A 144179-nucleotide genomic window follows, 5' to 3' on the forward strand; every position below is an offset into this window, starting at 1 on the left:
AGTTGACCTCCCGAGACTGTGTGGACACCGTTCCAGTCGTCGTACCACTTTTCAAATTTCCTGGCAGAGCCGGGAATGGAACCCAGGCCTCCGGGGGTGGCAGATAATCATACTAACCACTACACCACAGAGGTGGACGATTGTGAAATACATTGGGAGAAAACGAAAATCAATCCAGCTATATCATTAGACAATATTATATTATTTGTATGTTTCAAGTGCAAATTGTTAGAAATAGTTTTCCACAGAAATATCATAAATAGATATTCCATAAGAACATTGTAGAAGTCGTTTGCTACAGACAATGACGACCCTTGGAAGAGTCGATAGCAAAGGTTTCTCCCATCCTCACCCTCGACACTGAGCAGGATAGAGTTGCTAGCTCTCCGTCTCCCCACCTCCAGGAATTAATCTGGTACTATATAAGACGAGTGAACCTCGGGATCACGGTGCCCTTACAGAAGGGGAAATTTTGTTTGTAAATTTTCGACTAGCTGTCAGAAATCGAACACACGTCCTTCTGAATGAACTGTTTTAGACAGGCAGCCCTCTCAAGTAAACGAGTTGAAGAAATATTTTTCTAAATATTTTTTCTTCAGCTAATTTTCGAAAAAAAAATACCATGACGATATGCATGCAAACACGCATAGTATCCCCGCCTAAAACACATCCTCCGCTTATAAATATTCTAATAAATATTACAAATTATTATATGTAGCCTAATTTATCGTCTGCTTAAGTATTTATTGGGAACATATGCTCATCCCCCACAACCAAGAATATCCGGCTGATGAAGCTGCACACCTGTAGGAGTAGGAAAGTTGCCGAGATCACCACAACCAAGAGTAGAACGACAGAGAAAGCTGTTCATGGCTGTGATACAACAAGTATGGGGCAGTGTCTGCAGTCAAGTAACATTTTAACAATGTATTTTCGCTGGGTTTACTTATGTTAAAAAAGGTTCAATGAATTACTGTTGACGTAACCACGGCACTGGATGAACAGGAAGCAGATGTTCAGATCTGTAACTCACAGGTTTACATAAAGAATACTGGAAATAAAATTACATTTTTCTCTGATATATAACCTTTATTTACATAAATTATTTCAAAAATTGGCCATTTCTTATATACATAAATTTAACAATTGCCTACGTTTGTAATAGACTAAGATACAAAAGAATTTATCACATTTGTATTTCGGTAACAACAATATTTATTTTCTTGAGAAATATGTGTGGTAACTTTTGGCACAGGTGAACGTTTGCATCAGTTTATGACTATAATAGATTCTTAACGTTATGTCGGGCATTTGCCCGGGAAGAGTCAACTTCTATTATGTAAGAGAACTTGCGATTGTAGTGTCTTGTCACTGCAAAATTCAAAGAGCTAATATTCGAATTATTTTTGTATTTTATTAGCAACTCTGGCCAATAAGTCGTAAATCAGCTCACAGATTATCGCGATCCGCACGACGACAATGTCTTTTGAATACTGCTACGCACAAACATGATTTATGCAACACTTCCAACAGAGTCGTAGAAACGGCTGCAGTAGTGTAGGAGCAGTTGCAGTTGTACCACAGTGTTGTCTCCGTTGTTCTAAGACTGTACCTGTTCTCAACTGAGAATTAAGCTCTGATAACATGAGTCATAATATTTCCATATCAGTTGTGTTTGTCAACTAACACCTGCTAATATCTCGGCGGTGGATTACAGATATTGCCAGGATGGTGTGCAGAAAGTTGATGATTATAGTAAGTTGTCCTGTTTAAAGCTCTTTTGCAGACATATTGAAATTTGTATGACATTTAAGAGAGTATTTTAATAATAATAATAATAATAATAATAATAATAATAATAATAATAATAATAATAATAATAATAATAATCGAAATCGACTTTCAACGCGTAGTAGGACTTGTTACGTACAATAATACGTATTGAAAAAAGATGTTAAGTACAGAATAAAAATGGCCTACCGGATACCAGTCGGATCCGAACCCACAACATCCTGATTTTGCGTCGGGTGCTGTACCATTGAGCTACGGTGGCCTAGGTAATATTTGTTTTGTTGGAAAGAATCTAATAGGTTGAAAATTGATTTCAGTTACAAGGCGGTCGTAAAAATTCAATATTCAATAATAATAATAATAATAATAATAATAATAATAATAATAATAATAATAATAATAATAATAATAATAAATTTCCCTTGAAATAATAATTCGATTTTAAAGACGAACCTTTTCGTGGGATGCGAACTATAGTCACGTGGTTGCTTACCTAGAAAACCCACGTAAATTAGCTAGAACCAAAGTGTGACTAGTATGGTGAGAAGTCAATAACCTATTATTATCATTATTATTTATTTATTTATTTATTTATTTATTTATTTATTTATTTATTTATTTATTTATTTATTTATTTATTTACTTATTTATTTATTTATTTATTTATTTATTTATTTATTTATTTATTCTGCGTTCGTCTTAATTTGTTAATGTTCAGAATATTCCTTGAGATGTCGAATTTTTATCCCACAGTATGTCCTTAATGCGCCAAAATGCAATGACACGAAATAGTCGTTCTACTTTTTTTCTATCATTCGTCGAGAGCTGTCACCAATGGAACAAGTTCTTGAATGATACCGGCAAGTGACGAGTGATAATATGTAATCGCTTGTCAGCAGCAAGTTTTCCTCGCTGCATATTTACTTTCTTTTTTTTTTTTTTTTTTTTGCTCTACGTCGCACCGACACAGATAGGTCTTATGGCGACGATGGGACGGGAAAGGCCTAGGAATGGGAAGGAAGCGGCCGTGGCCTTAATTAAGGTACAGCCCCAGCATTTGCCTGGTGTGAAAATGGGAAACCACGGAAAACCATTTTCAGGGCTGCCGATAGTGGGGTTCGAACCTACTATCTCCCGGATGCGAGTTCAGAAGTTGCGCGCTCCTAACCTCACGGCTAACTCGCCCGGTACATTTACTCCTTGTATTTCATGTCAGGACAGACCACGAAAGCCCTTGGAGGATTGGCAGGTAAAGGCTTCCGCCGTAACGTCGGCACTAAGTGAAATGGGGTTGTTAGCTCTACGCCTAGCCTCAGGAATTAATTTGGTACTCATTTGTGGTGTAGGCTAAGAGAACCTCATGGTCATCTGCCTCTTCAGACGTACAAGCCTCTTCTCTAGTGTTCATGACAGGGAATCGGATCCACCTCCATTATTGTGAACCAAGTCCACACGCGCAATTAGTGTAAAACGCCCTTTAATTTTTTTGCTACTTTGCTTTACGTCGCACCGACACAGATAGGTCTTATGGCGACGATGGGATAGGAAATGCCTAGGAAGTGGAAGGAAGCGGCCATGGCCTTAATTAAGGTACTGCCCCGGTATTTACCTGGTGTGAAAATGGGAAACCACGGAAAACCATCTTCAGGGCTGCCGACAGTGGGGCTCGAACCAAACGCCGTTTAATAAGCGGAATACTTCACAAATGGGTATTCTAACGTATGTTGAAACCAAAATAGGAAATAGCATTCTTGTCTGAGGAAGGGTGTTGGTCGGGGGTTCAAACCTATCAGAGGTAGTCGGATTTTTTAAGGGTGGAGAAAATTCTGTTCAATACTCTGTGTCGCACCATGTCGGAATGTAAAAAAATCTCCGGTTGTTCATTCGGTGGTTACCCAACAAAATGAATTAAGTTTGCCTCCTCTCCATTTCAGTGTTTAAACAGAACAAGCGATAAAGGAAGTCAGGCAGGAATTTAGAAAAGAAGTACAATCCAAGGAGAGGATATCAAAACTCTGAGATTCGCCGATGATAGTTATTTTATCTGAGACTGCCGAAGATCTGGATAACTTGCTGAATGGTTTGGACAGAGTCTTGGGGAAGGAATACAAGATGAAAATAAGTCCAAAACAAAAGTAATGGGGTGCGGTCGAACGAAGTCAGGTGATGCAGGAAATATTAGATTAGGAAGTTAAGTCTTAAAGGAAGTAGATGGATACTATTACTTGGGTAGTAAAATAACAAACGATGGCAGAAGTAGGGAGGACATACAATGCAGACTAGCACAGACAAGGAAGGCTTTTCTTAAGAAAAGAAATTTCCCCACTTCGAACATTGATATAGGAATTAGAAAGGTGTTTTGAAGACTTTCGTCTGGAGCTTGGCATTGTATGGAAGTGAAACACTGACGATAACTAGCTCGAAAAGAAGGAGAATAGAAGCTTATGAAATGTGGTGTTACAGAAGAATGCTTAATATGAGATGAGTAGATCGAATTACGAATGAAGACGGACTGAATCGAATTAGTAAGATGAAGAACGATTTCGCGAAATTTGAACAGAAGAAGGGATATAATGTTACGGCACACCTTAAGAGAACCAGAAATTGTTCAGATGTTTTCTTTTTTGAGGAAAGTACAGACGGTACGAACGGCAGGGATAGACTAATGTATGAACATGAGAAGCACATTAAAGTAGACGTAGGAAGTAGTATTTACCTAGAAATTAAAATAGGGTGTGATGGAGCGCTGCGTCAAACCAATATATGCCGTAAAGACCCAAAAAACAACAGCAACCTGTATTTTCCAGAATTAAAACAAAAACGCATTGCTGTAAACTCATTAATAAATGGTATTCGATAATGAAGTGTCAACATCATTTCTTTCCGAACTGGAGGTAAACTGCATTGCAGTCTGGGACTGAACATTTCACTCATTGCTCCGTTGTCGCGCCATGCGAGGTCGGTGACAGAATATTCTGTTCCGAAATCAGAACGAGGAAGAGGATTATAGTAGGAGAATCTCTCTTTTGTGTGAAGCTGTCACTGCGCTCCCCGAGGCGCTACTAGCGGGAGTGACGCGACTTTTGTTAATATTATCTCCCTCGCGGGCTCCAGACTTTCTTTACTGCCCTCCCGAGCCAGTTAGATCCTCCCCAGAACACCATTTCCTCAAAGTGATTCTAACTAGTTCGGCTCTCGCAGTGCACAGTGCCTCTTGTCGTAACGAACCAACAAATAATTGAATATGCAGGAAGAAAGAGCGGGCGTTCCTCAAGGTTCTGAGCTTTGACCTATGCATTCCAGGTGTACTCTTGTACTAACTTTCATGGAGACTACTGACAAAAATGAGAAGTCTTCAAAAGTCTTCAGAGACGTCTTTCTTCTTCTAAAGCCGTCGTCTCCAAACGGAGGTAGACGATCCACACGGCCAGCTCTGATCTTGACGTTGCAGCCATGCCATGTGAATTTATTGGAATATCTCTCAGGATCATTAATACAATGGTTTCCCGTTGCCTTCTGCATCCTAATGCCGTTTACCAAACTGGTTCCTCCGCCTTTGGGAACAATTTCTTGTCCCCAGGACAATAGAGTGCCCTTACCCATACCCGCTCATCCACTCTCAAAGAGACTGTTGGCACTTGGTATAGGGGATCTCCTTATACCGGGAGATAATCGGTCCCTTCATTCGTTAGCCGCCTGCATATAAAATATAATTTTTATATGCATTCGTTGCCCTCTCTCTACCGTGAATGTCAGGATTTCACCGTCATTGAAACAAGGACCAAATGGCATTTCCTTGTATCTCTGGTTCTTTAGAGAGGGACGTCTTTCTAATTCCTATATAAAAAGAGTGATGGAATGGGTGTTTAGATTTGTAAAAAAAACTTAAAGAAAATTAAAGTAGCTGAAACCTAATCTAGCATAGAATACTCCCATCCGCTGATTGTGGATCGTCTCAAACTGGGGAAAGAGCAATCTTTTATTGCAATTCATTAAATTCCATACATCCGTTACAGTCGCCTTTTACAATTATTTGACCATTAATGCAAGAAATATATACTTTATGTAATTTGAACGTAACATAAAATTGTGAGAAAACCATAATACTAACACGAGCGGCCGCCCTCTTCGTATTCTCACGTAACATAGCAGCAGGCAATACTACTCCTGTGAAAATCAGTTTTAGGCATCCCATTCATCACTAGTGCATGCGGGACACTTATAAGTAGAAAGTGCGGTGCCGGCGTGCCACCACACGAGTAAAGAAATCACACAAAAAGCTTTTAAGTTGATACTCTCCATCATAGAGTAATAAATAAGTTACAGGATTGTCAGGACCTTGTCAGTTTGGTGGTAAATTGAATGGATAGATTGTTTGTCTCACAAAGAGGGAGAATCCCCTCGGGTTTAAATACTATGTTGATGGGGTCGAGGTACCTCATGAGGATCACTGTAAACGTACGTGTTAATTGAGGTAATCACACCAACGAGGTTGTACATAAAGGTTACAGATCTGTTCGCATGCTTATAAGGGTATTTAGGGGTTGTAAAGCAGAGGATGTATGATTCACTTGTAATTCCGAATTTGAATATGGTTTCAGTGATTACAAAGCTGGAAACGATCCAAAGAAAAGCAGCACCATTTGTTCTGGGTGATTTCCAAAAAGGAAGGAGTAGTGTTATGAAAATATTTCAAAATTGAGTTGGGAAGACTTGGGAGTAAAGAGACGAGCTTCTTGACTAAACGGTATGTCCCAATCTGCCGTTGGAGAAATAGCATAGAATGTCATTAGATAATAATAATAATAATAATAATAATAATAATAATAATAATAATAATAATAATAATAATAATAATGGCGTGTTGCCTATGTAGAAATCTGGGGCAGGTCTTTCGAGTTGACGTCCTATAGGCGACCTGCGCGTGTGAAGACAGGGCCCTACGTAATATGATTTCCAATGTTGATGATGGCACCAACACCCTGTCCTCTACGTAGAGAAATTAACTAATGTAAGTTAATATCCCCGATCCGGCCGGAATCGAATTCGAGAATCTTTTGACCAGTTTATCGATGGAGCCGAGCACATTAGTACATGAGTGGACTTTTAAAAGTAGGAAAGTTTATAATATGAAGGTAAAGTTCGAAATCAAGAGGACAAATTGGGGCAAATATTAGTTTGTAGTAAGAGGAATCGGGGATTAGAATAATTCACCAAGGGAGTAGTTCGGTGAATTATCAACTTATTTGAAGTCATTTAAGAAAAGTTTAAGAAAGCAACTGATAGGGAACTTCGACCTGGATGGCAGCCCTATATGCAGATAAGTGATATCTGATGGTGAGTATCAATATCACTTTCGTGTGGATATTTGTATGTCTGTACCAGTGTTCCGCAAGGTTCTGAACTTTGCCCTTCACTCTTTATATAACATATTATGTTCTAGTACTTGGTTCGTATTACAGTCTAGCGAGATCAATGTTTATTACATTAATTAATAGATCCGGGATTTTGAGACAGTCTTAAGTTAGAAAGAAAAGTTAGTGAAGTAAGTATGCTAGCCTACACAACGGTTATGCTATGACAGTTGCATGCACATTAAGGGTATGGTCTATAAGAACCCCTGGGATTTATGTTACTCTTGCTACATTGTCGAAGAGCAGGTAAAAGGTCACCGCCTACTAACCAAATTAGTTTGCATTCTAATCTATTACTACCTCAAAATTCGGAGTATACCCATTAATATCAATTCTCGGGACTGGGTAGTTCTAACACTTGCTTAATATCAGTTTCGTTCTGAAAATTCCTTTAATACAGTTGATTACATTTTGTCCGTGTTTTCCCACTTATATGGCGCATGAGTGACTCCACCACTTTTTAAAATTTTTCAAGATCTTTTACATCTAGAGGAGTGATTTTCCGAGTCATATTTCGTCCTTCAACCAACCCACCTAATGTGTTGGTGGCCCACCACATTCATTTGAAACATATTCTACCACAGAGGACATAGACGACACAGTTCCAGCATTTTCTTCATGATATGAACAATGTATTCCCCAAGGCGTTGTTCCGCAATTGAATCCCACGGAAAATAATGAAACTTCATTTTCATCGTTTGGAGCCTCTCTTTTTGTACACTTAAAATTCAATAGAATATTCCTGTTGACGCATTTCCTCTGTTACCTGGCATCATTTCATCCGGGTGCCCTTAATTCGGTCTTGGCATCAATAATGCTTCTGTAGTAAATAAGGGTGCACTAACCATCATTTTCAATTAAGAGGACCTAACTCTATTCCGTTCTAATGTGACTGACTATTTCCTTGTTGTATATACGTATAACTATAATTTATGGTTGGTACATTCATTAATATCAATTCCCGCAACTAGCTTTGCGCGTGTCGGCTCCCATAAGACTGAAAAAATCACCCGTAATGTGATTGACTAGGACACCAGTATAGTCGTAACTAGAGATCGGATTTGTCTGCAAGTGCATACTTTGTTTGCCGATATGTAGACCTCCAAACCGACCAGGAAGTGCATTTGAAAGTGAAATTGGACGAATTATTATGTTTAATAGTGCATATTTGTATAATATATTATTTTAGATTAGTGCGAACATTTCGAATTTCGGATTTATTGTGGATATTTTCGACTTTTTTTTGCATATTCTTCATGTTTTACAAGCAGTCTTCAATAAAATGTGAGGAAATTAATGCCGTGAAATTTTTTGGGTTCAGTGGTCTTGAACCATTATAGCTGTAGTAAGATTTCAAGGAAAAACCAAGGCAACTATACAGCGTGCGCTCCCGAATTCAAGTGGCTGTCCTGTCAGGTCGTAGATGTAGAGAGATAATTCCCGGCATTGGAGCTTAATAATTTTAACAGAAAAATGCCACAGAGTTATACTGTACAGGAAAAATTGGGGAAGATTGCTGTAGTGCACTGCAAATCAAATTTTGAACAGCAACGGTAGGCTGTGCAGTGTAAATGATGATGATGATGCTTGTTCTTGAAAGACGCCTAACATCTAGATCATATTCCCATAATGGTACGAAATTAGAGGAAATTTAATGACTATTTAAAAGTCCAAAATCATCGACCGACCAAATTTAAATCGTGATAATGAAGATTGAATGGATTAATATGAATTTAAAACAATCAGTGAATCCGGCCAGCAATGTCTCACCTTCCCAGAAACTATCTTAAAGCAATAGTATTATTGACCAAGGGACAGCTTCTAAAGCAATATCCTGAATCGACGATGCTTGTTGTAAAAAGGGGTCCAAAATTCAGGTCAATGGCTCCCAATAATGGTACTTATGGCTAATAAAGTACAATCAAGGTATTTGTCGTGTGCTTTACTAATCAAAAGTAGCATAGACTCACGGTGTTCCACACATTATGGTACTGCTCCCAGGTAACGAAGACCTATGGTGTTTCTCACATAATGATACTAATCACAGGCACTGTAAACCCACAGTGAACTACGCTCTGCTACTGTTAATCACAAACCTATTGTGTACGAAACATAGTGGTACTACGCGTAAGTAAAGGCGACCCTTGGTGTTCTCCGCGTGATGGTTCTAATCACAAGTAGTTTCATGGTGTTAATACAATCTTCTCTTGGTCGCCCCTTTTCAGTCCCCTCTTACGGCAGGTAGGGGATAGCGCGGGTGTATTCTTCGTCTGCGTCCCCGACCCATAGGGGCTAGTGTAAAATGAAAGAAGAATGCGTATGTAAGTGTGTTCCTTCACGTTTGTGTTTTCTTACGGCCTTCCTAATTATGATTTATCATATGTATTAACTGCCTGTTATCATAGGAGACGGGTGCATGTATTTTTAACAGATGACACGATCCGTCTCCGAGACTATGATCGGATTGTTTGTATTAGTGGAACAGCCGCAGCTCTAAGTAGTGTGATTTTTTAATTTTCATTCATTTGTTTGTTCATGATCACGATTTTATGTATTGGTGTGGGGGAATAGCGTGAGTATAGTAAAGTAATCTTACGTTTGAATTTCATATAAGTGTTTAGTAACATTATATGTATTAAGCTTTAACAGCTTCATTGTTGATAAAAACCCGTATCGAGTACAAAATCAAGGAGTGAATATTTAACAATAACTTAGATATTGTATTATAAGCGTCCCGCCTATTGAAGAGATATATAATTTATTAAATCTAGAACATGTTTCTTCCCCTAAGGGACATCATCAGCTAGAATAAATCATACCATGCACCACATATAAAAATTACTTTACTAGATTGGTAAGACAAATTAAAATACACTTTAATACACAAGGACATTTAAAATAAGTTATTTGCAAAGTTGATTAAAGTTCCAAGTCATATTGACAATAAAATTGGTGTGAATTGTTCATTAAAATAATACAATATTTAAGTTATTCTTAAATATTCGCTACTTGATTGCTTAGTTGTATGAAAATAAGTGCATACTAAATGCATATTTCACCACTTTTTGCTGCATAGTTGCGTGTTTATATTGTTGTGATGTACACAATATATAGATCCGATGTCTGGTCATAACCCGGAAACAAACTATGAAAGTTAAGATGAAATATTAATTTGAAATAACTATTTTGAGAGATGTTTAATACCCTCGAAACAAATTACGGTCTTGTGCTAGTTATTGTCGTATGAGGAATTCTTGTCAAACTCCTGGTTCACAGCCAGAGACATCAATCCTACAAATGTTCGAGACACGGAAACGAACATTAATTTGCTACAACGTCGTTGTGTTAAATGTTTGCCAGCGTTCCGCGCGGGTGTTGACTTGCATCCCCCTATCATCTCCTTCTTGCAGAGAATTTCCACTGCCCCTCGTAGGACACAAATGCACCCCTTGGGGTCGATGTCACAAAGGCACAAATATGAAGCTGTCCCACTCGTCTCTCAGACTGCAGGTGTTGACGTTCCGGCGAGCTGCTTACTCATTCTCCGTTCTACCACGCGCTTGTGGAACCTCCTCACCAGCGCTATCAGGAACGCCCAGATCGCTGGAACAGTAAAAATAACAATTTAATACAATGCGCACGTTCAGAAACAAGACATTTGAGCGGTTACAGGAATCAGACACAGATATCAATAAGGAACAGCATTGGTTGGATGAAAATAATGAAGCTGCAAGCAAGAGAATGAAGGAGTACTAACGCCAAACAAAAGTAATCCAGAGTTGGCCAAAATACAGCGTCTCTCATTTAAACTAAGACCGACGAAGCGAAGTTTTTACTCTCCGAAATGTAAGGCCCAGTATGGGAGGCACGCACATAGTTCTTGACCTTGCAAGCATCAGTCGCCACTCTGAATCTCAGCTGTTAACATGGTGAGATATTTATCATTAGAACACCGTATTTTCGCATGTAAAAGTTCTGGTTTCATCTTAATGGTCGTGTGAACAGTCATAACTCTTGGTATTAGTGTGTAGAAAATCCTAATGGTGTTTACGAAGTCCCTTATTATGATCGGTGTTTGCTGTGCTGTTAGTGCGAGACGAATAATTGGGCCTGTTATTTTCGAGACGACAGTACCAAGTATCAAGATGGCATTTTGTCACCGTTCTTCGTTCAGTTAACGGAAGAACAAAAATCGCGTGGGGTGGTTTCAACAGGGTTCATCCCCTGAACAGAATTCAGCCCCTGTTCATACAACCGAAGATTCCCTTCTTACAACCTCGGAAATGTTTGCAGTGCTGGTCTATTTCCCCCTCGTTCTTCACATCTAACAGTGTGTGATTTTTACTCGTGGGGTAAACTAAAAGAAAAAGTGTATTGAACAAATCCTCGCCCACTGGAAGAACTGGAAGTAAATATTACGAATGAAATCAGAAAAATTACAGTGGCAGACCTCACTCGCGGCAGCCAGACAGAATGCCTGTATAACCCAGAAAGACAGCATCTTTTTTATGAGGTAAGATTTCATATAAGACTGAATACACGCAACAGGGCGGCCACGCACGATATAAGTTCGGCTGAGGCAGTTGTCATAGCGCAGAGTAAAACACTGTGCGCAGGGTCTTAGTGTATATGAAAGACCCTGTATTTATTAAGGGGCATCTTTCATATTGGTAATAAACTCCGCCTTTCCAGTGTTGCTCAGGAGCCGCTACTGTGTGCAGTGTTTGGAGTTGCGTATTAGCCTCTTACATGTCGTTTGCTATTAAGGCCAGGCATGGGATCCTTAGCTTGTCTGCTTTGATCCCCATTCTTAATCCGGTGTTGACTTGCAGGGATCTGGTCCATTCCCCGAAGATCTTTTCCAGGACCCAGTTAAATAATATGCTTGAGATCCCGCCTCATTGACTTACCCCTGTTTTTATTGGGAAACTTATTACTGTTACGGGCATATTGTAGAACAGAGAGGTGTAAGAAGGTGCTGGAGTGATTGGGTGGACAAAGAAATGACCAAAGCATAAGTTAAAGCACTAAATTTTGAATTTTTATTTCTTTCCTTTTTTAGTTTAAAATGTGATCGATAGAAGATTTGAAACGAACAACTGATGAGCTCGTCATCTCTGAAAACAACTGCGGACTATGTACAATAACTGGAGAGAGTTATCAACAAGATAACATACAATGTATGAGCATGAACAGGTACACTATTATAAGAGATTGCTTGCTGCACTAGGAGGCTGAGCTCCGAACGTTACTGTAGCCCGCCCTCTCAGACGCACAAGCTCCTTACAAAATTATGCCTTTTAAACTTAAAATACTTCTCCTCAACAGTCTTTCATACACTCGTCTATCAATAATACAATTTAAACAGGGGCAATGAGTGCCCATACTAAATGGCCTCAATGTAAAAATAAAAGGCCATGAACAAAGGTTAGGAGGGGAAACAATTGCACTCCCTTTAGAAAAACTGTTAAAACCCTATATGGGTTTATGGCCCGAAGTTGCAGAGGCTAAGCCTATCCTGCAGAGGGGTGACTAAACAAGAAATATTAAATTCCGAAGGAATGTGAAGAATTTAGAGGTTTAGAACATTTTAGTCACCCCACACCAAACTGAATGGGAATCAACAGAGGGTGAACACTCCTTGTTCCCTTAGTTTACATGTTTCCCAGCAGTGATCTGTACAGAGTCCTCAGACTTGCCGAAATTCTACATTTAAAACCTTAACTTAGGACTTAAAATAAAATTTAAAAAGTTATTTGCCTTAATCTATCACATGTTAAGAAATTTCTGCCATTACCTCGAGTAGCTAGGTCTTCCGAACGATGCCATGCAGCCCCTGCCTCCTAATCACGCCGCACTCCCTAGATCGGAGCGATGAAGGTGACAATACGGCCGTAAAGCGCCCGGCCTTTATAGCATTGCCGATAACTCTGTTCAGATTGGCAGGATACCTGTACACACCGCCCATTTTAATTCGCTACAGAAATATACACGAAATTCCTGATTGATTAACAACTAAGGAAGAAGGAAGCCATAGGAGTGTTGACAACTTTGACCCATGAACAAAACAATCTTCACAAACTTAAGGTTTGCCACCTTCAAAAAATTGAAATTCCGTTCAGAATTAATTGTCATTAATCCGCCCAGAGGGAGCACATAGGCCGATGGTAGAGACATCTAATGGTTGAAGGTCCCAAGTATCTTGTATTATATTAGTTCAAGATTCAAAGCACAGGTGGCCTTCTAAAAGACGCGTAGTTCAATGGGACGGAGAAGGTGTACCCTGGAAAAATTATTATTATTATTATATCAGTGAGTGTGTACTTGTAGTTCTATATTTTTACTATCCTACTGTTTAGAATTCTTAATGATATAGCTGATATAGCACCAACAGCGGACTTCATCTATGTAAATAAAGTCCTAGCGACCGTGTGTCTCTGCATTGACTATTTCGTCAAAATTTTCATTCAGTTATTCGTTTCAGATGAAATAATGACCATCTGCATATTTTTTAGCTTTGGTGTCTGTCTGTCTGTCTGTCTGTCTGTCTGTCTGTCTGTCTGTCTGTCTGTCTGTCTGTCTGTCTGTCTGTCTGTCTGTCTGTCTGTCTGTCTGTCTGTCTGTCTGCCTGTCTATGTTTAACGGACCATTTTTCAGTCTATGAGCACACTTTTTTAAAGCTTTTTTGTCGATTTGTCTGTTTGTCCGTTTGTTGAGTTCTTATAACTCGGAAACTACTCTACGTATTTCTACCAAACTTTTTATCCGCCCTTGGGTAAATGAATTTATATCTGTCAATGTTATTTCTAAATCCCAGATTGGTTTGGGGGTTTATAGGAAGTTGAAACAGTGATTTTACCTCCCACAGGATATACATGATCGACCTTGATGGAAAACTACCAGCCTTAATGGGAATCAATTCCTAAAACGTTTTTTTCTCATGTGCAGCTTTTTGATATGAAGATAATAAGGGAGTTATCATTAATAGACTGTTTTACAGGCTGTCATGTCATTTGCAGGTGGGTTACAGTGTTTAATTAAAGAGCCATTTTATTCTTTTCAATAGAACAGATAATAAGGGAAGTTATCGTCAACGACTGGTTTCATGTGTCTTCAGCCACACCGCCAACAGACGAACAACAATATGTAACCGAGAATTAGGGAGAATTACGAACAACTTCGGACCAGGAACTGTATCGTTCAATAAACTGCGGCATCTGCCATGTATAGGTGACTGCGTGTTATTGTGGTGAAGGATAGTGTTATGTGTTGTGTGCGAGTTGCAGGGATGTTGGGGACAGCACAAACACCCAGCCCCCGGGCCTTTGGAATTAACCAATGAAGGTTAAAATCCCCGACCCGGCCGGGAATCGAAGCCGGGACCCTCTGAACCGAAGGTAGTACGCTGACCATTCAGTCAACGAGTCGGACATAAACTGTGATGTACTCCATTCTGTCTCCACTTTGTTCAGCTTTATTGCACTTCACGTTACCGCCACGTGCTCTCGTAGAAGAATATCACTCTAACATGACGTAATAAACGTTGGAATACAGGCATGTAACTTCGCATAAATTCATTAAGGAATCGTGAAATTGATTACTAATTCCCGTGCGAAGGACGGGTACATATGCTAGTTCCAATCTAAAATGCCATTGTCTGTTGTTCTCTAGCTTTACATGGTCCACCTAGTATTTTCATGATATAGCCACGCAGTGGGATAATTATGTCCACTCACTACCCGGGCAGTAGAACCTTGTTATAATATTAGAGAGAGCTCATTTAATTTTCAGCACGGCATCACAGATATAAATTCATTACGCGAGCGACGATGTCATTATCCTGAGCCAGACTCCAGCTAATAACGTGAGAATTCATTAACATTATTATTATTTATTTACATTAGTGGCCCAATATCCTGTTTACTTCCTGACACGAAACATCATCAAACTTTCTATATCTCACCCTCTGTTATGGCCTTTCGTATAGCTGTCTTATGTTCAGGGGCACCTTTTGGTAACAGCATAGGTATGAATTAAAGAAACAATATTCGGTTATTACAAGAAGGCTATGGGAGATTTTAGTAGGTGATTTTAACGCACACATTGGCAGACAGAGGAAACAAAAATGGATTGTAGGCCATCACTCGGCACATCGGAAAACTAATAAGAACGGAGAACGCCTAATAGACTTTTGTAAAACTTTCTCTTTGAAACTCATGTCTACGTATTTTGTGAGATGTCCACACAAAAAGAAAACGTGGAAATCACCGGACCCGTTATTAGGGGAATTCCAGGTTGATCACGTTGCAGTCTCCAGAAAAATATCTGTGCGAGATTCAAAATGTCAGACTACGGAAGGGAGTTGTCGACTCGGACCATCATCTATCACCAATCAGATTGAGATTCCAACACAGCCGATACAGACCTAAACAGAGCAGATCTCTAAGAGTTGACCCAGAATGCCTTAAACAGAGCTTTAGCACCTTCTTACGAAACATACGAGAGCAGGATCCCAAGGGCTGGCCACACCTACGTAAAATACTTCAAACATCAGCCCTGAAGCCCTCTCTGTGGACAGACAGACCGTTTTTGGTACTCTAGAAGAACTCATAGTAGACAGGGAAACGAGAGAACTAATCCGGGAAACTCTCACGAATACGACTTCTAGAGTGAAATTCCTTGGAGCAATTTCTGAGCCTTTTGAAATATGTACGGGCTTTTGTCAAAGGTCGTTTAAAAATAATGAAGCACCTGTAGAGGATGGCATCACCGCAGACATGTGGAAACTAGGAAATGACCTCGTAAGCAGAATGCATGCAAACTTAGTAGAAATCTGGAAACTGAAACGATCTCGGAAGGACTGGCAGTGTGCATTAATACACCCATTGCAAAAAAAAGGCGATAAGGTGGATCCAAACAATGACACAGGCATATCCTTAATACCGATCACGTAGAAAATTATTTCTAAAACTCTCTTAAACTGTTTAGGAAAAGAGACATATCACCTGATCGGCGAGTACCAAGCGGGTTTCAGGAAAGGTCGATCATGTGGTGAACAAACATGGAATTTGAAGACAATATTAAGTATCCGTCAAGCTACCAGCACGATCTTCACTTTTGTGGACTTTAAGAATGCGTATAATTCTGTGGACGGACAGACCGCTTTTGATACTCTAGAAGAACTCACAGTGGGCAGAAAAACGAGAGAACTAATCTGGAAAACTCTCACGAATACGACTTCTAGAGTGAAATTCCTTGGACAAAATGTCTGAGCCTTTGGAAATATGTACGGGGGGGGGGGAGGTTCGTCAAGGTGACGGCATCTTCCTTATTCTGTTAAACTTGGTTCTAGACAATAACATTATTATTATTATTATTATTATTATTATTATTATTATTATTATTATTATCCGTTCTTTTCCATTCTTCCTTCATTTCATTTAGCCATTCTTCATTCACTCATTCAAACTTCACCAATATACTTTCTCATTCTTTTCGTTCGACGTATGCTATCTTAAGTAACTCATGTTTTTTCATTCTTTCTCTCGTCCTTTCCCTCTCTTGCTGTTGTCCTGGGACAATAATTACGATATCGACAATCCCCTAAAGCTAAAAACATTATTATTATTATTATTATTATTATTATTATTATTATTATTATTATTATTGGAGTCATAAATTCATAGAATTATTTTATGCAGATCTCCATGCCACCCTATCCTGTGCTAACCTCTTCATTTCTACGTAACTACTACTGTATATCCTACATCTGCTCTAATCTGTTTGTCATATTGATACCTTGGTCTACCCCTATCATTCTTACCGCCTATACTTCCCTCAAAAACCAACTGAACAAGTACTGAGTGTCTCAAGATGTGTTCTATCATTCTATCTGTTCTTCTCGTAAAAGTTAGCGAAATCTATCTCCTCTCATCAATTAGACTCAGTATGTCTTCTTTCGGGATTCGATCTGTCCATCTCCCCTTCAGAATTCTTCTGTAACGCCACATTTCAAAAGCTTCTATTCTCCTTCTTTCTGGGCTAGTTATCGTCTATGTTACACTTCCATTAACTTATTTCTTTATTTATTCATCGCCAGATGTTTCATTCCAGGTTTGTGTCTATGCCATACACTTGTCAATGTCACATGTTATGTGAACCTCTTAGACTGATTCTGATGGTTCGGTCAGCTTCCGCTTCGAAGGCTAGCGCTGTGCCACATCCGGAGAGCCATCTGGTGGCGAATAAACATACCGATTTCCACTTCTATTATAACGTCTTAATTTTAAAAGTCATTGTTTAAGAAGCCTTTCTCGTGGACAGTCGAGATGTTCTTCTGATGACGCAGAGCACAGTTCTCTGCGAAACGTAAAGAATTTCAACTTATTTTCTTGATACGGCATAAACCCAGAAGCCTATACAGTATCATATCTATAAGTAAGAGCCGTGAAACCATCAATGACAATATTTATTTATTTATTTATTTATTTATTTATTTATTTATTTATTTATTTATTTATTTATTTATTTATTTATTTATTTATTTATTTATTTATTTATTTATTTATTTATTTATTTATTTGTTTGTTTGTTTGTTTGTTTGTTTGTTTGTTTGCCTGGAGCACACTTACCGTGAGAGATGAGCTGTGCGATGATCAGCGACACGTCCGAACACTTGGCCGAGCACGTGTTGACAACATCAGACACTGCGAACATAATGATGTTGTACCAGAACCAGGCGAGCAGCAAGAACTCCAGCTCCTGGAACATGGACACCGAGATAGTGTTTACGTGTTGATTGGACTAGAAAGGGCTAGGAGCAGTGACCTAAATAAAAGTACAGCCGTAGCATTCCCCTGACATAAAAATGGGGAATTCGTGTAAAGCCACCTTCAGGGCAGCCGATGGTGGGGTTCGAACCTCCCAGCACTTGAAAGCAAGCTTACTGTTACGCTTCCTCTACTACGCACCCAATTTGCTCGCGACGAAAAAAATGCATTTCTATTTAAAATGTGTCTTTCTTCTGTCAGATTAAAAATAACAGCATTTCCGCTTCCGCAGTTGTACGTGGCCCTGGGTTCAGACAGCCTACAGCAAAAATGAGTACCAGGTTAATTCCTGAGTGCTAAGCCGGCCGGGCGTGCAGTAGAGCTGACCACTCTACCCAATCAAGTGCCGAAGTCACGGAGAGTGGAAGCCTTCACCTAGCTACCCTCCCAAGGTTTTCATGGGAGGTACGGAGTATTTGGATGAACACAGTCCGCTACAAACAAATTTAAAGGGCACCAGTCTGCTCATTATCGCGGCTATTAATCTTCATCGTTCATCAACTTAAAATACCACCGATTACACATAAGACTTGAAGACACGCCTACGAATTTTGAATGAGAAGTCACAGTTAAGCACTAGATGTTTTAATTTCAGAAACACACTTTGTGCCGTGCCCATTCAGATCTCTTTCTTCTGTTGGCCAGGGTCCTAGTGACATCCTAGCAATCTCCTTCCAGGATGAAAGAGATTTCCTTGTTATAAAATCTAGGGGTTGTAGTAAGGATGTAAAGGAGAGTGCATATAAGTCTCTGGTAAGACCCCAACTAGAGTACGGTTCCAGTGTATGGGACCCTCACCAGGATTACCTGATTCAAGAACTGGAAAAAATCCAAAGAAAAGCAGCTCGATTTGTTCTGGGTGATTTCCGACAAAAGAGTAGCGTTACAAAAATGTTGCAATATTTGGGTTGGGAAGAATTGAGAGAAAGAAGAAGAGCTGCTCGACTAAGTGGTATGTTCCGAGCTGTCAGCGGAGAGTTGGCGTGAAATGACATTAGCAGACGAATAAGTTTGAATGGCGTTTATAAAAGTAGGAAAGATCACAATATGAAGATAAAGTTGGAATTCAAGAGGACAAACTGAGGCAAATATTCATTTATAGGAAGGGGAGTTAGGGATTGGAATAACTTACCAAGGGAGACGTTCAATAAATTTCCAATTTCTTTGAAATCATCCACCTGGGCGACTGCCCTAAATGCAGATCAGTATTGATTGATTGATATAAGGATTTTGGGTTTTCAAACCCGCCAGTGGTCGCTATATGAGCAAAATGCTCACGGTCATTGAAAATCATCTGCTCTTTTATACAGCATGTAGTTTCGAATTTGAGCACTGCAGTTTTTAGAGATGGACGGACATCTGTGACCCTGAGAAGGAACAGGGAGGGAGGAATCATCAATGACCGTCAACAGTAAGCATTTTGACCAGTCACGTTTACGCTAATTTCTGTGTGTGTTACAGTTTCGCTATTGTTGAATGTTGTTTTATAGTTGAAACAGTTCTTTGCAACTTACTGTATTAATGTGATGTGTGATGATGGTTTCAAGTCGTGACATTTAAGCTTGGTTTCATGAAATTCGTAGCGATCAACTGGAGGGCGAGACAGAAGAACGTGCTGATGCAACCGTACCTGGAGAGCAATCTGTAGCTGGCGAACAACATATGTTGGAGGTAAATGAGAATGGTGGCAAAGTGGGGCAGACATCCACCAAGAAGAAATCCACGCTCACGTACTTGTGCTGAAAATATAGTTACTCATCTTTCTTGTGTAAAGGGCATTGCGAAAGGCGCGCACACTACTTTAGAAAGTTGAGAATTGTTTTTTCGAGATACAGTCATAACCATTTGAGATTTATTAAAATTTGTAATTTTATTTGTAAATTTTAGTGTTCTATATAATAATCTGAGATTTATTCTTATGTTCATTATATTTGCTAATACATTTATGCCTGAAATCGGTAGGTATTTAATATGTAAACACGTCATATCATGCCGTGAGCATTTTGCTCAACGCGCGACCACTCGCGTTACTTTCGTCCTAGCGACTACTGGCTGGTTTTAAGATAAATTGTAGGGACTTTGTTTCTGTTTGAACCCTGAAAACTCTATATATTTTCTATATTAGGCCAGGATTGGAATATGGTACCGAGATCTGGATACCATCTCAAATATATTTAATTGACTCACTAGAGAAAGTGCAGGTAAAATTTACGAAGTGGGTGAAGTACGGGAGCTTCGGAATTAAGATGACGTCTTCGTTATTTGATGAGTTTTGCCAACAGCTGCAGATGGAGAATTTACTGCTGCGTCGCAAATGTGCTAAGGCAGTGTTCACAATAAAACGCATAACAAATAGAATAGACTGTCCGCAGCTCCTGCAGCCAATACCACTTCATGTTCTGGCACGAAACACAAGACACAGTCACGTTTTATGAGGTCAAACGTAGAACCGAACACCACAGGAATTCGTGGTTAATGCAGTCACTGCGGACACTGAACAGTGTTGTGGAATCTGCGGATTGCTTCTGTTCTGATATAAAGACAATCAGAAAGGCAGTATTACACATGGCAAAATAACAGATCTCCATGAAGTATTGTATGATGTTAATTTTTAAACATAATACTTTTTAATTATTTGTAATATGTAATTATATGAAAATAATCAGTTACTTGTAGGAAATAGATTATCGGTGTAGGAGGCCATCTGTAATTAGGAACAGCCTGTGGTGCTTAACAAATCTATCTGTTTCCTTCCGGGGTGATGAGATAGTAGTTGTTTTAAGAGAAAGTGCAACTGGGCAACCATCCTCTATTAACACTAATCAGAGGGGAAAATGCAAAGAATCCGACACTTCGAAAAATGAATATATCGGCCAAAGAAATGCAAGGGCCACGAAGGGTGTGGAAATTAAAGCCTGGCTAGGCCTTGCAAACCTAACACCGCCGGGGTCCGAAAAGAATAAGGGATGACCGAGGGAGGTCGCATATGATAGATGAAAGTGAGGAGCCTGGCACAAGTAAGTGGAAGCAATGGCAGGACTCCCCTGATAGCAGATCCTCATGGAAATTGTCCTCTAAATTTTAAATGACAATGCTTCAGATGTCTGTTCAACCAATGTGAGTTTGGACGGTTGGTATCGGGACAGTTGCTACAGATTTACATGGTTATCTCGTCTCATGCTTTACGTTGTGAGCGACGCTCGTCGCCGTAGGGTGATTCCGTCGTGGAGCCATCACACTGGACGTGCAGCAACCAAACAAATTAGAAGTAGCGAGTTACACTAAATCAGTTACTTCTCCTTCACAGTGAACGCGGTGTTGAGTAATGAAGGAGCATATTGTGACCTACTGATCTGCATTTAGTGCAGTCGCCCAGGTGGTAGATTACCCATCTGTTGTTTATCTAATCCTTCTTTAATAATTGCAAAGAATTTGGAAATTTATTGAACATCTCTCTTGGTAAATTATTCCAATCCCTAACTCCCTTTCCTATAAACGAATATTTGCCCCAGTTTGTCTTCTTGAACCTATCATCATCCTACTTTTAAAGACACCACTCAGACTTATTCGTCTACTCATGTCTTTCCACGCCATATCTCCTCTGACAGCTCTGAACATACCACTTAGTCGAGCAGCTCGTCTCCTTTCTCCGAAGTCTTCCCAGCTCAAACTTTGCAACATTTTCGTAATGGTACTCTTTTGTCAGAAAGTACCCAGAAGAAATCGTGCTGCCTTCCTTTTTATCTTTCCCAGTTCTCGAGTCAACTAGTCCTGGTGAGGGTCACATACACTGGTATTACTGTTACTTATTCGCCTTCTCCTTTCAGCCTTACCGTAAACCTTAAATACCTTCATAACCATAGGAAATGATCTGTAAACTGTATTTACAATCACCCAAGTGCGATAACCTCAGTAAGATCTTTTCTAATAATAACACCTAGGTACTTACTGTGGTCCCCATGAGGCACCATCTCCCCATCAACACAATAATTAAAACTTACGGCCTGACATTTCGTCCCGTTTACCATCACAACATTTTCTGCTGTCCATCTGAAAATATTGCGCAGGTCTCTTTACAATCACTCACATTGCTGTAACTTATTCACTGCTAGAAGACAAACACACTTTGAGATTATTATTATTATTATCTATTCTAATATTATAAAGATAAAAGTATTTGTATGTTTGTAATAGATAAACTCAAAAACTACTGAACCTATTTTAAAAGTTATTTCACCTATCGAAAGCTACATTACCAGTGAGTAACATGGGCTGTATTCTATTTTTTAAACAATTAGAGATACCTACGAAAATTGAAACAATGTAACCCAATGTATCAAAAATTTGTCTATAAATATCATTATAGGCCAATACAGACAAAATGTCGAATTTGTCGCACAAGGACACGACACAAAGAAAAAACTCAATAAGGTCCTATAGGCCCTGAAAATCATGTTTTAAGTAGAATACAGGCTGCGGTTCGTGCGTAAATATAGGCTGGGCCAAGGAGAGGTTCTGCTACACATATGACTGTCTGGAGAAATGCACTGTGTGGGTAAGCCACCCCTATGGGTGTACGTGGAGCTGGGGTGGCATATAAAAATAATAGAAAATATTGTCGAATCCACTGAGATGAACAGCGACACTCCGCATGTCGTTTAAGTCCAAGTTCAGCCCGCATCGGCATGGGGGGGGGGGGTGAGAAGGGGTCGGAAAAGTCCAAAATGGCCCAGATTATGGATTTATATGTGTGCACCCTTCTGGACGGGAGTGGAGAGGGTGTGAAGTATCAGTGAACGTCACAATAACGACATCTACAAAAATTCTCTTCACACATAATTAACAGGCAATAAAATAACTAAAGTAATTAACCAATAAAGACATCCCTTTGCAGGGTCCGCTTACGAAAGTATATCGATTTCCAACTGTTGTCGCGTTTTCTTTACGGGTCGAATATGCACTGAGATTGATGTTAGTGATATACATAACGCCAACCTCATCAGAGGAGTTGATGGGATGAAATGAATCACGTGATATATACTAGTTGGAAGGGAGAGGGTGAAACCTGGTACCGCCACATAGCCTACTCCTGTCGGATAGCACAAGGCGTCTGTTCAAGGCTTAAAGTCTTCATCCGACGGACGAATCACCATCAACAGTGTCATATAAACACTGAGGAGGTTTGGAATTTAATCCAGGCTTTTGGCACGCAATCTAGTCACTGTAAATTTTATGCCACGTCACCCACCCTGCCGGCCAACATTCTGATGGTGAAATTTTTTCGAAAAACAGGATTCGAACCGGATAACCTCAGTGTTAGACCAAATATACTTGACGCCTTAACGATGAGGGCCACGAGGCTGGCAATATAAGAAACAAGAAATGACGTAAAAACTAATAAAAACAAAAATTACTCTTGTTTGCTACAAGATTTTATATGATTTCAGGCCAGGTTATTTATTTCATTTCTTTTTGCTTTTCTTGATTTGTTTACTTTTTATTTCGTTTATCTTGCTTCATTTTGCTTTCTTATCATGCTTTCTTTTAACTTTTAACTTTACATTCACTATTAATGAAATTATCGTTCCTTGCTGCGGGCTTATTTTTATGCATAAACGGTAAAGGCGAGTATTCTTAAAAGTGGAGGTGCGAATCTCTCGTGGTGATCCGTCATGCATTGTCCTCAATGGCGCAATAGCCTGCAAAGTTCTGGTAATCCACCTGTTGAGCTATACCATGGCGAAACGCTGACAATTTCACGATTTAAAGGCCTTAAATAGCTTATTTGTTTATAAATATGTTTGGCATGAATGTCTGATGGCTGGGATCATGCGAGAATTTCCCTTGCGGAAGTTGTGATGTTTGGAACATCACAGCATGTACTACATTATTGAACTGTGTAATTAATTGAAAATATGTATATATTTAATCACAGGTAGGTCATTTTTAAATTATATATATGGTTTTAATCCACTATTTCACATCACCATTTCATTTCTTTGTATCGCGTCTATAACCGATTCTGAACGAACGACTTATTGAGTAAAGTATTACAACACCATTCGTATTAATAGCTTGCAGTAAATTTTGCAATAGCCGAGGGCAGGTGACCAGAGTCACCAGGCTAATTTCAGCCCATTACCAGGAAATGTACGTCATCAAGCTTACGAGAGAGCTTACCATCTCCAAACTCTGAGGACACAGTTAAAGCCTTGTTAACGTCTACTTTTCAAAATTCGCTACCTGACGCTTTGATTCCGCGGGAAAGTTCAACCTATGTGAATGGACGTAATGAAACAACATGATGGATTCACAGCAATGGATAGGAGGAGGGATAGTAAATCAGATCTTACTGGACCATGTGATATGATTGACGGAGAAACAATGAGATAATATTTATTTAAATTAAAATTAAGGTGACCCGCCACGTCACAATTTTGTCACACATCTGTGGGCAAGAGTGGGTACGTCACAAAGTAGCGTGACGGAAGTGTAACCGCACACGCTGTGACGTATTGTTACCTAGCAACCGTACAGGATATGATGTAATATATTGTTACCTAGCAACCGTACAGGCTGTGATGTAAAGTAATGTTACCTAGCAACCGTACAGGTTGTGATGTAAAGTATTGTTACCTAGCAACCGTGCAGGCTGTGATGTAAAGTATTGTTACCTAGCAACCGTACAGACTGTGATGTAAAGTATTGTTACCTAGCAACCGTACAGACTGTGATGTAAAGTATTGTTACCTAGCAACCGTGCAGGCAGTGATGTAAAGTATTGTTACCTAGCAACCGTGCAGGCAGTGGTGTAAAGTAATGTTACCTAGCAACCGTACAGGTTGTGATGTAAAGTATTGTTACCTAGCAACCTTAAAGGCTGTGATCTAAAGTATTGTTACCTAGCAACCGTACAGACTGATGTAAAGTATTGTTATATAGCAACCGTGCAGGCTGTGATGTAAAGTATTGTTACCTAGCAATCGTGCAGTCTGTGATTTAAAGTATTGTTACCTAGCAACCCTAAAGGCTGTGATGTAAAGTATTGTTATATAGCAACCGTGCAGGCTGTGATGTAACGTATTGTTACCTAGTAACCATGCAGGCTATGCCTTACGGCTAGCGGGCACCTGAAATTAACAGCCGTTGATGGATGGCTATGACCGAGAGATATATTTATGATCATTTGATTTTCGCAAAGGGAAAAGTGTCTGAGGGTTGTTTTTTTTTTGCTGTGGTGGTACCTGCTACTTACGATGATGGCTGCGAAGATGAGCAGAGTGGAGAAGGCACATTGCAGACTGTACATGGCGATGAAGATGATGACCACCGCACGAGCTTCACCTGAAACATAAAACAATCACCTTAGCTTGCACGTATTTACTGTACATCGTACATGTTGGAGAAACTAGACGTAACGCCTTCATCTCTGAAGACTTTGCAGTGCAGCCTATTTTTCATTCACTTAAATTCTGCATAGAAATATTGTGTTACTGGTCAGGATTTATACAACAAGTACAAAAAGCAAAGCTGTAGTGCGTTTTGTGAATGGAGACCGTCTTCAGTTGCGGAGTTGAAGGTGAATGGCCTGAAGGCACTGTGTCACGTACAGGACGTCTAACAAGTACCTGCCGAACTAACCTGAGTCCTGAACTCTCTTAATCCCTTGTGGATACATAAGAAACCTAGTAGCAGTATATAACAGTTATAATTTACCAAATTTCTGGAGTACTGGGACAAGCATTTGAAAAGTAAGAGTGTCTCGCCAAACAGACTCCTGTGGATCTGTCTTGAGACAGGTATCAACTGGACATCCTCCATGATTCTCTGTCCTGAGCACGTTGTTTCAGTTCTCCATTGTTTGATATCTATTAATATTCCAAACCTTCTTATTACTCTTCTTCGGTCTACTTTTCCCTCCATCACCCTCTACGTAGTACGTGACTCAAGCAAGAGAGTTTCCTCTTCCTTATCGTTTTCATCAAGTATTTTTTCACCTGCTTTTCTTAGCACGTCATCATTTCTCACTTTGTCTGTCCACTTCACGTTTTCCGTTCTTCTCCACAACCATATTTCAAAACTTTCCATATAATTTGTTTCTGTCTTTCTTAATGCCCATGTTTCAGCTCCATACGACACCACACTCCAAACAGACCACAGACTTATTATGTGGTGTTCAATAAAAATAATAAACAATTTTATTTACTCCGGCAAAGTTACGGATGTACTCTCTTTCTTACACTTAACCAGTCTTAACCTAGGACAGTGTTACGTGTTAATAATAACTACTACTTTTAACTGATACAAAAAATTATGACAATAATATGACAAAATAATAAGAATAATAACAGTAGTAGTATTAACAAAATGTCGAAGACATGCTAAGTACAGAAGAAAAATGGCCAACTGAACACAGTGGGATCTGAACCCACAATCTTGAACTACCAATTGATCTATAGTGGCCTTGGTTTTATGTGTTCTTTTTGAAAGAATCTGAACAACAGAGTGCGTGCTTGTAGTTCTCTGTAGGCCAGTTCAAGTGAATAGCGGTATTTAATTCTCACGACCGTATTTGTACTGGAAGTGCACTTGAAACTTATTACAATCATCACTGATCTCCATTTAGGACTCGCCTAGGTGGCAGACTCCCTAAAAATTGTACACCTTGCCTTGTCTTAAATGTTTTCAGAGAACGTGTAAATTTACCGAAGATTTCTCTTGAAAAGTTCCAATCCAGAATGCTCGTCCTATAATTGAATCCATAGAGAACATACCTAACAGATGTTACGTACAGATGGAAGAATAACAACAAAAGCGATAATTCAGGCTCCCTACTTGCCAGTTTCGACGTTCCATTGTACTCCATCAGATGTCAGAATAAACCGATTGTCCGCTGGGCAATCTGGGCAATTTATGGCTGAGTTTTAAGGTACTTTGTCTACTAAACACCGAATGTATCACCACAGATGTTTTACATCATGCCGGTATCGTACGACATGGAGTGTCTAATGGACTTTGTTTCCGCCCTTCAAAATCTGACCACCTCTGCGGGTTTTGAACCCATTATCTTAGGATTGGGAGGCCGACACTCTACCCCTGATCCACAGAGGCAGCTAATATTTAAAGTTCCGTGCAGGAATAAGATAACAAACGCTGAATTTGTACGTCGAATGAAACGAAGTAGATCTCTGGTGAAATTAACACGTCTTGCTTGGTGGGTTCACACATTACGCCACTCCAAGAAACCGGCAACTATTGCTGAGAGTTACATGAGCGACAAACAGCCTCATGAAAGATCAAAGTTATCATTCCTCAGTCAGGACTGATAAGAAGTAATGAAGAGGATCACAAGGGGTCGTGCTGTCTGCAATCACTTAGTGTCTACAGACCAGTCTTTGTACTGAATGCTTGATTATGATAACGATAATTGTTAAAATAATATTATTGTATAATGTTGTTTCTTGCGCAGTTCAATATAATTTTCGCGCTCCGAAGCACAAAGGAAGTTTTTCACCACATACTACGCATGTCATTCAGCGTAAAGCTTCCGTTGAGGGTCACAAAAGTTATATTAAACATACGTTGGAGATCCAGTACAGTAAACAAGGCTTGCGAAGGTTGGCGCATTCTATATTGGAGAGTGGACAAACTTGAAGTAATGAATAGTGAAGAACCTTTTCGTATCGTGGTGCCTATTTCCGTGAGAGAAATTGGCCTGGACCCTCCTAAACTGTGACGGTGACAGCAGTACATTCTATGTTCGAAAGTGAATAAAGCTAGAATTAATAAAGCCATGACTGTTTTCAAACGAGGGTTTTCTTACTTTTGCGTATTGTGCCAGCCATGTGGGCAGGCATAATGCGTAGTCTCGCTTTCTCCTGCATAAGTAAGACTACTTCTTCGGGCGGATTGGCGTGTTCCCGGTAAAATGCTTCGAGTAACACTTCACATCATTTTTATATGCTTGTCCTGTTTCCGAAATATGTGTTCCTGTGTGGAAGCACCATTTCTAGTTTATTAAAAATTATTTCACAAAATTAAATCTAATAGTGTCCTCAAATTAGGACGAACTCACCTTCCTCAAGTAAGATGGGCAGCCCGACGAACCAAACCAGACACCCTGATACAATCTGGAACACAAGGGGAGAATCGTCAGTTTGTGTACCACAATTTAAAAAATAAATAAAACTTCAGATAAATATTGTAGATCATAAATGACAGGTTTGTTTGGACAATAAGATCCTATCCCGGAATTTCCCCTCACTGATGACCGGTTTCTTCAACTCCCTGCTAAATGTTCCTTAACAAATTGTAAATAACCGTTGTTATTAACGTAACACTTCGGTTAACATTTCTGAACGCATTTCCAATCTTTGTTACGTAACAGTTGGTAGAGGCAAATTAACACATTTCTTGAGATTTCTGAACGCTTTTGATAGTGAGCATCTTTTGGCTCTTTACATCAGAGTTGATAACTGTAATACTGTATAATATTTTGTCACTTGAGGTTGAGGTGGTAATAGGTTATGCGTAGCGGAGACCATGAAGAGGTAGACTTGAACAATAACAGTTAACGAATGCGTAATTAAAAATGCGAGAAGAATGCTATACAAAGTATGCGAATGTGTTAAAAAATTTAAAAAACGGACATAATATTGCAATATTCAATTATAATCTTAAATGAGTGCAATGAAATGAAATGTCGTATGGCTTTTAGTGCCGGGATATCCCAGGATGGGTTCGGCTCGCCAGGTGCAGGTCTTTCTATTTGACACCCTTAGGCGACCTGCGCGTCGTGATGAGGATGAAATGATGATGAAGACAACACGTACACCCAGCCCCCGTGCCATTGGAATTAACCAATGAAGGTTAAAATCCCCGACCCGGCCGAGAATCGAACCCGGGACCCTCTGAACCGAAAGCCAATAAGCTGACCGTTCAGCCAACGAGTCGGACAATGAGTGCAATGTGGCGCTCCTAAACACTGGAAATGTGTGATGATTTATCAAAGTACTGAATGAATTTCGAATGGGAAAACAAAGCATTGAAATGTACCTATGATAACAATGACACGATAATATACAAAAGTTGAAAACTAGAAAAATAGCTGGAATTGATAAGATTTCTGGGGATATACTTTAGACAATGGGTTCGGATATAGTACCACATCTGAAGTATTTATTTGATTATTGTTTGCATGAAGGAGCTATAACAAATGAATGGAAAGTTGGTATAATAGCCCCTGCGTATAAAGGAAAGGGTGATACACATAAAGCTGAAAATTACAGGCCCGTAAGTTTGACATGCATTGCATGTAAGTTTTGGGAAAGCGTTCTTTCTGATTATCTTAGGCGTGTTTGCGAAATTAATAACTGTTTAAATAAAAGGCGGTTCGGCTTTAGGAAAGGTTATTCCACTGACGCACGACTCGTAGGATTCCAGCAATATATAGCAGATATCTTGGATTCAGGAGGTCAAATGGACCACATCGCAATTGATCTGTCTAAGGCATTCGATAGGGTGGATCATTGGAGACTTCTGACAAAAGTGAGTGCAATACTAGACAAAAGAGTGACTGAATGGGTTCCTATGTTTCTCTATTTCTAGAAAATATACCTCAGAGAATTAGAGTAGGCGAAGCTTTATCTGACCCTGTAATAGTTGAGAGGGGAATTCCTCAAGGCAGTATTATTGGACCTTTATGTTTTCCTATATATATAAATGATATGAGTAAAGGAGTGGAATCGGAGATAAGGCTTTCTGCAGATGATGTTATTATGTATAGAGTAATAAATAAGTTACAAAATTGTGAGCAACTTTTTTTTTTGCTTCACGTCGCACCGACACAGATATGTCTTATGGCGACGATGGGATAGGAAAGGGCTAGGAAGTGAAAGGAAGTGGCCGTGGCCTTAATTAAGGTACAGCCCCGGCATTTTCCTGGTGTGAAAATGGGAAACCACGGGAAACCATCTTAAGGGCTGCCAACAGTGGGGCTTGAACCCACTATCTCCCGAGTACTGGATACTGGCCGCACTTAAGCGACTGTAGCTATCGAGCTCGGTGTGAGCAACTCCAAGATGACCTCGATAATGTTGTAAGATGAACACCGGACAATGATATGAGGACAAACGGGGTTAAAAGTCAGGTTGCGAGTTTCACAAATAGGAAAAGTCCTCTCAGTTTTAATTACTGCGTTGATGGGATGAAAGTTCCGTATGAGGATCTCTGTAAGTACGGTATCTAGGTGTTAATATAAGGAAAGATCTTCATTGGGGTAATCATATAAATGGGATTGTAAATAACGGGTGCAGAACTCTGCACATGGTTATGAGGGTTTTTCGGAGTTGTAGTAAGGATGTAAAGGAGAGGGCATGTAAGTCTTTGGTAAGACCCCAACTAGAGTATAGTTCCTGCATATCAGACGATCACCAAGATTACTAGATTTAAGAACTGGAAAAAATCGAAAGGAAAGCAGCTTGATTTGTTCTGGGTGCTTTCCGACAAAAGGGTACCGTTACAAAAATGTTGCAAAGTTTGAGCTGGGAAGAAAGGGGAGAAAGGAGACGATCTGCTCGTCTAAGTGGTATGTTCGCAGCTGTCAGTGGAAAGATGGCGTGGAATGACATTAGTAGACGAGTAAGTTTGAGTGGTCTCTTTAAAAGTAGGAAAGATCACAATATGAAGATAAAGTTGGAATTCAAGAGGACAAATTGGGACAAATATTCGTTTATAGGAAGGGGAGTTAGAGATTGGAATAACTTACCAAGGGAGATTTTCAGTAAATTTCCAATTTCTTTGAAATCATTTAAGAAAAGGCTTGGAAAACAACAGATAAGGAATCTGCTACCTGGACAACTGCCCTAAACCAGATCAAAAGTGATTTATATTGAATGGAATCTCTTATCAATTCAGTGTAGGTGCAGAAACTCTATACACAATGCCACATATTGTTGCCTTGCACACACAGTCGCCTTCAGTAAACTGGAAAGACTGTGAAGCATATGAGTCATAAGCAACTGAGCAAGCCTCAATGGCTTGGGCCACAGCTCGCTGGCCTCCCACCGCTGGGTACCGTGATTCAAATCCCGATCACTCCATCTGAGGTTTCTGCTAGAAGAAGTGCAGGTGGGACAGGTTTTTCTCCGAGTTCTCCCGCTTTCCCTGTCATATTTCATTCAGCGACACTTCCCAATATCATTTCGCTTCATCTGCTAGTCATTAATCATTGCCCCAGGGCAGTGTGAGAGGCTTCGACAAGCGGCTCAGTTCTTATCCTCGCCACTAGATGGGGCTTCATTCATTCCATTCCTGACTGGGTCGCATGTCTGTAAACAGGCTGTGGATTTTCATGTATAAGCAAATGTGCATTGAAGACACTGGGAAGTTACTATATTTCGGGAAACTCGCACGTATGCTCAATTTCTTCCAGTACCTTCTCTACGAGTACCGGCCCGAGGTATTTGGGAGTATTGTATCTTTATAGAAAACCTCCACGTGAAAACTCTAAAACGTCTTTTTTAACATTGATATGTCTTGGGCTGGGGGGTCTGTTCGGATTCAGCGGACACGGTGGTAACCACGACAACCAGTTTTCGTCATCTTCTTTCTTACGTTATTACACTGCCTTCATACAGTAGGTACAAATGTTGCTGTGTATTAAACGAGATTCCTCTGTCTTTGACTGGCGTTTCATCTAGTTAACAGCAAAGCCCCTTACATACACGATAACGTCAGCGAGGACAGCAGAATGTTTAAACAAATTCCCATTGTTTTAACTGGAGTTTCATCTAGTTAACAGCAAAGCCCCTTACACACTCGGTAACGTCAAAGAAGATAATACGTATTCGTGATTTATGTATAACAGGTCAATAGCACAACAATATACAGATTGATATAAGAACGCAAGCCTATTTCTCGACGAAAAATAGTTAATTGAAGAACCTCTACACTACTGTAATTTACTACAGACACTGGCACTGCATGTAAAAGCATAGAACTGTCGATATGAACTCTCTCTCTCTCTCTCTCTACCTCTCTTTCTCTCTCTCATCTTGTAAACAGAAAAACATGCCGTTGACTTTCATATTTTTCGTGTAACGGAAAAAATACTTTTGTTTTTCTTTATATCTGTCTTTTTCTGCCTTATTCAGTTTGCAGTTAGTCTTCGTGTAGCAGTAAATCTTAACACAAGTATTAACAATTGTTTAGAGTTAATTCTTAATTAGACGGTAATTCTGTTGAATTATGCGCCAAGTCCGGATTTTTAGTCAGTAATAAGTTAGCGCTAACTTTCTTCAGCGGGTAACATGTATAGTCCACACTACACAACGGTTATGCTATGTGTTCTGCATAAACAGAAGGAGTGCGGCCCATCGGAACCCCTAGAATGTATGCTACTCTTGCTACATAACGGAAGAGCGGGCTAGACGACACATTCTATATCGAAATTACTTTGTTTAATGCTTGTTGTCTACAGGGGCCTGACATCTAGGTCATCGGCCCAGTATACAGTAGTTTCCGTTCTAACGTATTCCTGCTTAAACACCCGGGGTTTAATTACGTGGTAAGTAGTGTTGAAGAAACTAGGGATGAATCCGTGCAAAGTACTCTGACAGCGGGCTCAGCTGCCACTTGGTTCAGCTCTCCCCATCACATAAATTATTACCTTGACTAATTGACAGTTAGTCTACGTATATTAACAGCTCAGGATTAAGACTAAAGCCGGGACTAGTATGTATTGGTAATTGAAGGACTAGTACCGGCGATTTGTGCACAAATCTCAGATCCAGACAATGGAACCACGCATTGATGATGATCAAAATAGAATACGGTACTATCTCACAGATGTCCCCCTTTGTATACCAAGACGAAGTCACACAAGCATGATCATTGGCGAGTTAGGCGTACACAGAAAGAGTCACCATCTCCAGAAGACACATGGAATTATTACAACAAAAGAGGAATCTCGCGTAACGCTAAATAGAGGCACTATAAAATAATTGTCTATATGCATCGAAAAAAACATAAATGTAGGAGGTCATTTTAAAATCGGAGAAATTGAAAATCAAGAAAATTAACTGCTCGACGCGAGAAAATGGAATTTGTATCAAGAGAAGAACTGCAGAGTCGTTCAGTGAAGTTAATTAAATTTCGTACAGAAGGGGCGCTTGAAATTCTGTGGATATATCTACAGAATAAGCAAAGACAACATAATCATCAAAGGATTATTTCATATAACAACCTCGCAGAATAACAGATAAATTGGCTAGAAGAAGCAGAGGTAGTAGGTTCGAATTCCACTATCGGCAGCCCTGAAAATGGTTTTCCGTGGTTTCCCATTTTCACACCAGGCAAATGCTCGGGCTGTACCTTAATTAAGGCCACGGCCGCTTCCTTCCAACTCCTAGGCCTTTGCTATCCCATCGTCGCCATAAGACCTATCTGTGTCGGTGCGACGTAAAGCCCCTAGCAAAAAAAAAGAAGAAGCAGAGGAAGAACATCACAGAAAAGTCATAATAATTTCGGGAACATTAAGTTAGTTAATAACTGAAAATTTACGAAGAAACCTAAAACAAAAACTTGAAAGAAATATGGTAACAAGAACGCAAGAATTAATACAGTGAATACACTGAGGAGATTTTGCGAGGATTAAAAGCCGGAATCCAAGTAACTACTACCAAGTGGATCGTTGAACATCCGAAATGAATAATAATAATAATAATAATAATAATAATAATAATAATAATAATAATAATAATAATAATAATAATAATAATAATTTCGTGTGGCTATTTCTAGCCGAGTGCAGACCTTGTAAGGCAGACCCTCCGATGAGAGTGGGTGGCACCTGCCATGTGTAGGTAACTGCGTGTTATTGTGGTGGAGGATAGTGTTATGTGTGGTGTGTGAGTTGCAGGAATGTTGGGGACATCACAAACACCCAGCCCCCGGATCATTGGAATTAACCAATGAAGGTTAAAATCCCCGACCCGGCCGGTAATCGAACCCGGGAACCCTCTGAACCGAAGGCCAGTACGCTGACCATTCAGCCAACGAGTCGGACATAATAGTAATCATAATAATAATAATAATAATAATAATAATAATAATAATAATAATACATAGTTGTAAGGCATACCCTACGAAGGGGATGGGCGGCATCTGCCGTGTTTAGGAAGCTGCGTCTTACTGCAGTGTAGGATAGTGTTGTGTGTGATTTGTGAGCTGTAGGGATATTGGGAACAGTAAAAACATCCAGTCCCCGATTCAAATGAATTAATCATTTAAGATTAACATTCCATGTCAGGCATAGAATCGAACACAAGAACCTCTGTACCGAAGGTCACTACTGTTCCATTCAGACAAGAAGCCGGTCGGAAATAGAGTAGAATCTCGATTATCCGAGTTAATGTGTTACAAGACTAGCTCGGATAAGCCAAATCTCGGTTAAAAGAGATGGTTAGTGAAAAACTGTGTTTGACTGGAAATTGTGCGAACTCTTCACTCGTTGGAATAAATATAGTGAAGATATCGGGTCAATCTGTACTCTGAAGGTCTCTGTTTTCTACTTATTTTCATAGACAGCCACAGCGATTATCAAGCGGCGAAACTGGAGAGTTGCGCGTTCAGTCGGATAGCGGCAACAAGAGGGCGGTTAGACTCGAGCCGTAAAACATCTGAATTGTTTGGTGCCGACGGAAACGTGACCGTTAATTTTTTAACGGGCCCGGATAATACGGAACCTCGGTTAATCGCGATTTACTTTAATAAAAATAATAATCCAACATCGCTGAGCGAATCACACAGATCTCAGGTTGTATCCTGGGTTCTGTCACACATTTAATATCCAGTGTGAGGGCTGGAACAGGTCGCACTCCGTTTCGAGAGGACCGTTGAGAAGAAAAGTTGGAGTTGCAATCCTCGAAGTGGCTCTACTTGTGTTCCAGATAAGTTACAACCTACGTAGGGGAACCGCCTTGTTCCAAATATTAGTCAACGCCTTCTTTATTTCCGTGACTAAAAAGGTTTCGCTGGATTCAGTGGGCATCTGGACTAAGTGTGTCCAGCTCCAGAACACTGACTGGAGTGGTATCCCTTGTTGAGCCTCGACATTAAATCACGATAATAAATACATAAACATATAATTATTAAAATTACCATCATTAATATGATTTTTTTTGTCCAACTCATTGGCTGAAAGGTCAGCGTTGAAGCCTTCGCTTCACAGGGGCCGAGTTCGATTCACGGCCGGGTACGGGATTTTAATCGTGTTTGATTAATTCTTCATGTTCGGGGCCTGGGTGTTTGTATTTGTTCCAACACATTTCACTACCAACCACCACAGAAAAACACAATAGTGATTACATCCTTCTATATGAGGTTGGCTCCGGCCGCGTGGTGTAAGTAGCGTGCCTGCCTCTTACCCGGAGGCCCCGGGTTCGATTCCCGACCAGGTCAGGGATTTTTACCTGTATCTGAAGGCTGGTTCGAGGTCCACTCAGCCTACGTGATTAGAATTAAGGAGCTATCTGACGGTGAGATAGCAGCCCCGGTCTAGAAAGCCATGAATAACGTCCGAGAGGATTCGTTGTGCTGACCACACAACACCTCGTAATCTGCAGGCCTTCAGGCTGAGCAGCGGTCGCTTGGTAGGCCAAGGCCAAAAAAAGGCTGGCGCCAGGAAGGGCATACGACCGTAAAACAGGGCCAAAACCATGTGTTAGACACAGTTCGCACCCGCGAAGAAGAGTGTGAGAGGAGCGGTAATAATATTCCGTCGTTAGGACGGCTAAAAGGAGTGACCCTCAAGAATCTTCACTTCGGAGATTAGCAATGGTTATACTCACTTGTGCCAGGCTCGTCTGACCTCGCTTGGTCAAGTGTTGACGATAGTAGGTTTGCAAGTACTAGGGAGTGTGCCAATCAATCGCCCAGCTTGTTCACCACCGGGCAAGTTGGCAGTTGCTTACATCCGGGAAATAGTAGGTTCGAACCCCATTGTCGGCAGCACTAAAGATGGCTTTTAATGGCGCTCCCTTCCCACTCCTCTCCCATCGTCGCCACAAGACCTGCCTGTGTCGGTGCGACGTAAAGCAACTTGTAAAGAAAGTTGTTTTCCTAGTCTTTTACTAAATGATTTCAAAGAAATTGAAAATTTTTCGAGCATCTCCCTTTACACATTATTCCAATCCGTATTTCTTTTTCCTATAGATGAATATTTGCCCCAATTTGTGCTCTTCATTTCGAACTTTCTCTTCATATCATCAACTTTCCTGCCTTCACAAGCTCCACTCAAGCCTATTCCTCTACTAGTGTCACACCACTGACAGATCGCTTATAAGTAGGGAGCGGATTTTTACGTAATTACATTTTTTTTTGCGTAAGTTTTAACGCAAGTTACGAAGTTCATTATTCCTATTGTGCATCCCCAAGTGTAAAAACTGAATCTTATTTCACATAAAACACATGTTTTCACATTTTTAAACGTAAATACATATTTTTAAAAATCTATAATAAGCACATAAATCGGCAATATTTGTTGATCAATAAAATTTAAAATGCTTCTGTGTTATAAAACAATGCTCATGTTTTCATTCTACGATTACGGTATTGTTTTTAACAGTGTATTTAACATAATGTATCTGAATGTTTCGGCTATTTATGGACTTCCCTCCATAAGTTCTAAAATTTGCTGGTCACTGGCTACGTCGTTACATTTAGACAGTGATTTGATTTGCTGCACAAGATGTTTCCTTGCATGATGTCATGAGTCAGCCCTCTCGGGTTTTGTTTATAGAATATCAGCGAAAGGCAATCACAGAGAGATAAGGTGACGTAATTACGTTACGACATGGTAGACTCGGAAGAATATTGCCCCACCATTAGGTAGTGGAATTTCATCACTCCTAAGAGTAAGGTTAGCTGTTCGGGTCCATATATCATTCCCGTGGTCGTGTGATTTTGTATGAATTTATAAGAAATATTTCCTTCAGTGTCCGCTGCTATTCTTTTTATTGAAACAGTGATTCACCGTAAATGCGTGTGTCGTAACCTGCAAAATAATGCCAAAAGAGAAGACGAGTACAAGGTTGCGTCTTCAACAATATGTAGTGGAATTTAAAAGCATTTTCACTACCGATCGAAAAGCATTATTTTGCCAACCGTGTGGTAAAACAGTACGTGCAAATCAACGTTCTCAAGTAATCCAGCATTTGTCTGGAAATAAGCATACTGCGGCTGCTTCGCGTGTGCGTTCGCGACAATTACTAATAGCTGAACCAGCTACTTCAAATGCAGGCCCATCTAAATATTCCCAGTATTATTTAGATGTGTGCAGAGCATTTGTTTGCGCCGACATTCCTCTTGGTAAAATAAATAATCCGAGACTGAGAAATTTCCTAACAAAGTGCATTAATTTTGAACCTCCAGACGAATCCACATTAAGGAAAAACTATCTCCCAAAATGTTACGAAGAAACTTTACAGAGAATTCGGGCAGTATGTGATAGCGAAAAACTGTGGGTGAGCATTGACGAAACCACTGATTCAAGTGGCAGAAAAGTAGGAAATGTTGTAGTTGGTGTGTTGAAGAATGACAAAACTGCTTGCGAACATTCTTATTTGCTAGCGTGTAAAGAAATGCTTGCTGCAAACCATGTCACTGTAGCTAGGTTATTCAATGAAGCCATGCACTTACTTTGGCCAAAAGGTATAAAATACGACGATGTATTGCTTTTCCTTACAGACAGTGCAGCTTACATGAAAAAGGCAGCGGAAGGCCTTTCTGTGAGCTTTCCGAAAATGATACACGTAACTTGCGTTGTCATGCTCTACACAGGTTATGTGAAACTGTGCAGGCTCAGTATCCTCAAGTGAATAAATTAGTGTCTAATGGCAAAAAAGTCTTCGTAAAAGCACCCTCAAGAATCGATCTCTTTAAAGAGAAGAACCCGGATCTTGCGCTTCCTCCTCTGCCTATTGTTACCCGGTGGGGTACCTGGCTTAGCGCTGTGGTATACTACGCAGACAATTTCGAAAGTTTTGCATCCTTTGTGAATGTGCTAGATAAAAACGACGCGTCGTCAATTCAGATTCTTCAAAAGATACTAAAAGACAGCTCTTTGAAAAATGATTTGGCGTTTATATCTGCCAATCTAAGCTTCTTGTGTAAAACTATAGACATACTTGCAAAATCCACTAACCTGTTGTCCGAAACAGTGAAGGAAGTGCGCGCTGTTGAAAATAAATTAGATTCACTCCCGCCTTCGCAGGTACAGGGACTTTTAAAGGTCAAATATCAAAATGTGTTCAAGAAAAACAGAGGATTTCAACAATGTGCCAAATTTCTAATGTATTAGAGGGTGCTCATGTTGGCGAAATTGATGGCGTTATTGTTGGTGATATTCCTCTCTTTAACTATGCTCGTCTGACTTCCTGTGATGTGGAGCGATCGTTTTCGCAGTATAAGGCGTTCTTTAGAGATAATCGGCATGCATTTGTGATGGACAATTTGGAGATGACCTTTGTTGTTCACTGCAATTCTGAGACTACTTCTAGCAACTAATATTCCAGCGTGTGATGGGTGAGTCCGAACTGGTACTATTTTTTCAAAGATGATAGGTTGCTTTTGCCATATTTAAACAAAACATTACCTTCAAAAAAATAACCATTCATAATATCTACTCTGGCATATCAAAAATTAATATACCATACAGCACGTTTCCATACATAGACACCATTTTGCCTTAAGGAGCACGTTTGGTAGCACCATATTCTAATACAAAACATTATACTTATTTACTTCTTGAGCGCGAGTAGTTATGTGATATTTAAAGGAAAATTATTTCAATTTTTATCACATATTTTGAAGTTTTTCAGCACATAAAAAATAAATATTTTTCACATTTTTAGCACATAAAAATCCGCTCCCTACTTATAAGTATTCCCAGCCCAAAGTTCGCAAAGTTTTTATTATTTTGTCTACAATCACCCACAACAAATCGTACTGCTTTCCTTTTCACGCCCTTCTTGGTCCTTACCTTCCTTCTTTGAAGGGTAATTGTCTTCCTTTCTCCTTCTGATTAGTTTTTAAAATAGAATGCTTTTCCAATTGTAATTTTAACAGACGATGTTATTCTGTATAGAGTAATAAATAAGTTACAAGATTGTGAGCAACTGCAACGTGACCTTGATAATGTTGTGAGATGGACAGTAGGCAATGGTATGATGATAAACGGGGTTAAAAGTCAGGTCGTGAGTTTCACAAATAGGAAAAGTCCTCTCAGTTTTAATTACTGCGTTGATGGGGTGAAAGTTCTCTTTGGGGATCATTGTAAGTACCTAGGTGTTAATATAAAAAAGGATCTTGATTGGGGTATTCACATTAATGGGATTGTAAATAAAGGATACAGATCTCTGCACACGGTTGTGAGGGTATTTAGGGGTTGTAGTAAGGATGTAAAGGAGAGACCCCAACTAGAGTATGGTTCCAGTGTATGGGACCCTCACCAGGATTACTTGATTCAAGAAGTGGAAAAAATCCAAAGAAAAGCATCTCGATTTGTTCTGGATGATTTCCGACAAAAGAGTAGCGTTACAAAAATGTTGCAAGTTTGAACTGGGAAGACTTGGGAGAAAGGAGACGAGCTGCTCGACTAAGTGGTATGATCCAAGCTGTCAGTGGAGAGACGGCGTGGAATGACATCATGACATCAGTAGACAAATATGTTTGAATGATGTCTTTAAAAGAAGGAAAGATCAAAATATGAAGATAAAGTTGGAATTTAAGAGGACAATTTAGGGCAAATATTCATTTATAGGAAGGGGAGTTAGAGACTGGAATGATTTACCAAGGGAGATGTTCAATAAATTTCCAATTTCTTTGGAATCATTTAAGAAAAGGCTAGGAAACAACAGATAGCGTATCTGCCACCTGGGCGACTGCCCTAAATGCAGATCAGTGGTGATTGAATGGTTTTTATCTTAAAATAATAATCACCATGACACAACCACCTCACCACAAGTACGAGATAACGCGGACGTATTTTACCGCCGTCAGCCGCAGAAGATCACAAAGTTTTTTTCTAAATCTGATAGTGTAATAACCCACTCGTTACGCCCACACTGTGTGGACCTGCTGCAAGCTGCCCAGTAGAAGCGCAGGTCAAGCGATAACGGCGGACCACAACATACAAACAATAATAAATAACTCTGTAAGTGGAGCGAGTGGAATATTTTATGTGCAGGAGAGAAACTGTGTAACAGCAGCGAGCTCGCGGGCATCCATCGTGAAGTAGCGAGGTTTAGCCCTGACCTTAGGGACGAGGATGGAAGTACAAGCACAGCGTTCCAGGAGGTTTAAAAAAATACTACTTACTTTATTTCGCACCGACACAGATAGATCTTATGGCGACGATGGGATAGGAAAGGCCTAGGCGTCCGAACTAAGTGACCGTGACCTTAATTAACGTACAGTCTAAGCATTTGCCTAGTGTGAAAATGAGAAAGCACGGAAAACCGTCTTCAGGACTACCGACAGTGGGGCTCGAACCCACTATCTCACAGCTGCGCGCCCATAACCCCTCCTATGGCGAGATGTACTTTAACAAAGGCCACGGCCGCTTCTTTCCATCTCCTAGTTCTTTCCTATCTGCGTCGGTGTGCCGTAAAGCAAATTGCAAAAGAAAAGATAGAGAGAAAAATGTCGAAAATGAGGAAGCTCATCTGTTGAGAGCATGTAGGGAGACTGACTTACTTAGCGTTAAGTATCTGGGTGGTGAATAGAATGATGATGATGATGATGATGATGATGATGATGATGATGCTTTGTTTAAAGGGGCCCAACATCTAGGTCATCGGCCCCTAATGGTAGGAAATGTAATGACAATTTAAATTTCTAAAATCCTCCACTGACCAGAATTCAAAATGTGATGACGATGAATGAATGGATGGATATGAAGTTAAAACAATCAGTGGATCCGACCCGCAATGTCCCACATTCCCAGAAACTATCATAAACAATAGTATTACTGACCAAGGGACTGCTTCTAAAGCACAATACCGAATCGATGATGCTTGTAGTCGAAAGGGGTCCAAAATCCAGGTCATTGGCCCCTCATAATGGTACTTATCGCTAGGAAAGTAGAACCATGGTGTTTGTCATGTTGCGGTACTAATCAAAAGTAGCGCAGACTCGCGGTATTCCACACATTATGGTACTACTCACAGGTGATGTAATGCGCACATGTAACACAGACATTTGGTATTTCTCACGTTGCGGCGCCATTTACAGGCAACGAAAACGTATGGTGTTCCTCGCATAAGTGTACTAACCACAGGGATTCGTACTGTTCCGTGGTGTTCCTCACATAATGGTAATCACAGGCAAGGCAGGCGCATGGTGTCGCTCATATAGTGGTACTAATCACCCTGATTCACACACTGTCGCTACTAATCACAAACCTATTGTGTACCTAATATAGTGGTACTACGCGGAAGTATAGGCGACCTAAGGTGTTCCCCGCGTGGTGGCACTAATTAGAAGTAGTTTCATGGTTCTAATTCGATCATCCCTTGGTCACCCCTTTTAGTCGCCTTTTAAGACAGGCATGGGATACCGTGGGTGTACTTTTCGCCTGCGCCCCCCACCCACAGGGGGATGTGTGTTTGGTCCGCGAGAGCTATTTTATTTCGCTCAAGTCCGCCGACAAGCCGGTTAGGGCCCCCCTTCCGCCACCTGGGACGCACCACGTGGGAGTATCACCTCTCCCCCTGCAACCCCAGCATAGTAGGTTCGTGGTAAATAGAGAGAAAGAAGGCCATACAATAACTGTAAAACGATTCGATAAATATTGGACTGCACCGAGAAGAACAGAACCTGTACTTTAAAATCTTTATGGCAAATTAAAATATGAGAATAAATAAGCACAAACGAAACTAATAATAATAATAATAATGTTATTTGTTTTACGTCCCACTAACTACTTTTAAGGTCTTCGGAGACGCCGAGGTGCCGGAATTTAGTCCCGCAGGAGTTCTTTTACGAGCCAGTAAATCTACCGACACGGGGCTGTCGTATTTGAGCACCTTCAAATACCACCGGACTGAGCCAGGATCGAACCTGCCAAGTTGGGGTTAGAAGGCCAGCGCCTTAACCGTCTGAGCCACTCAGCCCGGCATAAACGAAACTGATGAAGGGTAGGATTCATGTTTTTCCTAGAATTATATTTGTGAAATGGAAATAAACACTATTAGCTTTAAGTGTAAAATGTAATGTATTAATAGATGAATAGTTGTAACGAGGAAAATCTAATGCATGCATCAAATAAAATAGATCGCTATAATACAAATTCACAACGTGGTATGTTTGTTAGTACTAACCCATATGCTTTTCTCGACTGGTTCTGCACTTCTAAGTACTTACTTTTACCTCCTTGTGTAAACTTCAACTACATTTTATGTTATCTTCCTGAGACGCCGACGTGCCGGAATTTAGTCCCGCAGGTGTTATGTTCTGTGCCAGCAAATCTAACGACACGAGGCTGACGTATTTGAACACCAAATGCCATCAGATTATCGGGCGAGTTGGCCGTGCGGTTAGGGGCGCGCAGCTGTGAGCTTGCAACCGGAAGATAGTGGCTTCGAACCCCACTGTCGCCAGCCATAAGATGGTTTTCCGTGGTTTCGCATTTTCACACCAGGCGAGTGCTGGAGCTGTAACTTATTTAAGACCACGGCCGCTTTCTTCCCACTCCTAGGCCTTTCCTGTGCAATCATCGCCATAAGACCTATCTGTGTCAGTGCGACGTAAAACAAGTCGTTAAAAAAACCATCAGATTGAGCGAGGATCGAACCTGGCAAGTTCGGCTCAGAAGGACAGACAGCGCTCTACCGTATGAACTACTCAGCCCATGTTATAATAATTATTAAGTCACACTTACCGACCCCAACACTCCAATAAGAATAGCAGAAGTCTTGAGGAAGCAGTAGTAGCAGGCTGTATTGTCGAAGTCCTTTGGTCCATGGAGGTTCTGAAATCAGAAAAAAAATCTTGTCGATACATGAAAAATTATCTGAAATGTTCAAAGATATCCTAAATGGATGTTTGTTTTAAAATATAATTACCAACATGCCGAAAAATGCACCCACACATTTGTGCTTGTCAGCAGTTACTACTCGTTTTCATTCCTTCCCTGAAGGGGGAGGCGGGCCTCTTAGACGGTGAGGCCGTCTCTCAGTCCAGGAGATTTTTTACAGAGGAGATGCACGGAGAAGGTTAGAGGGTTGGAGGCCGTGGCCTATAGTAGGAACTGTCCCGGTATTCGCCTTAGTGCAGGAGAATGGAAAACCACGGAATACCATTCTCAGGACAGCCGTGAGGTCCATCCCTGTCTCATGTCGCGAATGCAGAGGCGTAGAGCCACGCTAGAGCCGTGGCCACCCCTCCTCTGCTCGGTTGGCCGGTCAGAGTGCAGAGCCACTTGTGGGCCGAGACCCACTCTGGATCTACCGACCCAGTAGTTACTTCATTCAAGGTATACAGCAGAAGTGACCGCTCCCTATGTATGAGCTGTAGTTCACTCAATAACATGTTTGATGCCTGGCCGTAAAAGCGAAATGGGACAAATATGTTCAGCATTTTATTCTCAACCACTGGAGCTGACTTGAGTAGGTTTACATATGCCCTATGAGAATAAAAATCAACACCCTGTGTCCATTCACTTGCCTGGGTCAGGAATGGAATGAATGAAGACCCCATCCAACGGCGAGGATAGGAATTGTGCCGGCTGCCGAAGCCTGACGTTCTCCTCTTTGGCAATGGTTAGTGAATGGCAGATGAAATTAAATGATGTTGGAGAGTGTCGCTGGAATAAAAGATGACAGGGAAAACCGGATTACCCGGAGAAAAACCTGTCCCGCCTCTGCTTTGTCCAGCACAAATCTCACAGGGAGTGACGGAATCCTGCGGTGAGAGCCCAGCACGCTGTTGCCTGGGCCATGGAGTCTGTATTGCGTAAGCCCTTTTAGACCTGGAATGATGCAGGCTAGGAAAGCCTGTTTAAAAACTGTACTTGTACGCATGCGTGAGAGAACTATGTCGACCTCGCTGCCATTTCCCACTGGAACTGGTGGTTTAGATTACTGTTTTAAGAGGGCAACCATACTCTATTAACACTAATCAGAGAGAAAAATGGGAAGGGATTGGACACTTCGAAAAATTAAGGTATCGATTAACGAAAGAGAAGGTTCATGATGTGCGTGAAAATTAAAGACTGTCTACGCCTCGAATGCTGCAATACCGTGAGGGTAGGAAAAGAGGAAGGGTTGACCAAGAGAGGTCGGATAGGATGGATAGAAGTGAGGAGCCTGGCACAAGGAAGTGGACGCTTAAGTAGGAGACTGAGTTGCGAGTTGTGGCCTCCGTGGCTCAGGTGGCAGCGCGCCGGCCTCTCACCACTGCGTTCCGTGGTTCAAATCCCGGTCACTCCATGTGAAATTTGTGCTGGACAAAGCGGAGGCGGGACAGGTTTTTCTCCGAGTACTCGGGTTTTCCTTGTCATCTTTCATTCCAGCAATACTCTCCAATATCAATTCATTTCATCTGTCATTCACTAATCATTGCACCGGAGGAGAGCGGCAGGCTTCGGCAGCCGGCAAAGTTCCTATGCTCGCCGCTAGATGTAGGCTTCATTCATTACATTCTTGACCCGGACGAATGACTGGAAATAGGCTGTGGATTTTCTTTATTATCCTCGTAGAGTTATTTTGTAGACTGTACAAGGGTTTTTAATTAGCATCTAATGGAGTGGCTATTATCTTCTATCTTAATCTGCTTACCCTCCAGGGTTGGCTTTTCCCTCGGACTCAGCGAGGGATAGCACCGCCTCAAGGGCAGTGTCCTGGAGCTTCAGACTTTGGGTCGGGGGATACAACTGGGGAGAATGGCCAGTACCTCGCCCAGGCGGCCTCACCTGCTATGCTGAGCAGGGACTTTGTGGAGGAATAGGAAGATTGGATGAGACAGGCAAGGAAGAGGGAAGGAAGCGGCCGTGGCCTTAAGTGAGGTACCATGCCGGCATTTGCCTGGAGGAGAAGTGGGAAACCACGGAAAACCACTTCCAGGATGGCTGAGATGGGAATCGAACCCACCTCTACTCAGCTGACCTCCCGAGGCTGAGTGGACCCCGTTCCAGCCCTCGTACCACTTTTCAAATTTCGTGGCAGAGCCGGGAATCGAACCCGGACCTCTGGGGGTGGCAGCTAATCACGCTAACCACTACACCACAGAGGCGGACGGAGTGCCTATTATACCGGTAATTTCCTGTTAAGCCAGAATATTTATTTCTAAATATTTGAGTGTGATTTTGTAGGATCTGATGATGTTCCTTCAAGAACGAAATATACCGTTCTTCTTCTCAGTCTTCTTCTTCTTCTGCTTCACATGTCGGTCTTCTATGCACCGCGCTATTTCAACTGCTTTCTCCTACTATATTTCACATTTGCCAATGTTCCCACCGTTCTTCAGTCCACTTCTTGCCGGTTTTCATTTTAGATTTTGGCTGAAAACTCTGTACTTCTTCAAGCTTCTTCTTCAAAGACAAACGTTCCAAGATGTCCTTTTGTGAGATCCCCAGTTCTTGCAGGTCTTTTTCCACCTCTATAAAGCAGATCCCTTTGGGTTTCTTTCCCGCAAAGTAAGCACAGATTCGACTGGAGATCATTCGTGTCACGTGGCCATAGAGAGAGATTCTCCTTTTGCGTATGGTGTCCGTCATCTTCTCCACGTGCAGATACAGTCTTATGTCCTCTCCTTGCTCTTCGACCGGGCCCAAAATCTTCCTCCCTTTGGCTTCCAGTTCTTCTGCCAGGCCTTTCTTATTCATCGGTAGGCATACAGCGCCTGCAGTCGAATAATGCTTCAGTACTGCCTGAGTTTGGCCTTGAAGGTGTCTTTGGTTAGATGGTAAGCCATTTCCATTTTGTTGATCCTTGACACGAATGTTGAGCTCTAGAACATGTCGTTCTATTTTAATTCAGTTGTTTCTTTTTCAGGCATTATTCTGTTACCGTGTGTCTCTCAAAATTAGTTTCGGGAGACTGAAGAGTTACGTTAGTCGAGACTGAAAAGAGACGGCTACAGATATTACAACTGTTAACAATGAAGATGTTTCGTAGATCGCACAATAGAGGGACCCGTTTTAGGAAGGGCGTACAGTTAAGCTATTTCACTCAGTTGTGAATAAAGTATTGAACGTAGAGAAATGGTGAAGGTGTCAAAACACGTCTTTTAGAGAGCTCTATCAAACGGAAAAAGAAAATTTTGGAATCATATCCGCTGCAAATGATATTCACGAAAAAACACCTTAAAAAGAGCAATATTTAAAAATGAACTTCTTCCACAATTATTATGCGATGTTCATTTCAAATATTTCAGTAAATAGATTGATGATCCTTTATTAAAAGGTTTGTTTGCCACATTTTTCAATTTCAAAAACTAAGGTCTCTAGTTCGATTTGAAGGCAATCATGTATGATGTGACAATAGCGTTATTTAGAAAATACCGAGCAGAGGTAGTTGGATTTCTGAAGGGCGGAGAAAAATCCATTCGACATTTCATATCGTAAAAGATTTCTAGTGACACATTTGTAGTTTTTTCCGACTAAATTAATTACACTCAGCCATAGACGACCAGGAGGAGTTCGGTTTACTGTGCCGTCCGTCAGGCCAAGAGTTAAACGAACGTCATTGAAATGTGTGCACACGGTAGCTGAGGCCGTACGATTAGTGTTACTAGCAGATTTCCTGGTTGGCAGTATACACGTCTTGAGAATGCCGAACGCAGTTTCTTGTGAAATTTTGAGAGCTATTATGGCCGTACTACCACGGCCTAGAATGGCAGAAAATTATATCACCTATATTTTTCAGCCAACGGCCGTAGCCGTGTTGAAACACCGGATCCCGTGAGATCTCCGAAGTTAAGCATCATTGGGCGTGGTCAGGAGTTGGATGGGTTGCCACGCGGTGTTGGTGCGGGGTAAGGGAATGGAGGAGCGGAAAGGAACTGGCCACCCTACCGTACGTAAACTCCGCCTCAGGAGCACCTCTGCGGAGGTTCGGACCTGCCTTTGGGCAGAAAAACCCTTACCTTACCTTACGTATATTTATTGTGTAAATATCTTACAGCACATCTTTAACATAGATCGGTTAATATAGATCTCTCTCTGCTACATAGGGACATGCGTGTTGTTGTCAACAACAATCACGATCACTGAGACGAGTTCCCACTCTGGCGAGCTCAAGGCAAAAGAGTCTTGTTTGTTTTCGTTTCTTCGAACATTAAAGGAATTATTCTCGCTGTATTTATGCTCGAGATGACGTTGTCACCAAGTGTCACAGAGCTGTTTATTTGAAGAAGACATGAGGCATTCGAGACTAGAAACGGACTGGAATACTTTGACAGTGTTCCAGTTTACAAAACTCTGTATACCAAAAGGCTTCCTGATCGAGAAATCGACCAATATAATCGACTTATGATCTCTAGGGCAATATCTTTTTTGTACGGAACGTGGACACCCCTGAAAGTACCGAGCAGGTGGGTTCCTTGATACGGGCAGAGGACACATTACGCTACTGTGGGATAGTAAAATTGATGTAATTTTAAAGTAAAATGTGACTGAACAATAGAGAAAGAAACGACGGAGATTTTTTCTTTTTTTTTTTTTTTTTTTTTTTTTTTGCTAGTTGCTTTACGTCGCACCGACACAGACAGGTCTTATGGCGACGATGGGACAGGGAACGACTGGGAGTGGGAAGGAAGCGGCCGTGGCCTTAATTAAGGTACAGCCCCGGCATTTGCCTTGTGTGAAAATGGGAAACCACGGAAAACCATCTTCAGGGCTGCCGACAGTGGGGTTCGAACCTACTATCTCCCGAATACTGGATACTGGCCGCACTTAAGCGACTGCAGCTATCGAGCTCGGTACGGAGAATATTATGAGGGGGATGTGGATAAGTATGAGGTGAAAACAGAGAGGTATCTTAACTTCCATAACTAGTGGAAGCCTCAGGAGTTTAAATTAGTCTAAATATTAGTGATCTACGAGAGGTATTAAATGAAATTATTTTCGTAATTTTTGTTTACTTTCAATATTTCTTCTTATTATTATTCGAAATTACTGTCCATGGTGAACCGTGATCACCTCACCGAGCTTCCACATCTGCAGTCGTCCACCACTCCTTCCCCTCTACTGCGTTTTGTATGGACCAGTAGCGGCGCTAAGAAGCTCCCCGCCCCCGTATAATAGAAAACGGGCTCCTCCTTTCCTGATAAGGAAAGTTACAAGGTTGTATGTTATTGTAATGAACAGCAACGAGGCAACGATAATAATAATAATAATAATAATAATAATAATAATAATAATAATAATAATAATAATAATAATAATAATAAATGTGTATGACTTTTTTAAGGCATCGATTTTATTATTCGTAGTTTTTCTTTTAACTCAGATTTTCTTAACTTCGGAAAGAAAAGTTCTGCGTCTCTCGTCAGAGTACCGTTCCCGGTCATGAAAATGAGAAAGGCATTTTCAAGATAGCCAACGTGGGGTTTGAACCCGCAGTTTCCCGAGTGCATTGAGACACCACACGAACGCTCTGACATAAGTGAGTTGAAGCTCATTATGTTCTTTTTACCACTTACTCCGGTTTCCGATAGGAACTCGGAAGTTGAGTGTTGAGTTGAGATTCACATAGTAAGCTATAGGTTTCTGTAGAGAGCAGAGGTGAAAGAAACTAGGTAGTAGTGTAGTGTATGCATCACCTATGCTTTAAAGAATGCTCATACAGCACTGGAGGTTTTAGGCTTATTGTGCTAGCATGTGTATGTATACAGATGAAGAGGGATGAAGTACGACAATAGCCTACTAACCCTAATTCCCCGAGCAAGAGTAATTTTTTTTTTTTGCTAGGGGCTTTACGTCGCACCGACACAGATAGGTCTTACGGCGACGATGGGATAGGAAAGGCCTAGGAGTTGGAAGGAAGCGGCCGTGGCCTTAATTAAGGTACAGCCCCAGCATTTGCCTGGTGTGAAAATGGGAAACCACGGAAAACCATCTTCAGGGCTGCCGATAGTGGGATTCGAACCTACTATCTCCCGGATGCAAGCTCACAGCCGCGCGCCTCTACGCGCACGGCCAACTCGCCCGGTAAGAGTAATTTGCCATTCGCGACTATGATCTTTCGGAAATCGAGCTCAAGACCAGTCTTCTGGTCATTCGGGTACAAAGCTTCCGCTCTGACCAGCAAAACTGCTTATGAACCGACCAGGAATCGAAACCGGGGTTCGGCGGTACATCGACAGTAACTAACCGCTTCACTACCTTATTCTACTAGGAAGAAAAACACAACAATCGAGAACAAATTTTCAGATAAAAGCGTAAGTGGAAAGATATTTTTGTCCACATAATTGATGTAATTGTAACATTAGCTGTCTGTTCTCTACCGCTCCCTGGGCATGCCGGGGACATTCGTACAATCGGATCAGAAAGCGGAGGAAGAAATCATGGGCCCCTCAGAAGCCATGCCCCCACCACTGGTGTTGACGTCTTCCACGCTGTTCTCAGATGAAATTTTCTTTGATCTCCAGGGGTTCTTAACTTCGGGGCGTGTTTTAGCTCAGTCCTGGCATTGCGACCATTCAGTTCTGTTCTGTACTGCTCGACGAATCGATCTCAATCATTTGTGATTTCTCTAGCCCGGAGTGTTGGGCAGTAATACATTAGAATGCTAACTTACTGAAGAGTGTAACAATTGTAGTCGAAGTTCGATATCTCGAACTGCCTGCGGAGGCTGAAAATACTCCCGAGTTATCGAAAATTCCAAGTATAGAAAAAAGTACCTACTACTTCGGCTGCACAAAAAAACAACATCAGCTCTACTGTTATTTACTTCCTAATTTTTGACACTGTTCTATTTTCTTCAACATCTAAAATTCTAATATTATTCGGTATATTAAGTTTTATTTTACCATAAGAAGCAATATTCTCATTTTAGATTAGGTACTTACAAATTCAAATTTTTGAAAAATATACAATATCCTCCGTAAACATGTGCTTCCTACAACATTCTCTAACAGATTACTAACAACTCGCCAAGTGAGGACTGCCACCCCAGGGGCTAATGTGCAAGATGACGGCCGCGCGCAGTTACTTAATCCTAGGGTTCCCGAAGCAAGATGGCCGCTATTGTGCAAGATGACGGCCGCGCGCAGTTACTTAATCCTAGGGTTCCCGAAGCAAGATGGCCGCTATTGTGCAAGATGGCGGCCGCGCGCAGTTACTTAATCCTAGGGTTCCCGAAGCAAGATGGCCGCTATTGTGCAAGATGGCGGCCGCGCGCAGCTACTTAATCCTAGGGTTCCCGAAGCAAGATGGCCCCTATTGTGCAAGATGGCGGCCGCGCGCAGTTACTTAATCCTAGGGTTCCCGAAGCAAGATGGCCGCTATTGTGCAAGATGGCGGCCGCGCGCAGCTCCAGAGGCAAGATGGCTGCTATACATTGGTTAGCCTATATGAGACTAATTTTAAGGAAGTGGTCCATGAGCTAATGGTGCTACATTGTTCTTATAGGCCTAAGTTTGGAGAACTGCCTTAGGGTCTCACAACTTGTAACTTGTAACCTATTAGTCTTATCGGCTTCATTTTCTGAAACTGGGGCAGGGTCTGCAAGACAAGAAGACTGCTATACTGTATTCGTAAAGACCTCACTAGAGCGCTACCTTAGGGTTTCACAACTTGTAACTTACGACCTATTGCATTTATCAGCCTAACTTTCGAGAACTGACGCAACGGCTGGGGGTTACGAAGTGGCCTGAAAGAGGATTTTAAGCTACCCAATGTCGCTAAGTTCATTCGGCCAGTCAAACAATACACTCTGACTAACATGTAGAGTATCTTGAATTTTGTATAAGGAGACGATTTCACTTTATGTTTATCCTACAAAAAGTAATTGAGAGATAATGAAGTACACGTAAGCGTAACGTTGTGCGAATACTTCGAGTTACAGAAAACAATTCATACTTGGGCTTGAAATATCCTTCGAGATATCGAATAATTCGAGTAAGAGAACACATGAATTACATAGAATTCCATCAGGAAACGAAAGTTGCTTCGAGGTATAGAAAATTCGAGTTACAGGCGTTCGAGTTAGAGAAGTTGAACTGTATAGTCCACCGTGCACAACGGTTATGTTATGAGCTTTGCATAAATATCAGGAACACGGCCCATCAAACTCCTATAATTTATGTTACTCTGGCTATATTACGAAAGACCGCGCTGGACACCAGTTCCTAATAACCAAGTTAGTTTGCATTAATCACCCATGTTTTAGCGAGTCTTTCTCAGGAGCTGACTCTTTTGTTTAAGCTACTATCCTCTTTGGATATGACCGCCCAAACCGAGCGACATGCTTAATTCAGGGAGCCAGTTTTCACGCAGCTGTCATAACGACTGTGTTTGGACGTTCATTTGATTAACTAGCCGCCAAGCTCGACTCGCCCTAGACTTCGCACAACTCCAGCATGGAACATTCCACGAATATTTATTTTCCTGCATTTAAAATCATAGTCTGTATGAATTAAGGACATCTCGTCCTCACAGCCCATGTGTTCATAAGTTGCGCGCTGATCGTAGTTATTCTGAGGTGCATCAACGAATCAGACAAAGAATAAGGAAGTAAATGTCCCAGCATGTGTTTCGAGTTAAAGATGCGTTATGAGGCAAGCTGCATGTACATGTAACACATACGTTGTAAAGATGAAGCGACAATTTATGTGGTACTACCGGAATTTCTTGCTCTTTGATCGAGGTGAATATCTTCCTTGGTTCTTGGAATGTCGAGAGAAACACCGAGAGGAAAAAGGCAAACCATTTTTCCCTTTGCGAAAATCAAATGATGACAAGTATGTCTTCCGGTCATGACCATCCATCAGCGGCTGCTAATTTCAGATAGCAACCAGCCATGAAACAACCTGCACGGTTGCTAGGAAACAACACTTTACATCACAGCCTGCACGGTTGCCATGGTTACAACTCCGTCACACAAATTTTCGGATGACCCCCCGAACTTTAAGACATGTTAATGTCAAAATACAACGGCCGTCTCGCCTGATAGCCACCACATGGAAAAAAACTGATATACTGTCAATAATAATAATAATATTAATAATAATAATAATAATAATAATAATAATAACATAAAAATAACAATAATCTCAATAAGAGTTTTAATGTTCCCACTGATGAGCCGTCTGCCACACTAGGACGAAACATTGATCATTCCAAAATTTTAAAAAGCCTTAAGAGCTTGAATACTTCTAATATTGTTGAATAATATGTTTTTGGTTTCACCTCCACTAATTACTTTTATGGTTTCCGAGGAACCATAATTTCCTCCCACAACAATTACATAATCTGCCGACACGACACTGACGGATCTGAGCACCTTCAAATACGCTTGCCACTGGAGTGACGTGGGAACAAACTTGTCAGATTTCTGCTGTCTGAGCTAGCCAATTTTAACTCATCGTTTGAGTCCTAGGGAGTCCTGATTCTGTCCCGTGTCTGCCCAGCGCAACCCCGCATTAGTCTCTATCGTTTAGGCTGTGGTGACGGAAGAACACAAACCTTTTGAATACTTATTTGTAAGACAAAAGTATGTTGATTGCTACTATGAGGGACAGAATTCGTACTCTTAAGATGGAAATTCCACTGTTCAAAAAACAATTACAGGAGATTGATTATGAAGAATACCCATCTTTAAACCATGTGACTGCGAAGCCCTTGAAACAATCCGACAATGGTTTAGAAATATACAAGGTATGTTCCATGAACTAAGCATATTCATGACAACCTTTTCTGTAATTTTTGAGGATGCTCCAGTCAAATTTCGAAGGGAACTTATAAGGCTTCAATGTGACACGAGATAGGTGTTACAATATTCCAGGCAACCCCTTTGAATTTTGTAAGAACTTCGAACAAAAAGTGTTTCAACGTATCGTCATGTAAATTATTTCTAATGTTTGGCTACACACTTTCTCAGTCATGAACGCGAATAAGAGTTGTTGCTTTGGAAGCAGGTTGCGCGTTCATTCTACTTGAACAGTCTTCCCTGACATCACCAAGTTGGTGTAATCAAAGAAATGACAGGTATCGTCCTAAGTGCACCAAAAGAGCAGTTTTTGTTGTATTAATTTTAAAGGCTTTTTATGATAATTCTCAAGTCTTTCCTTGTTTCCTAAAATGTGTCATCCATACATCTCTCTCCCCTCCATCTCTTTCTAGATCACTTGCTACTTCTTACCTTCGAGACGCTCTCTCTCTCAACACTGCCAGCCCGGCGGTCCGAGTCACTGATCCCATCGGTTTATATTTAACGGTTTCATTATAATTGATGGGGAATTAGCTGAGTCCGCAATGTCTTATCATAGGTATCATTTATTCGCTCGTGTACGCTTCTGTTGTTAATCTAGTCCACTAGAAATATGAAAAACGTACGGTACTGTACGATGCACGCTTCTTATACAGACTCCACAGTATGAAGGCTTGCCGGACTTGCAGGCGCATACTCCGTATAATGGAAGGTTACTGAATTTCAAAGCCGCGTACTTCGTAGTATGTAGGGTTTCCGAACCTCAAAGCCGCGTACTCCGTAGTATGGAGGGTTGCCGCACCTCAAAGCCGCGTACTCCATAGTATGGAGGGTTGCCGCACCTCAAAGCCGCGTACTCCATAGTATGGAGGGTTGCCGAACCTCAAAGCCGCGTACCCCATAGTATGGAGGGTTGCCGCATCTTAAAGCCGCGTACTCCGCAGTATGGAGGGCTGCCGCACCTCAAAGCCGCGTACTCCATAGTAGGAAGGTTGCCGCACCTCAAAGCCGCGTACCCCATAGTATGGAGGGTTGCCGCATCTTAAAGCCGCGTACTCCGCAGTATGGAGGGCTGCCGCACCTCAAAGCCGCGTACACCATAGTAGGAGGGTTGCCGCACCTCAAAGCCGCGTACTCCGTTAGTATTGAGGGTTACCTCATCTAGTAAGCGCGTACTGCACAGTATGAAGAGTTATCACAACCAGTAGGAGTATTCAGCCGGAACTCCGCAACAATTGCTTGTTTCACCATATTCTCTTCCTTGGGATCCCTTTGCCATTACCTCAATGGACGAGTGCCCTCTTCTCTAAATTTCAGAACATTCTGCGATCTTGAGGTCGTCTGCTCATAAAGCGCAGTTGCTCGTCGTTCTCGTAACGTGACCGCTCCAGTGCTTGGCGCTAGAGCAGTTTGCATCCTGAAACCTCGCGCGCTGTCTCAGCAAATTGAATTCCCACTTAGTCTGCAGCCTCTGCAGAAATCGACAGCTTCTCCGACTTAACATTCTTATTTGTACTCGTTTCGCATAGGACAATGACAGCTCGTGCAGCAGACCAAATAAACCGCCCATTCTACAGCTGAGTATGGATCTGGAGCACACGGCACTCTGGTCGACTACACAGAGTTTAATCTCTGTGATATATTGATTACGCTATTGTAGGAGTCATTCCCTTACCTGCTTTGCATAATCGTAATTAAAGTTGCCAGCGACAAGGGTCTTCCATCAGCAGATACAGTAAAGAGACCAGTTTCTGCACTTAATTATCAACATATACACAATTAACGAGAATACTTAAGCCAGGCTTGTTTGTATAATTCAACATTAGACGAACGCCAATTGCCTTTCTCAACCGTGCTAATACAGGACATTAACCTCTCGTGGTTGGATCCCACTGAGAATAATTTCAATATCCAAACAGTACATACTTTTATGATAATGTTGATAATGATGATGATGGCGAGTGTTGTTTAACGGGGCCTAACAGCTAAGTTATCGGCCCTGAATTGTACGAGATGAGACGAAATATAATGTCACTTAAAATTTCAACATTTATCCACTGACCAAAATTCAAAAACACAACTTTTTCATTTCGTGTCAGAGCGTTGAAGAAACTTAAAATATAAATAATATACAAACAAACAAAAGTACATCTTATGTCGCAAACATGTTTCACACAAAGTCTTCCCAGAAATGGGCAGCAGCAATTCCGTCTTCAGTGGCTTGAGTCAAGTCCTGAAGTGTACAACAAACAGGGCAGGACTGACAGTCATAAAGATGATGAAGAATTAAGAAGAATTAAGATGAATTTAAAATAATGAGGGGATCTAATTCGCAATATTGAATTTTAAAATAATTCCATCCATTGACGAATTCAAAAAGACGAAGATGAACAATGAATATATACGTAAAACAACCAGTGGATCGGACCCACAACCTTCCTTAAAATAACAGAACAAGGGGATGCTTCCAAAGCAAAACATTAAATCGATGATCCTTTCCGTCTAAAGAGGTCCAAAATGCAGGTCACCGGCCTCTCATAATGGCACTAATCGCTCGTAAAGTAGAACCACGGTGTTCCTCACAATCTAGTGCTACTCACAGGTAATGTACTTCGCAGAGGCAACGCGCAGACCCGTGGTGTTTCTCACATAACTGTACTAATCACAAGTAGTCTCATGGTTATAATTCCATCATCCCTTCGTCGCCCCCTTACGACAGACATCAGATACCGTGAGTGTATTCTTCATCTGCGACCCCACTCACACTGGGTAGTTCATACCTTATAGCTGCTGGTTAGTGTGTTTGCCATTGCATGTAATGCCATCTAACGGAAAAAACTGGTAGTAGAAGAGTGAGTGTAATGTTATTGTTGAGAAGTTTCGTGGGCTTAGCTCATTGTTGGTGAAGACTGTTTTATTACGGCTCGGCAATATTACGAATTTCAACTTCCCCTCGCCTTCCGCCATTTGGCGTAAAATACTATACGTGTTAACCACTCACTGCCGCATTACCCTGCAGACGGAGGTAATTTAGGTGAAAGCACTAAGAAAATGCAGCGATATCTTTAAAAATTCACTGTAACAACGTTTTAGCAGAGATTCTTTTCAAGCACTCGGAAGAATGTAGTTTACATTCACTGACCTTTTTTTCACAATGTTGTGCTCAACTAAAGAGCGCGAGTGAAATTAATTTGCTTCTTCTCTTGCCTGAATCCTCTCGCTGTGATTTTTTTCCTCCGTTCATGCAGTTGTGGTTCTCATCTTCGGTTTTTCAGAAAAATGGTGTTTGTTCACCAACGTTTTAGCTAGGGCTGTCCCATATAATTTCACTTTTTATGCTGAATTCTTGAAGATCTATTTCAATTACGATTATCCAACTATTCTTGACTTTTAGTGACGACGCATGATTAAATATCAATCAATCAATCAATCAATACTGATCTGCATTTAGGGCAGTCGCCCAGGTGGCAGATTCCCTATCTGTTGCTTTCCTAGCCTGTTCCTAAATGATTTCAAAGAAATTGGAAATTTATTGAACATCTCCCTTGGTAAGTTATTCCAATCCCTAACTCCCCTTCCTATAAATGAATATTTGCTCCAGTTTGTCCTCTTGAATTCCAAATTTATCTTCATATTGTGATCTTTCCTACTTTTATAAACGCCATTCAAACTTATTCGTCTACTAATGTCATTCCACGCCATCTCTCCGCTGACAGCTCGGAACATACCACTTAGTCGAGCAGCTCTTCTTCTTTCTCTCAATTCTTCCCAACCCAAACATTGCAACATTTTTGTAACGCTACTCTTTTGTCGGAAATCACCCAGAACAAATCGAGCTGCTTTTCTTTGGATTTTTTTCCAGTTCTTGAATCAGGTAATTCTGGTGAGGGTCCCATACACTGGAACCATACTCTAGTTGGGGTCTTACCAGAGACTTATATGCACTCTCCTTTACATCCTTACTACAACTCCTAAAGACCCTCATAACCATGTGCAGAGATCTGTACCCTTTATTTACAATCCCATTTATGTGATTACCCCCAATGAATATCTTTTTAGCAAGTATTTTATTATTCATTCTTTAAATATGGCCATAACATTTCAATCGTATTTTTCTACTAGTGTTTGATATTTTCACAGAATGCTTGTGTAACTCATCTACCTTCATTGTATGCGAACTGCGTCAGAGATTATCCTTTCTTGTTTTTATAAACGTTTAGTTAGTGATCTCCATACAGTGATCACGGTTTCTGATGAGTACTATGCTTCAGAATTAAAATTAATTCATTAATTAATTACTGAAGGTTCCGTGGCTATCATATCAGTAGTCTGTAAAACTGGAGGTCCGATGCTATGATATCAGAGGTCATGTGACCTGAATCGCAGTATGAGCAGTCCCAAAAATTGCTATGATCAGAGCATCGTCAGGGTTATAAACTTTGCAAAGTACCCGCATGTCGGGCGCCGGTGTCTCCATGGCGCCCTCGTTTCTCGAGGGTGATGAACGGACACAATCATTGCCAACCTGTTCTCAATTCCCGAGACCAAGAGATGACGGAAGATAATCGATTGGCTATAGAGAGAAGCTTGGACGAGAGTCAGTGCCGCAACATGCTCTTGGCTGCAGCTCAACTGGTTAGTGCAGAATTTCGGCTCTATTTCCAGACTTCAGATAAACATTTCCCCTTACTGCAATTTGCGGCGTACGAAAAAAACAAACAATCAAAAGCTGCCCCTGCTCGCACCACTCGAGGACCCTTAACGTACAGCTTCCTCCCTTGCTTATGTTTTCTCAAATAACATATTCGGGAATCTCCATTCTTCGCCGCCATAAGACCTATCTCTGTCGGCGCGACGTAATGCCGATTGTAAAAAAAAAAAAAGATCCTTAGATCGTCATAGCCTACAGCAAGTACAGAAGAATTGCTCCTTACCATGGTGAATTTCTATTTCCAAGTGTTTGGTGGGTGGATGGCTTGTAAAAAACAGCAAAATGTATATATTTTATAACACCCATCGTCGTTTCACGGGGATGAAAAATGACCGTGCTATAAGTGTTCATTAGATTGATTTATCTCTGACCGAGCTCGATAGCTGCAGTCGCTTAAGTGCGGCCAGTATCCAGTATTCGGGAGATAGTAGGTTCGAACCCCACTGTCGGCAGCCCTGAAAATGGTTTTCCGTGGTTTCCCATTTTCACACCAGGCAAATGCTGGGGCTGTACCTTAATTAAGGCCACGGCCGCTTCCTTCCCACTACTAGCCCTTCCCTGTCCCATCGTCGCCATAAGACCTATCTGTGTCGGTGCGACGTAAAGCAACTAGCAAAAAAAAAGATTTATCTCTGTATTATTATTATTATGCATTAATAATTTATAATATAATAATTATAATTTATAATAATTAATTATTTAATAATAATAATAATAATAATAATAATAATAATAATAATAATAATAATAATAATAATAATAATAATAATATGGGTCCCTCGGTGTACAAAGGAATAAGGAGTTTTAACAATATTTGCACACTACGAATGTAATGATCCGTTTTTTCGTATAACAGTTGCATCAGTATGGATGTTCAGGGAAATTCTTGATAGGACCTGGTAGTTTGCTCTGCTTAATTCTTGTCTACTGATTTGCATTATCTGGATAGCTGCTCGAAGGTTTTTATCTTTAGCTCATCAAAAAAGGCCATTTTCCGTATCAATTGTCATCTTGATGTGTTTGGAGCTAGGTGATTGCGAGGATTATCTGGCTACCAAGTTGTTGCCTTCTTAACACAAACCAGTGTTCATATGTAGGACACTTTAAGGTTAGGCCAATGAACGTGAGATAACACCAAGTTTTCGTCTGCAGAATGTGGTTCTCCAACCTCGAAAGGAAACAGTGTTTCCTCACAGAATATCGGGCAATTCCAGGAACCCTTTGCAGCTAACGGCATCTGTATCTGATACTCGAATCTGCCACGGCCGCCGTGAGGGGAGACGTTTCAGTTTCCATACGAAAGTATGCGCAGCCTTTCATTCCACAGAAAGCAGAACAATCCTTCCAACATCGGCAGTCCTAATATTTGTCACTTAGTTGAAGTTCTTAAACCAATACAGAGCAAAACTTGTGTGTCGCTTAGAAGCCTGTGTAAAAAGAGTTAATCAATGGGGTTCTGAGTTCAAACTACCGGGTGCATTTCCAGCTCAGTACAGTTCCATTTGAAGGTGTTTATTCACGTCGGCCTAGCGTCGGTAGATTTACTGAGAAATAAGATATGCGGGGCAAAATCCCGCTATCTCGGGAACCTTAAGAACCTTAAAAGAAAAAAAGAGAATTACATTCTTATTTATTTATTTATTTATTTATTTATTTATTTATTTATTTATTTATTTATTTATTTATTTATTTATTTATTTATTTATTTATTTCAGTGCCGGGACATGTTCGGCTCGGCTGGTTCAGCAATGCAGACCCTCCAACGAGTGTATAGAAAACTGCGAGTTATTGTGCTATAGGATAGTGTTGTGTGTGATGTGCGAGTTGCAGGGATGTTGGGGACATTGCGAACACCCAGCCCCTAGGCCAGGGAAAAATAACCATTTAAGGTTCAAATCTCCGACCCACCCGAGAATCGAACCCGGACCAGCCTGAACCAAAGGTGACTACACTGATTATTCAGCAAGGAGCCGATATTATTATTATTATTATGATTATTATTATTATTAACGGGAAAGTTTGCAAGTGACGTGGTATCTTCTTCTTCTTCTTCTTCTTCGCGAATAGGTCACGCGGAATCAACATTTGTTGAAATTTCCTTCTTACTCCGTAGTTCTTCGTTTTCATCCATTGTTGTAATTTCTGCTCCTTCGACCAGGTACGTCATCCTGGTTTCTTCTTGTCTTCCTCAATTCCCCTTGTGTGAACAATTTTTATGATTATATTCCTATCCTGCAGATTTGGTAATCCTGATTCAAGAGAACGAAGTAGCTTCTGCAAGCATGTAGACAGAAAGTCTAGAGTTTGTAGCAAGAAAGGTTAAATTGGCAGCAGTGCAAATCGATTGCCGAGTGTGAAGAATGGAAGAAGTTGTTTCGGAGGAAGTTGAGAAAAAAAATGCCCGTTTGAATTATGACTGCAGTTTACCGCGCGGTTCGTTCTAAGAGGACGACAAACTTTGTGTCGCTCTCTGGTCTCAGAAGAAACACGAGATAAACTCCAAGACACTTGCGGTGGGATTTGCTGTTGTTTATTACAACAAGATGTTGTGAGAGAGATACAAACCTAGAGTCTGTGAGACACGTGTAGCGAGCATATGGCTACAGCTGACGAGAGCTCGCCGATCTCCTTCAAACATCGAGATAGATTGGCGTCAAAAATAAACATGCGTGTCTGAGGGTTCGTGCCATTGGCTCTTATTTAACAGGAAAATGAACTTTAAATTTAACAGCGTTCAGAGCTTTGGCTATTTGTGTGCGAGTAGTCACCAGGCCTGGGTTCAGTGTCTTATTTTTTATTTTACTTTGTCTTTTCATATCCCTCCTTCGTTTTCTTTTATCTATTTTAGCGTTTGTCCATGCAGACTAGGAAATGTCCAGCAACGAATAACGTTTTCTTTACGATGGAATCATTGGGCCTGCGCATCACTATCTCACACGTAATTCTTGTACTTTATCCGTCGTAGGTGCTGCACCAGGCTACCCCTGATATATTTGCTGTGCACCTTGTCAGTCAGTTAGTCATTCAATCAATGTCTTCGTTCATCTGCTTTTCGCACTGTCCCTGGTGGCAGATTCCTTAATAATAATTGTTTGTTTGCCTAGCCTTATCTTAAACACATCCTTTGATAAATTATACCAATTCCTTATTCCTCGTGCTATAAATTAATATTTCCCGATTTTGTCTTCAGTAATTCCACCTTTATCTTCATATTATGATATTTTCTACTCTTTCCACTCAAACTCATTTATCTCCTAATGTCAATCCACGCCATCTCTCCACTGACCGCTCGGAACATACCACTTATTCGAGCATCTCGTCTCCTTACTCCGAAGTCTTCCCAGCCCAAAGTTTTGAATATTTTCGTAACACTACTCCTTTGTCGGAAATCACACAGAAAAGAAACCGTGCTTTACATTGGATCTTTTCCAGATCTCGTATCAAGTAGTCCTGGGGAGAGTCCCATACAGTAGAGCCATACTCTAACAGCGGTCTTACCAGAGGCTTATAAGCCCTCTCCTTTACATCTTTATCACAGCTCATGAATACCTTCATAACTGTACCGGGCGGTACACCTCCGCTCCGCTAATTCAAACATTGCGCCAGTTGAACCTCCTCTACTGGAGGAAGTCTGAACTTTAACAACCATGTTAATTCTAAAGTTTCTCAGAAGATGTCGCTATTGTAAATTTTGAAGAGTTCTGAACTGTATCTTTTTCGATTTATATTTGTTTTCTCTGTAGTGAGAGGTGTGAACATTCTCTTCTAGATGGCACTACTGAAGAACTACAATTGTGCACGCTGGTGCGAAGTGAAGGAACTGTTTTTTGAGAAATTTTGTGTTCATAAGTTTGTTCTTTGTTAAATTTCTTTCAGTCATTTTTTGGGTTGGCAATATACCCCTTCTCTTTCCGCTTGTTTTGAATTTAGCCAATCCCGAATTTCTTTAATTAATTTTTAACCAATAATGTGTGTCTTCTCCGATATGGATATGTTGCTTGACCCTTGCCAATAAAGTTGAGGGGGGTGTGGGTTCTCATTCTTGAAACGTCTCGAATTTTCCGCGAGGATATATAAACTGCTGATTTTCTTGTCTCCTGGCCACTTCAGCAACATCTTTCCTAGTGTGATTATGTAGCAGGGAGCGGGAAGCGCCTCTTTCTTCGGGCAGCAGTTCATCCATCAGGTAATGGCCTTTTAATAACTTCTTTGCTTGCTAGCTCAGCAGTTTAACCCTCGGGGCAGGTTCGAAACTTTTATCATGTAACTTTCCTTTAAAATGTAAAAGACATTTGGTATAAATTCCGTCTCTTTAACTACAAATCGGGATGGAGAGTGCCTAACCCTCTCGAGCTCCCTCTCATATTGTTTTTGAGGTGACTACGTTTTCTCAACCGTTTTTCTTCGTTTCATAATGTAATAAAGTTTTCCTATCGTGTCACCTCCGTAGTATGGGATTAGCCCTTGCATAAGCGGCCTAGAGCCAAATAGGTTTTTAAAATGGTGTATTAGGAGTGCAAGTTACGCCTCCACTCAAGTTGGTATTTTGGGACCATGTAATTGTCCTGTTTCTTTATGGAATAGGCCTCAGTAGGCTGGGTATCATAACCCCTGTTCTTGTGTGCCTGGAGGGCAGCTTGAAAGTGGAGTTTGGAGTGGCCTTTGAATTGGCTTGAACTTTGAGAGCGGGTTGCTCTTTCTTAAATGGTAGTTTCTGTGTGCCTCAAGTAGGCTTAACTGGGTAATTGGGAGCAAATGATCCTTGGTATGATTGGGGTTTTCTGCCCCTTTGTTGAACCTGGTGTATAAGTAAAGTTGGGCTAATTGCTCAAGAATTGTGAATCTGGGGCTCGAAGCCCAAAATCCATTAATAAACTGTAATTGTACTTTCTTAACTTGTTGATATACAAATGAGTTCCTGTTATACTTGTTATTTCTTGACCTTGAAAAGAAAATATAACCTTTGTTAAATTTTAAATTAACTTTAATTTCGTAAGTTGAGACCTGTTCATCCCAGCACCTTCTTTCACCTCTGCACATCCACAAAACACCGTAACAATAACCATATGAAGATATTTCCTTATATTAACTCCTAAGTGCTTAGTGTTTCCCATGAGGTAGTATCACCGCATCAACACAATACAGGTAATTAAAACTGAGAGGACTTTCCGTGTTGGTTAAACTTACAACTTGACTTTTCATCCCATTTACCATCATACCATTGTCTGCTGTCCATCTCACAACATTGCCTGGGTTCCCCTGCAGTTCCTCACAATCCTGCAACTCATTAACTACTCTATACAGTAGACTATAACATAATCTGCAAATAGCCTTTCTGTGATCCCAAATCTTTAGTCATATCATGAACATATATTGTACCTAAGCGTGACCCCGCTAGTCCATCGCAATATGCGAATATCTGCAGTGTGAAGTTTCTCTTCGTGAATCTTTCTTTTTACTTGACCAGAGCTCTATACTCTCACGGCTACTTTGTAAATCTTGCCTTTTGTTCCAACAGGCATTATTGTGTCGCATTAAACTCTGGTTAATGAGCGCCATTTGCTCCAGACTGTGGTTGTTCTGTGTGTAATGTCAGCTTCTATCTTTCCACAATCCGAGATAACAGATGCAAGATACTTGAACTTGTTTCTTTCATTTAATTAATCCAGCATACAACAAGACACAAACGTCCGCAATTACAGCGCACCTACACAAACACATTACATATTTTAGAAATATACTGTACATAGGCCACTTTCATGGGCGATAATAATAATAATAATAATAATAATAATAATAATAATAATAATAATAATAATAAATAATAATAACGATGTCGTGCGGTTAGGGGCGTGCGACTATGAGCTTTCATCCGGGAGATAATGGGTTCGAATCCCACTGTCGGCAGCCCTGAAGATGGTCTGGCGTGGTTTCCCATATTCACACCAGGCAAATGCTAGGGCTCTATCTTAATTAAAGGCCACGGTCACTTCCTTCCCTCTTCTATCCCTTCCCCATCCGATCGTCGCCGTAAGACCTATCTGTGTCGGTGCGACGTAAAGCAGAGTGTACGAGAATGCTAATAATAATCATAATAATTAAAATAAAGAGCACCTCATCGAGTACAGAGACTACAAACAACGATATTTGTACTAAAGTAATAAAGGAAATTAACTAATGAGCCCGTGTTATCTAATATTTACATTACCTTATTAAACCTAAATAAATGAACACGTTATATCTAATTATTCTAATGTAGAAGAGTTACGTTACAGTACATGTACATCTGAAACGTTAGTGTTCGCGTATCCTCATCAGTGTCTTGTCTATGTTCTCCATCCTCAGCGCCTCGTTTCATTTCACATCACGAACGATAATGAAGGCTGTGCCAAGTCTTAAAGGAACCTTTTCCTCGAATAGTCCCCAGCCTTTCTTCCCCGTGATTTTCCCTTCCAGCAGATTTCTAAGAGAGGTATTATGTCGCAAGATGTAGCCAGAGAATTTAGCACTTCTTCTTTGTATCGTCAGCATCAGTTCTCTCTTCCCTTGATTTTCTTGAGGAACGCTTTTATTTATTCAATTTAATCCGTAGCATTCGTCTCAAGACCCACGTCTCAAACGTTCCCAGTCCTGATCTATGATTGTTATAAAGGAAATCACAAATGTCTTCCTAATTCAAAAATCTAAATTTGCACTCATTAAAAGATTTCTCTTATTACTAAACGCCTATTTCGGAAGCACTATTCGCCTTTTTATCTCTTTCCTGCATGTGTCATTGGTGATCAGGGCTCCTAGATAAGGGAAACTGTGGATCCGTGGTAGAGTGTGGGCGTCACAAAGCGGGTTCAAACCCGGCAGACGTAGTCGGATTTTTGAAGGGCGGAAAATGGTCCATTCGACACTCCATGTCGTACGATGTCGGCATGTAAAAGATCTCTGGTGATACATTTGGTATTCACCCGACAAAATTAATTAAATCTCAGCCATAGACGCCCAAGAGAGATCCGGTTTACTCTGTCTGGCATCTAGTGGGCCTAGAGTAAAACGGAACGTCCAAATTGACGAGCAGACAGCCAGATGGCGTCAAATCGAAATGTCTGCACACGGTAGCTGAGGCCATACGATTATTATTATTATTATTATTATTATTATTATTATTATTATTATTATTATTATTACTCAGATCTAGGACATAAAAATCTACAACATTTCAGGAAATTTTATTAGCAATATTTGAAGGTTTCCTACAAAATATATTTTACCAATTTTGATGATTGTACTCCACATTGTACCTACATGCTTTGTGTAGTATCTGCCAAGATATCATCTATGTCACATGAGTAGTTTCCGAGTTTACTCTTCCGACAGCTTGGAGTGATTTTGAAGTATAACCAGCAAAATGAAATGGCGTATGGCTTTTTGTGCCGGGAGTGTCCGAGGACATGTTCGGCTCGCCAGATGCAGGTCTTTCGATTTGACGCTCGTAGGCGACCTGTACGTCATGATGAGGATGAAATTATGATAAAGACGACGCATACACCCAACCCCCGTGCCAGAGAAATTAACCAATGATGGTTAAAATTCCCGATCCTGCCGGGAATCGAACCCGGGACCCGTGTGACCAATGGTCAGCAAGCTAACCATTTAGCGATGGAAGGTAACAACAATCCACAGTGTTCGTTCATTGCACATGGAAATTTTTCTCCACCTAGAATAAGTATTTATTTCCAAATTATAATAGAAAAAATAGTGATTTTTCCAATACTGTACTGTTGTCTTCACAGACATGTGTCCATAAACAAATTCTAATTGGCATCCAGGCACAGGATTATATTTTTGTAAAGGAATCAGCAATTGACAGAATAATCTGGAAATGGTTTATGGCAACTGATCAATCTTAAGACATATAAACCACTGATGATGATGATGATGATGATGATGATGATGATGATGGTACCATGAAACATAAGAAATCTGGTGTGCAGTTTTTACTAGGGTCAAAACAGCAAACCAGGTATCTGAGTTTAATTCTCCTGACACCTGAACCATTCTTATCAAGCGATAGTCTCCAGTGTTCAAACCATCCTGAATTTCTTGTTTGCTTTTGGAGATTAGTAGCACATCGTCCGTATGTGAGGTGTTCCACAGGATTGGTTTCTGAACCTTGGTCGTTATGTGGTTCGTAATGATATAGAACAATGCTGGGCTAAGATAACTACTTTGATGGACACCTGCATTGATATTAAAGCTTCTGGATAACCCAGATTGGCTAGATTCTGACTTAGTATTCGGGACATTGTGGGCTCTTAATTCTTGCTATATTGTATACAGCTTGTGGTAATATGTTTTCATAAAAAATAATTTGGACTTTAATGAGTGAATGCAATTGTCGCCCGCCTGGGAATAACAAACATCCATGTTGACAGCTTTGAAACAGGAAGCGACCGCGTATTCCGGAATGAAATGAATGTTTATTTGAGCCTGTGTCATATTATAGCCGTTCATCACAGAGCTTCCGATTACAACGCAACGAACAACATAACGCGCCGGCTATGAACAAAGTAGGTTAAGCTGTACGAGTCACACTACGGCCTGAAACCAGACAGTAGTCTCAGTGAGTTTCTTTTAGTCGGACATAACGTTATTTACACAAGTCTGTAGATGGTTCAATTGCATAGTGTTACGATAATTTAATAACTGTGATTATAAAGGACCGTAGTTTTACTAAATAATGCCAGGGAAGCGAGTGAAAGAAATCAGAGGACCGTGGTAGGTACAAAACAAGTAAATATATTTGTCAAGTTTTAATAAATGAATATATTGTAGTGTTGCAAAAATCATTTACAAAGAAGTAAGGCCCAAAAAAAGGAAACAATGAATCAACAAGAAAAGAGAAAATTGAGTACAAAACTGGTTATGTTTTCTTTCGTTTTGAGCCACCAAACTTTTCTTTGTTTTGACCTGGATTTTAGAGGTTAAATGGAAAATCTAATACAAATTGCACCAAAGTAGAGAATAATACAAAAACCTCGAAGAAAAAGCTAACCCGAATGGGAATAGGATAGGGATGAGGAAGGTGAAGAAAGGGTCGCGCAGCTCAAGTGGCAAGAGAAAAGGGAAGAGGAAAACTAAGTGGGAAACACTACGGACGGATAGAATTTCCCACTGAGTCAGTCACTGCGTTTTCAGCCACTCTAAATCTTCATGATAAAATACTGTTGCCACGGCACGGTGGAAAAATTCAAAGTCAGGCGAAAATACCGAAAGGGCCTGAAGGGCCGCCGAGAAGATATTAGAATTTGGGTAACATCCTTATCTCACCATCTGCCTTGTAGAAAGAGTTCCAGTTAAAACCACAGAAAGCAATTAAGAGCCTCAAAACACCACAACAGTCGAATCTCGGACTGATGAGTCGGGGGAAAATGCGAGTTTATATAACAGAGAGACTTGGAGTGTGGAATAAACTGGAAGTATAACGAGGCGTACACTGGTAGCTGTGACGTAACAGGCGGCCCGGAGCAAGCTGATGCTCGCCAGTACAACAGCTGACGCCCAGAAGAGATGGCCGGGAGAACCAGTGAACAAGGGTGTCGTAGAGAGAAGTAGTACGGGAGTCTTAAAGCGCAAAGCGCACTCGTTAAACTGTTGCACCCAGTTTGCTGGAAAATAACTTGCTTTTAAAGAACAAGCGATTGAAAATCTCAGACCTGCTGTGCTTTTGCGGATATACTATAACTGCTGTTGTGGCCAACATTGGCTTGAGCATTCTTGTGTTTACATGTCAAAATTTGACTTCACCATTATTTTCATGATGATGCTTGTTGTTTAAAGGGGCCTAATATCTAAGGTCATTGACCCCACCATTATTTTGTGTGTGTGCTAGTTGCTTTACGTCGCACCGACACAGATAGGTCTTATGGCGACGATGGGACGGGAAAGGGCTAGGAGTGGGAAGGAAGCGGCCGTGGTCTTAATTAAGGTACAGCCCCAGCATTTGCCTGATGTGAAAATGGGAAACCACGGAAAACCATTTTCAGGGCTGCCGACAGTGGGGTTCGAACCTACTATCTCCCGAATACTGGATACTGGCCGCACTTAAGCGACGTCAGCTATCGAGCTCGGTACCATTATTTTAAAGTGAGTGCAAAGTACAGTGTCTACTTACACAACAACAACAACAAAGTTCTACGCGTTTACTCTGCGGCCGTATACTCTCGAGGCGGAGGAAGTTTGGCTCCTCATATGTAACTTTTTCAGTTGTGGAAATGAATGATTCGAGGCTTCTTTTAAATTCCCTTTACGCCGCACCGACACAGACAGGCCTTATGGCAACGATGGGATAGGAAAGGGATAGGAATGGAAAGGAAGTGGCTGTGGCCTTGATTAAGGTATAGCTGAAGCATTTACCTGGTGTGCAAACAGGAAACCGCAGGAAACCACCTTCAGGGCTGCTGAGAGAGGGGCTCGAACCCAGTATCTCCCAGATGCAAGGTCAGAGCTTCGCGCCCCTAACCACATGCCCAACTCGCCCTGTGCTATACTTTTGCGGAAATACAGGGTGACCCTCAAGTCCGTTAACATTTGACGAGGCACATTCAGGGGAATAGGGTGGCCTAGGGAGCGGTGATAAGGGTACAGTGATCTGGAAGTCGAGTAGGGATGACATAAAAATGTTAGTGTTGAACTGTAGAAGTATTGTAAAGAAAGGAGCAGAATTCAGTAATTTAATAGATTTACACTTACCAAATATTGCAGCAGGAGTTGAATCATGGCTGAGAAATGATATAATGGATGCAGATATATTCTCACGGAACTGGAGTGTGTATCGTAGAGATAGGATAGGAGTGGTGGGAGGGGGAGTATTCAATCTGGTGAAAGATGGATTTGTAAGCTACGAAAATGTTAAAGATGACAAACATGAAATTCTAGGTGTAACACTCATTTCTAAAGATAATAGGTAATTTGATGTCTGTATGGTGTACAGACCAGGAAGGGTAGCGCTGAAGCTGATTCAAAATTATTTGGTAAGATAATCAGCTATGCGGGAAACGATATGGAAAGAAATGTGATTGTAGCGGGAGATCTGAATTTACCAAATGTCAACTGGGAAGGTAATGCGAACGACAGGAAGCATGACCAACAAATGACAAATAAGTTAATATGGGAAGGACAGCTGATTCAGAAGTTGATGGAACCAACTAGATGGAAGAATATCCTGGACGTGGTGCTGGTAAAACCAGATGAGCTCTATACAGAAACCGAAGTAATAGATGTTATTAGTGATCATGACGCTGTTTTTGTTGTAGTTAAAAATAAATGGGACAGAAAGGAAGGTCTTAAAAGTAGGACTATTAGGTAGTACTATATGGCTGATAAAGCAGGTATGAGGGAGTTTTTAAAAAGTAACTATGATCGGTGGAAAACGGTAAATAAAAATGTAAACAGACTCTGGGATGGGTTTAAGGCAATTGTTCAGGAATATTAAAACATGTTTATATCTCTAAAGGTGGTAAGGGATGGTAAAGACCCACCTTATTATAATAGAGAAATAAAGAGACTAAGAAGGTGGTGCAGATTCGAAAGAAATAGAAATGGCTGTGGAAGTTAGGAGAAATTGAAGTAACTTACTAGGAAACTGAATCCTGCAAAGAAGTCAGCTAAGAATAACATGATGGCAAGCATAATTGGCAGTCATATAAATTTTACTGAAAAATGGAAGTGTATGTTTAGGTACTTTAAGGCAGAAACAGGCTCCAAGAAGGACATTCCAGGAATAATTAATGAACAAGGAGAGTGTGTATGTGAGGATCTTCAAAAGGCAGAAGTATTCACTCAGCAGTATGTAAAGATTGTTGGTTACAAGGATAATGTCCAGATAGAGGAGGTGACTAATGCTAAGGAAGTATTAAAATTTACTACAATGACATTTACAATAAGATACAAAAGTTGAAAACTAGAAAAGTGGCTGGAATTGATATGATTTCTGGGGATATACTAAAGACAATGGGTTGGGATATAGTACCATATCTGAAGTACTTATTTGATTATGGCTTGCATGAGGGAGCTATAACAAATGAATGGAGAGTTGCTATAGCAGCCCCTGTGCATAAAGTAAACGGTGATAGACTTAAACCTGAAAATTGCAGGCCTGTAAGTTTGGCATGCATTGCATGTAAGCTTCGGGAAGGCAGTCTTTGTGATTATATTAGACATGTATGCGAAATTATTAACTGGTTCGATAGAAGACAGTTCGGGTTTAGGAAAGGTTATTCCACTGAAGCTCAACTTGTAGGATTCTAGCAAGATATAGCAGATATCTTGGATTCAGGAGGTCAAATGGACTGTATTGCGATTGACCTGTCTAAAGCGTTTGATAGGGTGGATCATAGGTAACTACTGGCAAAAATGAGTGCAATTGGACTAGACAAAAGAGTGACTTAATGGATTGCTATATCCTAGAAAACAAGTCTCAGATAATTAGAGTAGGCGAAGCTTTATCTGACCCTGTAATAATGAAGAGGGGTATTCCTCAAAGCAGTATTATTGGACCTTTACTTTTTCTTATATATATCAATGATATGAGTAAAGAAGTGGAATTAGAGATAAGGCTTTTTTCAGGTGATATTATTCTGTATATGGTAATAAATAAGTTACAAGACTGTGAGCAACTGCAACGTGACCTCGATAATGTTGTGAAATGGACAGCAGGCAATGGTATGTTGGTAAACGGAGCTAAAAGTCAGGTTGTGAGTTTCACAAATAGGAAATGTCCTCTCAGTTTTAATTATTGCGTTGATGGGGTGAAAGTTCCTTTTGGGGATCATTGTAAGTATCTAGGTGTTAATATAAGGAAAGATCTTTATTGGGGTAATCACATAAATGGGATTGTAAATAAAGGGTACAGATCTCTGCACATGGTTATGAGGGTGTTTAGGGGTAGTAGTAAAGATTTAAAGGAGAGGGCATATAAGTCCTTGGTAAGACCCCAACTAGAGTATGGTTCCAGTGTATGGGACCCTCGCCAGGATTACCTGATTCAAGAACTGGAAAAAATCCAAAGAAATGCAGCTCGATTAGTTCTGGGTGATTCCCGACAAGAGAGTAGCGTTATACAAATGTTGCAAAGTTTGGGCTGGGAAGACTTGGTAGAAAGGAGATGAGCTGCTCGTCTAACTGGTATGTTCCGAGCTGTCAGTGGAGAGATGACGTGGAATGACGTTAGTAGACGAATAGAGTGGTGTCTTTAAAAGCAACAAAGATCACAATTTGAAGATAAATTCGGAATTCAAGAGGACAAATAGGGGCAAAGGAGGTTACAGCCTCGTACTGTATGCAACACTCCACCCACAGGGGAGAGAAAGAGTGCTGATAAATCGAAAGAGAAATGAGTACAACATCTACAATGGCTCATGCATTGTGAGAAAATTAAAGACATTCTTTTTTTATGCTATTGGGTTTACGTCGCACCGGCACAGATACGTCTTATGGCGACGATGGGACAGGAACGGCCTAGGAATGGAAAGGAAGTGGCTGTGGCCTTAATTTATGTACAGACCAAGCATTCGCCTGGTGTGAAAATGGGAAACCACGGAAAACCATCTTTAGGGCTGCCGACAGTGGGATTCGAACCCACTATCTCCCGGATGCGAGCTCACAGCTACGCGCCCCTAACCGCACGGCCAAATCGCCCGGTGAAATACATTCTAGACCTCGTAAATGTCGTGCAACCTGACCGCAGTGAGATCGGTTGCCGGCAGAACTTTCAGCTCAACTCGTTGCCGTGAAAACGGTTGCAATGAGACCGAAACGCTTGGACAGTTGTTCATTTGCTTGGGTTCTGCAGCAGCACCGAGTAAGGACATCAATTGCTCAAGGCCTGAGGCAGCGTGGATGGGAGGTGCACGAAGAACTTCTCGTTGAGCCGTCGGTAGAGACGCCGTGAAGACTGGACATCATAGCCATCAATAAGAAAGAGAATAAAGCGATGGTGTTCGCCTAGAGAGGGACCTGCAACAAGGTCAGGATATTAACCTGGAAAAATAAGCAATTTATACACAATATCTATGAGCTAAATATATTATTCTTTTTGGTCAGTGGGTTATTAGAGGTCTCCTGTCGAAGAACGTTATCCTTCAAAATTTAAAAATTCCTTTTTACGACATACAGTAAACAAAATCTTATTACTGATTATAGGAGATTCTTTACAAATTATACATTTCATTTATACCTGAAATAGTAATCTCGTTACGATGAATTTTCCAGAGAAAGTTATTGCAAATACATAATGTAGGGTACGTAATCCGGACCTTTATGTCACCCTCAAAGTAGGGCGGACGATATCATTTTAAAAATAAATTTTACTATTATCATCCCTCTGGTGTAAAGATAGCGTGCCTGCCTCTTATTCCAAGGCCCTGGGTTCGTTTTCCGGCCAGTTCAAGGATTTTAATTCTGACCTGAGGAGTAGAATGGGGTTTACTTAATTCGATATTTTCTTAAGCTCTTAGTTACAGGAAGAAAGCGCACAGTAGGACTATGTCGCTACTGACCTAGTATACATAGAGGAACATTGGTTGCTATGGTTACAGTGAGTCGATTAATAATCAGTGACCTGCACTTGCCACCTGGTCGAGAGCACTATCAGTTGTTTAGCTAGACTTTTCTTAAATTTCAAAAAATTTGGAAATACCAAGGTCGATGAAATGGGCTATAATGTAAATGGAATTTTTGCTCCTGAACATCAATAGTTGGTAGAACTGGCCCCGCGCTTCTGTTATGCTTAGGCGGGACCCTTAAGCGTGGGGAGAGCGGGCTGTTAGATATGTCTCGCCGTTTCGTTAATAACGCTCACGATGTCGGAGCAACAGGTGCCAGAGATTGACTGCACAGTTCGGTGTTTGCCTGGCATAAAAAGTTCAAGGAAGGGCGAGATTGTGTGGAAAATCAGCAACACGATCGCCATCCTCGGACCAGCATTACAGACGGAAACATTCGTACAGTTAAACACATTATTGACGACGGGCGACAGTATCAGAAATTGCAGAACAAGTCAGAAACAGTTATGGGAGCTGTCAATCAGTTATCATAAACGACCTGCAGTTCCGTAAAGTGTGTTCCAGATGGGTCCCCCGTCTTTTGAGCGAAAATCTGAAGTTTAGACGTTTGGAGCTACAGGAAATGCACTGGAGTACACTTGATCTCCTCCTTACAGCCCGGACTTATCCCCCTGTTCGGACCGCTTAAGGAAGCTCTAGGAGGGCAACGATTTGAAGATGACGAGAGTGTGCAACTGGCTGGTGACACGGCCCTGTTCTTTTTACGATGAGGGCATCAAAAAACTGCCCACACGATGGGACAAATGCATTTCCAAAGAAGGAAACTATGTGGAAAAATAAACTGTAATTGCCTTGTGTTTTTCAATAAACGAATTTAAATAAAAATAAAATCCCGTTTATATTTGATTCCCCCTCGTATACCAAACATCCTCTTTAGTAAATTATTCCAAACCCTATCTCCTCTTCCTTTAAACGAATATTTTCCCCAGACAGACCCTCATCACAAAAACACATCCATGTTAATAAATAATCTCTTAAAGTGTTAACACAACCATAGCCAGGCTGCATCGCCTCTCTGTTGTAATTACTTAGAGTGACGATCGTATTGTATCGACTGAGTTCTGTCGATACACCCTCACAGTCGTATTTATCGACATCGCTAATGAGATTTGGGTTTTGTTACTGGCTTCTCCATCAACACATTCATTTTATCGATATCAAGCGTCAGCCGCGAGACCAGCAATTCTCTTCGCTTGTGCGAGCGGGGATAAGGCTCTATCAGTAATTATAACAGCGAGCATTCAGAGTGCTGCAAACTGTAACATATCACAATCAAGTAGTGAAAACCATCACATCATGCCGTTATAATAATAATAATAAATTCATAAGTTAGAAATAACAGACATGAAATTTGCGAGAATAATTGCTGGTACAAACAGGTGGGAACAAATGAGGAGATAAAGGCTAAGTTAGGAATCAACTCATTGGATCAAGCTGGACGCATAAACCGGATTCGGTGGTGGGGTAACGTGCGGTGAATGGAAGAGGATAGGTTACCTAGGAGGATAATAGACTCTATTATGGAGAGTAAGAGGAGTAGAGGGAGACCAAGGTGACGATGGTTAGACTCAGTTTCTAACGATTTAAAAATAAGAGATATGGAACTAAACGAGGGCAGAGCACTAGTTGCAAATAAAGGATTGTAGCGACGTTTAGTAAATTCACAGAGGCTTGCAGACTTAACGCTGAAAGACATAGTGGTCTATAATGATGTATAAATAATAATAATAATAATAATAATAATAATAATAATAATAATAATAATAATAATAATAATAATAATAATAATAATAATAATCCTACCCTTATCCAGCAGACTGCGAAATGCTGTTAGTTACAGGTGGTGTAAGTTCAGAGGAACACTCTCAGAAAGTTTTGAAATCATGACAGCAGTAAGACAAGGAGACGGCATCTCCTGTCCCCTTTTAAACTGTGCCCTGGAAGAGGAAATAACAGAATGGCGAAAGGAGTTAACTAGACAGGGGATTCCATGCGGTATATCTCTGAGACACACGCGCAATAGACTGAATGTCGATTGCCTGGCATTCGCAGACGACCTTCAATAGAAACTTTAGGGGAACAACTGACTGTTCTCAGAAAACAAGGGGCTACACATTTCACTTGAGAAAACACAATACGCCACGAACATCAGTGAATGTACTTGTACACTGCATCTGGAGCAAGGAACGATCAAGAAAACGAACAGGTTTAAGAACCTGTGAGAATGGCTGGAACCCGATCTCTCCGAAGGAGTAACATTATGAATACGAGTTAACAAGCTAAAACTGGTGTACCAACTGACCAAGAACCTACAAAAAATACAAACGTCTCTGCAGCAACACTAAAATGACAGTCATCCGCCCTGAAGCCGTTTATGCTTCAGAATATCTACTCTTCAACAGGAAGGGACTCACGGAAATCCAGTAGAGAAAAATATCGAGGAAGATATTAGGACTAGTCAAGGAAGGGAACGAAGGCCTTGAAGATGGTTTTCCGTGATTTCCCACCTTCATACCAGGCAAATGTTGGGGCTGTACCTTAACTAAGGCCACGGACTCCCCCTTCCCACGCCTAGGCCTTTTCTATACCATCGTCGCCATAAGACCTATCTGTGTTGGTGTGACGTACAACTTGTAAAAAAAAAGCAGAGATGTTAAAAAATATTTTCTTTTCAGTTTTTGGAGGCTGTCCTGATAATTTGAAGGAATGGTGGTGTATCATCAAGAAAAATGGCCCCTGCAGAGGAGGTAGCTAATTCCGTACCACACATCTTACACAGTTATTTATAGCGTAGCCTGTAATTCCTTATTCTCCGACTTTACATACCGTTTTTCATTAAATCCTGTTTACCCATCTTCTCGTGACTCGACGCTGATATGGACTTGGCAGCAAAAATCCAAATTCATGAATATCTCTGTTATCATAGCCGGTACGGTAAAAATGTATAAGACAAATGATAGGAAATGTAATACTATATAATTTTAGTTATGTAGTATTTATCGATAGGACCACTAATAAATATTTGGGAATAACATTTTAGGCCTTCCCCTAAACTACAATTTTACTCAGCGTGAATAAAATTATTTATGGCTAAGATTATAGAGACTTATTCCCCGAATTTTCATACCGATTTTCATTAAGGTACAACCACTAATAACATGAATATTTGATAATTAAATTTTAGGCCTTCCCCTAAACTACCCTTTCAGTCAGCGAGAACAAAATTATTTATGGCCTAGATTGTAGCAACTTATTCTCCGATTTTGCATACCGATTTTCGTTAAATTCTCTTCAGCCGTTTTCTCGTGATGCATGTACATACAGATAGACAGACTGACAGACAGAAATTACGGAAAAGTAAAAATTGCATTTCCTTCTTACTGTGGACACGTCTGATACAGAAATACCATCCTTTTTTAAATTCTGAGCAATTTACAGACAAAACTCTTACTTTATATACAGAGATTAAAAGAGTTTACTAAAAACGGCTGTGGCAAATCCGTCCGTCCCGTCTACCGGACCGATCTGCTTCATTTTCGTTTTATTCTGTCCGGAATTACCTGCCCGTGAATCATGAGACACTGTCAGGTCTCTAAGTTCAGCCAACTTTGAGTAACCATAAAATCAAATTATTAAATAATCACTCCAAGAATTGCAGGCGAAGCCTTAGCATAAACCGGATTACACACAGTACTTAGCAGGTTGCTAAGCAACTAACACTTTTGTTAATATTCTGGTGTATGTGATGTCATTACATGCGGCCATGTTTGATCATTACCTGTCAAGCCAGAGAGTATACACTTCATCAGATCACGGAACAATATTATTCCTTGCTAGATACTATTTGATTCTCTAACTTGTCCCAGTTTCCAAATATATTCAACAGATGGCAGAGCGTTCCAAATAACTTAATGCTGCGAAGAGAAAAAAGTCTACGTACAAACAGACCCCATCATGACATACGCCTTAGACCATGTATCTGCCTGGCAAAAACACGCTCCATCGAGACATAGCTATGAGCTCACTGAGGGATAAAAAAGCAAATATATGGATAGATTTATTTTAAACAGACGGCATACTGGCGTAAGAATGGATGACTTCTGACTACAAACCACGGCCTTACCATAACGCGCTTCTTATTACATGTTGATAAAACAATTGAAAAGGGCAGACAAAACAATGTGAGTATACGACAGGCACATCAAGACTAATTTATAACGAATGCTACGGATCAGCAGGGGTGCTCTAGTTATTATTATTATTATTTGCGTATGGACCCTGTTGAATAACGCGGTGCTTTTATGAGTCACCTTTCTGGTCTTCCATATAGCTTTCATTTTTTTTTTTCTCCGTGGGCTCTCTTCGTTTCTTCAGTCCACTGATCTCCTTGGAAGTTCTGATGTTTCTGTCTGGGCTTTCTGTACGTTCTTTTTAACTTCTTGGATCCATGGTAGACTCTTCAGTTTTCTGCTGTATCTCATGGTCTTGTGTGTAAGCCTTGTTCTGGGGAGTCTTTGAACGTGCCCATAAAATTGTAATCTTCGTTTTCTAATATCTGCTTCCTGGTTGGACAGTTTCTCTATTGCTTTACGGTGATTTCAGTCTGTATCCCTCATGATGTTCCTTCAGAACGTCCCCTATATCCCATTTTCTATTGAGTACCAGAGTTTCGATCGAGAATAGAACTTCAGGTTTGATCACAGTACAGTAATGCATGATATTTGTGTTTGTGGACATTCATTATTTTTTTGTAAATATCCCATGTTCCTCGGGTCTAGGGTTTCTCTCGTTTTCTCACAATTGTCTTTACGTCGCAACGGCACAGATATGTCTTATGGCGACGACGGGATATGAAAGGTCTAGTAGAAGGAAAGAAGCTACCGTGGCCTTAATTAAGGTACAGACCGAGAATTTTCCTGGTGTGAAAAAGGGAAACCTCGGAAAACCATCTTCAGGGCTGTCGACAGTGAGGTTCGAACCCACTATCTCCCGGATGCAAGCTGATAGATACGTGACCCATACCGCGCGGCCACTTTCTATGTGTGCATGTATTTATCAGTTGTACATAGATCATGACCAAATGTTGATCAAAGAATGGTCAATAACTTTATAAATGGACAGCTTGGGAAACGGGAAGTTTCGCCGCAGTTTTCTCGCTTACAACGGAATAAGCACAAAAGATTCTCATGCCAGACGTGATCACAACAGAAAAAGTACCTGCTATGCCTCATTCCAGTGTGGAAGCTGTGTGCCATCTGATCTAATATTCTCCACTCCCACAGGAATGTTCTCTATCCTCAGCCGGAATTAAACATTTCTCATTATGTTCGCTCCTACGCAATGCACAACTCTGGCTTGAATTTCCTCGGCGTTCTGCCTGTAACAGACACACCGCGTCCTCTTCCTGTTTACACGCATCATTCATTCTCTCGCCTTTCAAAGTTCAGTCTGAATTTACTGAAGGCCGCCACAATCCTCTATTTGCAACTAGTTATGTGGCATCGTGTAAATCGTCAGAAACTGAGTCTAACCACCGGCGTCTTGCTCTCCCTCTACTTCTCCTACCCTCCATAACAGAATTCAATATTCTCCCAGGTAACCTGTCCTCCTCCATTCACTTCACATGGCCGACCACTTCATCCATCGAGTTCATTCCTTAGTATTTATTTCCTCATTCATAGTAGCATCTTGCCATTGTTCCCGCCAGCGATGATTATCGCTGTCTTTATGTCTCTTACTTCTAAGTTATTAACACAACATTTCAGATTTCCCATTCTTCACACCCGTATAGTAAAGTCTGTTTGAAACCAGACTGGCGTAAAGATAGTGTTCCCAGAGCTGACTTTCTTCTTACAGAATACTGTTGATCGCAACTGCGAGCTCACTGCATTACTTCACTGCACCTTGATTTAATCTCACTTACTATACTGTACTACGATCCTGGGAGAACACACATCCTAAATACTTGAAATGATTTACCTGTTCCAGCTTTGTATTTCCAATTTGACATTCAATTCTCTTGAATTTATTACCTACTGACATCAATTTAGTCTTGAAAAGACTAACTTTCACATCATACTCATTCCAAGGTATTAGACTGCAGGTTTTCGGCACAATCTGCTCTGAAGGACAAGTTGTCAGCATAGGCCAGACTGCTTAGTACATTTCCACCTAACTGAATCACTCGCTGCCACTTTATAACTTTCAGCAGATGATCCATGTAAACTATGAATAACAAAGGTGAAAAAGTATAGCCTTGAGGAGTACCTTGAATCAAGAAGTCTTCCTAGCATCAGTTCTCAATGAGCCCAATTGTCAACATAAATGACTTTGATTGCTTTTAATAATCTGACCCTAATCCCATAATTCCTCAGTATGGCTCAGTGCGCTGTTATACGCCATCTCTAGGTCTACGAAACAAACATTCCTGTACCTCTCTCCATTACCTGGCGCATATTCAGCTTTTGGGCGTTTGCCGTGTCAGGAAACTTCTTTACGTTTCGCGGAGACTTTACTCTGCATCTTCAGTGGAGTTCGTCATTGAGACTGCTTTACTGTTGGTCTGTCGCTCTCGTTCGTCATGCGTTGTGCGCTGCCTTCCTAGTGGGAAGTTCAGTACATATGTGCGTTAGGAAATAGACATAAAGGTCACCAGATGAATCAAAGACGATGTGGGACGAATATGGTAGACGAAATTAATAAAATAAAATAAATACTGGAGGACTCGCACAGCTCCGCATTATTCGTTATAAATAGGTGCGACAACTCGTCTTGATACGCCCGTCGTAGTCATCTTCTATTGCCTGCCCTTTCCAACGGCGTTATGAACATTTAATAACGAGCATAGTTCATCCATCCTGACGCCATCATCCCGTCTGTTTCGTAAAAAATATATCCATATATTCGCTTTTTTATCCCGCATTTCTTGATGTGGAGCTTGGTATAGTGTCGTAGAAGTTAATGGTATTTTAAATTGCAGTTCCTCTGTATAGGACGGTTGTCTTGTACGCTCATACGTTAGTCTCGAAGAGCGTTATTTTCGCCATGAGAGACATTTTTAAGGATGCATGGTCTTCACTATCCCTAGAGTAGCTAGGTTATCCTTCGATAGGTGTTACCAGATAGTGTCTAAGACGTATGTCATGATGGGGTCTGTTTGTACGTAGACTTTTTTCTCTTATCAGCATGTAAGTTATTAGGAAAGCTCTGCCAATTGTTGAATATATTTGGAAGCTGGGAAAGGTTAAGAATCAAAGAGTATCTAGCATGGAGTAGTATTCTTCCGTGATCAGAGGAAGTGTATACTGTACTCTCTGGCTTGACAGGTAGTAATCAAACATGGCTGCATGCAGTGACATTACTAAGGATGGAAATCGCATAAGCTCTAATGAAATTGCTAGGCCTAATCGCTTAGCAACCTGCTAAATGTATTGAGGGTTAGGGTAAGCCTTCACCTGCAATTATTGGAGTGATCATTTAATGATTTGATTCTATGATTACTCAAAGTTGGCTGAACTTAGATACTGTACTTATCAATAACTCATGATTCACCTGCAGCTAATTCCGGAGAGAATGGAACAAATCAGTCCAGCAGAACGGACGGATGGATTAGTCAAAGTCGATTCTAGTGAACACTTTTAATATGTAGATAATAAAGTGCAACGAAATACTGAGAGGGATACAAGAATAGAATAGAGATTAAGATGAAAAGAAAAGTGTGTGAAAGGAAAAAATAGAAATAAAAGAAACCTCTTTTCCCTTTGTGAAAATCAACTGATCATAAATATGTCTCCCGGCCATCCATCAACAGTTGCTAACTTCAGATGACAGCCATAAGACATAGCCTGCACGGTTGCTAGGTAACAATACCTTATGTCACAGCCTACACGGTTGCTAGGTAACAATACCTTATGTCACAGCCTGCACGGTTGCTAGGTAACAATACCTTACGTCACAGCCTACACGGTTGCTAGGTAACAGTACCTTATGTCACAGCCTACACGGTTGCTAGGTAACAACACCTTATGTCACAGCCTACACGGTTGCTAGGAAACAATACCTTATGCCACAGCCTACACGGTTGCTAGGAAACAATACCTTATGTCACAGCCTACACGGTTGCTGGGTAACAATACCTTACGTCACAGCCTACACGGTTGCTAGGTAACAATACCTTATGTCACAGCCTACACGGTTGCTAGGTAACAATACCTTACGTCACAGCCTACACGGTTGCTAGGTAACAATACCTTACGTTACAGCCTTCACGCTTGCTAGGGTTATACTTCCGTCACACATTTTGTGACGCTAAATTCCGTAACGCTAATTTTAGGTGACCCCAAGTCATGAGAAATATTTATGTCGGAATGTATATGTGAGACGGGCGGGGAAAGGGGGTGCTGAATGAAGGACGTACTACACCTACGTTGAAGACACGAGAGTGAAAAGAAGTCAGAATTAACACAGTAACAGATTATGAAAGTATGACGAATAGCCTAGTGAGGAGCACAAATTGGAAAAAAAACTAAACGAAATAACAAGAGTGAAGTTCGGGGAAGAGAACTACCCACGTAAATATTTAATGGCAGGCAACTGCGTATTGTTTAATTGATAGCCAGTCTCCCTCTGGGAATTATTGGGATTTTCGTTTTTACGTATTTCCACTTCTTCTCACAACATGCAGTGTTTTGTGTGGGTAAGATCTCGAACCAATGTTGGAACACATCATGCGTGTTCAGCTATTGCTGACTTGTCTGGCTGATTGAGACCGATATTTCTTTCGTGTTCCTTGATACGTGCACTAACGGACCACCGGGCGAATTGGCTGTGCGGTTATGGACGCGCAGCTGTGAGCTTGTATCCGGAAGAGAGTGGATTCCAACTCCACTGTCGGCAGCAGTGAATATGGTTTTTTCGTGGTTTCCCATTTTCACACTGTACCTTAATTAAGTCCACGCCCGCTTCCTTCCCACTCCTATGCCTTTCCCATCCCATCGTCTTCATAAAACTTATCTGTGCCGGTGCGACGTACAGCGAATTGTAAAAAAAACAACTAATGGACCGCCATGTTTGGTCAGTGTACACCTTGCCGTAAGTAGTGGGAATTCCGTACACTGATCAAGATGGACGTCTCTTCTTAAAACAAATGAGGAATGCCTTCCTTTTTGAAGGCCGCAGCTTGTTTCCAGTCATTGGACCGGGTCAGAGATGGAATGAACAAAAAAATAAATCTAGCGACGAGGATAGGAACTGTACCGGCTGCTGGACCCTGTTGCCCTCTTCTGGGGCATTGATTAATGACTGACAGATGAAATGAAATAATATTGCAAAGTGCTGATGGAATGAAAATGACAGGGGAAACCGGAGTATCCGGAGAAAAACGTGTCCCGCCTCCGCTTTGTCCATCACAACCTTCACATGGAGTGACCAGGATTTGAACCTGGGAACCCACTGAAGAGAGGCCGGCGTGCTGCCGCCTGAGCCACGGAGGCTCTTGACTACCTGCCTCCATGAGTAAAATATTTATTCGCACTGGCGTTAGGGTAAATATGTGAGGCCGATGGGTTATGAGTCAACATGAGCTGAAGAGTGTTTTCACTAGCGGTTCACAACTGTGTCGAGTGTGGAAAGTGTGTTTTCATTTCGTCCCGTGGCTGATAGCTCTAGTGCTGCTTTGTGTGTCTGCTTTAAAGCGAGCTGCTGTACCGCTCTACTTCCTTCAACAAACAATAACAACTTGCGGGCAGGTGTCTTCTCTCCTCATTGATTATTGTAAATGGCATTACGTCCTACAAAACATTTTAAACCATTTTTGAAAGACATCGAAGTGCTCGAAATTTTCTTCCGCAGGAGTTATTTCACGTGCAGAATATATATCTTGCACCTCTGTGGGTGGGGGGAGAGTCAGGCGAAGAATTCACCCACGGCAATGTATCCCCTGCCTGTGGTAAGAGGCGACAACAAGGGACGGCCATGGGATGATTGATTAATAACCATGAGACTACTGGTGATTAGTAGCAGCAGAAAGTGGTTCACTATGGGTTTACAGTACCCATGATTAGTATCAGTATGTGCGAAATAGCGCGGGTTTACGTTGTCTGTACCATTTTGTTAGAAACACCATAGATCTCTGTTACCTGTGCGACGTACGTTACTTGTTAGTAGTACCACAATGTGAGTCTACGCTACTTTTGTTTAGTACCGCAGCGTGAGAAATACCATGCTTCCACTTTACTAGCCATAAGTACCATAATGAGGGGACATTGATCTGGATTTTGAACCCCTTTAGACAACAACGATCATCGATTCAGGATTGTGCTTTGGAAGCAGCCCCTTGCGGGTCGGATCCACTGATAGTTTTAAGTTAATAATAATTGTTCATCGTAGTATTGTTGAGTTCTAGTCAGTGGAATTATTTTTAACTTTCGGTATTGTGAGTTGGATCCGCTGATTATATTAAATTCATATTCATCCATTCATTCTTCATCATCACGTTTTGAATTCTGGTCAGTGGATGAATTTTGGACTTTTAAATCGTCATTAGGTTTCGTACCGTTAGGCGCCGATGACCTAGATGTTACGCCCCTCATCATCACCGTCAATATGTTTTGCCTACACTGGTTTGGCGAACTTGAGCACCTTCAAATACCAGCCGACTGAGCCAGGATCGACCTGCCCACTTGGGCTAAGAAAGCCAGCGTCTTAACCGCCTGAGCCACTGAGCGCGACACTGATCCAAAGTAAACCCACTTTACGCTATACGATATCTGGCTTCATGATACCTACAGATTAACACTTTTATTATTAATCTAGTATTAAAACACCTTTCTTAAGGAAAAGTTAATAATAACATTGTAACACAGTCTCACTGTCGGCGGCCCAACAGATCGTTTTTCGTGGTTCCCCATTTTCACACCGGGCAATCAACCTTTATCAAGGACACGAAAGCTTCCTTCCCACTCCGAGCCTTTTCCTCTCCGATCGTCGCCATAAAACCTGTGTCAGTGTAACGTAAAGCAAATTTAAAATTAAAAAAATGTCCCTCTGCAAAAAGCTAATGATCATGAAAATGCCTTAAAAACATGAACCTCGCTGTTACATTAAGGAGAACTGCAGCTCTAACTTGTAGTCGCAGTATCTTTGGCGACCAAGACCTACAATAACCACTAAGGTGACGACACTTCCGTTACATTTCATCGCGTTACGTTACACAAATTTTTAGATAACCTCCAACCATAAGACACGTTCGGGTCCAAAAATAAAAGCCTAAGCTAATGAAACTTGAACGCGCTCCTGCGCTGGTAGAGTCCACCGGCTAGTCAAATAATGGATTTGCGGTCAGTCTGTTCCCCCGACGCTCCCTGCATATTGTGGAAACTGTTCGCCGACTCTTCCTGTATTGATTCAGTTAGGTCAATGTAGTGGTCAAATCTGAAGGCCGTATTTTATTCTGGAAGCCAATTCGGACATAGTCAATTAGTTTACAACGGATTCCAGCATCAAGAGGCCTCGCAGCAGTGGAGTTGTTTTCGATGCGAAGCCGTTCTGACGTGGGCGTCTTGACGCCACACCTCACAATATTTAGCGTGACGGTTCTCAGTAATTACATCCATCCTCCTACTTCCCCAATTACATGCGCCACTGAGTCGGCGGCTCCGTTCAAGGAAGGAGGCTTTGCAATTAATTGGGTCAAGAAGACAGGCCTTCTGACAGGACAGGGAAAACACCCAATTAGGGGACACCATTTGTAATTATAATATATACATTCAAAAATACACCAAAGTAGATATTTGCAGTTCGGCCGGCCATTCTACTGGACCGATATGCTTCATTTTGGTTTTATTCTGTGCGGAATTAATTTCCGGTGAATCATCAGCCATTGTAAGTTCAATCAAACCACTGAATGACTACTCCAGTGATTGAAGGCGAAGGCTTACCCTAGCCGGCAACACATTGTGTGCTTCGCGGGTTGCACACCGGTAAGGAGCAATATCTTAACGTACAGATATTGGCGAAGCTAAAAATGATAGAGACTATCGGCGGATCTCCAACGTGTCACACATATGACTTATGGAGCACCCTCAGGGATGGAGTGGAGAACGGTCTATGATAGGCTTTCGAGGTTGCTGAGATGAATAGTAACACTCTGGACAGAGTTTAAATCCATGTTCAGTCTCCATCAACATGTGGATCAGAAGGCGTGAAAAAAAATAAAGTGTCCAAACGTACCAAGATGTTTGTTGAGCCGCCAGTTTTCGGGTTTCCTATGATGACAGGTGTGATGACATTACAGTTCATTTTAATTGCTCCTGTCCGCATGGCATACTTCTCTCATTACTGATCCAAGCGTTCCCTTTTTTCCAGTGGGAAAAGAATATTTACAAAGGAATCTTTACGAAGTACTCTTCGGATGAACTTGGAAAGTGATTTCCTGATGTTCAACTTGTTCACATCATAGTTCCACACAGTTTACATGTACATCGCGCGATAACTTGAGAACACTTACACTTAGTTTTCCGAGAATGGTTTAACTCGAATCTGAATCAATAATGGGACCACCTTTCCCTTTGCGAAAATCAAATGAACGTAAACATGTGTCCCGGTCACGGCCATCCATCAACCGCTGATAATTTCAGATGGCAACCAGCCATGAGACATAGCCTGACGGTTGCTAGGTAACAATACCTTACGGTTGTTAGGGTTACCCTTCCGCGACACATAACGTCCGTAACGCAAATTTTCAGATGATCCCCAGACGTAAGACATATTAATGTCAAAATATAATGGAATGCATTACAATCTTCTTCCTCTAAAACAACGGTACTCTTGAGAATGTTGTTTTCAGAAAACGAGTGACAAGCCCCAGTGTGCGAGGTCACGAAACATCTGTCCAGGCAATTTCCTTCTTTAATTTCGACGTAAATATGTCTTACGGCTGGAGGTCATCCGAAAATGTGTGTGACGTGACGTCACATTAGTAATTACCGTAGGCCTTGGTCGCCAAAGATGCTGCGGCTGTGGATTTGTATGAATAGAGCGTGTTGAAATAGTTAGTATACCATCAGTGACGTCACATTAGTAATTACCGTAGGCCTTGGTCGCCAAAAATGAAAGACATATTCATGATCATTAGTTTTTCGCAAAGGTAAAAACTCCTTTGTTATTTCATTATCGTGATCTTTCATCTTTTGTTTCATTATGACGTTTTGTTTTCATGCAATTGTTTGTTGTTAGTTTTATTACACTGTAGGCAGACATTATCCCCAGCATATCTCATAGCTGCAGCGTGTTTGTTGAACCTCCTGGAGGGTGATGGGAGACGGTTCGCCAGAAGGAAGTAAAGTCCGGGTGACGCACCCTCCATTATGGAGATGAACGTACTTGATAGCGCAATAGATCTTATCCTCTCGCAATAACCTGAGCGGCTGACGCAGACCAGGCACTTAAACTTCCTGCGCTCTGGTATTTTCTCCCCTACTAGTTCTCATATCGCGTGCCTTCCTGTGCAACTCCTTTATTATGTCACCAGTGAGAATTCAACCTTTGCAGCAGTTCCTCTTGTGAAGCCCAGAGAATGCTATCGCTCTCCTAAGACGCAGCCTCCTTCTGAGCACACATTTTTTTCAAAAATACTATGAATGTTTCTAGTGGTTTAATGTCGCACTCTCTCTTCGGCGACGGAGGATGGGGTAGAGCTAGGACTGGGAAGGTGGTGGCCGTGGTCTTATTTACTGTATCTATTTGCCGGGAAACGACGGTAAACCATCTTCATGGCTGCTGACGTTCCAATTCGAAAGCAACATCTCCCGAATACGAGCTCACAGCTACGTGACCCTAACCGCACCGCCAACTCACTCGGTAATCGGTGGTCTTTTGTTCCCCGTGCGAGTGGATGAATCAATCAATCATTCAATCAATCTGCATTTAGGGTTGTCGCCCACCTTGCAGATTCCCTATCTGTTGTTCATCTAATATTTCCTTCATCGTCGCCATAAGACCTGTCTGTGTCGGTGCGACGTAAATCCACTAGCAAAAAAAAATTCTTAAATAATTTCATATAATTTGGAAATGCATTGAACTCCTCCCTTGGTGAATTATTCCAATCCCTAACTCCTCTTCCTATAAAAAATTATTTGGCCCAGTTTGTGTTCTTGAATTCCAACTTTATCTTCATCTTGTGATCTTTCCTACTTTTATAAACACCACTGAAACTTATTCGTCTACTAATGTCATTCCACATCATCTCTCCACTGGCATCGCGGAACATACCACTTAGTCGAGCAGCTCGTCTCCTTGTTCCCGAGTCTTCCCAACCATAACTTTGCAACATTTTCGTAACACTATTCCTTTTTCGGAAATCAGCCTGAACAAATCGAGCTGCTTTTTTAAAGACTTTTTTTAAGTTTTCAAATCAAGTAATCCTGGTGAGTGTCCCATACACGGGAACCATATTCTAGTGGGGTCTTACCAGAGACGTATATGCCTTTTCCTTATCCTTACTACAACCCCTAAATAAACGATGTGCGGAGATCTCTACCCTTTATTAACAATCGCATTTATGTGATTACCCCAATGAATAGCTTTAATTATATTAACACCTAGGTACTTAGAGTTATCCCCATAAGGAATTTTCACCCCATCAACACAGTAATTCAATCTGACAGGACTTTTATTAAGAGTGAAATTCATAACCTGACTTTTAACACCATTTATCATCATATCATTGCTTTCTGTCCATTTCAGTACACTGTCGAGGTTCTCTTGCAGTTGCTCACACTGTAGCCTACAGTTGAACATAGAGTAATAAATAAGTTACAAGAATGTGAGCAACTGAAGGTTAAGTTAACATTTTGTAAGTTGTCAGTCCGTGCATGTTTCTAATATATTACTGATAGAGACTTTAAAATCTGGAGAAAACCCGTTTTCGTCTCTCGTGTACAAATTAGTTCAATCGGACACACGATGTCTTCATTTGTAAGTGTCGAATTGCTCTACACTAGGATTACGTCACCACCGTCTCCGACTGTATGGTGAATACATGTACTGCAGGGAGTACGCTGTCCTGTGTCAACACAGTTTTAGATTATCAACATGGTTCTGTTTTTCTATTCGATTCATGAGTAAATATTGATGTTGTATAAACTAATTGGCGATGTGAATTGTTCAGTCTCGTAAATGAGGCATGGACGTGTTGTGTGCAATCAGTCCAGGAGTAATGAGATACAAGTTTTGAGTCAGCGCGGTAAAGTCAGTATGGCAGAGCATTAATTAACAAGACCTTACACTTCTTTATTTTTAATTGTTAATATTTCACTCGCCAAACTCAGTTCCTCTGTTCACAAAATACCGGATTAGATCCTGAGTAAGGTCGATAACGTGTGTAGATGTTTGAAAGAGACAGTTGCCTGTCGTTGGCTTCCAGCACGTTAAAAATCTCCCATGGGACAAAATTTCGGAAAATCGGCGTCTCTAAAAACCATAAAGTATTTAGTGGAACGTAAATACAGTAACATTATATGAAGTATTGACCAACGGGGGAAAAGGTGAAATTGGTATAAATACGTGGAAGTAATGGTTATCAATAGACTGTGGAATTTTAGGTAGTCATAGGTTAGAATGCAAACTAATCGGGTTATTAGCCTGTTCTTTATCTATGTAGCGAGAGTAACATAAATTCTAAGAGTTCCCCTAATGTTTATGCAACACTCTTAGCATAACCGTTGTTCAGACAGTTTTGTTACCTGCTTCAGGAAGTTTTATAGTGCCTAAATAATATCCGAAGTCTAGAACGCAAACCTGCTGAAGAGAGTAACAAGTATACACAACTGCCTGCACAACAGTTATGCTAAGAAAGTTGCATAAATATTAGGGGTACGGACCATCAGAACTCCTTGAATTCATGTTACTCTCGCTGCATAGCGAAAGAATTCGCTAGACGAAACTTCCTAATAACCAAATGTCCGACTCCTTGGCTGAATGGTCAGTGTACTGGCCTTCGGTTCAGAGGGTCCCGGATTCGATTCCAGGCCGGGTCGGGGATTTTAACTTTAATTGGTTAATTCCCCAACATCCCTGCAACTCACACACCACACATAACACTATCCTCCACCACAATAACACGCAGTTACCTACAAATGGCAGATGCCGCGCACCCTCATCGGAGGGTCTGCCTTACAAGGGCTGCACTCGGCTAGAAATAGCCACACGAAATTATTATTAATAACCAAATCAGTTTGAATTCTAACCTGTTACTGGCTAAAGATCTGGGTATGACTTCCCCTACTTTCTGCTCTTAGCCTTTGTTCTACATTTTATACCAGATATTTTGATCATCGAAATCCCATTTTAAATTCCCAATAATGAAGTTCATTGTTTCTGTGTTGAAATATACGAGAGAAGTCCACCGCATTCCAAAATCTTCGTTTTCAAGAGCGTATCTTGAAATCTGAACATAACGTAACATATAAACCTACATGCATTCACGTGTAATTGGATGTTTGATTTCCAAAAATTAACAACACTAATGGCATGGGATTGTGATGATTGCAGTGGATGGGTGCTCTCTCCCACAGTTGGTGGTCATCCGTGACTGGGGGGTGGGGGGAAGTATTCTGTTCGTTTTCTTCGTCCATTCATATGTATTACTAGCAGAAGTACCCGTTCTTCGTACGGGTTATCAAAAACTGGCATTAGTTACTCATACTACCCGTGTGAGTGACTTCATCATATATTTATATCACTGGTGTACTTAAGTACGTAGAAATTATTTGTAAAGTTTGAAATTATAGTGTAAGTATACTGCCGCTACGTAGTACCACAAATATAAACAATATTGAATGTACTTGTTTGATCTGTCATTTCGTAACTATTAAAAATGTGTACCAATTTTGGGTGGCAAATCTCGCTGCTGTAGAGCAGACATTGCCATGCTTACGGCTGGTCGTTTCTTTACCGGATTCCTAGAGCAGGAGTCGCGTGGTGCCAATATCTCCATAACGGTTGATTTTAGGACCTTAAAACATGGTCTTCGCCGCGCCCATATGGATCATTGAGTTTTGTTCTTTGTATCAAGGGGCTTAGAATAAGCTTTGCTTCGTCCCTGTTCGACAAATTCGACATTTCACCTATTATGTGTATATCCCCTCCCCCCCCCCTCCCACCGATTCTCTAATTGTTTTGAAAATGTAAACGTAGCGTAAGTTACTCCTTGTACCATCAGATATCTACCAGTGGAAGTCCCGAGAAAATCGGTATAACCGTTTCGGAGATTAGTCGGAACAAACAGACAGGCAGACAAAAACTGTAAAAATTAATTTTCACGTTATAAGTACCGCATATAATTTAATATAAACTTAGTAAAATGCTGTTATTTTGACGTTACAAACAGGCACTTCAATTTTATTTATTTGTATAGATAAATAAGGTTGTATAATATGTATTGGGTACGCAACATATGTTACTAACATAATTGTAACATTTAAGGAATTGGCATATAATTGGATTCTTTTGTAGTACGTTCAAATCTAACTCCACGTAATGATTTATATTACAATAAACGAATACGCTCGCCCCAGTGACTGCGAGAGATGTGTATTCATATGATCGTACATCAGCAAATGCGTATTTTGAGCTTTTCAAAACATACAGTAATATGCACGCGAATAAGTAGAGCTTGAAATATCCATATACATGTCTCTCTATATATACTGTAATTACAAAATATCACCACTCGAACTTTTACAATACTTTATTTTAAAGGTAAATACCCCACCGTCGGCAGCCGTGAAGATGGTTTTCCATGATTCACCATTTACACACCAGGTAAATGCTGGGGCTGTACCTTAAGTAGGGCAACGGTAGGGCTTCCTTCCCACTCCTAGCCCTTCCCTATCCTATCGCCTCGTAAGACCTATCTGTGTCGGTGCGATGTAAAGCATTTTAAAAAAAGAAGGTAAGTACGAATGATTACTTATCTTCCACTGATGATACGTTCATACACTTTATGCATATCTGGAAGTTAAATTTGACCTTGGATTGAGGTATAATGGCATTCGCTTAATTTTGTATATTTTATTTCAACTTGAACGAAGTTTGATTTCATTGCTTGAACTAGGATTTTTGAAGCAAAGGACCCTAAAGTAATGTTAACGTATCTTCTGTCTAAGACGTTGGTTGCTCGCACAAATACGAACATCAGACACGCGAAGACCAAGTTAATTCTCCTGTTGGGAGTGAGGTGTAGACAGTTGAGAGGAAACGCTCGTCTTATCCATCCATTAGCACGTATTGTGTTGTCTGCTGCGTTGAGAGCCACAATTTATAGGACAAACTTTAGGGGATGGAGCTGTTCATGTGTTGAGCGAACACGCCTTGCAGTATCTCTCGTCACATTTTAGCTAGAAGATCCATAAACCTCACAATCCTAAGACTGAAAGTACTTGCACCTTCATTGTAGATTGGTAACATAAATAAGCCTTATGGCTGGGGGTAATCTGTTACCTAGCAACCGTGCAGGCTGTGATGTGAAGTGTTTATGGATTGTCATGCCTGAGAGACATATTACCAAAGAGAGACGTTAGAATACAGATGATGATGATCATGATGATGCTTATTGTTTAAAGGGGCTTAACATCTTGGTTTCATAACTTAAACGGCAACTTGAGTGCCATAGTTCATCTCGATGACCCCAAAAACTATGGATACGACACTGATATCGGTCGTTTTCGATTATTATTACATTCCCTCCCCCGCCTAGGGGTGGTAGAGGTAGTAATGAAATAGCGTATGGCTTTTAGTGCCGGGAGTGTCCGAGGACATGTTCGGCTCGCCAGGTGGAGGTCTTTTGATCAGACTCCCGTAGGCGACCTGCGCGTCATGATGAGGATGAAATGGTGAAGAAGACGACACATACACCCAGCCCCCGTGCCAGAGAAATTAACCAATAATGGTTAAAATTTCTGAACCTGCCGGGAATCGAACCCGGCACCCCTGTGAACAAAGGCCAGCACGCTAACCATTTAGCCATGGAGCCGGACGGTAGGGGTAGTGATGGGATAATCGAATACAAAATAATCGCTTATTCGATCATTTTATTTTATTAGATTATTCGATCATATGTCCTAAACGATTATGTTTTCGATTATTCATTCGGAACTGCATTGGAATAAATGAGGCAATTGAATAGTGAAACCTTTCGAAATAATCGAGTGAAAAGTGGTTTTATTAAGACAGTTAATTCACTCATTTACTTTCAACATTCGGAGATACGTTTGGAAAAAGGCGTATTTCTATTTTTATGAGAGTTCATCTATTCGCTTACTTCAATCGATTATATCCGACACACTTAAACCGAAGGAATGATTCATCACGCATCCAAAGCGATACAACTGAGTGATATATGAAATTCATTCGATTATTTTATTCCATTATTTATTCGATTATCTAACTAATCGGATGGAAGTTATTTGATTATTGAAAGTATTCGATTATTTTATTCGATTATCTAAATAATCGGATGGAGGTTATTCGATTATTGAAAGTATTCGATTATTTTATTCGATTATCTAAATAATCAGATGGAGGTTATTTGATTATTGAAAGTATTCGATTATTTTATTCGATTATCTAAATAATCGTATGGAGGTTATTCGATTATTGAAAGTATTCGATTATTTTATTCGATTATCTAAATATTCGGATGGAGGTTATTCGATTATTGAAAGTATTTGATTATTTTATTCGATTATATAAATAATCGGATGGAGGTTATTCGACTCTTTCTTTCTTTCCTTCTTAATCTGCTCACCCTCCAGGGTTGACTTTTCCCTCGGACTCAGCGAGGGATCCCAGCTCTACCGCCTCAAGCGCAGTATCCTAGAGCGTGGGACATTGGGTCTGAGTATACAACTGGGGAGGATGACCAGTACATCGCCCAGGCGGCCTCACCTGCTATGCTGAACAGGGGCCTTGCTGAGGGATGGGAACATCGGAAGGGATAGACAAGGAGGAGGGAAGGAAGCGGCCATGGCTCTGTTAGGTACCATCCCGGCATTTGCCTGGAGGAGAAGTGGGAAACCACGGAAAACCACTTCCAGGATGGCTGAGGTGGGAATCGAACACACCTCTACTCAGTTGACCTCCCGAGGCTGAGTGGACCTCGTTCCAGCCATCATACCACTTTTCAAATTTCATGGTAGAGCCGGGAATCGAACCGGGTCCTCCGGGGGTGGCAGCTGATCACACTAACCACTACACCACAGAGGCGGACGGTGTGGCTTTCTAATTAAATTAACTACATAAAATTACTCATCATAATAAAACTACCTATCCGATTTCGTTCAGTCCACTTCCTAAACACTGTAACAGTAGGAAAGAAGCGGCATTAAGGTACAGCCCCGGCAATTGTCTGGTGTGAAAATGGGAAACCACATAAAACAGCTGAGGGTGGGGTTTGAACCCAGGCTTGGAGCTAAGCTAAATGGTCGTAGCGTTCCAGTCTGCAGTGCTAAATTATAATCCTTGCACTTACCGTGAATCGAACCCCGGTTAGAGGCAGACATGCTATCAGGTTAATCCTACAAGTCCCGAGACTCACTTTTAATTAAAAGAGATTACAGTAACGACCTAATGTTCTCTCGCTAATGCCGATCTCTCGAGCTGTACAGTGAAGAGTTTAGATTTATTGCGAGCCTGGAGTGTGTTGCCCCGAGTTCTGACCGTAATCAGGCCCGTACAATATTCCACTGGGAATAATTAGAATGTCATTTTGTACGATCAATACAGAGAGGAGCACCAGATAGATGTGTGAGGAAGACGCGAGTTTAATTAACTGGAAAAGGACGGAGCAGGCTAGCAACAGTTATCGTATAATAATAATAATAATAATAATAATAATAATAATAATAATAATAATAATAATAATAATAATAATAATATAATAAAAATAACATGCATTATCATTATAGACCGTCATGCCTTTCAGCGTTCAGTCTGAAAGCCTCTGTGAATTTACTAAACGTCGCCACAATCCTCTATTTGCAACTAGTGCTGTGGCCTCATTTAGTTCTACACCTCTTATCTTTAAATCGTTAGCAACTGAGTCTAACCACTGTCGCCTTGGTCTCCCTCTACTTCTCTAACCTTCCATAACAGTGATCATTATTCTGCTAGGTAACCTGTCTTCATCCATTCGCCTTACATGACCCCACCTCCGAAGCCGGTTCATGCGTACAGCTTCATCCATAGAGTTCATTCCTAACTTAGACTTTATCTCCTCATTCCGAGTACCCTCCTCCCATTGTTCCCACCTGTTTGTACCAGCAATCATTCTCGCTAATTTCATGTCTGTTACTTTTAACTTATGAATAAAATATTCTGAGTCCACCCAGCTTTCGCTCCCGTAAAGCAAAGTTGGTCTGAAAACAGACCGATGTAAAGATAGTTTCATCCGGGAGCTGACTTCCTTCTTACAGAATACTGTTGATCGCAACTGCGAGCTCACTGAATTAGCTTTACTACACCTTGATTCAATCTCACTTACTATATTACATCCTGGGAGAACACACAACCTAAATACTTGAAATTATCGACCTGTTCTAGCTTTGTATCACCAATCTGACAATCAATTCTGATGAATTTCTTACCTACTGACGTCAATTTAGTCTTCGTAAGGCTAATTTTCATACCATACTCATTGCACCTATTTTCAACTTCCAAGATATTAGACTGCAAGCTTTCGGCAAAATCTGCCAATAAGACGAAGTCATAAGCGTAGGCCAGACTGCTTACTACATTTCCATCCAACTGAATCCCTCCCTGCCACTTTATACCTTTCAGCAGATAATAATAATAATAATAATAATAATAATAATAATAATAATAATAATAATAATAATAATAATAATAATAATTAGAGCCCGGATGTTAACGCAGTAATAGGTTAGAATGTAAAATTACTGTAGCGAGTAACGAGTACACGCCTGCCTGCACAACGGTTATGCATAAACATTAGGGGTACAGTCTATCAGAATGCCTAGATTTTATGTTACTCTCGCTACATTAAGAAAGAGCTGGCTACACGACACTTCCTAATAACGAAATTAGGTTACATTCTAATCTGTTACTGCCTAATATCCCAGGTCTATTCATACGTTGGAAGTAAGAAATATGAAATTCAGGAGAATGACTGCTGGTATAAACAAGTGAGAACAATGGCAGGAGGGTACGCCTACTCATAAACTAGTTTCGGTGGTGGGCTGATGTGAGCCGAATGAAGGAGGAGAGAGGTAATGGAACTACTACTACTACGTTCGTTCCGAATCCTCATTGGCTACGACAGCTACGGAACAAAACAACGGTTTACTTGAGAGATGGCCTTCAGTACCTATCATCCAGAAATAATCACCAAACAAGATCACCAACTAACTCCCTGCTATGTTTCCCTACTCATCACACTACTGGTTACAGTGATTCATTCATCGCCGCTACGATCCACTTGTGGAATTCCCATTCGGTTGAAATTAGAGACATTCCCATTACTCAGCTGTTAACAGGTGGTGTTGCAAACAGTACTTACATATAAGAACATAGTCATGGTGGATGATGGGAATTTACAAGAATGAGGGATAGATTAGGGTAAGAATACAGTAAGGTGCCTTCTCTGTAGTCAACACAGAGAAGATTTCACATGCTGAAATCCTGTAAAGAAACCGTAGCGGTTTGAAGGAAATTTTTGAATAACAAAGAACAACATATGATAAGTGAGGATGAGAATCGCTATAGAATTATCAGGACGATAAGCAAAGAATGGTATATGCCTAATAATATCAGTAAGTTATTAACTGTAATTAGAAATGTATATAGAAGAAAGTTACAAGATCCTGTAATGCGGGCAGAGCATAGATGTTTGAGTTATGAATCGGTTAGTTAAGAATCTGTATAGTGGTAAATTGTATAGTGATTACTCTATAATGTAATTGTTAAATTCCATGTAATGGGTCAGGGTCCAATAGATGGAATGTTTCTTCCTCAACTGCTGGTGTTCTAGCTGTAAGATGAGAACATTCATTACGCCATCCATTCACTCGCTCATTCAATTCATTTATTCATTTATTCAATAATGTGAGCTCTCTCTCCTTAGTTGGTGGTTTTCCGTGACTGGGAGGGAAGTGTTCATTCATTCATGAATGAATACAATTCAGTCACGCAATCCTTAATTAATTCATGAAGCCATTCAGTTATTCAGTTCATGCATAGTGTCTGTTGAATGTGGAGGTGAACTCAGTACAGACTTATGACGAATAAATAAATAAATAAATAAATAAATAAATAAATAAATAAATAAATAAATAAATAAATAAATAAATAAAAGAACATAATCTATAGCACATATCTAAGATAATGTACTTTCTTCATGTAGATATTAATCGTAGGAACTAGACCTTAAGCTTTTCCAGTTAGTCATAATTAAGCAGTGTGTTATGTTCGGGCCTGAGCCATGCCATACAAATCAAGACGATAATAAATAAAAATAGAGGGTGACTCTCTCTCTCTCAGGTTACGAAACGTGTTGTGGTGATTCGAGATCGGGAGAAGGTAAGAGAGGAGCGGCCTTGGGCATTCGCCTTAGTGAGGAGAGTAGCAGGCGAGTTGACCGTGCGGTTAGGGGCGCGCAGCTGTGAGCTTGCACCCGGAAGATAGTGGGGTTCAAGTCCACTGTCGGCAGTCCTGAATGGTTTCCCATTTTCACACCAGTAAAATGCTGGGGCTGTATCTTAATTAAGGTCACGGCCGGTTCCTTCACACTCCTAGGCCTTTCCTATCCCATCGTCGCCATAAGACCTATCTGTGTCTGTGCAACGTGAAGAAAATTGTGTGTGTGTGTATATATACATACCGAAATTGTTATACGGAGTAAGCAATCAAGACCAGCATCTATCTTGTAGAACCAAATATTTGTACCCTAGAACCCCCTTTATTGCAATATTATCATCAATCCGGACCCCAGCGAAATATGACTGAAGACTAAGGGAAACAGTCTAGGAACGAATAGTTTCTTGTATGAGAACCTATAAAACAGCCTTTAAACATGCCGGTTTTGCGTCGAGGTATGCTAAATTCTGCCACAGTCTGGCTCAGTAGCATTTCGGTTAGCAATATTAGTTACCTTACTCAGAGGCCCGGGTTCGATTCCCAGTACCGTCGGAGATTTAAGAACGGCAGGAGGGGCTGGTATGTCGTTAAAATGGTACATGCTGCTCACCTCCATTGGGGTTGTGTCTGAAAAGAGCTGACTTATTGTGTCACAACCTAGTTAACCTCCACATACACTGAACTGCCCTCATCTGTCCGGGTCAGCACACCCGTGGATCGAACCTGGGCCCTCCTGGAATTAAGCCAAACATGCAGAGCAAACTAGTGGAGTTATTCATGCAAAGCGGTGCAAAGACATTTCGCTCGAGAAGGCAGTAGAGATGACATTGAGAATGTTAAATAGACCGGAATAAACATTATACAAACTTGACACGGAGCTAAATATATCCCGTTGTAAGCCGGAACTGTAATCCGCGCCAGACCTCCCCCATCCGTCTCTGTCAAAGACAATAAAGAGAAAGCATTTGTCAAACACGTTCTGTAGCTGGCTGCCTCGCAGGGGAGGGGAAACATAATTGTGTCAACCTTGCCGAATGATTTCTGGGACAAATGCGACAGATTTCATTTAGAGGTAATCGGTTATATATTGCTCAGCCGGTCAGGGAAAAGCATGTCAAATAAAACCAATACATATCTCACAAATGTTACATTTAGAAAATGACAATCGGACAACAACCGTTCGTTCGTTCCGGTAGGTGGTCGGTATACCCCAGTTTGCCAGGCAGTACTGTAATACGTTAGAATGCAAATTTACTAAGACGAGTAACAAGCATAGGCTAGCCTGCATAACTACTGTGCTATGAGGTTTGCATAAAATTTAGGGGTACCCTGTGTGTGTGTGTGTGTGTGTGTGTGTGTGTGTGTGTGTGTGTGTGTGTGTGTGTGTGTGTGTGTGTGTTTTTAACAGAACTCCCAGAAATTAAGTTACTTTCGCTACATTATGGAAGAGCGGGTTGTCGACACTTCCTAATAACCAAATTAGTACGCACTCTAACTAATTACTGCCTAGAAATCCGGGCTGTAGTGATCAATATAAATTTACGTTACTTGTCACTTACAAATAAATTATCAAATATGACTAACAGAGACCAAATGCCTATGTATGTTAATAAATATAGAATACAAACTAGTTAATGTAAGTTTATTTTGGAATCATGGGGTTCAGTACAGCAAAGATAGTTTTGCCTATGTTTGCATATTTTAATGTACAGAATGCTACGTAAGTCGCTACCCCCGACCCCTGTAATGTTAGCATTGAACTGATTGTTGCTATGAACTTACTCTTAATCTGACGTACTTCCTCTTTACTGACTCCCGCCAGAGAGCGACAAAGTCGTCCGTGACGTATTTTCGCTTCAAAGACAGTTGTAGCTAAGTTTGTGACATTGTTCGGTAGATGCGTAGGGACACTTTATCTGATAGCGAACCACCCCACGATTGATTGATTGATTGATTGATTGATTGATTGATTGATTGATTGATTGATTGATTGATTGATTGATTGATTGATTGATTGATTGATTGATTGATTGATTGATTGATTGATTGATTGATTGATTGATTGATTGATTGATTGATTGATTGATTGATTGATTGATTGATTGATTGATTGATTGATTGATTGATTGATTGATTGATTGATTGATTGATTGATTGATTGATTGATTGATTGATTGATTGATTGATTGATTGATTGATTGATTGATTGATTGATTGATTGATTGATTGATTGATTGATTGATTGATTGATTTATTGATTTATTTATTTATTTATTTATGTATTTATTTATTTATTTAAATCCAATACAATAGTACAGTCATCGTGTTAGTGAATCGCGTGTGTGTGCGCTCGTACACTTTGCAACATAAAGTAATTTCGAAGACAAGTTGCTAAAAAGTTGTTTAATGGGAAGTAAAAATATGGCATCCGCTCAATCTTGAATTATTTATCTATTTTTCTTTCACAATTCGAATACCGTTTGAAAACAAAGTTATAATTTTATATACCCGTACAAAATTTTCTGAAATGAAATACGAAATAGAAACATGCTTTAAAGAACCTAGATATATCCAGTCAATTTACAAATGTTTACAATGTTCTTCATTTTTTAATTTCTAAATAATCATTTCACTGAATGTATAAGCATGCCTGGTCTCAGCGCGTGACCAGGAAGATCATATACCTTGTGTCTTTACCACATGCGAGATTTGAACAACGTGATTGACAAACACTTTCAGTAATGGTCCACACTGTGTAATAAGATATGCAAATCTGCGGTCAGACGTTGTTTGTAATGCTCAGAAAATAATGGTAGACACTTTGAAAAGTTTTCGCTGGATATATCTATATTTGTACACTCTATTTCTAAGCGAGGTTCATCACAATGCAAATTGCATTCTTGAGGTAGCAACTTATGCCGCACTGTGTATAATACCTAGATATGCTTTATTATCCCCCTTTTTTACGAAATTAACTCTGCATTGCATTGAAAATAGCTAAAATATACTTTTTTAATTTCTGAAATTACGCGACAACACTCAGAGCAAAAATGGGACTGCCCTCTTATTGAAGATTGGGTTGAATCGTAATATTAGAAGGAACAGTCAGGGTAAGCTCTCTTAGAGAAAGATATGCTGATCATCTGGGTCTTTCCTTTCTTCTTGCTAAAAACAACAGAGGTGGTATTCTTAACAGTTTTTACAAGTCAAGTGGAGATGAAAGGAAATGGCGTACGGCTTTTAGTGCAGGGAGTGTCCGAGGACAGATGCAGGTCTTTTGATTTGACACCCGTAGGCGACCTGCGCGTAGTGAAAAGGATGAAATGATGATAAAGACGACACATACACCGGGCCTCCGTGCCAGCGAAATTAACCAATTAAGGTTAACATTCCCGACCCTGCCGGGGATCGAACCCGGGACCCCTGTGACCAAAGACCAGCACGCTAACCACTTAGCCATGGTTCTGGACACAAGTAGAGGTATAAATACGTTGCCTCACACTGTCTAATCAAGGACAGCAGTGAAATGTCAAATCGTTTCTATCAGCGCTTTCAGTTCGCTTTCTTCATCCGTTAAAGATGATATTTGTGCAAGTGGGCAGACAGTGTTCAGTAGTTTCTTCTCGATGTTTACAAAGTAGTTGTTTACTTACAGGAGAAGGAAATGTATGGTTAAAGTATAAGAAAATGTCACTAAAGAATTTGATGTAAACTAAGATCTGTGACAAGGGGAAGTTCTATCTTCTTTGTCCGTCAACGTGGTTCTGGAGCGTATGATGAAAAGGTGGAGGTCAGTAATCTGTTTAACCGTGCAACTCAGAATGTAGCCTATGCTCATGATGTTGGTATGGTTTCGGGAAGACTACAAGACCTAGAAGAAAGACTGGACATATTTAAAAAGGAAGCAGGAGGAAAGAGACTTAGAGTGAATAACACCAAAACTCAGTATTTGTTCTTGTCTAGAAGGACCATAATTATGGAATATAAATCTAAACGAGGGAGTGCTGGTGACGAAAGATAACAACATGAAAGAGGAAATCAAACAAAGGATTGCTGCAGGCAATAGGGCTTATTAATTTTGCTGAAAGTGCTCATATCACGAAGCCTTGGTGGAAGACCGAAGCTGAAAGTTTATCGAACAGCACTACGACCCGTGGTAACTCTCGCTTCAGAAACATGGACAATGAGCAGAGCAGACCAAGAAGTGGGATAGGGAAATACTGAGAAAGATTCTTGGTGCAGTTAATGAAGGGGAACAGTGAATACTTTAGGAGGAACTCTATGGACATCGAAATATTGTATCTGAAATAAAAAATTAAGGTGGTTGGAACATGTAAAGAGAATGCCAGACGACAGGTCCGTCACGAAAATCTATAAAGGAAATGCAGGTGGCGGAAGGTGTAAAGGAGTACCTCGAAAAAGAGGACTGGATGGTGATGATTAATAAATAATAATGTTATTTGTTTTACGTCCCACTAACTACTTTTTAAGGTCTTCGGAGACGCCTATGGTGATGATTTAAAAAGATGGAGGACGCTTGCTGAAGTTAATATTAATGATTTTATGCTCTTCCAGCTTAAACTTAAAAGCAAGATTATTTGATGTATCGGATCAGCAAATCAAGCATTGAGGGCAGTGAGTAATTAGGTGAAGTACATGAGGAGCAAAGGATAAAGATTCATGTATCCAGTTATTGATGATATTGTAAGTGTTAGTATAAAGAACAGTTTGTAAACATGCCATCCCAATAAACAGTAGGTAAAAGTACAATTCATATGACTATACATATTATACAGTATATATATATATATATATTTGTTCAGTATTGTAAGAAGTTAATAATTTTCTTTTTAGTAATATAAAATGCTACAGATGAGGATAATCCCAGGGAAGGGTGGTAGCAGTTCCTCACCAGGGAGTGATGTCGCGACCAGGCAGATTTAGTATAGATTTAGCGTAGTTATGTAGTTAGTGTAGTTAGGTGTTAAGAAAATGTAGAGGTAGCGGGTTGCATGTGGAGCTGGCTATCCGCCCATGTGTGAGATGCTATATAGTGGAGTTAGCATGAAATTAGCTATAGATTTGGTTGTAGTTAAGTAGTTAGTCCTGTTATGTACTATTTTCTTTATTACATTATACCGATTGTTTGTACTATGGTGAGACAATAAAGATGAAAAGCAATGTAATGTAATACAGATGAGGATTACAGTCTTTTTATTTACCGTTATCAAAGATTCTAAATTGTGTGAGAATTAATCCAAACACGGCGGCTAAAGTGGACAAAATGGGGGGTGATAATATTAAATTAAACATGTCCATTTTATCACTAAAAATGTGAAGTAAATGAAGGCAGTTTTCAAAGCAACTGTTCAAAAAGTGTTGATAGTTACGCTTTATCATGCTGTTAATAGGACATATAAATAAAATACACATACACATCTTCATTATAGACTGTTATGCCTTTCAGCGTTCAGTCTGCAAACTTCTGTGAATTTACTGTTCGGCACCACAATCCTCTATTTGTAACTATTCTGTGGCCTCGTTTTGTTCAATATCTCTTATCTTTAAATAATTGTAGAGATGTTGATCGTAAGCAAGATGTATATGAGCATGTAAATTAGGTTGCATCGGATAGATTCTACCAGAATTCAAAATCCAACTGATGGTTGAGAAAGTTATTTTATAGAGGCGCCTGTTATAGTAGTCAATGTAAGCTAAATAAAGATTGGCAACTTATCTTTCTTTTCGAAGGGAGAATACTGATGAAGTGTATTTCTTCATCGTTCAAAGTAAACGGAAACATTCAAACCATCAGCTAGGCGCAAGATTGTTTTCGTTTCTTGAGCGGGTTATGCTTTATATGTTATTTTTCACGTCACACTTTATAACGCATTTTTCAGGCTTACAGCAGTCCACAATAACTTTGTTTGTGTTAACAAAACACGGACGTGACGCCAGATAAGCAGAGGAAACTTTTTCAGATTTACTAAAGTGTTAATAACGGACTTCTACAATCATATAATTTGTGACCCTCATTCAAAATATCAACCGTTCACAACGACTGACAAGTTTTCAGAACGTGAACAATATTGTACGCATGGTTAAAAGTTAATTGATAGACTCTCAGGGTGTTCTTGTGGAGCAAGTCTTTCGTTTACTAATATGTTTTACGGGTATGTTGTAGAGTTCTAAGTGTTACATTTAGTGCATCGATAGACTGGGCAAAATTTATTTATTTATTTATTTATTTATTTATTTATTTATTTATTTATTTATTTATTTATTTATTTATTTATTTATTTATTTATTTATTTATTTATTTATTTATTTATTTATTTATTTATTTATTTATTTATTTATTTATTTATTTATTTATTTATTTATTTATTTATTTATTTATTTATTTATTTATTTATTTATTTATTTATTTATTTATTTATTTATTTACAAAGTAAAATTTGAGCATAATCAGGATGTATGATATCAGTCAGTTTCAGTGGAATTTATATTTGAAACTACTAGAATAATAGTAATAATCATTGAAAGACACTAAATCACAATCTAATTAATAGCAAAAACATTGTTCACATGTTTTAACTCGGTAATTTATTTATTATTTTTACGCACTTTTTTATACCAGGTAGGACTGAAATAATGCCAGCCCCGTGGTGTAGGGGTAGTGTACCTGTTTCTTACCCGGAGGCCTCCGGTTCGATTCCCCGCCAGGACAGGGACTTTTACCTGGACCTGAGGACTGCTTCGAGGTCTACTCAGCCTACGTGATTAGAATTGAGGAGCTACCTGACGGTAAGATAGCGGTCCCTGTCCAGAAAGCCAAGAAGAACGGCCGAGAGGATTCATCGTGCTGACCACACGATTCCTCATAATCTGCAGGCTTTCGGGCTGAGCAGCGGCTGCTTGGTAGGCCAAGGTCCTTTGGAGCTGTTGCGCCATGGGATGTGGTTTTTGGTTTTAGGATTGAATTAATAATTTCCTTAGTTTAAGTTTAAATTTATTAATTGTTGAAATACATTTTTTATGAGCTATTCCGTTATATATTTTAAACAAATAATTCTTCAAACACTTTGTTTTGAGCATTTCATACTTTGTGCAGTAGGAATTTTGGTTGAAAGTGTAATCGAAACAAGTTGTTACAAAGCTAATGCATTGACCTCGCAGTTGGGATTGGCGGTAATCTGTAAGAATGAAGAGAGCTCCCGGGTGAAATTATATTTCTGTACGTTTGTTTTCAGACCGACTTTGCTGTACGGCAGTGGAAGCTGGGTGGACTCAGAAGTTGGAAGTAATGGACGGGGAGTGAGAACAATTGGTGGTGCATACGGTGAGAATGATATCATTACGGCACTCGAAACACGTAGAAAAACAACGGATGCACTGTTGATTTCAAGGAATGTTCTGCATGAGTGAATGCGTCTGTCTCTCAGTTTACTAGCGAAGTTGTTCAGAGTTCCAATTTCTCATTGCGGAAGTTTCGTCCTGTGTGTTGAGGAATGTATGTGCCTCTCTTGCCAACTTCATGAGCCATTCAAAGAATTGCCCAATTCATTCATAGAGCAAAATATATTAAGTACTCAGCCCATTGGTGGCAGGTGTAAGATATATTTCTATGTAATTTACATGACGGTATGTAGGCCAGAGTATTTTAAACATCGCGGTTATTAGCCAGAAGCTGTTTGATGACAGGCACTTGGTTTATTCATTGCGAAGTTAGCGCTAAGTTATGTTTGCTGGACATAACATATTTCGCTTTCAGACATTAAGAACTACTTAGGAATTTTGCCAGATTCTTCAGTCGGTCTCAAAACAGCAATACTCATAAGGGTCATGTATAATATGGAGGACACCAATCTTGTAAACCTCCACCATGTTAAACTTTAATTTTTAATTAAATATTTTTTCAGGTGTTGACTAATTAAATGTATCCTGTATTAGTTCAAACAAACTAAACCTGAAACCTAAATTGAAACTGAAAATAAATATTAAGCTTAACCATGTTCTTTCAACGAAAGCCTGTACGTGACTCTGAATTAATTCTTCATGAAAATATTACACTGTTAGCAGTCACAAGTTTCACTTTACTACGAGTTTCCATCGTCAGGTTGGGAAAATGGTGACATGTTTATTCTTGTTCTAATTGATACAGAGTTGTGTTCGAATAATATTTAACTATCACATTTAAGAACAGGGGCTATGTGCATTATAAACGTGTGTCGTCTCAGAAATGTGCAGCTACTGCTAAAGCTTAATATTGCTTTTAAATATTCATTTTCAATTATGTCATTGAGTATGTGTCTTATCACTAATCATTCTTGTATTATTATTAATGCAATTTGTATTAAATTTAATTATTTTAAAGACACAAGATGTATACTGTATTTCAGTGCCTGTTTAGATGGAAGAGAATGCATGAAAGTTCCTTTTGGGGATCATTGTAAATATCTAGGTGTTAATATAAGAAAAGACCTTCATTGGGGTAATCACATAGATATGATTGTTAATAAAGGGTAAAGACCTCTCCACATGGTTATGAGGGTATTTAGGGATTGTAGTAAGGATGTAAAGGAGAGGGCATATAAGTCTCTGGTAAGACCCCAACTAGAGTATACTTCCAGTGTATGGGACCCTCACCAGGATTACTTGATTCAAGAACTGAAAAAATCCAAAGAAAAGCAGCTCGATTTGTTCTGGGTGATTTCCGACAAAAGAGTAGCGTAACAAAAATGTTGCAAAGTTTGGGCTGGGAAGAACTGGGAGAAAGGAGACGAGCTGCTCGACTAAGTGGTATATTCCGAGCTGTCAGAGGAGAGATGGCGTGGGAGGACATCAGTAGACGAATAAGTTTGAGTGGTGTCTTTAAAAGTAGGAAAGATCACAATATGAAGATAAAGTTAGAATTCAAGAGGACAAATTGGGGCAAATATTCGTTTATAGGAAGGGGAGTAAGGGATTGGAATAACTTACCAAGGGAAATGTTCAATAATTTTCCAATTTCTTTGCGATCATTTAAGAAAAGACTAGGAAAACAACAGATAGGGAATCTTCCTGCTGGGCGACTGCCCTAAATGCAGATCAGTATTGATTGATTGATTGATTGATTGATTGATTGATTGATTGATTGATTGATTGATTGATTGATTGATTGATTGATTGATTGATTGATTGATTGATTGATTGATTGATTGATTGATTGATTGATTGATTGATTGATTGATTGATTGATTGATTGATTGATTGATTGATTGATTGATTGATTGATTGATTGATTGATTGATTGATTGATTGATTGATTGATTGATTGATTGATTGATTGATTGATTGATTGATTGATTGATTGATTGATTGATTGATTGATTGATTGATTGATTGATTGAGGCCTTAATCTTGCCAAGTAAAATAAAACATTGCCAGTCATTACTATGTGCTGAGGATCTGTTAAATGACGTCTGTAAATTTCTAGACTTTCTAAAGATCTTCAGCTTTGTCCTGAGCTTTCCTCCCAAACAGGAAGAAAATTTACGTCTTAAATGTCTTAGAGTAGCGTGATAAATGTGTCACGCAGGGCACAACAGAGTTAGAACGTTGATGACGATTAAAATATTTATCATTATTGTTTGGATCATCGGTCCATAAATTGGTTTGATGTAGCCCTCCATCGCACCCTATCCTGTGCTAACCTTTTCATTTCTATGTAACTACTGCATCTTACATCTCCTCTGATATATTTGTTATATTCATACCTCGGTCTACTCCTACCGTTCTTACCGGCTACACATCCCTCAAAAACTAACTGACCGGGCGAGTTGGCCGTGTGCGTAGAGGCGCGCGACTGTGAGCTTGCATCCGGGAGATAGTAGGTTCGAATCCCACTATCGGCAGCCTTGAAGATGGTTTTCCGTGGTTTCCCATTTTCACACCAGGCAAATGCTGGGGCTGTACCTTAATTAAGGCCACGGCCACTTCCTTCCAACTCCTAGGCCTTTCCTATCCCATCATCGCCATAAGACCTATCTGTGTCGGTGCGACGTAAAGCCCCTAGCAAAAAAAAAAAAAAAACCAACTGAACAATTCCTGGGTGTCTTTATATATGTGCTATATCGGTTTCCTCTCACCAATTCGATTTAGTACCTCTTCATTCGTAATTGCATCTATGCATCTCACCTTCAGCATCATCATCATCATCATCATCATCTGTTTACCCTCCAGGTTCGGTTTTTCCCTCGGACTTAGCGAGGGATCCCACCTCTACCGCCTCAAGGGCAGTGTCCTGGAGCTTCAGACTCTTGGTCTGGGGACACAACTGGGGAGTATGACCAGTACCTCGCCCAGGCGGCCTCACCTGCTATGCTGAACAGGGGCCTTGTGGAGGGATGGGAAGATTGGAAGGGATAGGCAAGGAAGAGGGAAGGAAGCGGCCGTGGCCTTAAGTTAGGTACCATCCCGGCATTCGCCTGGAGGAGAAGTGGGAAACCACGGAAAACCACTTCCAGGATGGCTGAGGCGGGAATCGAACCCACCTCTACTCAGTTGACCTCCCGAGGCTGAGTGGACCCCGTTCCAGCCCTCGTACCACTTTTCAAATTTCGTGGCAGAGCCGGGAATCGAACCCGGGCCTCCAGGGGTGGCAGCTAATCACGCTAACCACTACACCTTCAGCATTCTTATGTAAAAGCACATTTCAAAGCCTCTGTTCCCTTTCCAGTTACCGTCCATGTTTCACTTCCATAGAATGCCACGCTGGAGCAAGCATCCGTGGCTCAGGCGGCAGCGCGTCGGCCTCTCACCGTTGGGGTCCGTGGTTCAAATCTCGGTCACTCCATGTGAGAATTTTGTGCTGGAAAAAGTGGAGGCGGGACAGATTTTTCTCCGGGTACTCCGCTTTTCCCTGTCATCATTCATTCCAGCAACACTCTCCAGTATCATTTCATCTGTCAAGTCATTAATCATTGCCCCAGAGGAGTGCGACAGGCTTCGGCAGCCGGCACAATTTCTATCCTCGCCGCTAGATGGGGCTTTATTCATTCCATCCCTGACGCGGTCACTGACTGGAAAACAGGTTGTGGGTTTTATTGTCACCATGCCACGCTCCAGACGAAGTCATCAAAAAAATTTCTAATTCCTAAATCAATGTTCGAAGTGATCAGATTTCTTAACAAAGACCCCCCCCCTGCATGTGCTAGTCTGCATTTTATATATTCTTGCTTGCTTTCATCGTTAGTTATTTCACTACCCAAGTAACGATATTCATATACTTCATTTAAGACGTAATTTCCTAATCTAATATTTGCTGCATTACCTGACTTCGTTCGACTACACTCCATTACTTTCGTTTGGGGTTTATTTATTTTCATCTTGTACCCCTTCTCCAAGAGTGTGCACTTACCATTCAGTAATTTCTCCAGATCTTCTGTGGACTGAGAGAGAATAACAATATCAGCGGCAAATCTCGTAGATTTCATTTCCTCTCCTTCGATTGTGATTCCTCTTCCAAATTCTTCTTTGATTTATTTTACAGCCTGTTCTGTATAAACATTGAAAAAGATTGAGGAAAATTATTATTATTATTATTATTATTATTATTATTATTATTATTATTATTATTATTATTATTATTATTATTATTATTATTACTAGCATGTGCCGGCGGCTTCGCCCGCGTTTATTAATTCAACCACGTTAAATGTTTCTAAACAGTTCAATTAAATGCAAAAGTAAAACTATATTTATTAACATACATCATTTTCACCTTTAATGTTGGTCGTTCCTATTTTAATACTTCACCCCCTTTCCACCTCCGCTAGTAGGGGTGTCTTACCCTACAGTTTTCTTTCCCAAACAGTAGGTCATATGGGTATCAAGCCTGGTCGAGAGCTATGTTGGAATATGCTCACGTAGCCTACATCCATGATCTTGATCATTTTGAACATTCCTCTCACCCCTTCTAATCCCCATCCCGATTACGAATGAACTTTGGCTGAAACGGCATCCAGAGTGTCACGGTTCATCTCAGCTACCGTAAAGACTATGAACTCGCCAATAATATCGATCGTTTTTCGGATTTTTACATTTCAACCCTTTCTTTAGGCGTGCTAGGGGTTTCCTGCCCCTAGAGTAATTTTTCCAGATAGTAAGTTAATATGTATCTAGTTTGGTTGAGAGCTATGCTGAAACATTCACACACATTCACCCGTAATCTCTGTCATTTTCGACATTTTCTTTCTTCACTCCTTCTCACCCCCTGTGCCATGGGGACTGAACTTTGACTTTTCATTTTTAAATACCGTGTGTAGAAGAAGAAAAGTTTTAAGAAACACATCATAATCTTCACATACTGTTGGTTAGGCAACCCCCTGATCAGACTTCCACCTTTTTTCACCCTTCTCTCCCCCTATGTCGAACTACGCATCAGATTTCGTTCAAATCACTTACTAAACCCTCCCAGGAGTAATAAGAACAAATTGTGAAATTTTCAGCGAAATCGCTCCAGTAGTTTTTGAGATCATTCGAGACATACATACAAACACACATTCATTTATATGTTATTATTATTATTATTATTATTATTATTATTATTATTATTATTATTATTATTATTATTATTATTATTATTATTATTATTATTATTATTATTATTATTATTATTATTGTATCCGCAGTCACCGAGCGAGTTGTCTACGCGGTTCGTTTCACGTAGTCGTGTAGTTGTTGGCTATGGGCAGGCCTAGAGTTATTTTCACTGCTTTATCACTGTTTCCTTCGCTGTGCTAGACGTATTTTCATTCACACACAGCACCTCACAGTACAAATCACCACACACACATTGTATTGGTTTTACGTCCCACTAACTACTCTGACCTTTCTTTGAAAAGACGAGATGCCGGAATTTTGTCCCATAGAATTTCTTTAAAGTTACAGGAAATCTGTCGACACGAGGCTGACATGTTTGAGCAGCTTCAAATACCACCGGACTGAGCCAGGATCGGACGCGCCAACCTGAGCTAGCTATCCCGGCTACGTAATAGAGAATACATCTATCCGTATAGGGAGAGAAAACCGGCCGTAAAACTGGGTCAAGCCTAGATCAAGGCCCTATTCAAATGAGTTGGAATAAAGAGTCATGAACGTGAGGATGAATCATCTTCTTCTTCTTCTATTTCTTTCTAAATCCCTCCAGAGTTGGTTTTTCCTCCCTGAGTCAAGGGCAGTGTTCTGGAACGTGAGACTTTCGGTCTGGGATACAAGTAGGATGGAGGACCAGCACCTGATATGGCGAATAGGTGCATTGTGGGGGAGGGGACATTGGGAGGTATAGACAGTGAAGAGGGAACGATGCGTCCATCGCCTTAACTTGGGTCCCATCCCGGATTTTGCCTGGAGAAGAAGTGGGAAACCACGAAAAACCATTACGAGGATGGCTCAGGGTAAAATCCAACTCTTCTCTACTCCGTTGACCTCGCAAGGCTGAGTGTACCCCGTTGCATTCCTCGTACCACATTTCAAATTTCGTGGCAGATCCAGGAATCGAACCTGGGCCTCTGGTGGTGGCAGCTAAGGACACTAACCACTACACCCCAGAGGTGTACATTATTATTATTATTATTATTATTATTATTATTATTATTATTATTATTTCAAGTTGCTTTTACATTGTACCGACACAGATAGGTCTTATGGCAACGATGGGATATGAAAGGGCTAGGCGCGGGAAAGAAGCGGCCGTGGCCTTAATTAAGCTACATCCCCAGGATTTGCCTGGTGTGAAAATGGGAAACCATGGAAAACCATCTTCAGGGCTGCCGCCAGTGGGGTTAGAACCCACTATCTCCCGAATACTGAATACTAGCCGCACTTAAGTGACTGCAGCTATCGAGCTCGGTATTATCATCATCATCTTTGCATCAGTGGTAGTGTGTTAGCCTCCGCATACCAAGATCGTGGGTTTAACTCAGCAGAGATAGTACATTTTTGGAATGGCGTGAAAGTCCATTCGACTCTGCATGACGTACGATGTCGGCATTTTAAAGATCACTGGTCACACATTTGCTATTTGCCTGACAAGGTTGCGAAAAACTCAACGATAGATCACCCAACAGATACCCGCTCCTGTGCGATCTGGTAGGGTAAAACGAAACTTCGAAATTGGTACGCAGGCCGCCTCACTGGCGTTAATTTAAAATGTCTGTACACGGTGGAAGAGGTCATATTATTATTATCATCATCATCATCACCACTAAACCACTATTGAGCTTAATTTCAGAATCTGAAAAATATAGCTACTTATATATTACATGTTTCGTTGGTATATTCTATCGGTGTTAGGGCAAATAATAGTTGGACGAATTTTATAAAACAGAACCAAGTAATTTTTGGCGATCCGTGAAAGCACATTCTTGTTCATATTGGAAGGAAAGTGTCAGATGTCATTTTATGACGAGTTTCAAGTCGAGGAGGATGGTTGCCCAGTTGTACTTTCTCCTTAAATAAGACATCACTAGCACTCACGTGGGGGTCGGAACTAAAACATTACAATGGCATGATGCATACGTTTTTTTAAAATCTACTAACACTGAAGTTCCCACCGAAATTCTTATGATTTGGCGAAGTCCCCTAAAGGAAAGAAGAGCAACATTCGAGTTTTATCTTAAGGTAATGGATGTCGCAGAAAGGGGAAATTCCCTGTGTTACAAATAAAGGAAGATGACACTAAAAGGTCCATTGAAACTGATATGTCATTTTCAACAGAAAGATCGACACTGGGGGGTGGGGGGGGGAGCGGGGACAGAAACATTTGGCACGCAGTTCGTGAAATTCCACTGGAGAGGAGCAGATGATACCTCCCGCAAATAGAAACTGACCATTCATTCAAGTTGATATAAAGAGCAAGGAGCGAGGAAGATCATGGCAGAATCCTGATTTTTACGCAGTAATAGGTTAGACCGCGCACTTACTGAAGCGAGCAACAAGTGTAGTTTATCTTTCATCATGGTTATGCTATGGAATTTGCATAAACGTAAGGTGCACGGCCTATCGCAACCCCTACAATGTATGTTACCCCCGCTACATAACGGGAAACTGGTTTGCATTCTAATCTATTACCGTGGAGTCCAGCATCACCATTCATCTACGTTGATTTCCCTTTGGCTTAAAGGGAAGCCTATCATCAAGGAAACGCTTAAGGATATTTATTCCACTCATCATGTTATATCTTAGAATGTCTAGCCTTCTTATCACAAACTTAATTCCAATACAGAGGTTGAAGATGAAATAGATTGGTTTGGAAAGTGTGTGCAGATTTATAGTGGATGATGAATGAATGTTTATTTGTATTATTTCAAAAGCTATATTAATGTACAACTGTTAAATGAGCGCTTGTTTTTATTTATGTATTTTATATTTATCACCTCACATGTCGCCATTCAACAAAATCGTCAAACCGTCCTTGGCTTGAATTTACTTGAAGAGAACCAACAGCATTCTTCATCCATGAACTTTTGACGAGAGAGGAATCTTTCTCCTAATGTATAATGGTAACACAGCTCAGTTATGTATCTAAAGTTACCTTGTAATGATTAACCGATATAGGTGGTGATGTTGTTGATGATGATGCAGATGATGATGTTGATGATGATTTTTGTTGTTTAAACCGGCCTATCAGCTAGATCATCGGCCTCTAATCGTACGAGGAGAACGAAACGAAAATTAAAACTTCAAAACGTATCCACTATCTAGAATCTGGAACGAATTATGATGAAAAAAATATCGTGAAACAAAACAATTACTGGATCCAATTCAGAATGCCTTCATTACTGGGATGATACTTATTATCTAAACGGGTCCAAAATTCAGGACACTGGCCCCTCATAAAAGTACTAATCACTGGTAAAGCAGAACTATGTTGTTCATCAGAGGTAACGTACACCATGATATGTGCTCACAGGTAACACAAACCTATGGTGTTTCCCACATAAGGGTACTACTCACAATTAAAGAAGACCCATGGTGTTCCTCACATAGTGAGACTAATCACGGTTCCTGGTATTCGCATGGTGTTCCTCACTTAATGGAACTGATCATAGGCAATGTAGACCCACGGTGTATCAATGCCCACAGAAAACACAGACCCATGGTGTTCCTCAAGTGGTACTACTCATAGGTAACGCACACCCATTCCGAACACACTGGAATACACACGATGACACTTATCACAAACAACGCCCAGATCCGCAGTGTTTCGCGCATAATGGCGCTGCTCCTAAGTAAAGTAGACCCGCACGGAATGGTACTAATTACAAGTATTCTTATGGCTCTAATTGGTCGCCTCTTACGACAGGGGGGTCATGAAATGGGTGATATTTAATCTATTAACATTATTAAGATCACCTTTAACAGCTTTTTCTCGGTTGTGATTGAATGGGGCATGGTCACATTTATATTTAAAAAGCCAGTTGTCAGTTAAAATAAAATCATAATAATGGTAATGATTATAAAGTCCGATTCCTCAGCTGAATGATCAGTGGCGAGGCCTTCGGTTTAGAGGGTCTTGGGTTCGTAATCAGGGATTTTAATACGCTCCTCTTCATACACTTACACATTACACTACTAACCACTACAAAAACACGCCGTAGTGAAACAATCCCTACACATACGGTTGGCGTCAGGAAGTGTATCTTGCAGTAAAACAGGGTCAAGTCTACCTGTGTGAGTTCGCAACCGCTGGTCTGAGGAAAGCAGTAGAAAAAGATTGTTTTAATTTTTTTTTACGTCGCCCCCACACAGATAGGCTAGGAGTGGGAAGGAAGATGTCGTGGCCTTAATTACGTTACAGCCCCAGCATTTGTCTGCTGGAAATGGGAAACCACGGAAAACCATCTTAATGGGCTGCCGACTACGTGATCCAAAGCACGCGGCCACTTGCTAGTGGTAATAATTATAAACATATTTTAACAGTTATGCCATATTAATACAACAATAATGCCCGAGCGTATTTCCTTGGTAGCTGGTAATTCAGGAAAGTGAAAATTCCTCTGAGAAGGACTCAGCAAAGTATGATATAAAAAATTGAAAATCAAAAATAAAATTTTCAATTACATATGTATGACGTTTCTTTGTTTTAAAACTACGTATTCTACGCTTGTTTTCACGAAAACTATTTTAAAAATATATTTTACTAACTAGAAAATTTGTTCAAGGCCGAACGACGCTCCTGTTTGAAGAGTTGCATAAACATTAGGAGCAAGGACCTTAAAACCCCTAATATTTATGCAACTTTTCCTACTGAACTTACGTCGGAAACAGAGGACGCCTTCGACTCATTGAAATCTAACCTATTACTGGGTGGTAGTCTTTATCACAATCACACCCATGTCGAAGTAAATGCTGGGATTGTGCTTACCTCGCTCATCCTGGAGGCCCGTCGCGGCGCACGTGGTACCGAGGACGCCAACAAGGAGTGTAGAACGCGCCCGCCGTCCCCACATCGACTGGACTCTCGGCAGTTTTGCCAAGACGCGAGGCGGCTCCGTCGCGCAGGCTTGCCAACTGCGTGCTCGATATATTGTTGACAATATCAGGCTGCAGCCTCCTCCCCTTGTACCGTACAGATAATAACCAGGCGCTTCGCAATTCACTGGGTGGGAAATATTTAAAGTGGTCTGCACGGTACAGCGTCGGCGAAAAGCTGCGCGACACTGTTTATTCCGTAGCTAGAGTTTATTATTTTCCTTTCCTTTCCTTATTCCATAAAATTAGTTCCCGTTCCGGTTCCGTATTTGAAATTCCACTCAATCGTACGAATTCCTGCAAGCATTATTTTCTAGTTATTGCACCGAATCTCTGAAATACACTCTTGACTTCCTTTCACACATCTGCCTGCTGCAAGTTCTACCTGGACCCATATAACACAGTTGTGTTAGTCAGTGTGTGTATGTAGTGTGAATGGGTTTACTGTTATCTTTTACACACTTCAGCCATTATTATTATTATTATTATTATTATTATTATTATTATTATTATTATAAAACTGATCACACAAAGCTCACTTAGAAGTTGTGTATTTTCTTCTTTGCCAGGCAGCCTTCAATTTTTCTCTCATCGTGAGTTTTCGTTCTTCTGTCCACTTAGCTCCTGTCTTCTTCTTGTGGTTTCTCTCTAACTCTACTTCCCACTTGCTGATTTTCGTTCTGTAGCAGGTTCGGTCAGCGATGTCGGCCTCTTTGATTCCTGATTTTTCCAGGTCTTGGCGGATTTCCGTTGTCCGCCTATTTGTTTTGATGTTTTCTGTTGCCTCAAGTAAGATTCTTGTCAGTCTGTTTTATGGAAGGCGTTTGAGGTGTCCGTAAAATTTCAGGCGTCTTTTTCTGGTTCCTCGGTTTTTGTACGAGATTGCAGTCGGTATTCTTCGTCAGTCAATTTTGGAGCGAGAAATTTTCTGATGATATTAGTTCCTCTTTCAGGATGACTTCGAGTACTGTTTTACTTTGCAGATCCAGTGTTTCACTCGCGTATAGTATTTCAGGTTTGATCACAGTGTTGTAATGTAGAATTTTGGTGAATTTTAAGAGGCATTTTTTGTTGTAAATGTTTTGCGTTCGGCCGAGGGCTCTCTTCATTTTCAGGATGCGGACCTCGAGGGCCTTCTGTTCTTTTCCTGTTGGTACTACAATTTCTCCGAGATATCGGAACTCAGTTACTTTTTCGATTGTGCCAAATTTCGTGTTCAAATTCTGGAGAGTTTTTGAGAAGAAAATTTGTAGGCCGAATTTTTCTGAGCATTTCTTAAGGGTTTCGATTTGGCTGATTGCCTGATTGCAAGGATCGCGAGATCATCTGCGAAAGCGGGACAGGAGATTTTTACATGTTTTCTTGTCATACTTAATGGTTGCCAATTGCCTTGAGCTTTTAGAGATTGTTCCCATTCTCTCATGATTCTGTCCAGGGCTATTTTAAAGAGTAGTGGGGAAAGTCCATCTCCTTGTCGGACACCGGTTTTTATCTGAAATTTTTCAGATATATTTCCCATGAATTTTACTTGGTAGGTTGTGTTGGTGAGAGTTGTTATTATAATTATTGTTGTTACTCGGAAGTTGAAGACGTATAAATTGCCTAAAAACACTTCTAAAAAGAACTAAAAATACCCATAAAAATACCTGTAAACTGGCAAAAGGGACTTAAAATTGCGATTCAAATTCATCCACAATTTTAGTTTTAATTACACACTTAATAAAGGAATATAATGTTTCAAAATGTAAAATTCTTGTGGTATCTGCAACATAGTGCAAAAATATATGAGTGAAATACTTATTTTAGACAGCATATATTTTTAGATTAACATAATTTTTAAAAAGGAATTCCGTGTTTTTTAATAAAGTATTTGCAGCATTTAGAATGAAATACGTTTTTCCCACCTAGAATGAATACAGCGAACCCGCAATGGACATTCTGGAGAAAAAAATGAAATTAGTAGGCTATAACTGGAATCATATTTGTCTTAAGCACACGAGGGTTACAGAAATTTGGAATTCGGAAACCTTCCCTCAGTGGGCTTTGCAGTCATTTCCAGGTTGTTAGGTGTAAAGGATCGTCGGTTTTTGGACAACACGTTGGGAACCATCGAGAAACTTCTCTCCATGTCGACGGATGTTATGGTTCATACTTGAAGCAAAAAATGAGATCTTCCTCTTCAAAAACACTCACATTAAAATGTTCTCCATTCAATATTTCACTTATCTTGGACATAATTTGATACCCCTGTTCGTTTTTTTTCATGCATTAGTTTCATTTTCTCATTTCATTTCACTGCATTTCCGATTTTAGCTTCTCTCTGACTATATCAAAAACATTTAAGAGGTGATAGATTAAGTAATGATGATTTCAGTTGTACAAATGTAGTCGAAAGGACGTGAAGCAAAGGCGTTAAGACCCCAAAAGGCAAGAAAGGACAAGTAAAACCCTCGTCTTCGGACACTCGAGAAAAACCGCGAGATCTGAACCACGGAACGCAGCGATGAGAGGCCGGCGCACTCCAGCCTGAGCCACGGAGCCCCTCAACCTTCTACACATATCGAGCACTAAATTACATCAGACCCCCACCTGTAGCGCTTGGCTCTCCGAGAGCTCTCCTCCGCTGTAAGGTGTGTGTCGACGAACAGGTCCAGCAATGACAGGCAATAAAAGGGCTATAAAAACAGGCATCATAAAATGTACGGACGGGAACTAGTAAAGTACATTTAGAACAACACTCAGATTAGAATTACAGCGTTCGTAAAACTCTAGATGACAGTGAGCAGGATATTGTAGGAATACATTACAAATACAATCTTCAAGCCATTTAATTTGTTATTATTGAAACAAGAAGAGTCGCCATTATCATTCAATATTTACAGTGAATATGTTATCCGCGGCTGGGATGGAGGAGTGTTAAGATGACTCTGCTCTGATTGCGTCGAGACGAGAAAACTTGAAGAACAGATGTTGGTGCTGAGTACGGTTTATCAACACCACTAAAACCACGATTGTGATTGTGGACTGCAAAAACCTGAATCGGCCAAATATTAACAGGATTGGCAGATTTGAGGCGGTGAACCAAATCGTATATTTGGAAAGCATCGTGACGAGTGACGGTAAACTGAGACGCACTCCTATGGCAGAACCAATGAGACCAAAATCAGTCTTGTGTTCGCTGTTATGTCCCACGGACTTTGCGCACCTCATCGAGGCATTTGAGATCTGGTGCTGGCGACGTATCTTTCGCATTCCGTGGACAGGACACAGAAATTAAAAAACCCGTTCAATCAGAAAACCAGCGGGCTACTGTACATCTCGGGTAGCCTATACAAAATATGACGATTTAAAAAATCCTCAGCTGATAGAAAAATACATATTTTAAAAAATGACTGAGCGAGTTGTGGTGCGGTTAGTATCGCATAGCTATGCGCTTGCAATCGGGGGATGGTGAGTTCGAATCCCACCGTCGGCAGCCGTTAAGATGGTTTTCCGTAGTTCCCCATTTTCACACCGGGAAATGGTGGGACTGTACCTTAATTCAGGCCATGGCTGCTACCTTCCTAATCCTAGACTTTTCCCATCCTGCGTCGCTGGAAACCTTCGATGTATTAGAGTGACTAGCATTTTTTTTTTCTAAGAAAGGAGTTCATAGCATGAAGAGCAGATGGCAGCAGCGAGCACTGAATGCTGTTGCTGCTGTCTTACCGGCACATACTACACAGATGCAGTAGGAGCGGTGACTAATGAGCCGTGAATCGGATCACTGTATCGATTCAGTAACGTGAACGGAATCAAATGAATCGATTTAGTAAAATGAATCGAATGTACCATCACTACCCGGCATTGGAGGAAAAAATATTGTGTTGTTCCGTAAACAAAAACTGATGATGTTGTATGTTGTATAAAGGGGCCTAACAGCTAGGTCATCGGCCCCTAATAATGGTACTGATCACTGGTAAAGCAGAACCATGGTGTTCCTCACATAGTGGTACTAATCACAGACAACGTAGTTCCATGGTGTTTCTCATAAAGTACTACTCATAGGTAACGCAGATGCATTCTGAACACAGTGGAATCGACCGGTGGAATGACACTTACCAAAAACAACGCCCAGACCCGTAGTGTACTTCGCATAATGGTACTGTTCCTATGGTTTATCTTGCAAGGTGGTACTAGTCGCAAGTAACGTCGACCCATCGTATTCCACATACTTTTATTTTTGCTATTTGCTTAACGTCGCACCGACACAAGTAGGTCTTACGGCGACGATGGGACAGTAAAGTCTTAGGGATGGGAAGGAAGTGGCCGTGGCCTTAATTAAGGTTAAATAATAGAGGTGCGTTGTTCAGTTAAAAATCTCACCAGATTATTAACAAAAGTGAAGCACAAATAAATCTATTGTCGTTACCGATCCCAAAAGGCTTTTGACCTAACAAACAAACACCGCTGAGCCCGAAGGCCTGCATGCTTCATGGTGAGCGCGACGATTATTCTTATCTATTCTGGACCGGAGGTTCCATCTCACCATCAGATAACACCTCAAATAGTAATCACGTAGGTTGAGCGGACTTTAAAAACACCCTGTGATTGGGCACGATAGAAGGCACACACGGTGTCCCCTGCCTGTCTTAAGAGGAGGCTCTAAAAGGGACCCCACGGACTGTCATCTTGGCAGCGTCGATGACAACTACGTCGCCCTAGCTTAGCCTGGCATTGTTTCCTCACTTTAATGTTTCCTGCCAGGCCTCCGTTGGTCAACTCTTGTTCTGTTCCAACCCGGACGGTATTAGCTTTGCGAGGCCCGAGGAGTCTTTCATATTCACTCCTTTCGTGGACCTTTTCTACCTTTTATCCATACCATTTTTTCCTAAGGATTGGACCTCTTCCTTCTTCCTTTGGGGCGTAAAACCAATCACATTTTATTAGGAAGTAAAATGAAGTACTGGAATAAAAAGAAGAAGAATAGATGACCTGTGATCTCCGGAGAGGCCTGGTGCACGTCTTTCTGTTTCACCGCTGTGTGCGAGATGCGCGTCTGGATGTGGGATGATGGTGATAATGAGGTTTGGAGAGGGTGAAACTCCTGTGTCGGCACGTAGCCTACTCCTGTCGAATAACATCAGGTGGTCTGTTGAAGGCTTAAAGTCTCCATCTGACGAACAAATCACTGTCAACGTTTTATGCTCTCACTCTCCATAAGAACACTGCGGAGACGTTTCGAATTGAACCCAAATTTTTTGCACGCAATATTTACCCTTCCCGACAACCTGGACCGGCTAATCACGGGATCAGACGTCTTGACGGTCATGGCGGAGTGACGCCCATTCACAAGTCAGAGGAATTAATTATGAAGGTCAGAAATACAATAGGACCAGGAATCGAACCTGATACCCCGGGTACCGAAGGCCAGGATGCTAATCTGTTAGCACTGGAGCCGCACAGGAACAATATTATACGATGTGGCATCAGTTAAGACCAGGAATTTCATGCAGTAATAATTTAATAATGCATCTTCGTACCCGCACAGCGGTATTGTAGGGACAGTTGCATATACTGCAGGGTTTTATTTTATTTGTTACCCCAGTTATTTATATAAACCTCATAGCAGCACTATTGTTCGGGCAAGGGGACACTTGGTACTTTCTAACATATTATGGTTAGCTAAATTCACAGAGAACAGAACCCGCTAAAAATTAGAGTAGGTGAAGCATTAAGTTATATATCAATGATTAACAGGAGGAAGGGGTTCCACAGGGCGCTTTCATTGGACCTTTATATTTTCCTATAACGTATATGAGTAAAGAAATGGAACAGATAAGGCATTTTTGTGGATGGTGGCGTACTGTATGGAGTGATATATTAACTTACAGGATTGTAAGACATCGACAAGGTTGTAAGATGGAAAGCAGAGAATGGTACGATGGTAAACATGTTGAAGAGCCAGGTTGTAAATTTCACGAAGAGAAAAAGCCCTCTCATGGGAATCACTGTAAGAACTTAGGTGCTAATATAAGGAAAGAATCACATAAACCAGGTTGTAATTAAAGGTTATGAGGGTATTTAGGAGTTGTAGTGAGGATGAAGAGGAGAAGTCGTAAAGTCACCGGTAATAACCCAATTTGAGAATGGTTCCAGTGTATGGGATCTTGCCAAGATATGAGAAATGGGGAAAAAATTCCAAAAAACTGGAGGATTTTTTCAGTGTGATTCCCGACAAAAGAGTAGCGTTACGAAAATATTAGCTTTGAGCTGGGAGACTTGCAAGAGAAGAGAACTGGAATCCAAGAGGACAAATTAGGGCAAATAATAGTTTGTTGGAAGACGAGTTAAAGATTGAAATAAGTTATCAAGAGAGAGAGATGTCCAGTTTCTTTGAAATCATTTTAAGATAAGACAAGATAAAGAATTGATACTGAATAAGCCACCTGCACGATGACAAAAATGCTTATCAGTGGGGATCAATTTATTTATTTATTTATTTATTTATTTATTTATTTATTTATTTATTTCTTCTTCTTCTTCTTCTTCTTCTTCTTCTTCTTCTTCTTCTTCTTCTTCTTCTTCTTCTTCTTCTTGCGTTCCGGCCTTCTAAGGACCACGTTACAATTTCAATTGTTCCTCCTTAGTTGTTCTTTCCTTTTCTTCCAGTATTCTTTCATTGTTTCACTGTGTTTCTTTTTCCTGTCTTCAGTCCACTTTGTGCCTGTTTTCTTTTCCTTCCTCCCTTGGAATCCTTCCATTTGTAAGACTTTCTTCCTAAAAATCTTTCTTTCCAATAATTCTTCTTCTCGTATGTTGTTCCTTTCCAGGTCTTTCTTGACTTCTTGAATCCAGGTGGTAGTTGATTTCTTTTCCCAAAGGTACTTGAAGATTCGTTTAGTTAGTCTATTGTCATCCATTCTGTAAATGTGTCCAAAAAATAGCAATCTCCTTTTTCTTATTGTTTCTGATATGTTTTCTACATTCTGGTAAATTTCATTGTTACTTCTTAATTTCCAAAACTCTGCAATTCTTGGAGGACCTAATATTTTCCTTATAATTCTTCTTTCTAATATTTATTTATTTATTTATTTATTTATTTATTTATTTATTTATTTATTTATTTATTTATTTATTTATTTATTTATTTAAGCGGCGACAATTCTGTCGTTGATGTTCAGTACGAATTGAAAAAAAAAGTAGTTATAAGACGTACACGCTGATATTAAAGAAGTGGGGAGGACTGACGACAGATGTAAAGAAGTTGCAGGAAACGCAAACTTTCACAGACAAGGAAATTCTCTGGGCTTCAAAGTCAGCGTGCAAGCAAGTGAGAACACACTTCATAAAAGAAAATGTTTCCGAGTAATTGAGCAGGAGGTGTGCTATACACCTGCTAAGAGTCTGTCGGAGAAGAAGAGGATTTTTTAAAGAAAAGCGAGACTTACAAGCGACATTCGCAAAGTGTCTGGCGAGTATCTCTCACATATCTTGCAAAGATGCATAAATGATCCACAGGATGGCAGTAAATGTGTGACGCGATGTTACCTAGCAACCGTGCAGGTTGTAATGTGAAGTACTGATGGATAGCCATCACAGAGCGAAGTCACCAGGATGTGACAGCTGGAGTAGAAATAATTGACATAGGAGTCAATATTCTATCGCCACATCAATTAAATTGGGCTCGTGAAGGTTTCAGTCGTATGAAACCGAAGTATTTACACGTATTTGAGCCTGCACAGTGTTGTGACAACTTATGGCTTCTACATAAACTTTTTTATGAGTAATCATTGGTGCCTGGATGTTTAGGTATTGATTGATAAGTCAGGATGCAAACTTACTGAATAAATATACTCTACCCCGGTCAACAATTCTGCTATGAGATTTGCATAAACATTAGGGGCCGGATCATCAGAATCCCTAGATGTTATGCTTCTCTTGCTACATTAGAGAAGAGCGGGTTAGACTTCAGTTAGTGCTAGGCAAATTAGTGTCCATTGTAACCTATTTATTGTGGTTAAAACAGACATACAAATAAGCACTTAAAATTTAGGGAAAATAAAGTTTCTTAGATTTACTGCATAAAAATCAAATCCATATGCTTTCAGGTGAATCAAGCGTGCCTTTACAGCCTCGGCTAGGGAGCACCTAAAAGGAATTCTACAGTGTCATTATTTTGAGTAACAAAGGTTTCATTAATTAAAAAATTCCAATTAATCTAACAAAACTGTTATCCCTTCCCGACGTCAACCATATACCGAGGAATATATTCACTTTTACGTGTTGTGGTTGAGTGCAGAGAGGAAAGTATCGAGAAAAAGATAAACAGCCAATCCCTGAGCCAGAGGGTTTAACCATACGCGATTAAAATCATCGACCCGGTCGGAACCGAAGACAGTTACACTGACCATTCACCAAGAAATCAGCCGGTCCTTGTACAATATGATCTTAGAAACTTGAGCAGAAGACGTGAGTGCTATTTTTTTCCTCCCCACAATGAATATGTCTCCTGTCATTAACTCGGCAGTGGATGCTTCGAGAAGGCTTTTAAGCTGTCGCTCGCCATTACTGGTGTACCCAAGTTTCCGTCTGCACATTAAGGAAGACCTCGAGACAGAAGAGCGGCAAACGTGGACCGAAATAGTTAAGTGATTTGGGAAGGAAATGTTAATATTATTTGCTGGTTTGCAATTCGAGCTCTGCACCGTCGAGTAACAAGAACATAGTATAGCGTGTAGAAGAGAAAGTGTGCTCGCTTCATCCGTTTCAATGATTCTTCTAGTCTAACCCATCACACTATTGCGCTCTGCAATGTAAGGTGCAATTCTTGTGCAAACACGCGACCTTTCTAATGCATCACCCCAAGTAATTTCCTTACTAGTGTGATATACACAAATACATTCTAAGATGTTAAATTCAGGTCTAGACACAAAGAGATTAAAAACTGTGTCAAATTTCCTTATGGGAAGACGAAACGATCGTAAATATGTCTCCCAGTCATGGCCATACATCAATGGTTGCTAATTTCAAATGATCGCCAGCCATGATACATAGCCTGCAAGGTTCTTAGGTAACAATACATCACAGCCCCCACGGTTGCTAGTAACAATACTTTACATCGTAGCGTGCACGGTTGCTAGGTAACAATGCTTTACATCATAGCCTGCACGGTTGCTAGGTAACAATGCTTTACATCGTAGCGGGCACAGTTGCTAGGTAACAATACTTCACATCGTAGCGTGCACGGTTGCTAGGTAACAATGCTTCACATCGTAGCGTGCAAGGTTGCTAGGTAACAATACTTTACTTCATAGCCTGCACGGTTGCTAGGTAACAATACTTTACGTCACAGCCTGGACGGTTGCTAGGTAACAATACTTTACGTCACAGCCTGCACGGTTGCTAGGTAACAATACTTTACATCACAGTCTGCACCGTTGCTAGGTAACAATCCTTTACATCACACCCTGCACGGGTGCTAGGTAACAACACTTTACATCACAACCTGCACCGTCGCTAGGTAACAATACTTTACGTCACAGCCTGCACGGTTGCTAGGTAACAATACTTTACATCACACCCTGCACGCTTGTTAGATAACAATACTTTACGTCACAGCCTGCACGGTTGCTAGGTAACAATACTTTACGTCACAGCCTGCACGGTTGCTAGGTAACAATACTTTACATCACACCCTGCACGGTTGCTAGGTAACAATACTTTACATCACAACCTGCACGGTTGTTAGGTAACAATACTTTACGTCACAGCCTGCACGGTTGCTAGGTAACAATACTTTACATCACACCCTGCACGGTTGCTAGGTAACAATACTTTACGTCACACCCTGCACGCTTGTTAGATAACAATACTTTACGTCACAGCCTGCACGGTTGTTAGATAACAATACTTTACATCACACCCTGCACGCTTGTTAGATAACAATACTTTACGTCACAGCCTGCACGGTTGCTAGGTAACAATACTTTACGTCACAGCCTGCACGGTTGCTAGGTAACAATACTTTACATCACACCCTGCACGCTTGTTAGATAACAATACTTTACATCACAGCCTGCACGGTTGCTAGGTAACAATACTTTACATCACACCCTGCACGCTTGTTAGATAACAATACTTTACATCACACCCTGCACGCTTGTTAGGTAACAATACTTTACGTCACAGCCTGCACGGTTGCTAGGTAACAATACTTTACATCACACCCTGCACGCTTGTTAGATAACAATACTTTACATCACACCCTGCACGCTTGTTAGATAACAATACTTTACGTCACAGCCTGCACGGTTGCTAGGTAACAATACTTTACGTCACAGCCTGCACGGTTGCTAGGTAACAATACTTTACGTCACAGCCTGCACGGTTGCTAGGTAACAATACTTTACAACACACCCTGCACGCTTGTTAGATAACAATACTTTACATCACAGTCTGCACGGTTGCTAGGTAACAATACTTTACGTCACAGCCTGCACGGTTGCTAGGTAACAATACTTTACAACACACCCTGCACGCTTGTTAGATAACAATACTTTACATCACAGTCTGCACGGTTGCTAGGTAACAATACTTTACGTCACAGCCTGCACGGTTGCTAGGTAACAATACTTTACATCACACCCTGCACGCTTGTTAGATAACAATACTTTACGTCACAGCCTGCACGGTTGCTAGGTTGCACTTCCGTCACAAAAATTTTTGGATGACCCTCAGCTCTAAGACTTATTTGTAATAAAATACAGCGTAGGTACTATTATCTCCGCAACAAGCAGGGATGGGCTGGTATTCGCAAGCAGTTTTTAGTCAGTGGGAAACCTCTTTTTACAGAACGAGAACCTAGAGTTTTAATGGGCTTATTATATTCCTTTAAAATCTAGATTACCTTTTAAGATCAAACCCAGCCAAAATGTTCAGGAAAATTGCCGAGATATTCACTTCGTTCCAGTCCCACTGCGTAGATACCATGAGTGTATATTACTGAGGATACATTCTCTGTACTCACCCTCACCAGAAGCTAGTCGTTAAATGTTATCCGATAGAGCGAGTTGGCCGTGCGGTTAGGGGCTCGCAGCTGTGAGCTTGCATTCAGGAGATAGTAAGTTCCAATCCCACTTTCGGCAGCCCTGAAGGTGGTTTTCCATTTTCACACCAGGCAAATGCTGAGACTGTACCTTAATTAAGGCCAAGGACACTTCCTTCACACTCTTAGCCTTTTCCTATCCCATCGTCGCCATAAGACCTGCCTGTGTCGGTAAAGAAAAAATATTCTTGTTAATACCCTGTTCCTCATTCTTATGGTCGATAACAGCCATCTCAGTCGCGTAAGTTCTGCCTCTTTGCCGTTAATCACAGATTTATCAGCCTTTATAATGTACTTGTCATGAAAATGAGCATTACACACATAACTTTGCAGTGAGATTTCTGTCCTTCCGGGGATTTGCGTTGCAATGCGGGTGGCAGCCAATAATAGCTTGCTCCAGGCAACTACTGAGGTTAGTACAAATTTCCTTAGTGTTAAGTTGGCGGTACAGCTACCGTCCTGGGAGGCGCAGATTCGATTCTCGGTACTGCCAGTAATTTAAGTTTGGCAGCGGGTGCTGGTATGTCGTGAAGAAGAGAGCTGAAGCACCTCGGGCCAACGACACATATTTACAGCTAGGGATCACTCAGCACTCACTGGCTCTCTTTCTGCCAAGCCTAGGGCCCTCCCCAGTTCCTGTGAATAGCCACTAAATGGACTGAGCAGGCAAATATTTGGTACTTCAGCGGAACGCGTTTACATTGACATCCAAATAGCTCATGAAATATTAGCGTCTTTCCTCTGCACGCGTACGGAAACAAATCTTAAAATAACCCGCCTTCGTTTGTTTAAACATCTCCTCCCGTCTTAGCCCACAGCACTCGAGAGCGCTTCCGTCTTCAGAGCAGTTTATTTCATTATCATAGAAACAGTTTGATATCAATTTAAAATGTCAAAATGTTACAGAATGTCAATAATTGTGCATTGAAGGGTCAAGTGAATGATTCCTTATGAGCTCAGTTTGCTAGATGGCTGCTAAGGTCATTTGTCAATATGGTAGATAATAAACAGTGCCGAAACGTGGAAATTTTCTTTGCGTGATCTGAAAGGAATATAACACTTGATGAAATAATAATAATAATAATAATAATAATAATAATAATAATAATAATAAAAGACGAAATTCATAACAAACTGCAAAAGTGCACATAACCATATCAACTCCCATTATGGAAAGATTAGAAGAGTGGAAAAATTTAAGTACCCGACAGATCGTACAGCCGAGTGGACTCGACAGAAATATAATCATAATGAGAGCCAAAAAATAAAATTGCCATATCAATTGACCAAAGATGTTTACATCAATGCAAAAATCAGTCACTACATCACAGTGATCAAACCAGAGTGCCTACACGCAGCAGAATGCTTGACGATGAAAAAGAAAAACGAACTTCTAGTTATCAGAAAGAATAAAAATGTTTAGAAAAAATGTAGGTGCACGAAAGAAGGACGATATGTACATTAAGAGAAGTAATGAACTATATAGAAAGACTGAGAGAATAAGTGATATAATGAAGAAAGGAGACTGATATTTTACGGATACTAGTAACAATAGGCTAACTGAGAGACTATGTAAAAATATGAAAGAAGTCAACGTTCGAGAGGAAGACACACAGAACAGATTAAGTGTTTCCAGGATTTATGGATAGAAATAAGATCTGGATCGAGGATAGGAAAAGACTAGCAAGGGAAAGAATGAAAGAGTGGTGGAGGAGGAAGAAAGCTGACATAGTTGTTCAACGTCATCTTTAGATGGCCGGTACCGAACATAACCACCTATCTGTCAGTTTATTGGCCGATCTGCTGGGTAACTCATCAGACGATTTCTTTGCTGATCGACAGTTTAGTAACTTATCAGTTAGTTTATTGATTGATTTGTTAGATAACTTATCAATTAGTTTATTGATCTATCTGTTAGATAACTTAACAGTTTTTTTATCGATCGATCCAGTACGTAACTTATGTTAGTTTATTGATCGATCTGTTAGATAACGTACAAAGTAATATATTGGTCGATCTGTTGGGTAACTTATCAATTAGTTTCTTGATCGATCTTTTAGATAACTTACTAGTTTATTTATCTATCTGCTAGGTAACTTATCAGTTAGTTTATTGATCGATCTATTAGGTAACTTACCAGTTTGTTTCTTGATCGAAATATTAGGTAACTTATCAATTAGTTTATTGATCGATCTGTGAGGTTACTTATCAGTTAACTTTATTGGTCGATCTATTAAGTAACTTATCTATTAGTTTCTTGATCGATATATTAGGTAACATATCAATTAGTTTATTGATCGATCTGTTAGGTAACTTATCAGTTAGTTCATTCATCGATCTCTAAGGTAACTTATCAGTTAGTTTATTCATCGATCGGTTAGGTAACTTATCAGTTAGTTTATTGATCGGTCTATTAGGTAACTTACTAGTTTGTTTATTGATCGATATATTAGGTAGGTAACTTATCAGTTAGTTTATTGATCGATATATTAGGTAGGTAACTTATCAGTTAGTTTATTGATCGATTTATTAGGTAACTTACCAGTTTGTTTACTGATCGAAATATTAGGTAACTTATCAATTAGTTTATTGATCGATCTGTTAGGTTACTTATCAGTTACTGTAACTTTATTGGTCGATCTATTAAGCAACTTATCTATTAGTTTCTTGATCGATATATTAGGTAACATATCAGTTCGTTTATTGATCGATCTGTTAGGTAACTTATCAGTTAGTTTATTCATCGATATCTTAGGTAACTTATCAGTTAGTTTATTTATCGATCTCTTAGGTAACTTATCAGTTAATCAGTTTATCGGCCGATCTGTGCGATAACTTATCAGACGATTTGTTTAATGAACGATCTGTTAGTTGCCTGATATTTCGTTAAGTTTACGTATCAGATGGTTTATTGATGAAGCCTTGTAGAGCTGTACTGCGTGAGCGCAGAACTTTATTTCTCTCGCGCTCTGTTTCCACTGCAGGTTAGTTAACGAATATAACAACAAGCTACAAGTTATAATTGATCATATCACATAACTCATTATAGCGAACGTGTGCTAGCTACCACTCCCTGCACGGGATGAAAACAGTATTCCGTAATTCTGCTTCAAACGCTCCAAGGGTCAGATTTCTATTTTGACACTTAAGCTATGTTAAAAGGGAATTCCCAGCTTACTAGACAATGGTTTACGTTAGGACCAGACGCCCTTTACCAGGCTGGCTGAAAAAAAGGTCTTGTAACTGTTCGAGCCAAGAACGTATTTAGAGGCGGAAGATCAAGAACGTGCAGACTCTTCCCTCCAGAAATGTGATCTGCCTCTTTTAAATGTTCAGTTTATTTAAGAATACTCCACGTTGCAAGGTGGTGAACATGTGCTAGAATCAGTAATGCCTGTCTGGTAACGGTTTATAAAAAAGTAACCTTCTTATTCTTATTCTTCTTTCGAGTAACCCATTTGGAGTAAATCAACTTTGGATATTTTATATTGTATTCGATTTCCTTTTGTTTCCAAATTTCCTTCATCCTTCTAGATTGTCGTTCTTTCTCTTCTTGAGTCCACTTTCTTCTAGTTGTCGGTTTCTTCCTCTCCTGAAATCCTGCCTTTTGAGTTACTTCTCTAAAAAAAATTATGTTTTCTATTGTGTCTGTTTTAATTCCAGCGTTCTTCATATCTTTTTCAATTTCAGCAAACCGAGTGGGTTTGGATTTGTAACTGTTCAATAAATTGAAGATCTGTTTAGTTAGTCTGTCGCTTTCCATTCTATAAATGTGTCCAAAAAACTGCAGTCTTCTCTTCCTCATTACATCAGTTACCTTTTCAGTTTTCAAATATAGCTCTCTGTTTGTACTTAACCTGTACTCTACATTATTATTTCTTTTAGCTCCTAGTATTTTTCTCAAAATTCTTCTTTCAACTTTCTCTAGTTTTTCGAGATCCCCAGTTCTAGTTAGTTTAAGTGTCTCTCCTGCATATAGAGTTTCGGGTCTTAATTTCGTGTTCCAGGATAAGGACTTTTTGTCAAATGAAACATCCTTTCCATTTTGTGTACTCTGGTTTCTATGGCTGTCTTTGTTCGTTATCCATTCTCCTAGGCATTTAAAGCAATTTGTTGTACATATTATGTTGTTATGAATTGTGATGGGGCGTCGTTGATGCTTGTCATGAACTTCGCTTTTTTTTAATGAAATTTGTTATCCTACTTTTGATGCTTTCTTTTGCAATTCTCTTATTTGTTCTTGAGCATTTACCAGTGAGTCAGTAATTAATGCCATGTCACCCGCAAAAGCTACGCAATCTACAGTGATTTTATTTGGATTTCTTCCTAGTTGAATACCTTTAGTATCAACTGCTTTCCTCCATTCTCGAACAACCTTCTGTAATGCACAATTGAGAAGTACAAGCGACAAACCATCTCCCTCTCTTACACCTGACTTTATTTCGAATGGTTTTGAGATGTCGCCCCTAAATTTTACATTGTATGTTGTGTTTGTTAATGTTATGATTAACATTAGTTATTAGTAACATTATTATTTTAAAGAGCAATTTAGAAATGGCGACCTACAGAGAACTGAACTCGAGCTGGGTAGCTTGTTATTGGGGTGGGTATGATTCCAAATAACGGATAGAAATTATAGCGTACTCCTGAAAAGGGAAATCGGATTCTTCGAGGCAGGCAGTACTATTTTAAGTGGCAGTAATAATATCCAATAAATAAATGATGTTAGCAAATTAACAATGAGTTATTTTTAAATTATTTACAAGTGAATAATAAAATAGAAATCAATATCTCGTAACGCTAAATTAAAACATTATAACACTGTAATTAAGCCTGAAGTATTACACGCATCAGAAACCTTGATCATTGGAGGCAGATCACTTTTAAAAAACAGGAAAGGAAAATCCTTAGGAAAAATCTTTGACCCAGTATGCATAGGAGTGTGGATGAAAAGTAAGACTCCTAAATTATACCGGCATTGTGAGAACATATCAGACAGCATTAGAAAAAGAGAGAAATGTTAAGTCCATATTCAAAGGCTGGACAATAAAAGACTAAAATATATATTTAATTATGCCTCCTCACTAGCAGTCAAGAATAATTGGATAATCGAAATGATAAATGACCTTCAAGCAATCAGCATAACAGGTGAAATTATATGGGACAGGCTTAGCTTTACAACGTCGGTGAACAAACATCTTTTTGCTGAAAACCCCAAGATGAGAACCAACACTGTATGAACGCTGTTGATTGTGGTTCGTTCATCGGACGGAGACGTTAAGCCTCCGGCAGACCCCTTGGTGGTATTCAACAGGAGTAGGCTATGTGCCGGCACCGGGTTTCACCCTCTCCCTACTATCATATATCAAGACATTAATTTCATCTGATGAGGTTGACGTCAGGAAGGGCATCCGGTCGTAAAAATCCGCCACAACAGATTTATCTCACCTCATACCCGATCCCGTAGAGAAACGGGACAAACAAACAAGCCTTTTAACCAAAAACCAAACCCCATGGCACTACAGCCCTTGAAGGACCTTGGCCTACCAAGCGACCGCTGCCCAGACCGAAGGCCTGCAGATTACGAAGTGTCCTGTGGTCAGCACGACGAATCCTCTTGGCCGTTATTCTTGGCTTTCTAGACCGGGGCCCCTATCTCACCGTCAGATAGCTCCTCAATTCTAATCACGTAGGCTGAGTGGACCTCGAACCAGCCCTGAGGTCCAGGTAAAAATCCCTTGCCTGGCCGGGAATGGAACCCGGGACCTCCGGGTAAGAGGTAGGCACGCTACCCCTACACCACGGGGCCGGCAAGTAAACCTTTTAATTAGTGCTGCGCTGGTAGATCTAACGATTGCGCCCATTTTGTTTCTTTTGTCATCACTGCCATGGAAACCACGAAGACGATGTGCACTCTAAGTGTCAGCCATCTTTATTTGCACGGTTATGAACCTCCTAGTAAGAGAAGTACGTCACGAAACATGGCGGCGTGTTCCATTCCTTCTATATACAGCATTTTCATTATGATACAGAGCAAGGCGCTGTCACCTAACGACAATCTGTTCATCAAGTCGATCCAATCTCGGTGAGGCTTTTCAATTAAATTAATTACATAAAATTGCTCGCCATTAAAATCTACCCATCGGATTTCCATCAAACCACTTCCTAAACTCTCTCAGGAGTAATCAGAACAAATTTTGACATTTTCAGCGAATTGGCTCCAGTAGTTTTCGAGGCCAGTCGAGACGAACAAAAAAATACTCATATTTATATATTATTATAAAAAGTAGAAGATAAAGGAAGTTTTATGTGGTTTGCTGGTACGCTCTGTTTCTGCCCGTTTTCCATTATTGATGTACTATGTAGTAAATGACTTGTAACATGGAAATAACATTGTTTCTTCTTCTACGTGAGAGGAATGTGTCCTAAAAGTTTGGCCTACCTTAATGTTAAACCCTATTACCTCCTGGCACTTGGTTTCTATACCAGAAGGAAGAGATCCCCTTGTATGACATGTCGTGCGCCCGGCTACACGGCTCCTCTTTGAGGTAAGACCACAGAGCGCGGTTTTCCATGTTATTACGTAAGGAATTTCAAACTCTTTGTTCACTATTTCCCTGACCAATTTCACGAGGTTACGTGGAACATGTTCTGACTTAAAATCAATAACTCTGCATCAGAAGTTGGAGGATATATTTTATATTTCCCAAGTTAATTTCACAGAACTAGCTATATTCATATTACAAAGAGAGGAGGTTTGTGAGTTGGTTTGTGCAGGGTATTAATTTCAGAAACCACTAATTCTTTCACCACTAGAAAGCTTAGTTCTTCCAGATTACTGAGTGCTATATACCTATAACTGAAGTAAGGTACCTCACTTGAAATGCTGGAAGATGATACTCTAAACAAGCGTCTTCAACATCGAGCACAAAACTTTGGTGGATGCTTTTGAGAAGTCAGTAGGCACTGGATACTCTCCTTTGATAAACAGAACGTCAGAAGAGCTGTAACTTTTCCGTGTCGCCTTCCCCTCCAAGGCTGCGTAGTGTAGATGAATGTGTGTCGAGATCAGTGGACTGCAACCTGCAGACCGACTCTGAACAGAATAGCGGAATGTGGAGAAAAAATTAAAGAGGCGCATCTATTAAGAGTACATAGGGGAACTGAAGCAGTGAGAGACAAATTTTTGGTTAGAGAATATAAAAAAATAGAAAGAGAGATCATTCTATACAATTGTTAAACTATTAAATAAAGAGTGGATTACGCCGCGAAGAGTAGCATTTTTTGTGTATTTTAAAAAGTATGTCGCGATAGGAAATAAGAAAAAACAAAACAAACATTAAGGAGAATAATAAAAAATGGCGTACGGCTTGTAGTGCCGGAAGTATCTGAAGACATGTTCGTCTCGCCAAGTCGAGGTCTTTTGATGTGTCTCCCGTAGGCGACCTGCGCGTCATGATGAGGATGAAATGATGATGAAGACATCACATTCACCCAGCCCCCGTGCCAGAGAAATTAACCAATGATGGTTAAAAATCCCGACCCTGTCGGGAATTGACCACGGAACCCCCGTGACAAAAGTCCAGCACGCTAACCATTTAGCCATGGAGCCGAACAACGAGAATAATGAAGGATAAGGATAAGAAGGAAAAGAGACATGCCTGTCGCAGAATAATGAATATGATTACTATTAGATCAAATATAATGTAGTAATACCGGGCGAGTTGGCCGTGCGGTTAGGGGCACGCAGCTGTAACCTTGCATCCGGGAGATAGTGGGTTCGAACCCGACTGTCGCAGCCCTGAACATGGTTTCCCATTTTCACACCAGGAAAATGCTTGGGCTGTACCTTAATTAAGGCCACGGTCGCGTCCTTCCCACTCCTAGGCCCTTCCTATCCCATCGTCGCCATAAGATATGTCTGTGTCGATGCGACGTAAAGCAAATTGCACAAAAAAACAATTAGTAATACATAAATTGTTGTATTGTCGTGCCATTATCATTTTCCTTAATTTAATTATTAAAGTGCGGTTGAACTGAACGAGAACATTCATTCATTCATCCACGACCACAATTCAACATGACATCATGCATTTACCAATTCATGCAGTCATGCACTTTTTCAATTCAGTGATGATGTATGTTGTTATGATAGGATAACTCCGTAAGAATTGTGACACAAAAGTAAGCCCTAAATAAGCTAAGGAAGGGGGAAAATACATGCTGTCCTTGACAATATAGGATTGTTAACGTCTAGGACAAAATAAATTATATTTAGTGTAGTAAAAGTCAAGTAATTTTAAGAGGAGAATGTAATATCCGTATCAAACTTTAATGAATTGCAATAAAAGAGTGCTCTCTCGCCCGGAACTAGGAGTGGGAGTGTTCTATTCCAACTCTGATTTACAGGCGAAATGCCTTCATCAAATCATATTTTAATTTATTGTAGCCCGTATGGTGTCCATAATGGTTCAGGCGTCAACATTGTAGGGTCCCGTAGACGAATGATTTTTTACCATCTGAATGTTGGCCGGCAGTATGGGAGAGGTGGTGGTATAAAATTTGTAATTTCGTTCCAAAATCAGTTCCAAGCCTTCCGGAGCAAAACCATACACGTATTCTAGTTCAAAATGATAAACGTTGTTTACAAGAAAGTGAGCTGGGAGCCACTACACGTGAAGCGCGCCGCTCAATATTCTCATTACACTGTAAAAGCTTTGCAATTGGTTTAATGAAACAATCCTGCGTGCAACTAGTCCCTTAGTTTTTAATATAATTAAATTCGAGAAAATGGAGGGGTTGTACATTCTCGGTGTCTGTACAGTCTATGGGGAAATTACTAAAGAACACTGTAGTATTTTATATATCTGTACCGGGCGGTACACCTCCACACCGTTTATTTAAAAGTTGCGCCAGTTGAAACTCCTCTTCTGGAGGAAGTCTGAACTTTATCTACGGTCTTAATTTCCAAATTTCTCAGAAGATGTCACTACCTGGAAAATTTTGAGTTTGTGAACTGTGTCATTTTCGACGTACTTTTGTCTTGCTTGTATTAAGAAGTGTGAACTTTCTCTTCTAGAGGACACTACTGAAGATCAACAATAGTGCACCCTAGTGCGGAGTCAAAGAACTATTTTGTTGGAGAAAATTTAATTTCAGGAGTTTGTTCTTTGTTAAATTTCTTTCTGTCGTTGTTTAAGTTGGCAATATTTACCCCTTTCTTCCCCTTGTTTTGAATGTATCCAATCACGAATTTTTTCAATTAATTTCTGACCAATCTGGTGTATCTTTCCCCAACTTGAATCTGTTGCGGGGTCCTACCCAATAAAATCTTTGTGGGAGGGTGTTTTCTTTCCCCTAACGCCTAGAACTTTCTGCGAGAGTATTTAAACTGCTGATTTTAGGGTCTCCGAGCCACTTCTGTTCCATCTTTCAGTGTATTAAGTACATAGCGGGAGGCGGGAAGCGCCTCTTTCCTCGGCAGCGGTCAACAATAAGGTAATGGCCGATTAATAAATTTTTTCTTTGCCAGCTCAGCAGTTTAACTTTCGGGGCAGGTTCTAAGCGTTCCCCTATGTAACCTTTTCCTAAAATGTAACTTCTCTTTTCTTCTATTCTCTTGTAAAGCGACATTCTGGGATAGAGAGTGTTAACCCTCTCGAGCTCCCACTCACATTGTTTGAGGTGAACTTATTTTTCGCAACCTATTCTTCAGTAATGTAAGTTAGTAGTTTCTTAAGTCACCTCTGTAGTATGGGATTAGCCCTTGCATCAGTGGCCTTAGAGCCAAAATAGGTCTTAAAGACAAAGTGTATTAGGAGTGCAAGTTCGCCTCCTCTCAAATTGTGATTTTAGAGGTCATGTATTAACCTTCTTGTCATTTAACAGACCTCAGTAGATTGGGTATTTTGCCCCTGTGTATATGTCCTTTGAGGACGGCTTAAAGGTGGAGTTCGGAGTGGCCTATGATAGGCTTGTATTTTAAGGGGAAGTTGCCCTTTTTGAAAATTGTGTTTCTGCCTCAAGGAGGCTTTTGGATGTAATTGGAAGCCGGTGTTTCTGGCATGTTTGGGGGTTTTCGGCCCCTTTGTTGTATGGTGTTCATTGTAAGGTTGGGCTCATGGCTCAAGAATTATGTTTCTGACTCTTTGAAGCCCCAAATGGGGTACCTATGTAAATGTAATTGTCAATCGTGTTTCGGCTACTAAGTACCTGTTCTATTTGTTGTTACCTAATTTTGAAAAGAAAATATAACCTTGCTAAATTTTAAAATTAATTTCACTTTAGTAGCTTGAGACCCCTTCACCACCCAGCACCTTCTTTCATGCATAACTACCACCAAAACACGGTAACAAGTGGTAGCAGAGCGTGGTTGAATGGGTCTCAATTTAGCCCCTTTTGACGGCTAAGCTCTGTTTTGATCCGAACTCTAACCATTTTCTCAGTTGCTGGAAATTTTTTATTGAGGTTTTTCAAAATTTTTCTGTTATCATGCCCGGCCCTCGCGATGTTCTCCTCCTTAACTACTTGCGCAAAGAGGAGTTGATCTACGAATTAACTATTAGAAACGTGCAATCTGGAGGCACGGTTGCTATCGACACTAACAAGCTTAGAGACTCCCTTGATTTGCCCATTTCCATCCCCAATTTGGGAGAGAAAGAAATTGATGACTCTCTTTCCACGATCGTCGAGAACATTACTGGGCTAGCATCGGTCGTTAGTTTCTTTGATGAAAATGATCCGTCTCCTAATCAAATTAAGCGTGTGCAAGGCAGGCTATATCATTTTTCAAATAGAGTTAATGATCTGTTGTCTCTAAAGGTGAATGACGTTCAGAGGAAGGAAGCTAATACGCTCCTTGAAACTATTTCTGAATTGTCTAGTAAAGTCACTCAATTGTTAACTGGGGAAATTCCTCCCAAATCTGATCAACCCACCATAGTGAATGTAGGTAGTGAGGAAGAGTCTCCTAAGGGAGAAGTAAATAGGAAAACCCCCACTGCTCAAACTATTTCTGCCCCATTGGACAACGAGTCTGAACGCCGTGCATCGTTGAGTAACATCCGTGCTGAATTAACTTCTTTGCCCCTGAAACCTCTACCTACTATGTCACCCGGGTTTAGCAGCTTGCCTCATCCATTGGCAATGTTGCTAAGAGGTATCTCTAAGTTTTCTGTCAACACCACCAGTGAAGTTATTTCATTTTTAAGATTTTTAGTTGAATTTCAGGATCACGCCCTTGTGTTTTCTCTTTCCCCTTGTCAAATTTTACAAATAATCTATCCTTATGCTATTGGTGTTCTCTCAGATAAAATAGTAAGAGCTATTGCTGAACAGTCATCTATTGAAGATTTTCACGCACACTTGCTTGCAAATTTCATTCCTGCCCGCGCGAGGTCATCTCTGATTCAGAAATACTATTATCGGGTACAGCGCTTGGATGAAAACTTGGCTGATTTCATACAGGACATTAAGTTTTATACTAGGGTGTTTGCCCTTCATTTTCCTGAAGATCAGATTGTGCAGGCTATTGTAGAGGGAATTTCACCTCCCTATAGGTCATATTTGTGTTTCGCGGCGTGCCCGCAAACCTTCTCGGAACTTGAAGCGTTGGCCGTCTCGGCGGAAGGAGTTAGATACGCCGATTCTTTGCGTGTCGCGAAAGAACCCCCGCCTTCCTTTAGTAACACTCGGCCTCCACCTCGCCGACCAGTCAATCCCCGTAAATGTTATGCGTGCGGGGCGCCTGACCACCTGCGCAATAAGTGTCCTCTGATCAAGTCTAGTAGGGCAAATAATGGAGCTGGTTCATCACAAGGCTGTTTTAAATGTGGGGCTTTCTCACATATCGCCAAAAATTGTCCCAATTCGAATAGCACCCCCTCCTGCTCAACTTCTGGGGTAACTTCCAACAACAATCAAAAGTGACTAGTGGCTTCGGCTGAGTCAACTAATTCATCTTCCCGAGGCTCAGCCCCTGGTAAGCAGATCGAAAATCCTGGGAACGTTAAATCTGCTAATCTGTCCTTTGAATGCCCCAAAGAGTGTCTTAAGATTGCGGCGGATACCCCCGCACCTGTTCCTTTCCTTAAGATTGAGGTAAATAACGAACCTATAACAGCTCTATTAGATTCAGGCAGTGTTTGTTCCATTATTTCGGCTGAATGGTACTCGAAATTGAAGTCTGTTTGTAACCTACCTGTCTATGACTCTTCTCCTGTGAAATGTGTTTCTGCTAATACATCTCCATTAGAAATTCTAGGTTCCTTACTGGTCAAAATTCGTATTTTTAAATTTACATGGAAAATTAAATTGTTTGTGGCCAAGCAATTGTCTTGCCCCATTATACTGGGAGCTGACTTTATTTCTCACACTGGTCTTGTGCTCGATCTCCAGTCTAGGTCGTGCACATTCAAATTTGCTTCTAGTTGTAAAATTCCACTATTAAAGTGTAATTCTGTGTCATGTTCTTCTATTTCGCCTACCCAGGATGAGATGTTGTTAGACCTTAGACATCTACCTGAGGAGCAGGCTGATAGTATTCGCAAACTGTGTCAGTCGTTTCCCGAGGTATTCTCTGATACTCTTGGCGTTACTGACCTGATCGAATACAAAATTGAGGTCACGGATTCGATTCCTGTCCGTTTTCCACCGTATAGGCTATCTCCACCTAAAATGAAGGCTCTGAAAGAAATCATCGATCAGATGTTGAAGGATGGTATTATTAGGCCCTCTAAGTCAGCGTATTCTTCGCCTATTTTTCTAGTCCCGAAACCCCAAGGGGGCTTCAGGCCTGTAATTGACTACAGGGCTCTCAATCGGAAGGTGGTGTTACAATCTGTGCCCCTTCCCGACCTTCATTCTTGCTTTTCATGGTTTCGTAAGGCCAAGTTCTTTACTATCTTGGACTTGAATCAGGCCTATAATCAAATTCCCCTTGCTGAAGAGTCTAAACACCTTACAGCGTTTGCCACGGACTGGAATTTATATGAATACAACCGCGTACCTTTCGTGCTCCCCACGGGAGCAGCTGTACTCACTAGGCTACTAGATAGGGTCTTCTCCGACATCAAATTTGAGTACTTATATCACTACTTGGATGATGTCGTCGTGTTTTCGGAGACCTTCGAAGAACATCTAGATCATCTGCGAGAAGTTCTGAATCGCCTTCGTAAGGCTGGGTTAACTGTCAAGTTGTCCAAGGTCGCTTTTGCTAAGCCCTCTATGTCATTCCTAGGGCATATTGTGTCACCTGATGGTGTAGCAGTCGATCATTCTAGAACACAGGCCATCCGTGATTTTAAACCTCCCAAGGACATTAAAGGTATCGCCAGGTTCATTGGTATGGTGAATTTCTTCAGAAAGTTCATTCCTAACTTTGCTAATAGAGCGGCGCCATTGAACCTTCTTCGTAGGAAAGGCATCAAATTCGAGTGGGGACCTTCTCAACAAGCCGCTTTTGAAGATCTGAAATTAGCTCTCTGTAATGCCCCTGTCCTTGCCATGCCTGATTTCTCAAAGAAATTCATCGTCCAAACGGACGCGTCGTCGTCGGCGGTAGCGGCAGTCCTTCTTCAAGAGACTGAACTAGGGAGGCGACCCATCGCCTATGCATCTAGGACTCTATCGGCTCAAGAAGCCAAGTATTCCATCTATGAGCTCGAAGGGTTGGCAGTCTTATTTGCCTTAGAAAAGTTCCGTCTCTATCTGGAACATGTCAAATTCGACCTGGAGACAGATAATCAAGCATTAAGCTGGGTCTTAGGTAGGCCGCGTCGTACTGGTCGTATAGCCCGTTGGGCCATCCGTATTTCTGCCTTCCAATTCAATGTCAGGCATATCCGAGGTACCGAAAATGTTGTTGCTGATGGACTCAGCCGTATGTTTTCAGACGACGTTGAGAAGCATGAACAGGTCGACAGTCCATCACCTCCCGAGTCCATGCTATCTGAGGTTAATGCCATCCTAACAGATGTTCCCATGCTGTTTAGGGATATCGAGAAATACCAACGTGAAGATCCGACGCTGGCTCCGATAATGGAAACCCTTTCTTCTGGGGAACATGTTGTCCCTTATGTTCTGAGGAATGGAGTTCTATGTTGCCCTTCGAGGCATGATAAGATGATGAAAGTTGTTGTTCCAGCGGTTCTTGTACCTATGATCTTCAAGTATTATCATGAGACCCCATTAGGAGGGCATCTTGGTATCTTTAAAACTCGTGAAAAGATTCGTGATATGTTCATCTGGAAAGGTATGGACGGTGAAATCCGTGAATTAGTAAAGGCATGTAAATCCTGTTTGCTTAGTAAACCGACCATGTCCACTAAGGTAGGTCTTTTGTCTTCTCATCAAGCGTCGCGCCCCATGGAGCGCCTGTATATTGATTATGTGGGACCCTTCCCCCAGTCAAAGGGGAATGCCAACAAGTTCATCTTTGTATGTGTAGATGGTTTTACTAGATTTTCCTGGTTATTTCCGACTAAGCTGGCTACCGCTCAGTCCACCATTTCTTGTCTTAATACTATCTTTGCTTCTTTTGGTCCTTGTCAATACATAGTTTCCGATAATGCTAAGGCTTTTACATCTAATTTATTTCGTAAATTCTGTTTTGACTTATCCATCTCTCATGTAACTACTTCTGCTTATTACCCTCAACCATCTCTGGCTGAACGGGTTAACCGTAATCTCAGGTCCGCACTCATTGCCTATCATCATGAAGATCCTTCCAGGTGGGACACGTCCCTGCATTGGATAGCTTTTGCTTTGAATTCAGCGGTTCATGAATCTCACAAGTTCACTCCAGCTTCTTTAATGTTCAAGTTTGTTCCCAACTCGCCGCTCTCTAACCTCTGGTCTCTGAATGACATTCTACCCGAGATAATAGATCCGGACAACATTAAAGATCTTTGGAAGTAGGCTAAAGCCAATCTTAAAGTGTCTCATGAAAAGGTTAGGGAAAGGTATGATCGTGGACGGAGACCCACCCCTTTGAAGGTAGGTGACCAGGTTATGGTCAAAAATTTTGTTCCCGCGGGCAAGCTTGCCCCCAGATTTCATGGGCCTTGTATCATTCTCGATTTTCTTACGCCGGTTACCTTATTGTTAAGTAATCCAGCCACCGAGAGGATATTTAGGGTTCACCTGTCCCAGGTGAAACCGGTGTAATTTTGTGTTAACTTGCTTCATATTATTTTGAAAGGATATGAAGGTTATATTTTTTTTTTTGAGTTTCACTTTTATGGCATTCTGCCCCTTCTATAATATTTTTGGTTTTAGATGTAAGCCTTTTGTAAAACCCGCCCCGATCCGTTAAACTGCCATCCTGTTCTTGCCACGGCCATTACCACGCTCCCGTCTCCTGCTCCACCTTACACTGTGGCTTCATAAGATTAAATGCCACGGATATCTACACGCCGCTGGCCCCCTCAACCTCTCCATAATGCCTGTGCCTTCAAAAAGACGATGGTCCAACACAATTCTGCCGCCTAGCCTTAATGTCTCAGTGCCCCCGCAGCCACGCAGCGCCGTGCAGCAACTGGGGAGGGGGATGGGCCCCCTCCTCTCCAGCGAGGACGACATGTGCACGGCGAGCCGGAGCTCTCCTCCCGGCCAAGGCTGATGTGCGGCGCACGACCTGCTACTTGCCCGCAGCCTGTATATGTTCACCGCGGGCGCGGCGTGCTTCAACACCTCTGCTCCCCTCATAGTGCGGGCGAGCGGTATCTCAGGGTACTTGAGGGGTCCGAGCGGCCTCCTTTTGGACGCAAGCTGCAACGGCCGGTCCGGCCATCCAACTTCATCAACATCAACTACATGGACAGTTACTATAAGAGATAACTACATTTGGGAATTCAACAGCAATATCTGATGGACATTGCAAATTTTTCCTTCACTTTTAAGTAGTAAAAGCTTATCTTCAGAAATTCAACTTCTATAAACCTAAAGACTTCACTTCACCTCCAACAACAAAATTTTGGCACCGAATTAAGGAATTTCTCAAATACTTCTGCAAGTTATCTTAATAGCAACATCAAAACTTGGAACTTATTTTCAAACAAAAGTTTATGTTCTTCTGTGTTACCCCGTGGAGGAACTTTTGGGGGGGGGAGGTCTGTACCGGGCGGTACACCTCCACACCGTTTATTTAAAAGTTGCGCCAGTTGAAACTCCTCTTCTGGAGGAAGTCTGAACTTTATCTACGGTCTTAATTTCCAAATTTCTCAGAAGATGTCACTACCTGGAAAATTTTGAGTTTGTGAACTGTGTCATTTTCGACGTACTTTTGTCTTGCTTGTATTAAGAAGTGTGAACTTTCTCTTCTAGAGGACACTACTGAAGATCAACAATAGTGCACCCTAGTGCGGAGTCAAAGAACTATTTTGTTGGAGAAAATTTAATTTCAGGAGTTTGTTCTTTGTTAAATTTCTTTCTGTCGTTGTTTAAGTTGGCAATATTTACCCCTTTCTTCCCCTTGTTTTGAATGTATCCAATCACGAATTTTTTCAATTAATTTCTGACCAATCTGGTGTATCTTTCCCCAACTTGAATCTGTTGCGGGGTCCTACCCAATAAAATCTTTGTGGGAGGGTGTTTTCTTTCCCCTAACGCCTAGAACTTTCTGCGAGAGTATTTAAACTGCTGATTTTAGGGTCTCCGAGCCACTTCTGTTCCATCTTTCAGTGTATTAAGTACATAGCGGGAGGCGGGAAGCGCCTCTTTCCTCGGCAGCGGTCAACAATAAGGTAATGGCCGATTAATAAATTTTTTCTTTGCCAGCTCAGCAGTTTAACTTTCGGGGCAGGTTCTAAGCGTTCCCCTATGTAACCTTTTCCTAAAATGTAACTTCTCTTTTCTTCTATTCTCTTGTAAAGCGACATTCTGGGATAGAGAGTGTTAACCCTCTCGAGCTCCCACTCACATTGTTTGAGGTGAACTTATTTTTCGCAACCTATTCTTCAGTAATGTAAGTTAGTAGTTTCTTAAGTCACCTCTGTAGTATGGGATTAGCCCTTGCATCAGTGGCCTTAGAGCCAAAATAGGTCTTAAAGACAAAGTGTATTAGGAGTGCAAGTTCGCCTCCTCTCAAATTGTGATTTTAGAGGTCATGTATTAACCTTCTTGTCATTTAACAGACCTCAGTAGATTGGGTATTTTGCCCCTGTGTATATGTCCTTTGAGGACGGCTTAAAGGTGGAGTTCGGAGTGGCCTATGATAGGCTTGTATTTTAAGGGGAAGTTGCCCTTTTTGAAAATTGTGTTTCTGCCTCAAGGAGGCTTTTGGATGTAATTGGAAGCCGGTGTTTCTGGCATGTTTGGGGGTTTTCGGCCCCTTTGTTGTATGGTGTTCATTGTAAGGTTGGGCTCATGGCTCAAGAATTATGTTTCTGACTCTTTGAAGCCCCAAATGGGGTACCTATGTAAATGTAATTGTCAATCGTGTTTCGGCTACTAAGTACCTGTTCTATTTGTTGTTACCTAATTTTGAAAAGAAAATATAACCTTGCTAAATTTTAAAATTAATTTCACTTTAGTAGCTTGAGACCCCTTCACCACCCAGCACCTTCTTTCATGCATAACTACCACCAAAACACGGTAACAATATCAATGGAAGAAAAGAAGTGCGAAAAACTGGCTTATCTACTATCCTGGGCTGAGAAAAAGTTGCTGTGGGAAAATGATAAGAACTTTCTTTAGGCTGGTTAAAAACAATTTGCAGTTTTAGTATTTCATTACGCATGTATGTGGCTATAACATACAAAAGTCTCATTAACATCAGAAAAGATGTTTTCTATGTATATATTTTTAAGTGAGCGGTTCCTCGAGAAGAAGCCAGAAACCCGGACAATATTTTGTTACAACCACATATAAATTAATGAACTTCAAACACAATTTGTCTTATAAGCTCTAATTCAGAATATTAAACAAGAAAAATATTGGAATAACTCATTTCCAAATAGGTCTGTCGGTTCATTTGTAATTAACGCCTAAACTTCCAGCAGCAGTTAGCTGAGCGCAACAGGAAGAGGGAAGTGATATCGTTTATTTTCATCGAAAGTGAGAAGTCTGATCCGTGGTCTGATTTACGAAGTGACTTAGCTCAGATCTTTCTTTCTTTCTTTCTTTCTTTCTTTCTTTCTTTCTTTCTTTCTATTTCTTGGTTTCTCTTATGTTTATTTATTGTTACTTTTGTTTGTTTTTCTTTCCTTGTTTGTTTCTTTAATAATGTGATTGTTTATTGCCGTCTTTTGTTTGTTTGATCGGTTAATTTAGCCATGGCGGGAAAACGGGTGGACAGAATTTCTCGAAACTCTGTATATACGTTCAGGAAGAGCCGTTCTGTGGACTAGGCTACATATTATTTCATTTTTATGCAGTGACGTAGCAATGATAAGGGGATCAAAAGCACTAAATGTCAAATTCCTCTGTTAATATTATCTGTATCGTAAACATGCACATAATATAAGTTGCAAAATATAAATTCCAATCTTTTTATGGCAGGAGAATAATAATCGGAATATTCGCAATTATTACATGTTTCACAAACTTCCAAACACCTGCGAAAATATATCTGAAGCGTGCGCATAACAAAATATACTACTGAAAATCCAATTTACAATTCTTTCTTCTTTCTTTATTCGTGTCAGAAGTATCAACTTTACTTACAGATATTTAACAAAAGCCAACAAGATATCTACATTCCTACTATACAAATATACAAGTCTATTATACAATCACAGATAGAGCAACAATATTCGAGAGCTAGATGATGCTTGCCCAGTATTGGGCGACGTCAATAGCGTTGGCGGGGTGCAATCAAGTCCTTCATAGTGCACATTGAAGGACATAAAACACACTGACATAGATGTTGGATCGAATTTACAATTGAGTATATATGATGTATGTTTACACCTCGAGTCAATCAATCAATACTGATCTGCATTTAGGGCACTCGCCCAGGTGGCAGATTCCCTATCTGTTGCTTTCCTAGCCTTTTCCGAAATGATTTCAAAGAAATTGGAAATTTATTGAACATCTCCCTTGGTAAGTAATTCCAATCCCTAACTCCCCTTCCTATAAATGAATATTTGCCCCAGTTTGTCCTCTTGAATTCCAACTTTATCTTCATTTTGTGATCTTTCCTACTTTTATAAACGCCATTCAAACCTATTCGTCTACTAATGTCATTCCATGCCATCTCTCCGCTGACAGCTCGGAACATACCACTTAGTCGAGCAGCTCTTCTTCTTTCTCTCAATTCTTCCCAACCCAAACATTGCAACATTTTTGTAACGCTACTCTTTTGTCGGAAATCACCCAGAACAAATCGAGCTGCATTTCTTTGGATTTTTTCCAGTTCTTGAATCAAGTAATCCTGGTGAGGGTCCCATACAATGGAACCATACTCTAGTTGGGGTCTTACCAGAGACGTATATGCACTCTCCTTTACATCCTTACTACAACCCCTAAACACCCTCATAACCATATGCAGAGATCGGTACCCTTTATTTACAATCCCATTTATGTGATTACCCCAGTGAAGATCTTTCCTTATATTAACACCTAGATACTTACAATGATCCCCAAAAGGAACTTTCACCCCATCAGACTTTTCCTATTTGTGAAACTCACAACCTGA

General features: G+C 40.6%; 1 protein-coding gene across 1 annotated transcript; it reads right to left on the reverse strand.

Moving 5' to 3' along the window:
• Positions 1-10033: 10033 nt before the first annotated feature.
• On the reverse strand, positions 10034-113437 carry LOC136883292 (uncharacterized). Its single transcript, XM_067155526.2, has 6 exons — positions 113351-113437; positions 42975-43064; positions 28110-28164; positions 25290-25378; positions 17837-17966; positions 10034-10808 (listed from the first exon to the last, which is right to left on the reverse strand). The coding sequence occupies exons 1-6, from the start codon at positions 113357-113359 to the stop codon at positions 10705-10707; spliced, it is 477 nt and encodes a 158-aa protein (XP_067011627.1). The 5' UTR covers positions 113360-113437; the 3' UTR covers positions 10034-10704.
• Positions 113438-144179: the final 30742 nt, after the last annotated feature.

Source organism: Anabrus simplex, chromosome 11, assembly GCF_040414725.1.
Source record: "Anabrus simplex isolate iqAnaSimp1 chromosome 11, ASM4041472v1, whole genome shotgun sequence".
NCBI lineage: Eukaryota > Metazoa > Arthropoda > Insecta > Orthoptera > Tettigoniidae > Anabrus > Anabrus simplex.

Excerpts from the sequence above, each read along its gene's own strand:
- LOC136883292 (XM_067155526.2), bottom strand. Across the intron at positions 28,165-42,974 it reads TTATTGGAGTGTTGGGGTCG|ATTGTATCAGGGTGTCTGGT; the intron begins GTAAGTGTGACT and ends CTTGTGTTCCAG. Across the intron at positions 17,967-25,289 it reads TCATCTTCGCAGCCATCATC|GAGCTGGAGTTCTTGCTGCT; the intron begins GTAAGTAGCAGG and ends TCCATGTTCCAG.